This window comes from Martes martes (genome assembly GCF_963455335.1).
Source record: "Martes martes genome assembly, chromosome: 8".
NCBI classification, from domain to species: domain Eukaryota; kingdom Metazoa; phylum Chordata; class Mammalia; order Carnivora; family Mustelidae; genus Martes; species Martes martes.
The window spans coordinates 119,639,706-119,767,105 of NC_137895.1; the positions used below are offsets into that span (position 1 = coordinate 119,639,706).

Below are 127,400 nucleotides of genomic sequence, written 5' to 3' on the forward strand. Positions count from 1 at the left end.
GCTACTGCCGATTAGGCTGTTTCACGCAGGCCTGTGGGGCCCATGCCAGAGTGTGGAATGAGGCATATGGCTGGAGATTGAGCAGGGAAAACATGCCAACTTCTGAGGCAGCCCAGCTGCCTCTGCTCAGGGGGTCTGGGTCAGCGCTCTGTGAGTAAGACCTCCTCAGCCCCACGAAAGGGTACCGACGGACACTTGCAAAAACACAACCGGACTTAGTCAACCACATTGCTCGGAATATAGCAGGAGGACAATCCAGGGAAAACATGAGCCTACAGAAATGTCAGAGAAAGTAATGAGAGCTTCACTGTGACTATAAACTGTCGGATTTTATTATGTTTTTATTGAGACCCTAGCTACTGAGGGAGGAACTAGACCTAAGTATTTTTCCTTCTATATTGCCCCCAAATAGGTCTGTGACTTTTCTTTGAGACATCCTCCGACAAGAATTAGTAATTACAGAAATATAGAGGAGGAGAGGAAATATATAAGAAAATAGATATCTGTATTGTGTAATCTTTGTTGCATAATAAATGCCCAGAGTGCCAAACAAGACCAAAAACTTAGTTTGCCACTCCCGTGTGAAGTTGGTGCGTTCGCACTGCACAACAAGCTGGGATAAAATTGTTCCAGGCAGAAGTTAATGTATGCATTGTAAGGCACATACATGCTTCTTATTACTCTACACACTCAAAAGGCCTTCACAGGATGTACTCACAAGTGTTCCTTTTAGCACCGAGAATAATCCAGGGACAGTTCTCTACAGATAAGCAGGGGGGGAAATATTTTCTAAGCCTTTATGGAAAGTTCCCACTCTTGGAAGGTCAGAGGCTGACACGGAGCCCCCTACGACAGAAAGACGTGGACTAGCAGTGAGACTGCTTCTCAGGGAGAACTGTGGGCAATCCGTGCTGGCTGGAGACAAGGTCCCTTCCAGGACGCTAATGAGCTTACTGGAAATCACACTGAACCCTAACACAAATGATTTCACAATTAGAAAGTGGAATTGTCTATTCTTTTACTTTTCTGTCATATTTTTGTACTGGGTGTTAATAGGTCCTTCAGACTCGTTTTAACTAACCCCTTAAATAGACTGCAATTAAAGAATCTCAACCACGCTGTACCATATAGGATAAATCATATTTTATCTCTGAAAATAAAATTCATCTTTTTTTCCTTTTTCCCCCGAAACCACTATCTTGCGTTAATTTGTATTAAAATGAATACACATTTGACATGTTTTGTAGAAATTTTCTTTATTTTAAACTGCTGCCATTTAAAATAAATAGCCTCTTCTTTGCTGTGATAGTAGTATAGATTTAAACTATTTTCTTAATCTTTCCGTCTCAATTCCCTCAATCATTGAAGAAACTGAGATTTGTGTGTTTATCCTGTGGGTTCATGGTAAGGATTACATGCTCAGCATGGAAAAGTTTCTCAAAAAATATGAATCACCTCTTGTTCCTATTCATTAGCAATCTTTTCTTCCAGACTTTGTATTAAATATCCTTAAATAATAGATTTCTATTTCAGTTCTATTTGCTATTTCATGAACATAAAGTATAAAAAGAAAGTAGTTTTTAAATCCTTGGACTCATAAATGCAGTGACTCTTTGGGAAATTGATAAAAGGGACTGAGGCAGAACATGCCCATTTAGGAATCTCATCAAAGACATAACTTTCTTCTAAGTCAACAAAATGTCCTTTCTCACTTCAAATTCCTTCCTTCTTCTTCATCCTCAATTCAGGGTGTGTTGGGACATCCCAAAAGAAGTTGCCGCCAAAACCAACAGCAACTTACAGCCACGGGCATCTTTCATGTGAAGAGATCCATTGTTACCTGGGGGTTATAACCTTCAGAGTGAGGGGGGTCTGGGTTCAAATCCCAGTTCTACTGTAGTTGTCTGGGTGATCCCTGGCAAGGTATTCCAACTAGCTGAGTCTCAGTTTCCTCAATTGTGCCATGAGTTATACACATCTATCTCTTGGCATTGTTGGAGACCCTCGATTTGCAGTGGAGGTGAAGAAGCTTCATCTTCAGGGCTGCTCACTCACATGGGTCTGTTTGAGGCTCCATATTCAATACTGTATTTGGACTTGTTATTCCTTTCCCTAAAGAGAACTTCTCAACGCCAGGCCCCACAAATCTTGGATCTACCCTTGTATGATGACTGAACATAATAAATAAGTAATAAATAAAAGGTAACTGGCCCATAGCAATTGTCCAATAAATGGTATTATTCTCACCAGATCCACAGGCCATATACTTGGAGCTGGCATTACATAAGTGCAGAGAAGTGCAAAGAGGTATTGTTGGCAGGTTCTACAAAGGTTAACCACTTCTTAAAATATGCCACATTGAAGCCTGGTGAGATACATGAGCCAAGCAAATGCAACACATTTGGTTTCAACCTTAATATTAAATGTGTAACCATATTTGGTATATTAGAAAGTGAGGCTCTATAAACAAATGCAACACAGGACAGGTCAACTTAAATATCAAAAAAGAAGTGCGAAAGTCAAGAGCAAAGGATGCCATCTGCAAGCTTCCCAAGGGGTGGGCTCCTGGGGGGATAATGAACAAGAGCCAAATGGATGTGCTCCATGGTCTTCGTAGACACTCCTTGTCCAAATACAGCTTGTCATCCAACTACAGTAGATACACCTAAGGAACCCCAATGAAAACGCAATTTCCTCCATCCTACACCAGCCCACTGAATCAGGACATCGGGAGGTAGGGCCCAGGATTCTACCCCCCACCCAGGTGATTCTGAATTCCAATTAGTTTAAGAACCCCTATTTATAATTGAACCTGAAACAACTGATTGGGTATCTCTCAGGATTCCACGTATGTTTCTGCCTGGCTCAGAAGACAATTTTCCTACAATCCTTCCTTTCCACACTTAGAGGTGAGATCTGATTTGTACATTTTCTTACTTGATAGGTCTACTATGATTATAGATAAAGAGCATGCTGTTCACACACATATGTCACTTTTATCACGATTTCAGCAAGATCAGGTGTCTCTTTATATATCTGGGGATAAGGTAGTTTAATGCTAGCTGAAATGGGCTAGCATATAAGGGAGTTTAATGCTAGATGAAATTTAATGCTAGCTGAAATCGACCACACAGAGGGATACAATCCTCCTGAAGAAGGTGGATTAGCAGCCACTGAAAGCTTCAAAGTTTCCAGTGGAAAGACAAAATGCTTGCTCTCTGGCTCTTTCCTGGTCAACCCTGTTATTATTAACTTGGATGGAAATTTAGCAAGCACGCTTACAAATATGCAGATTATGCAAAACATGGAAGGAACAAATGCTCAGAAAAGAATAATGATCAAGCTACAAAGTAATCCAAACAACAGGTTGGAATGAGGATCAAGAACAAAAAAGATCATAGAGGATATGGAAGCATGAGTGAAAAGAAAAAATCAGAACTGTTTCAGGAAGGTAACATTGATACAAGTTTTATTTGAACAAACAATAAAATACTGTTTAATACTGTTCCTGCTACTCTTTCCCGTACATTTTTTTTTTTTCCAATTTTTGGAAGAGAATAGTTCTACTCCATTCTGTGCTGGTCAAACTGAATATATTGTTTGGAACAGAGGCATTTCTGAGCATGACATTTTAAGAGAAGACGTTCTCAAATTACCATATATCCAAAAGGGGGTTGTTAGCATGGTGAATCTACAAACTAACATAGATTCCCAGTGATATTTAGGGGAGGTTGGAGGGAAGGATTTGTCTTTCTTCAAATAATGGATTATCTATAGACTTACACTGTCGGTGCTAGGCAAAACTCTAAGTATGTGATAACTGTAAGAAGATGTATCGAGTTAACTGTGAGACAATGAAACAGTTAAATAGCTCCAAAAATACCATGGAGAATGAAAGTGAGCTCCCCAACACGAAGGTCATCAAACACTAAGTAATGTCATAGTCAGAATCACTACAAAATAGATTCTCTCTACTGAGATTGTTGGGAAAGGGGAGTGATAAATCAAAAATGCTTTTAACTCCAAAGAAAGGTTTCTGTGACTTGTTCTATTTAGCTAGCCCAGAGTTCTAGCAGCAAGAGGAAGCAAAAGAATGTGCAGAAATCAACCACGAGCAGAGCGGGAAAAGCAAAAGGGAACACGGACCCTCAGTGAATGTGTTTGGAGCACATATCTGTGCCAAATACTATTCTAGGCACTGGGGATACAGCAGGGGAGACAAAAACCCAATCCCACTCTCTGCCCTCATAGAGCATATATTCTGCCAGGAGACAATTATGAGAGGAGTTTTGGCAATTTCCACGCTATGAGAACACAGAAAAAAGTGAAAGGGTACATGGGGAGTGAAAAGGAAGCATAACTGTGCCAAGAAGGACGTATTTGAATGAATACTTTTCAGTCTAAATAAATCCCAAGATTGCTTATCCATGAAATCACTCCATATTAAGATTTCACTGGCTTCTCTGAAGCATTGCAGGCTATCCATGTAGAAAGAACATTTTCTGGCCCCATCCCCCTTTTAAATATCCCCAAGTGACCATCTGAGTCTATCAATATTGACTTCTTCACAGGAGGTCACTACCTACCAGATGTTACATCCATCACTACAAACAACTTCCCCTTGACATATTGATTACTTCATTTTTCTTATCTTTTGGCCAGAACCTCCTTTCCAATTAATTTATTGTTGGTGCTGTCGGCGTGTACAACTTTGACGTTCCCGAGACCAGACTGCCCACCTGAATCACGTGTTCAGCTGTTTAACTCACACAGGTGCTATTTCCCATCTCTGATGAGATGACCTTGAACACCAGCCCTGCCTAATGTGAAGTTTAGGAAAACTTCACCTTGCCAAATCTCAACTCCAGTATTGCTTCAGTTTATACTTGTATCTTCTAAGGTAGACTATCTCCTCCTTGCCCTCAGGTATCTGGCAGAGAACGCTCGAGCTCTGAATCATACAAAATCAGATCACCGTTTTTCCTTTCTCTCTGCTTTTATTTCCGGTTTCTGCTCATTTCTGTTCACCTCCAGGAATGGAGTTGGGCTCTGGAGGTCAACCGGGAGGGTGTTGGAGTTGATAAGCTTGGCAAGCCGCTATGCATTGATCTTCAGTCTCCTCGTGCACTCATATTTCTCTCCCCCTAATTCGATGCTCAGCTATCTGCCAGAGCACCTCTTCCCAGACAGTCTCTGATTTGAACTACCTGAGGGCTCCTCATCAAGCTGTTATGGGAGACGAACCACCCCCATAGCTCATGCTATGTACTCCACTCTTGGGGAAGGGTGCTGCATGCTTGCCAAGCCATCAAACCAATACCTCATAGAAGATTAATGTCCCTTTGCTTATATCCTTGAAGCAGAGAAATGGCTAATGCGATTCTCTCCTTCATAAAGGCTTCTATGCAGTAAGTGGCTGGGATTAAATTATACAATCATGTCATCTATCTGTTGGAAAGGCTGTCACTCTCATGCTGCATTTGCCAACTTGTCCCTTTAGCAGAGGGGCTCAGTACTGTGGGAAGTGGAAAAGGGAGCATTATGATGCCGGGTAATATAATTCTAAATACCATCAAGGCCATAAAATGGGAAGTAAGTGATAAATAATTTATATTTATCAGAATGACTGAATCTTATTAAAAGTGCACCAATATGATATCCTCTCATACAGCACAGACACGGATGGGGAAAGAGATCAGAATTTCAATGGTTTGCTAGAGTTGGTTTGAATTCCTGTTCAAAGTCCTGTGAACCTGGTGTGAACCTCGTGATTTTTTTTTTTCACCAGTCCCTAGAAAAGAGAGTTCCATTCTTATAAGAAGGGAGTAAGCAGGAGGAAAAAAAAACCCAATTCAATAAAAACAGTTCGGAAAAGATAAGAAAGTACGACAATAAGCCGCAGGGCCAAAACGCTGTCATCATTTCTGTTCTTCTCTCCATTCCAACTCTACCAACACAAAGCACAAAAATCCACCCATTCGTTTATTATTATTTTTTTAAGATTTTTAAGTAATCGCCACACCCAGCGCTGGGCTCAAACTCACAAGCCTGAGATCAAGACTCGCATGCTGCACTGACTGAGACAGTCAGGTGCCCCACCCTTCATTTACCCTTAATTTATTTCTTCATTCATTCATTCATTCACTCACTCACCACCAAACACCTAGAGTGTGTAATAAACACCTATTAGGAACTGTGCAAGAACAAAGAAGAATAGATAAGATTCTCACCTTAAAGTCGTTTACACTCAAATACAGCAGCTGGAACTTTGTTAAGCTTTGGGAAGTGTAACTCCGCTTTTTTTTTTTTTAAAGATTTTTTTTTAATTATTATTTATTTGACAGAGATCACAAGTAGGCAGAGAGGCAGACAGAGAGAGAGAGAGAGAGAGAGAGAGGGAAGCAGGCTCCCCACTGAGCAGAGAGCCCGATGTGGGACTCGATCCCAGGACCCTGAGATCATGACCTGAGCCGAAGGCAGCGGCTTAACCCACTGAGCCACCCAGGTGCCCGTAACTCCGCTTTTTAAAGGAAAACCTAGCATCTGTCCAAGTGAAACACTAATGAATTTTCTTTTTCTTCCCCTCCCTATGTTACTATATATGTCTAAGTCAGAGCTGTTCCCACTTGAAAATGCTGTCCTGGGACCACGTACCTGGTAGGAATTGCCGAAGTTCAAATCCTCCTTCATTTCTTAAATAGTATAATCACAGAAAAGGCATATCTCAAATGATCAATTAGACTTTACCTCAATTTTGTTAATGATGGACACAGAAATAACCAATGATCAGAGAGGTATATCTTTCTGGAAACAAACATACTTCTACACACATGACCAAAATTTTGGGTTGCGTTTTTACGGCAGAATGCGTCCCACGTGCGTGTAAGATATACAGTTCTATTTAGCAAATACCTAGTGCTCGATTAAAAACATCAGCCCCATTTTTGCCTTTATGGCTTAAGGGTCAGAGATCTGCTTTGAATATAGTCATAGTGTAGTTCAGCCTGTGAGAGCCTCCCCCTCCCCCCCGGCTCTCTCTTCTCGTAGAGTAGACTCTAAGAGTTTAGTTTTGGGTCCAAAAGAGTTTAGCCAATAAATCAGCACTAAGATCAGAATACACTTTTCGCAACATTTCTCTCCATCCTTGCTGCTGCGAGCTGCCCTCGAAAGGTGGCCGGGTTGGGAAGATACAGGGTCATCGCCCAGCCTCCAGCTACTGAATTTCAGCAATCGTGAGCAGGCGGGCCGGGGTGGTCCCCTTCTCTGCAGCCATGACATCGAGCGCTTTGCAGCACATGAGAGAAAGCCGTATCACTTTACCACCGCAGCAGCTCACACATATATCCCCTGCCTCTCCACACACAGCCTACCTCCTTCTTTCTCCACGGCCCTGCTTGATCAGAACCTTGTGTTACATTAGCCAGTGAGTGAGCAAATCTCCCTGCATTACCCAGACACAGCAGCTCTCTGGGCCTCCAACGCTCCTTTTGCAGACTCTCCTTCCCCAGCCCTCTCCTGCCTCCGGAACACTAAAGTGATCTTTCAAAAGCCAGTGCAGGGACCACCTCCCCAAGATCCTCTTCTGTGTCACACCCCACCTGAGACGAAGGAACTCTTCCCCCTGGGAAGCTTCCCGTTGGCGCTGTAACAAATGACGGTATGTTCAGTGACTTACCGCACGCCAAACATCATTTTAATAGTTCCGTGGGTCAGAAGTCCTAAAATCAAGGTGTCAACAGGACTGTGCTCCTTCTGGAGACACTTTTGTTTCCTTGCTTTGCCCGTTTTCTGGAAACAGCTGGCAGTTCCCGGTTCATGACGTCGCCCTCAAATCACTCTGACCCCTGCTTCCCTCCCCTTCACAGACCCTCCCATCTCCCTCTTTCCCTCATTAGGACCCTTCTGATGACATTGGGCCCACCAGGCGAAATCCAGCGTAAGCTCCGCATTTCAAGATCTTTAAATTAATCACATCTGCAGAGTCCCTTTTGCATGTAAGGTAAACTATTCCCAGGTTCTTGGGATCAGGACCTAGGCTGCCTTGGTCAAAGGGGCATTATTCTGTCTACCACACTTCCTTTTATTTTTGGGGTGTGTGTGTGTGGGTGTGTGTGTTTTAAAGACTATTTATCTATTTTGAGAGCTAGCATGCACAGGCAAGTGAGAGTGGGGGGGCGGGCAGAGGGAGAGAGAAAATCCTAAGCAGATTCCATACCCGGAGTAGAGGATGAGGCAGGGTTCGATCTCATGACCCTGAGATCATAATCTGAGATGCTTAACAGACTGAGCCACCCAGGCGCCCCTACCAGACCTCCTTTCCAAGCCCCATTTTCCTTTGCCAAATGTCCACACCAGCCGCATGGCACTCGATGTGTTTTGTTTATTATAGTCACACTAAGTTAAGTGTCCCAGAAGAAGATACTTTGTGTCTTTAAGTTATTTCTCTAGTGCCAAGAATTCTGCTTCTCACTCAGCAGTTGTTCAATAAATCCGAGCGAATGTTTGCAGGAAAGAAACTCAGGGGAAAAAAAAAAAAAACAGCAAGGACGACTTAACTGTAAGGTTATTATTTGACAAAAACGTATAATAAATGATATTTTATCCACCAAAACCCATGGTTGGAAAAACAAATTCAACATTTTGATGTAACATTTCATAGATAATTGCAGAACAACAAAATCTGACTGGTCTAGATCAGGGGCTGGCCAACTACAGCCCGTGGCCCCCTGTTTTTGTAAATAAAACTTCATTGGAACGCAGCTGTACCCACGTGTTCACCTGTTGGCTGTGGCTGCTTTTTGTTTCGGTGGCAGAGCTGGGTAGTCACAACAGAGACCGTATGTCCTGCAAGCCTAAAATACTTCCTACTTAGCCTTCTACATAAACCGTTTGCCGACTCCTCATCTAGAAAATGAAAAAGGATGAATATCTACCATTTACATCAACATGGATGGAACCGGAGGGTATTATGCTAAATGAAATAAGTCAGTCAGGGAAACACAATTATCATATGGGTTCACTCATATACGGAACATAAGGAATAGTACGGAGGACAATAGGGGTAGGAGGCGAAAACTGAATGAGAAGAAATCAGAGAGGGAGACAAACCGTATGAGACTCTTGACTCCAGGAAACAAACTAGGGGTTGTAGAAAGGGAGGTGGGTGGGGGGATGGGTTAACTGGCTGATGGGCATTAAAGAGAACACGTGATATGATGAGCACTGGGTGTTACACTCAACTAATGAATTATTGAACATTGTATCAAAAACCAATGATGTACTATTAAAAAAATAAATAATACGGAGGATATTGCCCTAAGACAAGAAAGAAAGAAAGAGAGAGAAAGAAAGAAAAAGATTAAATCAGAACTTTGTCCCGGACAGGCTGGATGAACCATTCTGAAACCTGAATTCACATATTCAACCATCACGGCAGCTGAACCCCCAACTATTGAGCTGGGCTCCCTCTTACTTATTAGATGAATAGGCTGATATTCTAATCCAGTTATGAAATTATAAAGCTGGTCAGCTGATTTATTTTGAATGTCTAAATGATAACTGAGGTAAGATAGCAGTGTGTCCAATTTTTTAATGCGGTCATCAAACTTCAAATCTCCTAACTCCTTCCTTATGAATGTGGACCGAGTCATCTTGTCAGTGCTTAACGTAAGTGACACCCCTAGAAAATTATTTCGGCATTCAAGATGTGTCATTTTTCTTTCCTACTTGCCTCTCTGAATGCATTCACAGATACTAGGGAGAAAAATTCTCTCAATTCTCTTTGTAGAAACTGACCTATTTGTAAGAGGAAATAAAATAAGAATGAGAAGAAAAGTCAGGAATTTTTTAAAAATCTGAAATACTACCTTTTAACAAAGATGGCTTTGTAAGCTAAAAAAAAAAAAAAAAAAAGGAAAAAACAAAAGCCATTACTTTGATATTTCCATGAACTCAGAACATCTAGTATGTCTAGTCTGAAAGAAAATAATTCTTTTTTTTTTTTTAAGATTTTATTTATTTATTTGACAGAGATCACAAACCAGGCAGAGAGGAAGGCAGAGTGAGAGAGAGGAGGAAGCAGGCTCCCCACTGAGCAGAGCCCAATGCGGGGCTCTATCCCAGGACCCTGGGATCATGACCCGAGCTGAAGGCAGAGGCTTTAACCCACTGAGCCACCCAGGCGTCCCAAGAAAATAATTCTTGGTCAAATCATTTTGGCCATACTATTTTAAACAATACCCCTTTATTTTTAAAAAATGTGAGACCGACCATCAGAAACCACTATTCTAAAACTACTCACATTGAACCTATCTTCTAATTCCCAGGAATTGAAATTAAGAGCCTCAATTCTAGTTTTGCCACCGGACTTGCCACGTGAGCTACAAGGCATAAACATTTCTGTGGCCTCAATTTCCCCATATGTAAAATCATTCTAACAATATCTTCCTCGCCTAATTCACAGCGCTGCTATTATGAGGAAATGTGATAACATGTGTGAATTTGTGCAAGCACTATACCCATGAAAGATACTGTGATTTTTCTGATTGTCACCTTAACGCCTTCCCAAATTGTCTATGGCATTAAAAATGTTATGCTCACAAACATCTATAATAATGCTCCACCGTTGACTATGAAATTCTCCTTTGTGAATTCCATGGTTTAGATTTTATTTTGATGTAATAAACGAGCATAATTAACTTTCATTGCGTGCGTTATTTGTGGGAATGTTTGAACACGTTAAGGAGAGTCATCTATCTCAGCATTGCACAAGGATTACCAAACTGAGAAGTGCTATCTTTAAAAATGGGATGATTTCATTTGGAGATGTGAGTTTGGTTTTATCGCTGAAATTAATAAAATGTTTCTGTTTCAAATGAAACTGTTTTCTTTCCGGCACTGCATATTTTTGCTCGGTTAAAGAAACAGCAATAACATGATTAGATGTCAGTAATTAAATACCTTTGTGGAACAGTATCTTAATAGCGTATATTTAGAACACAGCCATACTAAAAACATTCAATTACATAGATCCAACTTTAATATTTAACAGCTTGTTTCTTAACTACCATCCTTCTGGTGAACCGATGTTGACTACATATAAAGGAAGGCAAGCAGCTTAGTGTCAAATTAAGAGAAGTAGAATATATTATAATGGTACTTTTTATGTTTTTCTATTCTCACATTCAGCTACGTATAATGTTTTTATTTAATACGTTCAACTATCAAATCATCTCTCTTATTTTTAGCAACAGGGGCCTTCAATTTTGTCTAAGCAAAATGAAGGTTTAACCAGGGACCAAAGAGGAGGCAAAAAAAAAAGTCCCTCCACTTAAGCACCGTGGGAAAACAAACGTGTAAGAAGAAATACGCAGTAACCCGGCTTCCCCACCCCCAAATCCCAGAAAGGAAAATGTGGAAATCACTGAAAAACATCTCGGAAAGTGGAAAAGAAAGCGACTTTGCACCTCTACTCTCAAAGACAGGAATAGCAAGAAAAGCCAGGCTCCTGTCAGGAGTCCCTGTGTTCCCCTTTTTCGTAATGTTAAGTAGGAGTTTGCAAATAATGGAATTATCCCTAATTTCTTCCTGGCGCACTCCATCTTTGAAAAGAACTCAACATTTTCCCCCAAATTTTAATTTTGATTCCAGTTTCACGACTCCTTACTATAAGCCAGGGCTCAGTTCTTTTTTTTTAAATTATTTTTTAATTTTAATTAATTAATTAATTTGACAGAGAGAGAGATCACAAGTAGGTAGAGAGGCAGGCGGGGGAGGGGGGGCGGGAAGCAGGTTCCCTGCTGAGCAGAGAGCCTGTTGTGGGGCTCGAACCCAGGACCCTGGGATCATGACCCGAGCCGAAGGCAGAGGCTTTAACCCACTGAATCACCCAGGTGCCTCTCGGTTCTTTTCACTAAAAAATTGATTAGCCATTCAATATCGTTTAAGAACAGTGACTGTCAACAGTCCATGAGGGAAGGAATGTGGCTCAGACTATGTCTAGGTCCCCATGGTGATAAGGGCCATTATGGTTCTGAGAGCAAAGATGTCCATCAAGGACAGATTCATTTCTGTGGTGGTGGGAGAATAAACAGGCCAGTCTGAAAAGACGCCACTGAGTCGAGTTAAATCACACGTGGTCCAGGTTAGTGCCAACCGCACCGCTTTCTCCCTGGGTGATCCCAGGCAGGCCGCTAACTATACAAGTTGAAGTCTCTTACCTGGGAGATGAGAGATAATAATAGCACTTTCCTTCTGGAAATGTCATAATGGTTAAGCCGAGGAGGCAATTAGTGCTCACTAAGTATTAGAAGAAGAAAGGTGAGACCCTGCTACACAGCGCTCAAGCAAAGGGGCCGCATCATACGGAGAGAGTGCCTGTTTGGGTTAGAGCAGGTCTTTCCCGAGTAGGTGGGTAGGAGGGAGATGTCACACGGAAGAGCAACGAGACAATACCCCGCCAACAGGTCTGGCTCCCTCAGACCAGCTCTGGTTCACGGGGTTACCCGGCAATGAAAAGTTTCTGCCTTCAGTGCCATGTACTTCCTCATGACCTTTGATCCTTAAAATAGTTTTCACACCTTCCGCTCTTTTGAACTTGGTTATGACAATAACCGTGGGTACAGATCTGGGCAAACCACATCCTTCGCCTGTGCACGGTTGGGCACCATCCTCACGACTCTGTTCACGAGTGAGCGCTTGATAAATATTTACCGAAAGGCTAGCTGCTCTTCCGGACACTCTTGGAGCTATTGCACACCATTATCTGCGGGGCGATCAAGCACTTGCTATAGCGATGGATGAGGCCAGAGAGACGGCTCGTGTCCCTTGTGGCCGATGAGGACAGGAGGCCCCCAGTGACACGCCACCGCGTGACTCTGCTTTGTGAAGGCGGCAGCTTGTCGGAGGGAAAATGAGCAACGCCGCCGAGAACGGCCCCCTCTGTCCTTCTGCTCTATTCTCCACCCAAGATCATAATCAATATCCTTTAGCACTGAATGGCTAGCAACAGCTGACACGGAAAAAAAGAAAAAACAAAAACAAAAACAAAATAAAACTTGATTTCTGTTCCATCTTTCAAGAACTCCAGAGGCGCGGATTTTGATAAGGAAGAGTGGCAAACATTCTCTGCGCCGTGGAGCTGGGCAAGGACAAACAGTGCTTTCCTTCAATCTGTTAGGACGGGAACGAGAGCCCCGCCGAAGAAGCAATATTTCTATGAAATCCTCTCTGATCATTTCCACCAGGGTCTGCCCAGCTTAAAAGCCACACTATTTAAAAAGAAATAAGAGCGGCTATTGCTATGAATAATGTGAGCGTGTAAAGAGAAAAAGCAAGGGAGAATAAGTCAGAGAGATAGCATTAAAATGCCTTTTCATATTCGAGACAGAGGAAACCTTATCTTCAAAAAAAAAAAAAAAGCCCTGATGAATATATGAACTGCTAATACTCCGCTCTAAGATTCCATCTTGGAGGGAAAAGCAATGATTTCATTGTGGTGTTTTGAAAAGAAACCCACAGAGAATGAAGAGGAAGTATCTCCACTTAAAGATTGGGTGGTGTGATATCAGGTTCTGAGAAGTTGTCTCCTGTCACCAGCCAAAATAGCATCGCAGATTTCTATAGCATTCGGCACAAACAGAAGACAGGGTGCAGAGAAGCACTTTTTTTTTTAACCTCTGCTTTAAAAACAATGGCAAGAGTGGGGATGTTCTCTCCATCACAGACAAAGCTCAGTGCTCTTTTTAAGTTAGTAGTTACTTCAAAGTCATGAGGGTCAAAGAACATCGAGAGAAGATAGATTACGGAAGACTTTCTGTCTGTAGCCTAATAGCGAATCGATTATCAACCCGTCAGAAATGAACAAGCTGAAAATTGCTTCATTCATTTTGAAATAATTTAAATCCAACTCATTGAACATAATGAAGTGAAAACAGTTGGCCCCACAAAGAGAGATCAGTGTAGTGAAATGGACCATATTGAAGCAATATTCTCTTACTCGGATACTTTCAAGTCACGCTGGCCTGGGTTTTCTAGCTATTGATATTTGGGACCAGTTCATTTTTTGTTGGGGGGGACTGTCCTGTGCCTGATAGGATATTTAGCTGCATCCTTGGCCTCTAACTCTAGATGCTAGGACCACAGCCCCAACCAAAAACGTCTCTAGACATTGCCAATGTTCCTAGGTAGGGGTAAGGGTGAATGCAAAATCAGCCCCAGTGGAGAAGTGCTGCCCCAAACCCTACCTCGCTCTTCACTGATCTGGGTCTGTTGTCCCTTCAGATATCCATTAAGACTCATTGGACATCATCACCAACTTCTCAGATAGCTCAGACTTCCCCTCCATATGTGTTCATCCATTCTATCTCTGGCTACTCACCCTTTACTTCCCCTTAGGTGGTCCCTGGGTGGACCATTTGGCTTCCCCAGGCAGTGGGCTGATAACTCCACCAAGGTCCCTATCTAGAGGGTGTGGCTCAGGGAGGAAAGGGGGAGAGCACTTGCTGCAAAGTTTGCTGGCCCAGGTTTCAAATCCTGCCTCTGCCTCTTAGAAGTTATGAGAACCTTTAGGCAAGTCATTTTCTTTTCTGAGTCTTGGCTTGATACATTTACATATGTATGAGAATAATTATATCTACTCTATAGCAGTATTGCTCATTAAATATTATATGTAAAGCCCTAGTCAGCCTCTGGAGGAACTTACTTCCTGATAGCATATAGAATTGGAAATATATTGCTTAGACACCAAAGAAACAATTTGAGGCTAACATCAGGAGGTCCGTGGGAGCTGAAATAGTATTCGATCCACTAGGGCAAGAATCAAACTCAGCAGTACTGGGAACGAGGAGGTGGTCGGGAGAGATAGGGCAGGGACACAGGCAGATACAGATTCCCCCAGCATTTGCCAGCAGGTTAATGATTATGATGGCCGGGGCCAGGAAATACCAAATAACGACAAACCAAGATGGGAATAAAAATAGCTGGTGTTGAGAGAAAACACGGACCCGTGCCTAAATTAGACACAACTGCATCAAGGGGCAGATTGGCGATCAATCCTTTTTGTTTGTTTGTTTCATTTGAAGTATTTCAATCGTGCTGACGTTCTTGCTAGTTTTGAAATGGTTACCTGTCTGGAAAAGAACTCCTTCTTTCCTTTAAATTAATTGACACCCGCTCAGTGCCTATCTGCCTGGTTCATCACTTCAAAATCAAAACAAGTTATTGATGAAATGTGACATTTCTATAGCACCTATTTTTGTAATACATGCAAAAAAAAAAAAGTGCCTGAAATTGTCTCAGTCACACATAGTCATTCTAGTCTATGTTTTTTTTTTCAGTCTATGTATTTTTTTAAGACTTATTTATTTTAGAGAGACCGAGAGCACGGTGGGGAAGGGCAGAGGAAGAGGGAGAGAGAATCTTAAGGAGACTCCACGCTGAGTGTGGAGCCTGACACGGGGCTCCATCTCATGACCCCAAGGTCATGACCTGAGATCATGACCTGGGATCACAACCAGAGCAGAAACCAAGACTCAGACTTTTAACCTGCTGCACCACCCAGGTGCCTCCATTCCGGTGTATATTTTTAAAGGAAAGGTAAGTATTAAATACCCAAAAGGAATTAGATTTCAGAAAAATAATACAAAATGCCTTGCATTGTTCAATCCATTTCTAAAATGGATTTCTTTATGTTTAGAATAGTACACTAATGTCAATTAGGTAGGTTTGGAAGATAAAGTGCATTTGCAATCTTCCCTTTAAATCCAATATTAGTATAAAATTTCACTGTTGCTTAATTAGGAGCTGAGATAGTAGGCCAATATATCCTTTTACGTAACAACAGCTATGAGAGAAATTATTGTATAACATCAAAATAATACAGCACTAGCTACAATTGCATTTTTCTATCAGAGGCATTCCTAATAGCCCTATACAGTCACTATTAGACCAAACCTCAGTGAAGAGTGTCAGGAAAATTAAAACAGACAGGCACCTCTTTAAGGCACTTGGTACAATTTAGTTTGACTTAATAGGGTCTTTCTTTGGGAGTCTGAAGAGAAATATAAGCAATTCCACCCAAATTTTCAGGTCTTATTTGTGTTAGAAATGTCTGCTGCTTTGGCTCATGTGCATGATGGGGCCCTTTAATTGGACTGGTACATAGGCTGGGCTCCTACAAGATATTACCTTGTTTCTCTATGCATTTAACTGCTTCTCTGCTTTCACTTGAGTGCAAACAAGTGGGCATCTGGTCATAACCCACCGAATTAGGACGTTCCTCATGTGGGGATTCCATGCACCTCTTTTCAGGCATGCATGTCCAGTTGCTATGTGTGTCTTCACATCCATTTTTAGGTTGCATGTATGTTAGCTCTGTTATATCCACTTTCATCACCCTATTTTTGAATGATTACAAAAAAGATCTTGCCTTCATAAAAATTATGAATGGAGAAAACTTATTTTCCATCTCAATAAAAGAGCAAACTTTTAAATTTTACCAGCAAAACCTACCTCCGTTTTAAATGTTTAGAACAGCGATGAATTTCACTGGTATTGCATTGTCTATTTCATTTTTGAAAACAGTTTAGGGTGCATATCCAGACTGTGAAACTTTCCATAGCAACAAGATATAAGAAAGGATATGGCTTCCTTGCGCCTTTTCTAGGATAAACAGCTATGAGCTACTTTGATTTTTGCCTTTTCAATGCATTTCCATAGCATTCACAGATAGAACAAGCCCCCAAACTTACTGGCTGTCTCTCAAAAAGAGCTGAGTAAATTATTTCTGTTTTGTAACTACATCTTTAATTGTGACCCGTGTGAGATGCCGAATTTCGGGGAAGCAAAATTCTTATGCTGCGCACTTACGTGAGATAGGAGATTATTTTCTTTATATATAATCTGGGAAATGGAGAAGTTAGACAGGCTTCAGGAAGCCCATCTCTCTCCCTCACCCTCTCCCTCCATCTCTCCCCTCCCCCACCACACACACACACACACACACACACACACACACACACACACAGCTATGTGATCTCCAGGATCTGAGTCATGGCTGGGATGGAGTAAAGGAGGGAGTGCGGTAGAGTGTGTTTGTATGTTGGGGAACATGGTGGTCACAGTTGGTGGCATTTAGCCTCGGGGGGAAGTTCACCAGATCTAGAATCTTGGACCTTGCTCTGTTCTGTTTTCCCTACCTCAGAAGACATTTTATCTCCTATGAGCTGAGAATCCTGGCCAACTTCAGTAAAGGGGCATGATGACTAATTTAACATTTTCCAAAGCTGCAAAATCACTAATCTACCAGCAGGAGACTCCTGGGTTCAACAGTGTGGCCAAGAAATCCAGACTCAACATTCACACAACCTGGTGTTCTTTTGAAGAATAGTTCTTGCAAAGTAGTGCTTGGATAATGATATTGAAAAATGAATCATTGCCTTTATGACCAATGGGATGGGGAAGAATAAGCCATAATTTTTAATATTTGTGAAAAAAAGGAACCTGAGATACTCAAATGGAGGGAGCTAATAATAACTCTAGAGAATGATGCTCTGGAAATCTGGCACCAAATTTCTCTGTTTGCAGAAATGCATGCCTTACACAATCCGTGTTTATACAGTTCTAGTTTACTTTAGCAAAGGTACCTGTTACATATTTGTTGATGCTCTCTTACCTTGTGTTGTTGATGCTGTTTTGTTTCTATATGAAGAACTTCCAAAGTACAGGGTTCTGTTTTCCGTTTCTCATGAAAGATCTATTTGCTTAAACATGGAAGTCTGTAAAGAAATCGAGCAACAGTGCAGAAACACACACAATGGAGGAGAAAAATCTACTATATATCAAAATGTGATATGTTCCTGACTTATTTTTAATTGCTTTCATTAAAAACTGATTGGATACAAAAGAATAATTATGTGTATAAGGTATGATTACAGTATGTATGATTTACAGAGTTACCGTAAAATTGACGACCATGAAAACACCGCCCAGGATAAGAGTGTTCTGGGCCCTTCTGGGGGCTCCTATGTGTCACTTCACCATGTCATGGGGCTTCTCCCTAGAGAAAACCACTACTCTGAAGTTTGGGTTGTTGTTCCCTTGCTTTTCTTTATAGTCTAGCACATATGTTGATATGATCAACCAGTTTAATCAGTTCAGTGTTCAATCAGATCAATGCAGTTGAGTCTGGAATGTTCTGAGCTGATACAAATGGAATCCCTGAGTCCTTCTGCAACTTGATTTTTTCCCCTCAGTATTATTTCCTGAGCTGCATCCAACTGAATGTGCATTTTATTCTTTTTCACTGTTTTATGGTATTTTACATCTTTTTTTTTTTTTTAATGTAAGAAGGAAAATCGGCCATGAAGCATACATCTTCAGTATTTGCTGATTAAGGGAACATCTACCTTCATTTCCACTCTCATCTTTTGGTTTGGCTTTAGGCTTCGCCTGGAGAAAAAGAATGATATGTTGTTTATTAGTGCTCAAAGGGAACTAAGAGATTATTTGGCTCAATGGTGTCTGAGGTACCTGAGACTCAGGGAAAGGAAGGGACCCATCCAAAGTTATGAAACAGTCATGTCTTTGGGCACTTAGTTCTTGCTTACATTTCACACCTCCTCAAAAGAAAGAGGGGTTCATGGGACACCTAGGTGGTTCAGTCAGTTGAGTAGCTGCCTTCAGTTCAGGTTATGATCCTAGGGTCCTGGGATGGAGTCTCACATTGGGCTCCTTGCTCAGGAGGGAGCCTGCTTCTCTCTCCCTCTGCCTACCACTCTGCCTGCTTATGCACTCTCTCTCTCTGTGTGTCAAATAAATAAATGAAATCTTCAAAAAAAGAAAGAAAGTGGGGTTTATCCTTTGCCAATCTCTTGTACCTTCTCTTTTCTTCAGGAATAATTCATCAAGATACTGAAAGAAAGACTATGTCTAGACTTACTTCAAAGCAACCACAGGTCCTGATTTTTAGGGAAAAAAAGGGGGGGACTTGATTGTATAATGCATATTCATATTCTTTTTTTAAAGATTTTATTTATTTATTCGACAGAGAGAGATCACAAGCAGGCAGAGAGGCAGGCAGAGAGAGAGGGGGAAGCAGGCTCCCCGCTGAGCAGGGAGCCTGATGTGGGGCTTGATCCCAGGACCCCAAGATCATGATCTGGGCCGAAGGTAGAGGCTTAACCCACTGAGCCACCCAGGTGCCCCTGCATGTTGATATTCTTAAACACCAGCTCCATTTTCTGCCATCTAGAACACAGGCTCTTTGTGGATTGCAAAGTTTTCTTTTACCATTTGTAATAAGAGATACTAGTGAGAAAAGTAAGTAAAAAAAAAAAATTAAATAGCTCTCAAACTTTAGTATGTGCAAGAATCTTCTAGAAATTCAGACACTGAGGCCATACCCAGAAACACTGACACAGAAGGACTACAGAAGGGTCCAGGAATCTTTGCTTTGAACAAGCACCCAGATGATTGACATGGTCATCCAGTAACCTTGAGAAAATACATAGAGGAAATGAGCTTGTGCACTGTATTGGAAAACAGGCTGCCAAGAACATTCTTGGTTCCCATGAATAGAATGAAAAAAAAAATACAGAAAAACAAAAATGGAAATAATAGGAGGAATTAGAAGCTTGACTTCAACAAATGTATGGGAGGAGAATGGAGAATAGCGAGAGTATAAAAAGCTATTATTTGCTTTTTTTTAAATTGAGGTATAATTGGTGTATAACATTATGTTAGTTTCAGGTATACTATGTAATGATTCAATATTTGTACACAGTGTGAAATGATCACCCAGTAGGTCTAGTTAACACTGACAACCACACATAATTATAAAACTTTTTTCCTGTGATGAGAAATTTTAAGATCTCTCTTAGCAACATGCAAATATGCAATAGAGTATTATTAATGGTAGTAAACATGCCGTACATTATATCCCCATGATTTATTTATTTAATAACTGGAAATTTGTACGTTTTGACTTCCTGCACCTATTCTGCCCACCCCCTACGCCACAGCTTCTAGCAACTACCAATCTGTTCTCTGTATTTATGAGCTCATTTGGTTTTATTTTTTAGATTCCACATATAAGTGAGATCATATGGTATTTGTCTGTCTCATTTCACTTAGCATACTGCCCTCAAGCTCCATCCGTGCCGTTGCAAATGGCAAGCTTTCCTTCTTTTTTGCAGCTGAATAACATTTCATTTTATATATACCACATTTTCTTTATCCATCTATCTGTTGGTGGACACTTAGGCTGTTTCCATGTCTTGGTTCTTGGAAAGAATGCTGCAGTGGCGTGAGGGACTTCTGCAAGTCAGCCGTGTAGGAAGATCCTGAACTCACATCCTCCCACGGACACACCAAATCCACAGCTGCAGCTCTGAAAAAGATCTGAAAACTAGATGAATTGCTTCTCCCCCAACAACATCCAAACAGGCAGCAGAAGCAGAAATATGGCCTCACCAAAAATCCAGCCCTGGAGTGGCAACACACCACAGGGTTTGGTGACCCACATCTGGTCCCCCAGCTCCTGGGATCTGTGCTGGAGACATGAGCCCCCAAAATATCTGGCTTGGAAACCCAACAGGGCTGATGTCCAGAGGACCCAGAGTACTGTAGAAAACGGAGACTGCCCTTTTAAAGGGCTCAAGTGAGACCCAGTGAAAAAACAGCAGGTGGAAAAGCACCTAGACTATACGTAGAATGCACTGGATGGATTGGTATGTGCTGGCATGGGGATTTGGTTTTGTTTTATCATGTTTTTCTAAATAGAAATTTCCCTTAAAAACAACTTGAATGATAGTGATAGTAACTTTATCTGCTTAGTATTTTTCTGTTATAAAATACTTTCATGTTTTTATAACCCATGAAATTATATGCCCAGTCTATAGTCCCTTCTACAGAGGGGTAAACTACGACTCAGCGGAATTTATCAAAGCTATTGGTTAGTTGAGTACTATACATTTTTAAATTTATAAGTAAAATTAAAAATGTTTTAAAGTATGTTTTGAAAAATTAAGCATTTTCTCTAATCTGCATTCATGAGTAATGTTTGAAATCTCTGAGCAATATTTTTTAAAAGTCATGTTAAAGCTAGGGACTTGTAGGGTACCCGGTTAAGCATCTGCCTTCGGCTCAGGCTGTGATTTGTCTTGGGACTGAGACCCTGCTAGGGCGTTCTGCTCAGTGGGGAGCCTGCTTCTCCCTTCCTCTCAGCACCACCCCCCCCACCCTCTGCTCGTGCTCACTCTCTCTCAATTAAATAAACAAAATCTCACCAAAAATAAGTAAAGCTAAGGAAATGTAGACAAATACACCCTTTTCATTGTTTTAGGACAAACATTAAGATTCTAATATATGTCTTTTTCTCCAACTCCTCTGTTTGTTTTTAATTTGTTCTAGCTGTGGTCTGCTTTTGGAGAACAGTATCTTCCCCTATAAATTCTCGAATGATGGTTTAATGGACAAATCTTCCTTTTTTTCAGTAAATTCTAGAGCATTACTTTTTTTACGTAGCCATGCGTACCACTTATTTTTCAACACGAAATTGTGTATTCTAAGTAGTTTCCACTGAAAGCATTTATGCTTCCCTTAAAGTTCCTCTTTCCAAAGTCTCTCCAACTTAACTTATAGAGGAATAATATGATTGAAGACATCTCCAAGAAGGTTTGGATTCACGAAGTGACACAAATCCCCAAGGTAAAGAGTTGGAGACCAGTCCAGAGCTGCTGATGGGATAATATAAAAAGATCCTAAGTGAAGCCCAAGGTTGGAGAGAGACCTTTCCCCTCGAACCCCAAACAATGCAGAGAAACTGCTCCCAGTAAAAGCAAGCCGTCTCACAGGCAGGAAGACTTGGCCAGTTCTGTTTAGAAGTGGTAACCGGACTCTTGTCAGAAGCAGCCTCGGCACCCACCCTCTCTCAAGCAAATAAATAAAATCTTACCAAAAATAAAGCAAGCTAAGGAAATGTAGACAAACGGCTTCTCCAACAGAGCTGACGTCTGCTCAGTGAAATGTCTGTCTCAGTTTTCTGCACGACGACAACGAGTGATCGCTGGTCCTGTGGGATACGATTTGGTGGGAACAATGCGTTTGCAGCAGCGAGGACCCTCTGCCAGGTTAAGGCAAAAGAAATCAAGATAAGACCTTTGTTTATAGACAGAAAATACACGCTTTCTTTGTAGGGAGCAATACGTACTCCGAACGCGCTGCTGAAGGGAACTTCACCTGCAACGATGACGTCAAAAACAGGTGAATGATTCATTTACATAAACTTAAAACCGGAATTGATCACACATTACAGTGAACTGGGTAAGAGAGTCAAATACTCGTGGATGGAGGAGACGCCTATCACCCAGTGTGACTTTAGAAGAACTGAAAGACAATCTAATTCCAAATTGCTTACTCAAGGTGCCACCGAGGTATCTGAAATTTTACACCATGGGACAAATCCCTACTCTGGAATAATGAAGTATATCTCTAAGTGTGTTCTGCAGGCAGCATTAATAGTTGTTATACTAAGGAAAAAAAAAACACATACAGACAGACAGACATGTTCATTAGTGCTCATAAATTTGGGAAAATCTCAGGTTTAAACAAATAGCTCTACTGTAGAATTTACCTGTGCTTGGAAAAACTACAAAGTGTTATGAATCTCCAATAACAGACTATACATATGGGGTTCATATGGGGTTTTCCCAAACTTGGTTGGTCATAAGACACCTTTTTTTTTTTTTTTTTTTAGCAATATAGCTTACCAAATTTTTAGGTCTTTCTAGGATTAAAAAATGCATCCTTCCCTGATGACCCCTAATCGTATGTAAATGTGCTAATGAGATGGACAAGTCATGAACTCATTGTCATTCATGAATACTTGAGCATGGCTTCCCCCTCCTCCCACCCCCATCAAAATAAGTAGCTTCAGAGAAGAGAAACTTGCAGCCACAAAGGATGTACCTTTGGGTGTGAAAGAGAATAAGACTCTTAACGATAGAGAAGAAACATGTTACCAGTGGGTTGGGGTGGTGATAGGGATGAAGGAGGGCACCTGTTGTGATGAGCACAGGGTGATATATGGAAGTACTGAATCACTATATTGTACACCTGAAACTAATACAACACTGTGTGTTAACTTCACTGGAATTAAAAATTTTTTTTAAAAGTTATAGAAGGGCGCCTGAGTGGCTCAGTGGGTTAAGCCTCTGCCTTCGGTTCAGGTCATGATCCCAGCGTCCTGGGATCAAGCCCCGAATTGAGCTCTCTGCTCAGCAGGGAGCCTGCTTCCTCCTCTCTGTCTGCCTGCCTCTCTGCCTACTTGTGATCTCTCTCTGTCAAACAAATAAATAAAATCTTTTTAAAAAAAGGTATAGAAAAAAACAAAGGCATGAGTTAAAAGTTAAAAGTGTATATATGGAATAGATAGAAAAAAAAAACCCACAATTTTTAATTCTGTATTTCACATGTATTCCTGTGATGAGAGTTTTAGGCTCTACTCCTAGGGATATTAATTTTACTGCATGACATATTAATTTCTCCTGCATGAGATATTAATTTCTCCTGCAAAGTGAAGTTTTAGTCAAGGCTTTGGAATTAATGCATAAACACCCTTCTTATTTTAAAATTAAAGTTCCCAGATATTTCAAAGGATTAGGGCTTCACTTGAACCTAGAAGCGACTTTTGTGCATTGCCTCTCATTATAGCTGACTATGGTTCAAGAATGGTGACAGGGGTTCTATTTTGGGAGATGAGCATGTCAGCCCCGTAATTCCGTGAAGACGTGATGCACATGTGGACTGTTACTTTGAACGCATCCTTTCCCAACGGAAGGAAAAATGTGTCTTGCCACCGCGAGAGGATTTTTTTTCCCTTCTTCCCACTTCAAGTCATGTTTTCTACCTTAACACTCATATTCGATGAAATATTTTCATGTGAGGTTTCTACCGCCTGTCAAAGGGGCCAATCTGCCTGTTATGTGATGTGCTCAGATATCTGTACTTTATCAACTGTTAATTAGAATGACAGCCTGTAAGATTTCTCCTTTTTAAAATTGAGCGCAGCTCTTGGCATCTAGGCTTAGGTTAAAAGTGCGGGCTGACGTAACTACTGTCCTTTTCCACTTACCCCACGTTCTATGAAAGCTGACAGAAATATTTTTTATGCTGATAAGTCAGGCTGTCTTGTTATCTGAAAGAGGAAAGAAGGCAAGCAAAAAAAATTAGGGAAATAAACATTTCCACGATGTCACCCATGCCAGAAGGAAAGTAATAATCCCACCTCCGAGAGGTCTAAGTGATATCTTATTCCTACACGATTCGTTTTAAAATATTCATTTTAAAATATTCTTTCTGTTTAGTGGCCGGGTCAGAATGTTTAGTAGGGAGAGGACAAGCAGAATGGAGATGGAGTCCCTACACACCTGGGGAAACGGGGAGCTGAACGAGGTCCAGCATGACCCGCCTTGGAGGTGAGTCCTTCCTGGTGCCCCTCCAAGCTCAGGCTTTCCAGATCTGTCCCTGTCCTAATTCTAGCAGGAAAGCCAGTGGGGCCAGCACGAATGCTACCAACGTAGGATCCTCCCAGCATCATTTCCTCGCCCCACACCATGCAGATAAAAAGGGGTCTTTGTGGGGGTGGGGGGGAAGGGGTCTTTGTGAGGTGTGTCGTACAGTACCTCACCAGGAAATGCTTCCGATCCCTGATTTAAGAAGAGCATGCCACGGGGCCTTCTTCTTCACCCCAAATCTGCCAAGTACAATACAGCCTTTCTCACAAATATATATATTTTGCAACTTTGTTAAGCCTTGGTCTGTACACTCACGCTCTGAACGTTATAGGATTTTGAGTATTCATGTTAAAATATGCACCTGCTGCAGACATTACTCCTCGGGGAGTAATAATTATAATAATTATAATAATCCCTTATTATAAGACTGAGACCAAGTCAAGTTTATTCATTTGTTGTGGAAGTAGCCTCCTACGTGCTTAATTCTGTTGAGAGAGAACTTTTTTTTTAGAGATTTATTTATTTATTTATTTATTTATTTATTTGAGAGAGAGCACACAGAGCGAGAAGCAGGCTCCCCACTGGCTCCACCGGGAGCCAGACGCAGGGCTCGATCCGAGGACCCCAGGATCAGGGCCTGAGCCGAATGCAGACGCTTAACCAAGTGAACCCCCCAGGCGCCCCGAGAGAGAACTTTTATAAGTCACTTCTACCTTACTTTTTATGTCTCTGAGAAGTATCATCCTTAGCTAATTTTCAAGACAAGTTAAATTTGGCAAAACTGCGTTAAGAAGTATGGCATTTGCTGTCACTGTGCAAGTCTGATTTATAACAGTAATACTTGCCCTACTCTTTGGAATCCTGCATCCAGGATACCGTGTGGTGGCAGTGCCTGAAATATTGAAATACTGGATGTCTTAATTGTAGGAGAGTAGCTGCCTGTGGCAGGGCAGGGTCGGCGGGTAGAGGGTAATGAGATAGGAGAGGAGAGTACATGGGGCGTCTATGGTATTTATTAGTAGTGTTGGGTGGTGGGTGCACAGATGTTCATTTTACTATCAGGCTTTATAACATCCATAATGTTCAGTGAATATATTCTTCTCTATCTGGGGGCACCTGGGTGGCTCAGTTGGTTAAGCATCCAACTCTTGATTTTAGCTCAGGTCATGATCTCAGGGTCTTGAGATCAAGCCCCGTGTAGGGCTCCATGCTGGGCATGAAGACTGCTTAAGATTCTCTCTCCCTCTCCCTTTCCCTCTGCCCCTCCCCCCACTTCTCTCTCTCTCCCTCTCTCTCTCTTCCTCTTTCCCTCCCTCTTTGAAGAAATTAAAAAAAATAAAAAATACCATGTGCCTGATATTCCAGTAGGACTATCTGTTAAAGCTTCCACAAATTCATGAACCCTACATTGAGATAGTTCTGTATTAAAATGACCACACCATCCTCACCTACTATTACCATGAAAACATCAGAATAATAAAATGCTCTATTTTAAGGAAATTTAAGAAAAAGAATGCCAAAATCGAATATAAATGCTTTCCTATTACATCTGTTACTATTAACACAAATTCTGACCTTAATCTCACACATATGCCATGATTATGGAGTGCTTTCTGACTCACTCACTGTTTCTCTAAAGTTAAAACCTTTCTCTAGGACCTCAGAATCTTTGAGTTAAAAGCCCTTTTGAGTTCACTTATTTCTCAGCAGTTGATGATTTTTAAAAATCTCAGCAAATGTCCTTTGCCTCCTTCTGAGAGAAGAGAGTCGGATACTAGATTGTTTTTAAGATCTTCTTCAGACTCTAAAAATCTGATTCTGGGACAATCCAGAAGCTCTCCGGCTTTCCTGTTCTCAAACATCTGGTTCCTTCTTTACACAATTAAAGAAAAAGAAGAGCGCATGGAATCGGGAATTATTTTGCTCCCTGACTTCTCATTTCTTTATTTTTCAGTGTGAGTCATGAGCCGACCATCTCCTATGTCGTCCCACCTCTGCTACACGTACACACACACACACACACACAGTATATACGGAGACTGGCCTCACTGAGGCTCTGGCTTAGGGCCAGTCTTGCTCCTACTGATGTATGCCGGATACTTATTCTCTTGTCTAGATCGTAACAGCTAATTTTTTTTTGTTTTGTTTTTTAAGATTTTATTTATTTGTCAGAGAGAGAGACAGCACAAGCGGGGGGAGTGGCAGGCAGAGGGAGAAGCAGACTTCCCACTGAGCAGGGAGCCTGATGCGGGACTCGATTCTAGGACCCTGAGAGCATGACCTGAACCCAAGGCAGATGCTTCACCAACGGAGCCACCCAGGCGTTCCACAGCTAATGTTTTCTGATCCCTTTGCTGTGTCCTGTGCTACACACTTAACTTGGATTACTGGGTCATTATTTCTTAGCATTTGGGTTTTGGAATCAGCCAGTCCTAGATTTACATCTCAGGTTAGCCCTTTATCATCTATGAATCCTTGAGCAAAAGGAATGCGCGTCTCTGAGCCTCAGTCTTCACATCTGTAAAATGGGGGACTATGTAAATACAAAATCTTAAAAATGTTGACAAAGGCCTACTCGAATCGAGACTGAAAGACAGCCTGCTATAAATGTAAAAAATGTTATTAGTTGTTATTATTATTAGCATTCCTGCCAGCCCACCACACTGACCAATATCACTAAATCCTCTCTTCCAGGCTCCTCCCCCATGGCTCTGATACTTGATTTTCTTGCCCCCGGCCTGGGTATCAGCTCCCTTCTCCTGACCTTCTGGACCCCGGGCTCTCCGCAGGGGTGATTTCTTAGAGTGCTGCCCCCTGAGGCCCACCTTCTCTTTTCAGGCTGTTTACTTTATTCTATTGCTCTATCTGACTTCTCTGTCTTTAAACCTTATGACGCCTCCTGCCTGGCGCAGTCCCCCCCACCCACCCCAGCCCACACCAATCTGAAGGATCCAGGTAAGGCACTCGCGGAGCCCTCACACTTAACCCTCACACAAACCCCAGGAAGGTTTTCTGCCATCCTCAACATACAAAGTCCACCTCTGGTCCCAAGAGAGCCCCTTCCATTCCCATCACTTCCCAGCCCGATGGCGCGTGTAGCAAATCTAAGTCACGTGACCCTGCTTAGCTGCCAGAGAGGCTGCCAAGTGTGTCTTGAACTGGGCGGCCATGAGTCCTGGTGAATTATGAGTGTGATAGCAAAGAAAGATTTTCAGGACAGCCAGCAAGCTGCCAGGGACACAGTATTTTCATTTCACAGGTCATGATATTTTCATTTCCCATGACTCAGGGAAATCAAGAGGTCCCACAGCCTAGTAGTCAAGGAGCCAGGAACTAAGGTCTCTCAGACTCTGGAGCTATGTCTGAAGGTACGAGTCAGTGCTGCCCACTTCCCTGTGTTTGCTGAGGATGTAGCTGCCTCTGGCGCGCTCTCTCAGGAGATTTGTCCCTGATCTCGACCCCACGGAAGCTTGAAGCAAACTCTTCTCTTCGATTATTTTAGCTACAACTTGGTTTTTACATCCCCTCCCGTAATTTTACATATCCCAGTATACGGTTACTCCTCTTAATGTTTACTAAGTGACACAATCTAGCCAACTACTCACACAGAAGAATTCTGGAAGAGCTAAAGTTGCAAAGGCTGTGTTCCTCACATAGTAGAAAATACTTCAAACCATTATTTCAACCAGGTCTCTGAAGAGCAATCTAAACTAATTCCATGGTGGTGGTGGTGTGTGTGTGTGGGGGGGGAATTACATGCATGCACGCACACACGCACACACACAATCAAAAACATACCTTGAAATGACAAGGAAATTATCCATATTACTTAAAGAGAAAACAGTTCAATTATTTGAATTATAAATTCAAGCCATCACTTAAATGTTTGTTTCAACTGCTTTGTTTTTCAATACAGAGACAACAACTATTTGGTATTCTTCGCAGACACATATGCCTGGGCCTACAGTTAACGAATAGCTTCCCTGCTGATTTTTGGGGGTTTAATTTCATTCTGATTCACTTAGCTCTCAACACTGTATTTATTAGCGATCAATAATCACATTATTGTGTGCTAACAGATGTCTCTAACACTTAAATAATTCTCTCAAGGATTTGGGAAGCCATTTAATATTAGTTATTAATATTAGCTGGCTAAAGGTTAGTGGTTTTCAAGTAGCACAGGGAAACACCCGGTTCTCTTATCAGGACAAATACCATATTCATCAAGGTCGACTATCTGCCATAATAAATGATCCCCACATCTCAGTGGCTTAAGACAATAAGAGTAAATTTTTCACTCCCATTTTCTCACAGTTAGGGTTGGTAGTCGGGCGGTCTGCTCCACGTGGCCCTTCAGACACAGCTGGCTTCTCTCCTAGGGCTCCATTTTCCAGGGTCTAGGCATTCTCTCCATCCTATCCATGAATGGAAAGAGTGGAGGATGCTGGGGGACTGGGAGTTTTTCAGATGGGCCCTTCTGGTTATCACTTCTACCATAACCCATTGGCTGGCACTACACCTGACCGCAAGGGAGGCTGGGAAGTAGCAGAGTTACATGCCCAGGAGAAGGAGGAAATGGCTTTCGTGAGCACCTAGCCACCAAATAAAATCGAGTCTCTGTCACAAATACTGAAAGAAACTGCTAGCCAAGAAAAAGTAATAGGGAATTTAATTTAAAAGGTTTTTTTAAGTTAATAATGATATAATTGAAAATTATGACCTTTTGTATACAAGCTAATCTAGTGAGAGTAACAGGTGTTCTAAATTCAAGTCAACTTTTTACAAGTTATTTACAAGCAGCTGTCTAAGGGCAAATTTTTTTTATTATGGTAAAACTGTCATAAAATAAAGTTTAACATAGTAACTCTTCTTAAGTGTAGAGTTCAACCACATTCAGTACTCTCACACTGCTGGCCGACTGTCTCCACAGTCCACCTCACACATCGAAACTCTGTAACCATTAAACACTGAAATCTTCAATCCCCTCCCACCCCCCAGCCTCTGGGAACCACCGTTCTACATTGTGTCTTTAAGAATTCAACCATTTGGGGTGCCTGGGTGGCTCTGTTGGTTAAGCAACTGCCTTCAGCTCAGGTCATGATCCTGGAGTCCCCGGATCGAGTCCCACATTAGGTTCCCAGCTCCACGGGGAGTCTGTTTCTCCCTCTGACCTTCTCCTTCCTCGTGCTCTCTCTCACTGTTTCTCTCTCTCAAATAAATAAATAAAATATTTTTTTAAAAAAAGAATTCAACCATTTTTAGGCACCTTATGTAAGTGAAATCCTACAGCATTTGTCTTTTTGCATCTGACTTATTTCACTTAAAATAATGCCTTCAAAGTTCTTCGGTGTTGTGGCATTACCAACGCTCCCTTTAAGGCTAAATAACACTCCATTGTATGTGTCTACTACATTTTGTTTAGCCATTCATCCATCAATGGGCCCTTGGATTGTTGCCACCTTTTGACTATTGTGAATAATGCTGTTAGGAACACTGGTGTACAAATATCTCCTCAAGTCCCGCTTTCACCTTCTTTAGCTAAATACCCAGAAGGGGAGTTGCTGGATCCTTTGGTAATTCTGTGTTTAAGTTTTTGAGGAACTGCTCTGTTTTCCACAGTGGCTGTTAGAGTCATAACAACGCTGGAGACAAACCTGTAATTGGCTTCAACAAAAAGTTGTAAATGACTCATTTGTAAAGGTACAGTCCCCATTAAAAAGTTACCTGAATTGGGAGATTATGTGTTTTCAATTTAGCTGGGTAAGAACTAGAAAAGTTTTAATTTCATTTTTCTTTTGCCTCTAGGTGAAGTAATAAAATATACTGAGTAATTAGTTGTATTCTCTGGGAGGTATAAAAAAGAGGAATTTGATCAGAAAACGTGTGTTGAGAGCTCCGTCCTGGCCCTCTTGTGACACTAGTCTCTAATAGATCTTGTGGAAATGATGGGACTAGTTTATCATACTACAACTATAAATTAAACCGAGAAAATCTCTGCAGCGGTGTCAGTTTTAACTTCCAATTAACAATTAAAATCTGACAGCCACACCATTTATGAACTGATATTGTCAGCTGTGCTTTGTATCCGAGGCTCGTCTGATAATTATCTGGATTACTTCATATTTTGACCTCTTCATATTTTTTCTTTCCTATAGACTATTTTTGTGTAAATATTTAAAACAACTAACTAGAGTAATGAAGACCTGAGTGCTTTCCAGAAGTTTCATCCAAACAGCGAGGGGTTTTGGATGTTTGGTTTTGATTTCATTCTCTCTGCCAATTTCGGGTTTCTGAGTACAAGTACTGTCAAAATTCAAAGATACTATAAAAATGAAAAGCAGGTACTGCGGAAATGAGAGCACATTTGAACTAAATCCTTCTCTGAGAGATTGATTTGGAAACCTTTGGTTCCTTAATAATATGATTTCTAACTTGGCTATTTCATCATAGGCATATGGCAGTACATTGATATTCAAGGTTTCAAAAAATATCTCCAAGTTCGGCTTTTCCAGGACGAAAGACTTAAAAATGAAGTTGGGCGTGAGGTTTGATACCAGATTATCATTTTTGATGGCAGAACATCCTAAGAGACCCCTTTTATCCATTCTTGTCTGCATATCCCCAGGGCTAGCGGGTATTGGGGGCCAGCAGTGAAGAACGCTTATTTTAATTCCTTTTTTCCATAGGAGAGTATTTGGTGCTTAACCAACAATAGTGCTTAAATCACTTATGATGGGAAATGGAATTACACAGTATATACTCCCTGCCACCAATACTATATGCCACCAACATTTTTCACTGTGGCACACTGGACTTGCATGGATTTCTCTCCCTTTGAGCACATGTGTTCATGATAGACACCTACAGTATTAATCTGAAGTTTCTCTGAAGGTGTTTCTTTCAAAGAGAAATAAAATCTGGACTAGTTTCCCTTTAACACTATGATTTTTTTTTAATATTTTATTTATTTATTTGACAGAGATCACAAGTAGGCAGAGAGACAGGCAGAGAGAGAGAGGAGGAAGCAGGCTCCCCGCCCAGCAGAGAGCCCGATGCGGGCCTCCATCCCAGGACCCTGGGATCATGACCTGAGCCGAAGGCAGAGGCTTAACCCACTGAGCCACCCAGGCGCCCCTTTAACACTATGTTTTAAGAAGTAAAGCCACCGAAAGGAAGAGCCTGCCTGTGAAATCTCTCACAGATCTTGCACCGATGGATGCAACAGAAGCAGTGGAGACTTCAGTAGCTTCCAGAAAGAAAAGCCGACATCGTTTTTAAACATGGATCTTGCGTATAACGTCACATCTGGCTGCACGGACTAGCAAGATACATAGCATTATAAGTAAGGGACTTTTAGGTCTTTCCTCAACAGCCATGGTCAGGTACACATTTATAAGGCTTCATGGTTGCAGCATGAACAAAGTATTAGCCAGCACTGAAATCACTCTAGAAGCTTCTGTCGATCCATCTATGCATTATATAATCTCCGTATGAGCCCCAGTCATTCATTCCTAGTGATATCCAGCTCTCTCAATACTTATCCCTCCAGAGTTCTTTTTTTTTTTTTTAAGATTTTATTTATTTATTTGACAGAGATCACAAGTAGGCAGAGAGGCAGGCAGAGAGAGAAAGAGGGAAGCAGGCTCCCTGCTGAGCAGAGAGCCCCATGCGGGGCTTGATCCCAAGACCCTGAGATCATGACCTGAGCCTAAGGCAGCGGCTCAACCCACTGAGCCACCCAGGCGCCCCATCCCTCCAGAGTTCTTAGCCTCTCCATTTACTCTTGTGCCTCCCACTCTTGGGCCCTATTTTTATCCCATTCCCTATTCCTAGGATTAGAGCAGCCGCCATCCTTAAGGACCACTGTTCTCCTTCAGTTCTGTCTCCCTGCCTCACCTTTACCAAGCGGCTTCTTACAGCTTTACCTTCCTTAAAAAATGAACACACAGGCAACTTCATTTCCTTTTCTTTTCTTTTTCTGACTTAAATATATCGATTAACTAGCCTCCTAGGACACTGCCCTGCTCTCAGCTAAGAAGGTGTGGTGTACCGACATCGACCAAAGTAGGTTCTAACCCTGGCTGGGCACAAGGTACTTCTCTCTTGGGATCTGTTTTCCAATCTGTAACTGGAGGAGAAAATGATCTTACCACATATAGGCTGTTCTAAAAATTAATTAAGATAACATATACGCATCACCTAGAGTAGCAGAATTGGCTTCAGGAAACACTATCCAAGATTATTATTATTAATTATTATCATTATCATTATTATTAGTTGTTTACCTTCCTTTCACACGACACTTGTAGAATCTTCCCATTTTAGTCCTCATCCGCTTTTTCCCAGAATTCAGGATCAAATGAATTGAATACAGTGTAATACTTAAAGGAATTACTCTGTGTCACGACAACTGTTCCTAGCACTCTTTGGGGGGACAGATGCCCTCACTTTCACTAAGCCAGCTGCCATAGGAGGGATTAAGGCCAGTTCATGTGCTACTATTCGGTAAAAACTCTGTAAAGATGAGAAACCTCAGGCCCAGGGACGTGAAACAGTGGAGAAATAAACCCAAAGTTGCTTTGTATTCAAATGATGATCCAAATCCTGTCCGAGATACCAAATAACCAATGCGTCCCTCTGATTAGCAATCCTTGGAGAAAACTGAAATCTCTACTAAAGCAGTCTTTTCTATAAGACCTGCGACTCTTAAGGACTTTTAAGGAAAATGCAGCCGCTTTTTTTCCCCTTGGGGGATCTAGCTCCTAGTCCTTTTCCTGCTAGGACATGTGGGAGGTACCTACAACAGACTCTTACGCAGAGAAAGTGGGCTCCCAACCCAGCCGCTGAACGGAGCCTGCAGCTTCGAGCACTTTGGCCGTTCCAAGGTTAGGGCAGGCCACCCGCCAGACTGATCGCGGACTTGGCCTGGAGGCGCGCTGGGCGGGTCCTGGCACACCTCCTGGCCCCCCCGCTGGGCGTGGCGTAGGGCCAGATGGGGCGTAGCTGGGGCCGCAGGGCGTGACCGGATCCTGCAAAACTCGGCCCAGCGACCCCGGGGCGGGGAATAGACGAGGCCCGAGGGTGGAGTGGGAGTCGGAGTGGGGGAGAGGTTGAAGTCCCCGCAAGCTCGCCCTGCTGAGGGTCCCGGGGGAGAAGGCGGAGCGCAGCGAGCGGAGGGAAGGTGCGCGGGAGCCGGAGCGGGCGCGGCAGCTGTGGGCAGGGTAGGAAGGGTGAGGTCCGCGGGGAGCCGCTGCGGCCGCGGCCGGCCTAGCGGCCGAGCCTTTCGCGTTAATCCCTGCGGGGAGCCCCCGCGGAGGTCCCCCTGGGGAAGGGAGGTTTAAAGCAGCCCGCGCTTTGGCAAGCTGCTGCGTTTCCCCAGATGCGCCGGGGAAGCTGCAAAGACGGGGATCGCGAGCCTGCACCAAGCCCAGGAGGCTGGCCTGGGCTTAGAAGCAGCTGGTAGCCCCAGAGTCTAAAAGTCCAGCGAAGCCTGGCTTGAAACCTGAGGCCGAGAGTGCGGCGCGGGGCAAGGCCCGAGGGCCCCGCGTGGCGCGAGCTCAGCGTTGTTCGACAGAAATGCTTCGAGCTGTCGTCTGGCAGCTGCGCTGGGCTGGGGGCTTCTCTTCCATATCCGTTCTCCTTTAATGAGCTTTGAAGTCACACCTCTAAGCCTTGGGCCTTGGCCTTGCCTTTTGTTTTACCGTCTCCTGGTTCTTCTATCCTAAAGATACTCCAAACACACTGAAGTGCGCCTGCCTTTTGGGTAAGAGCGTGGTATTTACAGCCGCAGTGTTGTGATATTTGCCAAGACGCCTCAGGTGCGGTGACACCTCCGTGGAGGACACATTTACAGAGAGCTTCTGCCTTATATAAAAACGTGTCCATTCGTCCTTAAATCACCGCCACGGCGGAGGAAACTGACAAACATTTACTCCTCTCCTAAAGGATCATCGCTTTCATTGTCAAATAGAATGAACGTCAGGGAGAAAAGAGCCCTAAGACTTATGACACCGACTTAGCCCGTTACGTTTTACTTTGCATAGACAGCAGGGGTGTACAGCAGTTATCCTAAAGACGCGATGTGATTCCAGAAATAACTCATCCCCTTTAAAAAGAAATCTCCGTGCGCACTGCAAAGAGAGATCAGACAACTTGCACTTGATAGCAAGAGAGCAACTTAATTTTAAAAAGGATAATTCGAACACAAAATTCACAGAGTGCTGCTTTATGAAATTATGTTTTTCATTTGTGGAGGCTAGATGTTGTCTTATTATGAAAGTTACTAAAATATCTGTAATATAGATTTGGGGCATAAAATAGCAAAATGCATTTTATTTTCATTCCTTGATCTTAGAGTCATAATAGGAATATATATATATATTTATATATATATATATATATATAAATAATCAGTTAGTAAAAGCGAATCACCAGGGGTCTTCTTTTAGCTCTGTGCACCTAACATTGCTCTATGTCAGTGTTCTCCTGTTACAGCGGAGGAAGGTAAGGCACAGAAGGGTAAGCCACACTGCTGCAAAGTTTAGAAAAAAATCCATGTCTTTCCAATTCCAAAACCTGTGCTCTTACCACTTAGCCACACTGTACCTGTGTTCTTCACGAGTCTGCCCCTGTCTAACAGGAGCTAAAGGTACTCTGGTAGAGGGGGGCAGGAAGCCAGGTGGCTGGCTTAAAGAACTCTGAGGACCCATGAGTGGAACCTAATTCTATTTCTGATTCAGGTCTGTGACTTTGTACAAGTTCCTTATCTTTTCTGGCACATAAAAGTAATTGATCTCTAGGTCTCTACTAGATCGAAAAACCTATAGATTTGTGAAAACAAGATTCTGCTTTTACCGTTTAATGATATTTTTGGTCACACTTGGTGTCGAAATTACAGGGTGGCCAGGAAAGGTTGGTTTAATCCAATTCAGTAAATGCCCGTTGTATAGCTGGACATGCGGTAGGGCTACTCCAATGAGGAATAGGACACATGAGGTTTCTAGCCTCCAGGAGTCTATATTCGGTTTGGAGGCAGAGAAACTTCAGGAAACAAAGAAAAAATCAACAAACAAGTTAATTAACCAACAGATAACAAATTGTAAACAGAGGACTGTGATAAAGGAAAATGGAGCTGGTGGGGTCGGGGGTGGGGTGGGGGGACACTTTGCATGTGTTTGTGAAAAGGAGTCCTCACCAAGACCTTCTAATTTAGAAGGATGAGAAGGACCTAGCGATGTTTATTACTTTCAGTGGGACCTGCTCAGGCAAAGGAGCCCTGAAAGATCTTGGCATGTTCTAGAAATTGCAAAACATCTTTGAGACTGGAGCTGGGGCGATTGGTTCAAGATGAAGTTGGAAAGACAGGGTGGTACCACGTCCTGCAGGGCATTGTGCAGCCTGGTAAGCTCTCTAGATTTTCATCTAACAGCAGTGGGAAGCCATTGAAGGGTTGTGGGCAGGGAAGCCCCACGGAGGTGGCTATGATGTAGCCCAAATGAAGGATGGGGGTAGCTCAGGCTGGGGTAGTGGCAGTAAAGCTAGAGAACGTGGAATCTTTAACTGCCACTTTACCAGCAGGGCCTTCCTAACAACCATATTTAAAATAATATTCTAGCACCCCTCAAACCCCGTGCATTTCCATCCCTCCCTTTCTTTAGTTTTCCTGCATACAACTTATTCCCATATGACATACTATGACATTTGTTAATGAATTCTTTACTCCTTCCTAGAAGAATGTCAACTATGTGAGGGTGGGGTTGGCATGTTTTATTTACTGCTCTTTCCAGCACCTGATGTTGAACCTCATGCCAAGTGGGCTCTTAATCCATTTCATTGTAGGTATGGATTTGATAAATGCTTTGGATTTTGATTCTATAGAACTTACTGATGAATGGCAGGTGGTGGTGAAAGGGAAGGAGAAGCCAAGGGTGATTCTCAAGATGCTGGCTCAGAAGCTGGGCAGATGTAGATGTTAATTAAGAAGAGGAAGGCTAGGGAAAGAACAAATTGGGAATTGGGGTAGGGGAGATGGAAAGTTCCATTTGGGGTGTATTAACTCTGTGATGTGTAGATTAGTTACCTATTGCTATATTTTTAAAAATGCCCTAAAATTTAGCTGATTAAAACAACAGCCCTTTGTTATCAGTTTCTGTGGGTCTGAAATTTGGGCATGGGATAGTTGGGTTTGTTCTGGCTCGGAGTCTCTCATAATGTTACAGTCAATCCATCAGCCGGGGCTGTGTTCATCTCAAGGCTTGACTGGAGCCATAAGTTCTGCTTCTTAGCTTCTTCACATGGCTGTTGACAGATTTTGGGTGGCTGTTGGCTGGAGGCTAGTTCTTACCATATGGACCTCTCCATAGGGCTACTCATGATGTGGCTTCCCCCAGGGCAAATGTTCCAAGAGGGAAGGAGAACCCAAGATAGAAGTCAGTCTTTAAAAAACAAACAAACAAACAAACAAACAAACAAAAAACCTGATCTCAGAAGTAGCATACTGTTACTTCTGTTGTTTGCTGTTAATTGCACAGACCAGCCCTGGTGTGTGTAATTACACATACCAGCAATATGTGTGTGTGTGTTTGTGTGTGTGTGTGTGTGTGTGTTGGGGAACAACACAGGGGTGTGAATGCCAGGAAGGATGGAGTTGTTGGGTGCCATTTTACCATCTACCTTACCACAAGGTCTATGTGATGTCCAAGGGGAAATGTCATATAGGCTGGTAGGTATATTATACCGCAGCTGACAGGAGAGATCTGGGCTACAGATAATTATTGGGGAGTCATTAATCATGATATATGAAGCTGTTGGAAGTGTACAATAGGAGCTGGGGAGAGAATAGAGGTAGAGAAGGGAGGAGGAACCTGGACCCAGTACCCAGGACCCCAGTGCTTAGAGGTCAGTGGAGGAGGAGCCAGCAAAGGAGGATGGCAAGTGAGGTGGGAAGAGAACCAGCACAGTGTGTGTTTGGGGGTGACTACACTGAAGGACAGGTTTCACTGGACAACTTTCCCCTTCCCCATGTAGGGGCAGAAGATAGCTTGACTATGGCTGAAGTGAAAAGAATTTCGGAAAAAATGCAATTTAGTATAGTTTGCAGTGTGAGTAGTTAAATTTTGACCCAGATAAAAGCAGAGAAAAGGAGAACACATATATAGGTTGGAACATTTAGAGTCTCGAGAAATGTATGTCTGCATCCTCAGTGCCCTCTCAGTGCGGGATTATAGTTGGTAGAGAGCCCCATGTAAGGATTTTAGGGGATACTTTCAGAATTAAATCTGAAGACAAAATAATGAACTGAATAACATAGGAAGAACTACTGACCTTGGAAAACGCCCATCCTTCCTTCCATATGCTTTATAGCATTTACCATATGAGGACTCTTTCTCCTTAAATAGCCCAGTGAGCCATCCAGTAACAATGGGAAAATTAATTCCTGATTATGTCCTGCTCAGTAGCCCTATGAACTTCACTGTTAATAGGAGGACCTAAGATGGTTGAATATATTTTTTACACACCAAATGTTCTTTAGGGTGTATTTTCAGTAGTCCCAAGTTTTTCTAAAAAGACCTTCATTTTTTAAAAAAAGCTTCTCATTCATAGACATCCTCCCTCACTTTAAAAAAAAAAAAAAAGGAGAAAAATAAAATACCTGCTCCCACCTGGCCATCTGGCCTAAACCGGCTCTGTGGTTCTGAGTGCCCGTTCATGAAAGCAGTATCTGCCTGAGTCCATATGCTTTGCGTGGGAGTCTCTCCGTCCCCTTCCAGGGGGGTATGGCCATGTACCTTGCTTTGGCCAATGAGATGTAAGTGGAGTGACGTGTCACTTCCAGGTAGATGCTTTAAGAGCCAGTGAGAGGTCTGTCACACTCTCTTTCCCTCTGCCACAGTGACCACCAATTTTCCAGATAGTGGCTGTTGGGTCAGCTTGGATGTGACAGGAGGACACAGAGCAGCGCCCCCTGTCGACCTGTGTTAGACATGTAGCGAGAACATGATCTAAGCTTTTCTTATGTTTAGGCCCCAAGATTTGGGGATTTGTTTGTTACTGCAGCAGAAACTAGCTTATCCTGACTAATGGATTTGGGAAAGAGCTGAGCCACATGCATCCAGGGATTACTGATTTCCAGTCTAACAGATACCATGGAAGCCTGGGAGGGAAGGTGCTGTAGAAGGCTCGCTGTTGTGCCTAACGCTGCCCCTACTGTTAGGGAGACAGGCCTACTTGTTTCCACAATAATCAGCTTCATGATTTTAATCACAGGGGCAAAATGGTAGTTAGGCATTTCATTACACCCTGTAAGGGTAGCAGTTGTTAAAGTGTAAAATACAGAAAGGCTCAATGTGGGGACACCTGGGCAGCTCAGTCAGGTAATTTGGCTCAGGTCATGATCCCGGGGTCCTGGGATTGAGCCCCACATTGGCCTCCCTGCTCAGCGGGGAGTCTGTTTCTCCCTCTCCTTCTGCCCCTCCCCCTGCTTATGCGTTCTCCTTTGTCCTCTCTCTCTCAAATAAATAAATAAAATCTTAAAAAAAAAAAAAAAAGAGATGATTCTTCCCAAATATGATTATCCATGGATGCATCTCAGAAATGATCTTGTTACCAAAGGACATTTGAAATGCATCATCCATAAGCCTTTTTTTAACGCAGCTTCAAGAATTTTAAATATGGTTTCCTGGCTATCTTATTTTTGAGCTAAGGGCATCAGACCTAGGTTTTGCTCTCAGTATCCTGGAGGCAATGTGTTCACACTTCTACTCTGAGTCAAAGAGAAGCGAAGCAGGGAACATTCTGCTTCGGGCACAGCCATGCTGTATTCTTAGGGATGTTGGCTATAAATCCATTCTCCCTAGAGGTTAACAATCAAAGTTCTCCCCCTCTCTTACTCAGACGAGTGATATGATGATGATAAATTGCTTGGACATGACTGCCCCAAGCACTAGCGTGATGAATTATGTTGCTGAGGGCATGACCACAGATTCTCCATTGTCAGTCTGCAACATTGAATATTGGCAGGATTCATAAATAGCCTTCTGCCAATTTTGGTCACCGCTTTGCATATTAAGTTCTCTGTTTTCACAGGTCGTGGCTCTTAGTTCTTAATCAACTCTGTCTTTCCCTGAATTCACTTAACTAATCAACCTTTTGTTTTTTTTCTGTTCCCTACTTGCTAAACGGATGGGGTGTTCTCACAGTTGTGTTCAGTAAACATTGAGTCTTTCTTCACAGAAACTGTTAAAATAGTAATTATTAGTCCTTTTCACTAAATCCAGAGTAATAACAGCTTATCTTGCAGTGGCTTAATTGGGTAATTATTTAGTGTTTGAAAAGCACTTAGAAGAGAATATTGGTAAATATTGTTGTCAATTTAATGCTCCTTTGTGTAATTCCAAGTCCACTGCAACCAAAAACTCCTTAGTATTACTGTGTAGTGACAATGTGATTTCTTGATATTGCTTACTATTTTCAAAATTGTATATATACTGATTTTTGGATTTTTTTTTTTTTGAAAGAGGAAAGAGAGCCTGGGGGGAGGGGCAGCAGGAGACGGAGAGAGAGAATCTTAAGCAAGCTCCACGCCTGGCATGGGGCCAGATGCAGGACTGAAGCTCACAACCCTGAGATCATGACCCGAGCCAAAATCAAAAGTCAGACGCTTAACCGACTGAGCCACCCAGGTATCCCCTGATTTTTAAAATAGTTAGAATATTTTCATAAACTCCTCAAGTTACCGTGTTTATACTGTCACATTTCTACATGTCTTGTCTGTTATATTCGTTATGTATCTGAAAAGTTCAATGTTATTAGTCTTGCTCCCTAAGGTTGGAGGAAATGTAAAGCCCAGCCCCCAGCTCAGGGGTATTTCACATGATACATCTGCTCCATCATCCGTGTGTTATACCTGCTTAACTCTTCCGAAAGCTACCTATGATACCCTAACAAAAGGCTGAAATAAATAACTCTGCGTCCATACACCTGACTGGCATCAAAATTTGTCATGAAGCATCAGACTGAATCATACGGGCCTGGCCAGTCCTTTTTTTTTTTTTTTTTTAAGATTTTATTTATTTTTGTTTGACGGACAGAGATCACAAGTAGGCAGAGAGGCAGGCAGAGAGAGGGGGGGAAGCAGGCTCCCCACTGAGCAGAGAGCCCGATGGGGGGCTTGATCCCAGGACCCTGAGATCATGACCTGAGCCGAAGGCAGAGGCTTAACCCACTGAGCCATCCAGGTGCCCTCAGCCCTTTCAACAAAGTTTCTACCCACTCTGTAGACCCAGATCCTCCAGGTATAATTAAAGGCCACCTCTGTAGCTTGGCTTAGGTGACCTCCATCAATGATGGTATTGGTTTGCTAGGACGGCCATAACACAGTATCACCAGCGGGGTGACTTAGACAACACGCATTTATTTTCTAACACTTCTGGAAGCTGAAAGACCAACGTCATGGCGTTGGTATATTTGGTCTCTTATGAGGCCTCTCTTGGCTTGCCAGTGGCTGCCTCCTCTGTGTGTCCTCCCATGGTCTTCCCTCTGTGTTGTCTGTGTCCTAATCTCTGTTCATAACAACATAAAATAGTCATATTGAATTAGGACCCACTGCCCAAACCCCATTTTAATGTAATTAGCTCTTTTTTTTTTTTTAAAGATTTTATTTATTTGACAGAGAGAGAGAGATCACAAATAGGCAGAGAGGCAGGCAGAGAGAGAGAGGGGAAGCACGTTCTCCACTGAGCAGAGTCCGACATGGGGCTCAATCCCAGGACCCTGAGACCATGACCTGAGCCGAAGGCAGAGGCTTAACCCACCGGGCCACCCAGGCGCCCCTGTAATTAGCTCTTTAAAGACCATATGTCTGTATACAGTTATATGCTGAGGTACTGGAGGTTAAAACTCCAACTTATGAGGTAGGGGGAACACAATGCAGTCCATACTACTCAACTGTAACAATAATGGTCTGTGGAAACTACCATTTTTGGAGTCACTTTCATTGATTATCAAATGTGAGCCACCAAGTGATGACTACTTTGGAGGGTCTACTCAGCTTGGGAACTTCTTAGCATTACTTGGAGGAGAGTTTTATGCTTGTGACTTAAAACAGTGAAGTAATTAGATAAAAATTGTAGCAACATGATTACCTGAATCCTATGTACTTTATTAAGTGGTTAACTATAAAATGTACATAATTAAGTATACCTTGCCATCTGAACTACCACCATCCGTCTATTTCTTATAACTCGCCAATATTTTTTCCTCAGAATTTCCTCTTTCAATCCAAACTTGTGAATATTAGTCCACATACTTGTGTCATCAAAAAGGGCAACAGGATGTGGAAGACACTGTGATCCTATAGTTCAGATATCCCCCTTAGAGGTCAACATCTTGTGTTGCCTTCATGTCATCAACTGAAAATGTCTAAGAGAGGTGATGAACATAAGAAGCTAGAAAAGCTCTTACATTTGAAAAAGTATTGGGACTCTGAAAGCCTCCAATACCTCAGTTTGACTGTCCCCTCTCTACATCTACCACGGGTCCTATAGTTGTTTCTGGAAAGCTTTACTGTCTGCCTTCAGAATAGAATAATAACTTTTTTTAATTAAAAAAAATGTCTTTTGCAGCTCATTAATTGCCAGAAATCCTTAGAAGATTGTTACTATATGGGTCTATAAGAGTATTTTAGTAATATTTGGAATAACTGGTTGGTGGTTTTGAATGAGCTGTGAAACATTCATTTTCCCCTTAAAAACTGTTTTTATTGGAATCTATCGTTGAAGCTGGGTGCTAGATACCTGCAGGCTCCTTATACTATTCTCCCCACATAGGCAAGCTTTTGAAAATGCCCACATTAGGGGCGCCTGGGTGGCTCAGTGGGTTAAAGCCTCTGCCTTCAGCTCAGGTCATGATCCCAGGGTCCTGGGATGGAGCCCTGCATCTGGCTCTCCGCTCAGCGGGGAGCCTGCTTCCCTTCCTCTCTCTGCCTGCCTCCCTGCCTACTTGTGATCTCTGTCTATCTAATAAATAAATAATCTTTAAAAAAAAAAAAAAGAAAGAAAATGCCCACATTAAAAAGTTGAAATGAAATAATTTTTAAAAATAAATAAATATAATATATAACCTCCTGCAATGACAAATTTGGTACCTATCGTGTTTTTAGGGAGAAATCACATTTGGATAGTGAGGTATGTGTGCATATGTAAGACAATACCTGTGTAAGTAGAGTGTGGTTTTCACTACCAGTCGCTCCATAGAAAAGTATTGTTAGCACCCTTATCCAGGAAAGGCTCCAAGGGTGTCTTTGCTAGTTTTGACCCAGATTATTTGACATGTTTTTATTAACCACTCCTTGGCGAATGGCATGTCTGTCACTTCATGAGTCTGCCTTTCTACCGGTCACAGAATAGAATAGCTAACAGAATAGAATAGAATAGGATAGATTAGCTAATAGAACAGAACCGCTGCCCAAGCTGCATTTTCTCCAAGTAGAGTCTTTCACTTCAGACACTTTCCATTTACAGTTGCACAAGTCCATTTCACACGTGAATTCAAAGAAAAGGGCGCTGGCTTCCAATCAATGCACCACGCCTGGCGAATGCCTTCTGTCTAGTACTTTCTATTAAAAAAAAAAAGTCCTCTGCTACTGCAGGAAGGGTCTTTCCCAGGTTACCACTAGGCAAGAAAACATCTCTGCTTCGAGGTCCGTTACTCCAAAGCCCTGTCTCCATCCTGTCACTGCCGTTGCTGGTTCAAGTTCCTGAAGCTTCCACAGGTAGGATTAGGGACTGTCCTGGGCCTCTCCGGCGTGAGTCTCACTCACGTTGCTGCGTAAGTCAAAGACCTGACATTGATTTCCTTTGACTTCTGGGTTGCTTTGAACTTGCCCCTCCCCATTCTCATTCAGCGAGATGCATCTTCAAGGTGTTCCTCTTTGTCCTGTATAAATACTTTGGATCAGCTTAAGGTATAAGAAGTAAAGAATCTGCTGTTTTAGCACTGACATTACTGAGCTTTAACCTTACAGCCATATTTGATCTGGTGAGTGTTCCAGGGTAAGGGGGGGGGGTGTCTTCCTACAACCTGCTCTGCAGTGCCCCCTTTCCCCTTTTTTGACATAATCCATTCCTCCCACGCATTCTTTTTTCACTCTTTGTTTATCAGTGTATTTCAGTAGAAAGACTAAAATATTTCAAGCTAAGAGATCCAGGTTTAAAATGATCTTTGTGAAGATTCTATATAGTTTATATATTGTCTATTGAATAAATAGACAATATTTCTATTCACTTAATTGTTAGATTTAAAATAGATAAAAGAACATAGACAGTTTCCAGCATTAGGAACACTTCCTGAACCTTTGCTACTACTTAATCTTGCTATGGTGAAGTCGAAAGGATTAATTTCTAAATTTCTTTGCTTTTTGATAGACAAGATCAGAATTGTAAAAGGTTTTTTATATGGAATTTGCACAGTGCATTATGTAGGGATGGTGTAGTTTTTTTGTGAACTCGTTTTCACTTACTTACTTTTATCTTTGTGTTAGGAATCCCTCAGTAAAATAAATTTTCATTAATTATTCCTACATAATGTGATGATTTTTATAGCATTAGCAAAAAGGAAAGTTTCTTTATCTCTATGTTGTTTCTATACAAAGAATGATCTATTCAACTTCAGAGTTTTATTCTATGAAAATTGGAAGGCTTACTCAATAGCTGTACCATGTCTGACCATAATATCTCATCTATATTCTTGATATCACATATCGTATTTGTTAAAGATATTTATTTATTTAATTGAGAGAGAGCAGCAGAGGGAGAGGGAGAAGCAGGCTCTCCTGAGCAGAGAGTCCAATGTGGAGCTTGATCCCAGGACCCCAGGACCATGACGCGAGCCGAAGGCAGACACCCAACCGACTGAGCCACCCAGGTGCCCCAACACCGTCTGTCATATTTATATCTTTAAATCAACATCATTTAAAATGATGTCAACAATTATCAGACCAGCAGAAAGTCTGAGAGTTAAATTGGATGACAGCTTTCTCTGCCTAATTAGAAGTCATGATTATATTTCTAATGAGTTAGGAATATGTTATCCCCAGAACAGGAGATCGCTCTTGAATAGGTCAGAGAAAATAAAGGTGTTACAAGATATTGTAGAGATGCTAAATGCCTTTTAATTTTCACAAACTCAGCATAATAGTCATCAGAATGAAATAATTCATCACACATTAATGTTTCTCAGATTTATCAAATTTGATTCATTCTCCTATCATTTTTAAAGCATGTTTGCAGGGCACCTGGGTGGCTCAGCCCGTCCCGGGATGGAGCCCTTCATTAGGCTCCCTGCTCAGTGGGAAGTCTGCTTCTTCCTCTCCCACTGCCCTTCCACACCACTCGTGCTCTCTCTCCTCAAATAAATACATAAAATCTTAAAAAATATATATTAAATAAAGCATGTTTGCTATGCCCAGGTACTACCTTCTCTAATTACTATTTTTCTTGAAACTAACCCACTTTTTTACTTCAGCTTATTCTAAACAATAATATGCGTAAAATCAGAGGCTTGCAACATTTATTCTAAAACACATTAAAATAAACAAATATGTGTTTAAGACATTCTAAATGCCCATGTATCACCTAAAATTGGTTTAAACTGCCCGAGGGATATATATCACACCTACTGAAAACACTGACAAAAAAAAACAAGCAGATGACTGACTTTTTTTTCCTTATCTCACTGTCCACTAAGACATCAAATGATTCTTGGCTGTAACATTGGCACAAAACAATTTCCAGAATAGTTTCTGTACTTGCACTGTGATAATTAGACAGTGTGAATACTGGATATGTGTGTGTATAAATAAAATGTACACATATATGCCCAGATACATAATGGATCATTGTAGCTGTTCTTTGGGAAAGAGCCAAGACTTTTCAGTTGCTTAGACACTCCGGATCATTTTTTTGAGGGCTAATAAGCTGGGATTATTTTATACTAGCCTCTATTTTAGTCGTAAGCAGTGTAGAGAATGATATAAGAAAGTCTTAATCTGCGTTGTGAAGTATTTTTATTTAATTCATCTGTTAGTAATAATCTGAAGTTTATAGTAAATACTCTAAAGTATAATATGTAAAAATACAGATATATGTAAATGTATATATAATTTATATATAAAGTATAAATATACATGCATATATGTATGTAAAATATATAAAATATAATATAGTTTGTTCGAGAATGGTTCAGAAAACGAATTAGAAAAGTATCAATAGAGTTCTCCTTTCTTGTATAGAAATGTTCTGCCTGATTGTCTATACCTTAATATCCCCACTTATCTAATGTCTCAACAGGGTGAACTCATGGGGAGACACTGCAGAGGTCGGTTAGAGGTCCATTACTGCCTTTTTGCCTAGAATCATGGAATTTGTACCCGAAAGGAAATTGGGAGGTCACCTTGTTTAACTCCTTTGTTTTATCTGGGCGAAAACTGAGGCTCACGTGCTAAGTTTGCCCAAAGACCCTCTTTGGTCATATCAACCTCTTGAAACCTTTATGCTCTTGGCAAAGTTCTAGCATTTCTCCCTATCGGGGAAATAGTGGTGTGTTCGTAAGATAATTCTATTGTCCCGTCTGTGTGCGTTCTTCCATTTTTGAAACACAGCAGTTCAGCATTAATGTTTGGTGGCACTCCAGATACTAAATTGCTACTGACTATTGTTTGTATCAAATACAAGCTTAACCCCGTTGAACATTATCAGGACTGTTTTCTGTTGCCTGAACACATTTGAATGAAAGGAAAATGAGGACATTTTCTAAGCAGTGTCAAGATGTATTTTGCCAAATAAATAAAATTGTATTCTTAGGGGGAGTATTTTTGGATTCAAACATCCCATCTTTGATTCTTGACTTTTCGTCTGTATGTCTAATGACAAAGCAGATAAACGCTGGTAACCAAAGGCAATCAGAGTCAGTTTTGATAGGACTTCATAGTGGCAGATGTCACTGTGAAGAATGAATGAGCAGGAAGAGTTTAATTATACAGGATGCCTAAGCAAGATCTCAAGGAAGAATAAGGTCGCAGGTGCCATAGACTTTACCCGTGAAATTAAATATAGCCTCTAAAGGAAGGACAGCTAATTTTGTGTATGTAATAAGTTTATATGGCTCCAGAGCTTGTTGGTAAAAGTAGTTTTAGCACTTAGAAAGCAATCTTTACCCTCATTGTGTTCCAATTAAAAAAGCAGTATTACTTGTTTTCGGAAAGGGAGCCACCGAGCTGTTCTGAGATCTCCCAGGCCCACACAACTCAAGAAAAGGGAAATGAGCAACCCTCACTCCTCGGAACGCCGTCATCTACCCGAACAAGAAGGCAAGCAGGTCTTTAATAATACGAGAGACACTGCCGGTTGTGAATTCCTCCGCTGTTAATGCCGTTGGAGCGCCCGTATTCCCGGTCGGACCCACGGCGGCTCTGAAGCCTGCGCGTTCCTGGTAATTTACTCATCCGTCCATCCGTCCAGCCGAAGCACTCATCGGGCGCCCGCCCTGGGCCGCTCAGGGTGCGGAAGGCCGGCCGTGACGTTGTTCTCGCTCAGACGCTGAGCAGAGAGGACTCCTTGAGCGTTAGGATTCTCTGCAGTTCTCCTGTGGGGTCCCCAGACAGCACCAGAGGATTAGAGGCCCCTCACGGGAACACAATACCCTGCCAGTCTCTGCAGCGTGTGCCATTTGTCACTGACACAACAGAGTCGTTTTCCATGCGGCTTCGACCCAGGGAGAGTATTAGGGGCCGGCAGTGCTTTTCCGCGCAGGCGTTTCCTTTTTCTGGCCCTCGATCTGCTGCTTGGGTAGCCGCGCTCTGCTTACTCTCTTAGCCATGAACAACGAGGTCCCGCTTCCGCGCTCCCACTTAGATCAGGAGAGACGCATGCAGGGGACGCGCTCCTGTCCCTAACCTGCACTTCCTGCTTGCTCCGTGGGCTGGGGCTGGGGCTGGGGCTGTGTCCGTGTCCACCACGGGTGACTAAGGTGGCCTTCCAACTGCGCAGGCTCAGTGAAGACAAAGACGTCAGCCAGATTCTTGTGAACCCTGACGGGGCTGAGCTCGGTTTCTGCCACACACTCCTGTTTACTAGGTTTAACCCTTTGTCATTATCAGCCATTTCCTTTCAGGAACCCCTTGTGTGGTTTGCTCTTACATCGGCTTAATGCCAGTTACTGTCAAGTACTTTTTTAGTACTTGAAAGTACTGACCTGCACTGACCTATACGCTGTGTATAACTTGTTGCAAACCTGATTAAATTGTAAACTCCTTGAGGACAGGACTAGGGCTGTTTCTGTTTCTGGCACAGAGAGGGCCTGACCTAACCGATGAGTGTTAAGCGTCCCAAGCAAACAAACACAAAGAAAAGCAGACCAAGACAAAAAAACGTCCATGGTGTGGAAGGGCATCTCTTCAAAGAAGGGTCGTGTCACAAACCTTAGTGCAAAATGCAGTGACCTTTGGAAACGTGAAATGCTTTATTGCTGAGCGTCATCTTTTTTGTTTTTTTAAGCTTTCATACCACAATTAATCTTATATGGTAATGCAGTGACAATGAGATGATTTCTCCGGAGAATCTATGCTAATACTATTAAAATGCTCTTACAATGTCAAAATGATTGCAGTGGAAGCATGTGGGGACTGTGCTTATGTGATTATGATATTATAGTGATGGGCGATTACCATAGGAAACTACTAATTCAACCCTGTAGGGACTTGCATTATGAAGCCATTATAACATGAGATTATAATGACACAATAACTTGCATGCACACTCGTGATGCGAAAACTAAAAGCTAATTTGAATGCGAGTAGTATTTCCATTAAATTGTAATTAAACACTGAAAGCAATGCTTGTTTAAATTTAAGACGGAGACCTACCATCCAGAAATGGAAATCGTGGGCGAAGGATGCATGCCAGGTACGAGCTGAGGATGGCGAGAAACCATTCCCAACTCTGCCCTTTGGTCCTTCCTGGGTATGGGAAGCTCACAACAAAGTGGCCTCCCCAGACTTCCTCTGTGTGTACTGGCTGTCATTACACAAAACCACTATCAGTGCACGAGGACCTTGGATCCTGCCACTTTTCTAGCAAGACCACCATTTTACGTGGCAAGCCGTCCTGTTTCATTCCTGAAGTGGGCATAATAGTCCCTCACTGCCTCCACACAAGAGACTCCAGCAATTTTTTCTTCCCATTAAAAGTAACTTCTTAGGGCGCCTGGGTGGCTCAGTGGGTTAAGCCTCTGACTTCAGCTCAGGTCATGATCTCAGGGTCCTGGGATTGAGCCCTGCATGGGGCTCTCTGCTCAGAGGGGAGCCTGCTTCCCCCTCTCTCTCTGCCTGCTGCTCTGCCTACTTGTGATCTCTATCAAATAAATAAATAAATAAAATCTTTTTAAAAAGTAACTTCTTAAAAAAGACAACAAAATTGATTTACATTCTAAACAGATAAACACAAAGGAGAAAAAGAAAAAAAAAAGTGTGTTAAAATTCCATCCCCTAGAAATGACCCGTTATTAGTATCTCTGGGTATTTTCTTTCTGATTATTCTCTCTGCAAAGTAGATACATTTTCTTCTACAAAAATTTGTGTTCTACAACACTTTCCAAGGCTACTTATTCATTTGTTATTTCTCTCCCAGTTGCAAGATCTGTTTTTTAATCCAGGAGAATCTGGGTGATAAGTTTTTGTTTGTCTTTTAAAGGTCAGCTCAGGCTGGATGATTTTACGTGTCACCCAGGAAACTTTATTTTACTGCTAGGGAATAGTATTTGGTAGTTTATGCTCTGCATATATCAGTTACAGGATGATTCTGTAGTCAAACTTTCTGATTCTGTTAGCAACACTATAAATAGGTAGTTCGTTAACACTTCTCTCTGCTAGGAAAGTGGTGCATTTCAGAAGTCAAAGATTTCTCGTTTATTCTCAAGTAATAATTACTATCTGGCTTAGGTCAACATAAAGAGGGATTATGAAAAACTAGGAGCTACTGAACTTGTTAGATATACCCCTGCATTAACTTGTTCAGATGTTATAAGGACACACCACAGCTAATACATACTCCCTCCTAATTACGACTAAAAGTGGTTATTACTCCTTGGTTTAAATATAGTGCAGATGAGTTTTTGCTATTAAGTATTTTGTTTGCACTTAGATATGCTGTATGCTTTAGAGTTATTTTTATTACTACTTATTGCAACAACCAATTTAAGTAGGGAAGTCTAAATTACTGGAGCCCTTATTTTTATAATTAGGAAGAGGAAAGTGCTATGCAATTAAATGGCTTGCTTGATGACATCGAATCAACAGTGGAGTTGGAATAGGATTTTCTGGTCCTAGATAATTGCAGCTTCTTCCTTAGGCCAATGAGTGATGTTACCTCTGAATAGGACTTCCACACTAATGGACACAGGATAATGTAATGTGATGTTTACAGTAAATATCTGCATGGCTGAAGAAAAGAAACGCTTCCCTGACAAGCTGGGAGACTGGTTCTAGTCCCGGCTGTCTGGACTTCAAAAGAACAAGCATTAGTGTTCGCACCTAAAAATGAAGTCATTGATTTCAATGATCTCCGTGATCTCTTTCTGCTAAAAAATTCTGAGGTCAAATAGCATTTAATATTAACTGAAATTTATATATACTAATTAAAAACATAATATTTAATAAGTTATTTATTTTACTTTAAAGCTATTAATCTAAATTCAAAACTGTATCTTATTTAGGCTCACCTGATGGCTCAGTCTGTTAAGTGTCCGACTGTTGATCTTGGCTCAGGTCTCAGTCTAAGGGTTGTGAATTCAAGCCCAGTGTTGGGCTCCATGGTGGTGGGCATGAAGTCTATTTCAAAACAAAACAAAACTAAAGTAAACAAAAACAAAAAAACCCCATACCTTATTTAGATAAATTTCATAATTTGACATTTTTAGCAGATTTGTAATTTGACTTAAAAACGTCTTTTTTTATTTAGGGAATTGATTGAAATTATTAAAGCTACACATATAAGTCTATCCAAAGAAGAGATTAAAATTATAGTCCTTTGGTACACTGGCAATGTTGTTAAAATAGATCAGAACTGCAGTAAAAGGAAACCTTTGCTTGCATAATTGTAAATAAATACATAGATAAATACTCATGTGGGACAATATTTAAAAGACATGCTTTCTGTGAATTCTTTTTTTTTTAATTAACATATAATGTATTATTAGCCCCAGGGGTACAGGTCTGTGAATCACCAGGTTTACACACTTCATAGTACTTTCTGTGAATTCTTAGGAAGCAGATGAGCGTAATGATTGAGATGCCAAATTAAAATATAGTGCTGGGGTCCCTGGGTAGGTCAGTGGGTTAAGTGTGGGAATCTTGATTTCGGCTCAGGTCATGATCTCAAGGTCATGAGATCCAGCACCTAGTTGGGCTTCTTGATGGGTGTGAAGCCTGCTTAAGATTCTCTCTCTCCGTCTGCCCCTACCCCGACCACCCTGCTCGTGCATGCACATGTACTCTCTCTCTAAAAATAAAAATAAAATAAAAATCAAATTAAAAATACAGCAGTAGACAAACCTTTCTAAATCTTTTAGGGCACCTTATTTTTATAGGGAAATTACATAAGCAGTTACATGTCCTTTATATGTAAATACAGATATGTGACTAGGCATTGGTTAATTAAAAATGTGTTGTTTGACTATAGAGAATGTTCCCAATTTGGTGATGCTTTTTATCTAGAGAATTCCATTAGAGCATTTTCCTCTCTGCCATCTCAAAGATTGGGAAGGAGAGATTATTGCTCTATGACCCATGAAGTTATTAGATTTGCCCTTGATCCCATTGTAGTAAATCTGCTTTCCAGAGTAGAAATAAGCCATTTGTTGTTTTATTTTTAGTACATCGAATACTAGTCTTTCCTACAAAAGAGGTTGCCGTGTCAGGTGCCACACTTCTTTAGGACTAGGCAAAATTTGTCATCTTGCCTTCTTCCCTGGTTTCATTAAAAAAGGCTGTCTTTGGGGTGCCTGGGTGGCTCAGTGAGTTAAGCCTCTGCCTTCGGCTCAGGTCATGATCTCAGGGTCCCGGGATCGAGCCCCGAATCGGGCTCTTGGGAGGGGAGCTCATTGGGCTCTCATCGGCAGAGAACCTGCTTCCCTTCCTCTCTCTCTGCCTGCCTCTCTGCCTACTTGTGATCTCTTTCTGTCAAATAAATAAATAAATAAATCTTTAAAAAAAAATAAAAATAAAAAAGGCTGTCTTTTAGAGACATTTTCCCCCAACTTGACGGTCCACAAGTTCTCATCAAAATTTTTGATTTTGCCTTTTCATTTTTATGAGAAACCAAACAATTTTAAGCACAGTCTGGATCCATATAACCATCTTACAACCAAATATTGCCATAGGATTTCATTATTCATATCTTTGTTTTTAAGACTTCAGTGATAGGAAATTATTGCCTAAAACAACAGCATTTACCTATCTCATGAATTTTTTTTTTCTTCAAATTGGGATTTCTGTTTTTCTGGGAGCCATGACTGCATTTTCTGGGACATCAGGAGGTGGTTAGACTGAGACAGTGGTGTCATGGTCTGGTAAAGTGGTATGAGCCCTTTCACCTCCTTTATTAGAAGTGGAGTTGGTTTGTAAACAAGATCCTATATGATAGCCACATGCATGTTTGTTTTTCACCCTCTGACTTTGGAATCTACCACTATCCTAAGGGTAGAACCAAGAGTCAGGACTTGTTCTGTTTTCTACTCTTTTCAATATTTTCTAGCCCCGCAATTTGTACTGTGTCTTCAACCCAACCTGCTCTACTCCCAGTATTATCTCCTAAAGACTAGTGTCCACCCTTCTTTCTGGTGTTGCCTGGGGAAGCTTGGGGATATAGAGAAAGAAGCTATGGAAAGAACTTAGCCGAACTTCTGGTCAACCAGTCCATTAAAGCTAAGAGATTATACGTCATGATAAATTGGGATCCTTGTCTTGTGTTCTTTTGAGAGAAAGAAAGGGGCAATGCATATTCTCTTTGGTGCATGTTTGGGTTGGTTGGCTCTCAAAGGAGAGACCTCAGAGGGCATGGTTCTTGTACTATTTTTAAAGGTTTCCCAGCAAATGCTTATAGAGACTACAGGAGTGTATTTTGCCTTTAGTGAAAATGGAGGATAGCCCATCTTCCTTCTCTGAATAACAACTCCATTTCCTCATTGGTGAAATGGGAACAATAATAATAAAAGTGGGTTTCATCTAAAAGTAGGTCCTCTGGTCCAGTCTTTTAGTTGGATACTTTTCAATGACTCACCTTCGGCTGATCCCTTGCCAACTTCGCAAGGACATTAGGAGATTTAATTAAAGTATGTGCACTGCCTGACGCTCTTTAGAGAAATAAACAGCATTATTATTGTAGATATACTTTTGATATTCTGTAATCTCTTGAAGGTAATGATACCAGCAATATAGAAAGCTAGGGCTTCAATACAGTCGGAGTTTTATGAAGACCTTCCTACGATGTTGTACTAATTGTGGTCATCACGTGGCTTCACGAGCACAGAGTTCAATTACTGTCAATTTTCTAATTGCAAATATTTTGATTTAATGTTTGCTCACCAAGAACTAACATATATTGAGAGGTCGAAAAGTAGTCAAGTCGTGCTGATGATAGTGCACTTTGAAGACTTCACTTTTATTTTTTTAATTTTTTTTCAACATTTTGTTTTAAAGTGTGATTATGAAGAGTACTTTACATCGCTACCATGATAATACTTTTGTATATGAGAGCAATGAGGGTAAAGAGAGAGTTCTTCCGGGCTTCCTTTGCCCTGAAATGTAATTCTCTGGCTCTTAAAATCCTCAAAGAACAGCGAAATTTGCTTTAGTTTCCTAACTCCTCCCTGGCTTCCTCTCACCAGCATTCAGCCTATCCTCACTCTGCTCATTTGATTACCATCCAAACACAGGTCTCTTCCTCTGGGCCCAGTGCCTGTGTCATGCTTTCACTGTGAACCTGCCATGCATCCTGTCCATGAGCCTCTACAGACTGCTTATAAATCCCAAAAGAGGCCCTTTGTCCTCCGTGCCACCAGGATGCCTCCTTGTAAAAAATCTCCTTTCTGCAGCTTCACCTAAATGCCACTTCCTCCGAAAAGCCCTCCCGGACCCTCCAGGACCGCTGAATGTTATCCAGGTGCATCTTCCCGGAACATTGGCTTTGTACCTCTTTTCCAACATTACTGCATTCACTTTAATATCAAAGGTGTCCCACTAATACATAAAAAATATCAACCCCTCCATTGAATGCTTACCATGAGCCAGGGACCGTGTTTGGGGCTTCTTTCAGCTTCCTGCGATAAGATTATTCCTTTTTCATCCTTGTTTCTCATCCTGTCCTCTTTTGGACTTAATAGATCCTCAGCAAGTATCTGCCACGTTGAGTGGAAATGTCCTCAGGTGAAATTTCCGGGTGCCTGGAAGGCAAACGTCTTTATGTTAACTTCCTGTGCTCTGAGAATTTGAAGTCCAAGCTCTCCCCCTTGAACCTATAATATAAGTAATTCTTCTTAATGTTTCAAGGAGAGTAACAATTGCTGGTCACAAGCCTGTAAAGAGGCCACGATGCTAATGAAGAGGTCAGAGTGCTTTTGGCTGAACTTGCATTTCATCAGTGTGGAAGTGAAGGCAGGTAGGACACAAACCGTTCATTGGCTGGACAGACGTTCACTGAGCATTTACTTCTTGCCAGTTTCTCACGTCGTTCAGGTGGTACCTACTTGCCCATGTGTTGGGGTGGGATCAGAGAAGCTAGTTATACCTATGCCTCTCCTTTTCATGGAGCATGGCGTGCACTTCTCACCCAGCGGATCATGTTTTGGAAGTCACTAGAACAAGACAAGGTGGGCCAGCATCAGGCTCGCTCTCCTTGCAGTGGGTCTCAGCCCGCCTCCGGCATATCCTCCTTCACACCCAACAGGCAAGACCCGACCACGTGACAGCACATACACGACACTGAGTCTTTGTAACTCTGAACCAGCCAAACAGGGTGGCCAAAGTTAAGGCTTTTCAAAGTGGGTCTACTGTGTGGTCTTCAAAATAAAGGCCCTGACGTGATTTTGTGGGGAACACTTTGTAGGTATGTATTTATTTGTGCAACTGAAAAGCTCTCTGTAATTCCAGGAAGCGTGTTTTAAAATTAAACTGCCTTGAAAAGAAATTAGTGTGGAGAGTTGAACATTTGAAAAATGAGCCTTACCAGTCAGTCATCACCCAGGTTTAGTCCTTGTAAAGGAAGAGCTACTGCCATGAATCACCTGTGCTAATTTTACCAAGTGCTTTTAGTTTTCTGATTTATAATTGGCTTCTACCCGTTGAAATAGGAAATGTCCTTGAAGATAAAGTTGCTTGTTGTTGTGTTAATATGCTCAAGAATCTTGCCCTGCGGTGCCGGGCTGGCTCAGTCAGCGGAGCGTGCAACTCTTGATCTCTGGGTTGTAAGTTCAAGCCCCACACTGGGTGTAGCGATTACTTAAAAAACAAAACAAAACAAAGCAAAACCTTAAAAAAAAAAAAAAAGATTCTTGCCCTTATTTAGTAAGGGAAAGTTAAAAACAACAACAACAACAACAAATTTATGTATTCCTATGTAGCCCTGCTAGGTGCAGATGAATTCGCTACAATGGCATGTTCCCTATCTTCTGAGAGCTTGGAGTGCAAAAACAAAGGGAAAGTTGTAAAAAACAAACGTGACTTCAAAATCCCAAGTCCAGAAACTTTCGAGAAACCATTTCCCATGCTTTTAAATAATACTTTTTAGCTGTTTTGATTTAGGGAGATAAGGCGATGTGCCCTAAAAGGAGGGTGCTGTGATCTCGGAATTATCTATAGTCAGAAAAATAAATATCCCAGGACAGATTTGGTTAGCCCTTTGCCAACAACTGTTAACCTGTTCCTCCTTTCTGGTCCTTACTCTGCTTCAACTTCATAATTTCCTTGCTCCTGCTTTAATATTTTTTCCTTCGCTTTATGTGTCCTTTGTTGCAAGTTCCCTCAAATCCTTTGTGCAAGAAGACTGGCTCCCAACAAGCCAGCATATGAATGGTAATTAGGCACTAACTATGGGCCAGCACCGTGGGTGGCTGAGGACTGGCAGACACAGCCATGGACTCTGCCCTCCACGAGGTCAGAGTGTGAGGGAGGGACATGAACCATTAATATAAGAAGGGAGTTTCAAAGTAAAAGTCTGAGAGCTAGAAGAGCACCTAGAATCGGCATGTGACCCGGACTTCTTGAGCAACAAGGAAGAACATCAAGAAAAGCTTCTCATGACGCCAGAAGCTCCCCCTCATTGCCTAGCAGCAGTTAGCCAGGACAGGAAAAGGGTGGACGGGTTGGGTTTGTAAGCTCAGCAAAGAGAGTCACAGACACATTCAAGGACCTGGAGACAGGTGTGAACATGCTGAGCCCAGAGAAGGGCAAGCGGCTGAACTGGGCCCCAGTACGGTGGCTTCGAAGGGATCTACTGGGTTCCAGGTGCAGATTTGTCTCTGAAGGTTGGAAGGACGACTCTGGGGGAGACCTATTTGAATCTGAGTTTCAGAAAGAACACTCTGGGGACACCTGGGTGGCTCAGTCGGTTAGGCATCTACCTCTGGCTTGGGTCATGACCCCAGTGTCCCAGGATTGAGCCCAGGCCTCAGGCTCCCTGCTCAGCAGGGAGTCTGCTTCTTCCTCTGCCCCTCCCCCCGCTCCTGGTGCACTCACTCTCTCTGTCTCGTGCTCTGTGCTGTCTCTCAAATAAATTTTCTTAAAAGAAAGAAAGAAGAAAGGGAGGGAGGGAGGGAAGGAAGGAAGAAAGAGTGCTCTGAGGGCAGAGCAGACTGGCAGGGAGACGCGGTTAGAAGCTCTTACCGGGAGTCACCTGAGAGAGGTTGGTGGTGGTTGCACTCAGGTTGTGGCTTTGAGGATAAAGATGACAGGAGGAATGAAGGAGCTAGTGAAGTGGGGGTGTTTACGGCATTGACAAGTCCCTATGGGTGAGGTGCGAATCTGGGATGACCCTTGGATTTGGGGTTGGTTTTTTTGTTTGTTTGTTTTGTTTTTACCTCAACAGTTGGCTAGATGTCGTCGGAGAGAATGTAGACAGACCTCTGAATCCTGCCCGAGGACTACGTAGGCTTGGTGTAGTCATCATCCATTCAGGGTTCTTATCATTGTAATCATAGGCTAAACTCTGATTCATTCTTACAGAGCTCTCCAGTGCCGTTCGCGATGGATATTTGGCATTCTCTAAGCAGACCGGTTCAAATCGCGGCTTTTCGGCTCGGTGACTTTAAGTGTCTTCACTTTTCTTGGCCTCACCTTCCTCCTGTGGTATCAACCTGGCGGTGTTTTAGTGAGGACCTGAGATAAGAGAGACTCAGTGCTTTGCATGGCCATCCGAGGCATAGTCAGCTTAGTGAATGAATGAATGAAGGAAGGAAGCATCACTGTTGCTTCACAGTCTCCAAGTGAGGCTGGGGGTTCCCTCTTACTGAGAGCGCAGGGTCTTATGTTTAATGGATGGCCAATAAATACTTACTGAGTCTGTAATAACGCTACTTCATCTTTTCTGATTGTCTTTCTCCTAACCTGCCAGAGGTCGTTAACCGTCTTTTACAAAGATTCTTTCTATGCTTTTGTCCTTGTGTGGTTTACTTTTACTTAAACCTTATTTCATTTGATCCCCTTTTTCACTCACAGAGACAACCCACACTTCATAATTTCTGACATTTTCCTATAAAATGTCTCCTTGGCAAGCCTCCACTTGAATGCCTAACCTCACACAAGAGTGTTTTCGATAGTAGGATCTTGGTCCTTGTGTGACTGGACTGTGATAAGAATTACTTGGAGTGCTGAACCTTTTCTAAAATTCTCACCGGGCTCCAGGGCTTCGACTAACAAAGATCAGTCCGTTACGAACCTGATGAAACAGCTTGAACCACAGTCACTGCATTGCAAAGACATGTAATTTGATCAGAAATACTTGCACACGAAGCTATCAATTCTAGGCATGGCTAGAAATTAGCAAATCTGTGATAATAAAGAAGAATTCGAAATAGCTCTTGAGTTCATAAATCTTTGCCTGCTGTGTGTTTTAGTTGGAGGATTCAAAATATATATTCTGTTATTTTACATGGGGCATTAGTATAAGCATTGGATAAGTTTATACTGGGGTCATTGATCTTCTCCCATTTTACTCCCTTTTACTGGTTATAAATGAAAATAGATAAACATTAAAAAAAAAAACAACAACAACACAAAACCAGAAACTTGCCCTGGAAAATACATTAAATTGTAATGAAGAAAAAAATGATCTATTTTGGCTCCTTCTACCACCCAAAAATACACATAACATTTTACTATTTTGAGTTAAGCTCTACCTACATGTACATGAATGCACTCTCCCTAAATTTATAGTACTTACAATACGGTTTCGTATTTTGCTTTTTTCAGAAGTTATAATAAGAGCATTTTCCTGTGTCATTAAATAGTCTTTGAAAGTAGAACTCGAACGTTTGCATAATGTTCCAGTATGCATGTAAACATTCCCATACCATGAGATATTTTGGTTGCTAGTCTCAATAAGGCCATAATGAAATCTTTGTGCGTAAATATGTTTTACATGTCTCTAAATATTTCCTTAAGGCAGATCCTCAGCAGCAAAGTACCATTTTGAGACTCCAGATACATACTGCTAAACTGTTTTTCAGGAAAGTTGAGCGAATTTGCACTCTGGCCAGTGTTCTGTCTTGGCTGGTCACCAGATCCCCACTCACTATGGATCTATCTAATTTTTCACAGACCAGACAATGCACTGGTTGATCGAATTTGTTTTCACTGCCTCCGAAGTGGTGCTTTCTGTCCTAACCCTACAATGTGACTTTTGGACACTTTTCGGACTAACTTGCTATTTAAAGGGGAAAGCTTTTTTCCCTGAAGCGTAAAGCTAGATTTCTATTCATGAGAAATTTCAAAGGGTTGTTTGATGTTTACAGTGTTGCGAGTAAAGTTAAGTTCCTTAAATGTGGCATCCATTTTAAATGTTTTTTTTTATTATTTAGCACTGTTCACACAAAACTAAAATCAAGCATCCCTCTGCCCCGTGGTGTTTGGGGGCTTATCTAGCAGCAGTAATTCCAAACAAATATCCCAGTTAGTTGATCTTTGGGCGTTTGGAAAGCCATTTGAAATCTGGGCAGTTTTCCTTTATGTTATACCTTCTGAAAATTATTTTTAAAAAATAAACCATGCTTTCGTTTTAGTTTGTAGACAGGAGAATTTTATGTGTGTAGCCAGTGCTTTCTTCATTTATCACTAAAAATGAATATTTTAAACTAGCGGGTCACATTTGTTTGTATATAAAAGAAGATGTAATTATTTGTAGGTTATTCTAACCCAATGGGATTTGGGGATAGTTCTTCATTTGACATGCCTGTTCCACTTTCAAACTTCGCCCCCCCCCCCAAAAAAGAAAGAAAGAAAAAAAAATTTTAATCTTATTGGAATTTTAGAGTTAATGGCAAATTTATTCATTTCAGAACGAGATTTTTGACTCCCTCATTCTTAAATAAGGCATAAACGAATTACTTTCTCTCTACTCAGTTCAGTTCAGGTTCACAGATGAGAACCAAATGCTAGATATCATGCAAGTGCACACACACGCACACACACACACAGAACATAGTCGAACAGAGACTGATCCCTTACGGACCAATGCAATACAACATGACGTGTGCTAAACACACTTTCGATCACCTTATGTGATATGCTCACTAGGAGAGTCCCTTCCCCCAGGGAATAGGTAACTCAGAAAAACCACACCTGTGCTCTTAGGAACTGACCATTTGACAACCAATTTCCATTCAAGCATTCCTATTTCCGCATGTGAATTTTCTGTGCCTGCCTCACATCTCAGCATCTTTTTCTTCATGTCTGCTTGGTGGTTGTAAACATTGATAAATATCAAGAAATAGGATGCAAGTAGATTGCAAAGTAAAACTGAAAACCTTAAAAAAAAAAAAAAGATGCAGTTGTCGTGAAGTTGATGCAAGTGATACTGGAGCAAAGCGAAAGCTCCCTACAAAGCCCCGTGAGGATGTGACAGAGTTGGACCCTCAACACAAGAGGAGAAACTGACAGAGATAGTACATCAGTATAAGTGCTTCACAGAAGAACAGGTTGCCTAACAGCAGCTTAATAGAGGACCTTGGTAAAAAATGATAAAGCCTTCAGAAATATTTTTGCAAAAATCGCCTTCTTCACCACTGGGGTGCAAAAGTCAAGGAACGATGTCATATCACAAAATTTTGTCAGCCCCAAATCCAACATTCAGTTACGTCTTTGTTCTAGAATTAGGACATGTTTATAATTATGACTTATTTTTTTAAATGATGACCTATGATATTTTATTTCCAAATTTGAAATCTTAATCACATCTTTTAATATAACTTATTACTTGATGTTGGTTTCAGTATATTTTGGTTATCTACTGTTGTGTAACACGCCAGCCCAAACCACAGGTTTCGAACAACCATTTTATTACGTCCCATAATTCTGCAGGTTGGCCAGATTCTACTGGGTTGGCTGGAGCTGTGCTGGCAGTCATGTGGGATCTTGGCTGGGTTAGAATGTTCAAGATGACTCATTCATTCATCTGGTACCTTCTCAGGGACAGCTGCAAGGCTGAGCTCAGAAGGGATGTGGAGGTGACTGGCTCTTACACTCCCCATGTGATCTGAGGGCCTCTCTTTCTCCACAAGAGAGGTCGCCAGACTTCTTACATCACAGTTCAGGTTTCTCTGAAGCACGAAAGCAGAAGCTACTTCCAAAGACTTGGGTCCCAGACACATGGCATTACTTCCGCCCCATACTATTGGTTCAACTGAGTCATGGGCGAGCTCGGCTTCGCTTAGAAGGGAGCTGCACATAGATGTGAATGTGGGAAGGCACGGTTCACTGAAAGCCGTCTGTGGATGCCAGCAAACACACTGTATTAAGTGCATTCATTTAAAAAGGCATTTCCAGTACTAGTTACCCATGGAAAATTAGGACCCCCTGTAGCTGCAGTTGCTTCGGTGGGTCATTTCCAAAAGCCTAATGAGCTGTGATGTCAATCGCAACAGTCAGTCTGCTTTTAAGAATCACAGGTCTCAAGCGAAGGAATTCGTCTAAAAGCAGATTACAGCCTGGGTTTGACTCATAAACTTTAGCCCCTTATTGTTAGGTTTATGAAAGAACAAGTGTAGGTGTATTTGCCTAGGGATACTCAGCAAATGTTCGGAAAATAATATAATGTTTGGTATATAATAATAATTTTGAACATTTGTATTTTTTTAAAGATTTTATTTATTTATTTGACAGAGAGAGAGAGAGATCACAAGTAGGCAGAGAGGCAGGCAGAGAGAGAGGAGGAAGCAGGCTCCCCGCTGAACAGAGAGCCTGATGTGGGGCTTGATCCCAGGACCCTGGGATCATGACTCCAGCCGAAAGCAGAAGCTTTAACCCACTGAGCCACACAGGCGCCCCTGTATGTGTTTTATAATTTAGGTAGTGCTTTTAGATGTCACCTTATTTGCTTTTCATTTCAAATCTTACATGCGAAATCAGGCAGATATGATTCCAGTTTTCAAGTGAGGAAACTAACTCATGGTAAAATTTAAATTTTTTAAAAATATGTAAATTTTTCAGTTACACAGGTAGGAAACATTGGAGGCAGAACTCCAGGGTTCTTTCAGACTAGCCGTCCCTCCTAGAGTTCTTTTGAACTGAGAAGGATCTCAAACTGAAACCCATTTATTATCTCTCCATGTACATGTATGTACCTATCCACATGTATATAAACTGTACATTAAAAAATTCTTAATATGTACAGCCTTCACTGATAGTTAATGAATGAAATTGATAGGTAATGAATGAAATTCATTCTCATTACATATATATGCATATAATATATAAATGTACATATATATGTATATATTATATATAATATATGTGTATATATATAAGGTATATATAAAATAATACATTTTGGGGCGCCTGGGTGGTTCAATGGGTTAAAGCCTCTGCCTTCGGCTCAGGTCATGATCCCAGGGTCCTGGGATAGAGCCCCGCATCGCACTCTCTGCTCAGCGGGGAGCCTGCTTCCTCCTCTTTCTCTGCCTGCCTCTCTGCCTACTTGTGATCTCTGTCTGTCAAATAAATAAATAAGATCTTTAAAAAATAAAATAAAATAAAATATAAATTTAAAAGTACACCTTCATTGATAAATGAATATTCTTCATTGAATGATCTTTAGAAGGTCATTAATAGCCATTTCAAGCTAAAGGATATTACAGAACCATGAATGCCATCTGGAAATCATCTGGTCCAACCCTTTCATTTCACAGATGGGAAAAGAGGCTCAGAGTGGTCAAGTTACTTGCTCCAAATCACACAGCTATTTAGTGGAACAGCCAAGAGCTCTTGACTCTGAACCTACCATTCTTGCAACTAAATCAAGCCACCTCAAGTATAGTCTTCCAGATGAAATTGTGTGAGGAACATGATGCTTTAGATGTTTAAAACATTAACCTGCGATTCACCTGGAATTCAGAGGAACACCAATTGTAAGCTCTTTAAGGGACTAAAGATAGTTAAAGGACCAGTGGTGCCATTTGCCGCAAATACCGGTGTTTCTGCAAGATAGCCTAGTGCTAAGAATCTGTGGAAGAGAAAAGCTGAGAACCAGCTTCAGTGTAGAGAGCTCTTTATGAGGAAAAAGAAGCCATAAATAATCATTGTATCCAATAACTTGTTCCATGTTCCACTGCGAGGAATATGCTAGTAGCAAAATCAAGGAATTTACATCAAACAGTCTCACAGAAGTGACTGTGGAACCTTTTTCTGAGAATGAGGCATTGAGATGAGCTAAATCCATAAAGGTCAGTTCTGTAGACAGCATTTTGACAGCATCACACTTGTCCCCACTCCAATGTTACTGTGACAAGTAGTGAGTAATGTTGCTTTTTGACCTGAATAGAGATCCAGGGCTTTTTTCCCCTCTCCCTCCTCCTTTCCCTCCTTCTAATTCCCTTCCCTCCCTTTTTCTATTAAGGAAAAAATGTTTTCAATTTGTGGACTAAACAGATAAATTACAGAAGCCAGTAGTAATATTAATAGCATTTACCGAAGTTCCTAGTGTATGTGACTTGAAGAGCTGACCAGCTAGCACGTGTTTGACTAGTCAATTTAAAAATGGGCAGAGGACCTGAATAGGAATTTTTCCAAAAAAGACATACAGATGGCCAACAGATGCATGAAGAGATGCGCAGTATCACTCATCATCAAGAAAAGGCAATACGAAAAACGATAATGAGATCCCCTTACACCTGCCTCAATGGCTGTGATCAAAAAGACAAGAAATGACTAGTGTTGGCAAGGATGTGGGGCAAAGAGAAGCCTTCCTCACTGTTGGGTGGGCAAGTAAGTTGATGCAGCCACTATGGAAAATGGTCTGGAAGGACCTCAGACAACTAAAAATAGAAATGCCATATGATCCAGTAATTACACTTATAGGTGTTTACCAAATTAAGCAAAAACACTAATTAAAAAAGACATATGCACCCATGTGTTTCCTGCAGCATTACTTACACTAGGCAAGTTAGAGAAGCAATCCAAGTGTCCATCGATAGATGAATGGGTAAAGAAGATGGGGTACAAGGGAATATTACTCAGCCATAAAAAAGAAGGAAATCTCACCATTTGCAAATAGATTGACCTAGAGGGCATTATGCTAAGTAAATAAAACAGACAAAGACAAACACCATATGATTTCACTTATTCTGGAATCTAAAAGACAAACCAACAAAACCAGAAACAGACTCACAGATACAGAGAACAAATTGGTGGTTGCCAGAGGGGAGGCAGTGGGAGGATGGACAAAGCAGATGAAGGGGATTAAGAGATACAAACTTCTAGCTATAAATCCCAGGGATGAAAAGTATAGCATAAGGAATGTAGTAATACTGTAATAATTATATGGTGACAGGTGGTAAGTAACTACACTTACGGCAAGCATTTCAAAATGGATATAATTGTTGGATCACTAGATTCAACACCTAAAACTCATATAATATTGTACGTCAACTGTACTTCAATTAAAAATAAAAAATTTAAGAAGAAAGTCAATTAAGCTACAAACTCCACCCCAACAGCTGAACAACCCAATGTGATTTCTGACTTTAATAATTACTGGACTCCCCTGACCTATCCTTTCTGATGAACTCAGGGAAGGCCTGAGCCAACATAGGGGAAGGGACCTTTCCCAAGTGCACCCATCTTTCAATGCCTTTTTCAAGGAGTGTCACTTCCTGAGTACATCTTCATCACCATCTTCATATTTATTACTTGGAATTTGGAAATATCCTCAGATGTCTATCCAACTTCCTTAGTCAAATGGCAGGGGGAAAGGCAAAAAAAAAAAAAAAAAAAAAAGCTTGGAAATGAAAGCCACTTTTTTCCTCTGAATATAAGAATCTCACTGCTCATTTATATCTCTGATTGGTTTTGTTTTATTTATGTCACAGTTTGAAGAACTCGCTGGGTCCCATTATTGCTCTGTGTACTGAAGCGGTCGGATTGCGTCCTCCTTATTCAGGCCTGGTTATTAATTTTTTTGATGACGCTTAATATGGAAAGTCATAAACCTCCATGCAGTAGAGCCTTAGAACCATACATATCTGGGCAGGTGGTGGGTGTGAGGACGAAACTCTGTGTCCCATTGTTCAGCCACCAGACCGATACTGAGAGAAGACATGTCACAGGTTTGAACCTGCACATGATGGAAGTATTCGAACAAGCTTTAAAAAATATTATGTGGTTTTAAAAATGTTTTGGTCACAGATCAAATGTCAGCACTCAGGGCAGTGTTTATAGAGTACTGCTGCTCTGTGTGATACGCAACCCCGCCCCCAAAATAGAAGTGCCTGTCTATTTGCACCAGAAGACACTTTTTTTTTTTTAGGATCCCATTATTTGGGGGTACTTTAATAGCAGCAGCAAGTCCAGTTAGAAACTTCCAGTATCTCGTGCCGCTTCTGCTTTCTCACCATCTCCACTGGCATCTTCTCAGACCAAGCCACCACCTGACTTTTTTCCCCAGGTTCTAGCGATGTCCCCACTGGTCTCTGCAGATGCACAGCCTCCCTTTCATCCATTCTCCATGGGGCTGCTAGTTATTCAGTTCATACCTTCTCCTGCTTTCCTGAAATGCTTTCCCGTATTTTTGTTTGTTTGTTTTAAAATCAAGTAGGGGTTTGATCAGGGAAAGAAAACAACTATAGGTGAAATGGAACAAGGATTTATTACAGAGATTCGAACTTACGCAGTTCTTGGGGAGGTGAACTGAAAATCAATTCACCCAACAGCAACCTGCCAGTTTGACCCCTGCATCTAAAATTGCAAAGCAGGTACCTTCAGCCAGGTCCAGGACCAGGTGTGGGAGAGGCAGGGACAGGAAAAGGGCAGGAGTCTATGAAATCCTGGAGGACAGTCATTTGAATGTAAAATTTTCAGAAGTCCTATCCTCTGAAATGAGAAGTGTAACCAAAATGGACATTCAACTCAGGGGGACAGAAAAATCTTAAGCATAATGGTCTGAGTGAAAAAACTGTGGCAAAATCTTGGGGAAACAAAGTGAAAATTGCCCACCCACCACCAAATCTCCAACAGTTTGGCAAATTTGCTCTATATTTTATAAAAGTTAATTGATGCGTGTATTTTCAAAAATGACACATTCTACGCATTGTCTCTGGTTTGCAGCTCAACCGTATAGCGCTGGTTTTCTTCTTCTTTTTTTCTTTGAAGTTTATGTTCTTTTCTGATTCCATACCCATTGGGGTTCGAAGCATTGTTTCCTTTGACCAGGCTTGTACTGGTAATTGCAGACTAGCCTCGGTGTCTCTGACTGCTCGGATTTCACATTTGAAGTACAACAGAGCTTCTGGCAACGGCATTTATAGCTCCTCTGTCGCTTTTCCTACTACCTTCCATGGCAGGTGTGTGCGATGCGGAAGCTTCCCATGGATGCCTGCAAAATGCCGGAAGCCTGCTTTTTTCTGTGCGGGTCGCCCTGTCTGTACACTGGCCGCTCTCATTGTCCATTACCCTCCCCCACGCTCTGTGAACTCTTCACTCGGTGGTGGAAGCCAATGGTAGCCCCTTGCCTGTACCTTGGAAAGAGAACAGCTTTCAGGCTGAACGTGGGTGGTAGAGCCCTACAGAAACAGCACGTAACTAGGCAGAAACCACGAGCGCTGTATACAGACTCTGTCCGACCAAAGGACACACTCCATCCTAGAGAAACGTCAGCTACAGTTTCTTCTTTCATCCTTTAAGTATGGGTTACCTTGTGATCATAGGAAACAGCAACTCCTTCTGCCTCGGGAATTTCCCAGGAGAGATGACATTTCTTAAGTGTTGTTTTTTGTTGTTTTTTTTTTTTCACAGATTCACAGGTGGTGAGTTTGAAACTTACTAACATTGCTCTTTCAAATCTGTATCAATTAACTATGCAGTTTGGTGCTTTTCTAGTAAAACAGCTAGTGTTGTTGCTTTTTTTTTTTTTCCTTTTCCTTTTTAAAAAATTGAAGCCTAGTTGACATGCAATGATAGTGAGAGTGTTTTATCAGTTTATCCGAGTTCCTGGGCCCCATCGGCCAAAAGGAAGGAAAGAACAAATGAACCCATATGGAAGACTGAATCGATCATGAATGGAACTGTGATTTTTGTCAACAGAAAGAACTAGTGACATGTCCCTTGCTCTCAGTAACAAGGAATAAAGCATCGAACAGTGTGGTCCTAGACATCGTCAAGGAAAATCATTGCCCCGTGCAGTGACTGGCAGGCACACAGTGACTCTCTAAACAGACACCAGCTTCTGTCACATGTGAATTATTTAAATGATGGAAGCTTGGCTTGCAGAAGAGCACTACCAACCAAAAACTAATGGCCATGCTAGCCACAAGTCCTACAGTTGTCTGTCAAACAGTCAGAATCAATTATTTACACATTCTGGGCCAATATATATCCCACTCCTCAGTTCCAGATAATTGTGGGTAAAATCTGCTTTAGCCTCTGAGCTCCTTTTTCGCCATCCCTGGTCTCTTTTCGCCTTGTCTCTTGAATGTACCACTGCGCATCGTCCTCTGCCTGTTCTCCCCGAAATGATCTCCTCTCTACCCAAACGCTTCCTCTGAAAAAAATCATCTAGGGAATACACAGTAGTTCCTCCTGCTAGCAGAACAGAGCTGTCATTTGTTAACCACGGGCTGTGTGCTAGACCTGTGGTCGCTTTGATACTTGGTAGCTCATTTCATTGAATTCCTTTGACCTTAGGAAATGTGCTTTGTTATTCTAATTTACAGAGAAGAAAACAGAGGCTCTGAAGGTCAGGGATTTCAGAATGTCTTTTTAAGGAACGGCTTGAGAGCTTCAGAGACATTTTCTTTTACCTGGTTCCCAGTCAGTTTGTCACCGCCCTCCGAATGTATGCAGCCAGCACTCCGTGTAGACCACTGTTTCTGGCAGGGGTTCCACTCTTGGCCACGAAGGTGTTTGTCTTCACACTTTCAGTCGCGCCTTCTTCTTTCCAAGAGAATCCCTTCATTTAGGAAACATACGGACGCATGAAAGTTCTGGAACTGGGATTCTTGTTGTCAGTGATGGAAACTCGGTGACTACTTAGTTTGTATTGCAAATGAAAATAAACAGGATAAATAGAGAGGTTTTTTACTCTTTGGAAGCAGCAATTTTCAGTTTCCATCAGAGTCACTTTCATTATAACAAAGGATTTTTGCTTTTTTAAAGATTTATTTATTTGAGAAAGAACGTGTGTATATAGGTGGGGGACGGGCAGAGGGAGAGAGAGAATCTTCAGGCAGACTCGAGGTTAAGAATGGACCCCCTCTCCTCCGACACAGGGCTCAATCCCAGGACCCCGAGATCATTACTTGAGCTGAAACCAACAGTCGGACGCTTAACCAACTGCACCACTCAGGAGTCTCAGAATTTTTGCTTTTAATGATTTTCGAAGTATTTCTATGTGCACTAGACCAAAGAAAACATCTACAGCAAGGAAAGTCTTTATTCTTGTTTTTTATTAGTAAACCTAGGCGTGCCCCCTCCCAGTTGTTTTTTGAGGGGAATAACCTGTTAAATCATCAAGGTCAGAGATTTTTGTCCTATGTATTTAAATCTACAATTTCTGACACATGATGGACCTTTCAACAGAAGTTTGTTCACTTGGATAGTGAATGAGTAATGGAATGATCAATAGCCCCAGTTTGTTTAATTTATTTGAAAAGCAACAAATGAAAAGTATCTGATACAAGGCTGGATTTGACCTAAGTTATTGATTATGAGGAGTTTTTTTTTTTTTTTAATGGAGATTATTGTTGAATTAACCAAGGAAGTACAGCCGTGACTAATGAGATAAAATTAAGCAAAAGGAAACTGTGAACTGAATACCAAGAAATATTTTCAGTAGATGAGGTTGGGATTAAATCAGGCGAAGGAGTCCCAGTGGAAGTGGCCGGGGACATTTAACACCATGCGTGTCACTGAAGGCTGCAGTGAACTTCAACAATTTACTAGAGACTGACTCTGGCTTTGGCAGGATGATAAGTGGGATCATATCTCTAGTTCCATTGATTCTCTTTCTTACACAGGTATCCGTTCGCAGCCTCCCCTCCCTGGTGGACGAAGTTTATGTGTGTGTTAAATTTTCTGATTATAGTTTTTTTTTTTTTTCCCAGAAAACACTCTTTTTAGAGCATCTCCTGGTATCACCAGAAATGTCTTCCTTAAGTGGGAAAGTCCAGACGGTGTTGGGCCCCATGGAGCCCAGCAAACTGGGCCGTACCCTGACTCATGAACATCTGACGATGACCTTTGACTGCTGTTACTACCCGCCTCCTCCGTGTCATGAAGCCACGTCTCAGGAACCTATTATGATGAAAAACTTATTCTGGATTCAAAAAAACCCTTATTCCCATAAAGAGAATCTTTGGCTGAATCAGGAGATGGAAGCCGTAAGGGAAGAACTGTTGTATTTTAAAGCCAAAGGTGGAGGGGCTGTAGTGGAGAACACGACTGTTGGGATTAGCCGAGACGTGAAGGCTCTGAGATGGTTTGCGGAAGAGACAGGCGTCCACATCATAGCTGGAGCTGGGTTTTATGTGGAGGCAACTCACTCCCCGGAGACCAGAGCCATGTCGGTAGAGCAGGTGAGGAGTCCTGAGCATGTGGGCAATACTTGCGTGTCAATTCAGAAAGGCCAGAACCTCAGACACTAGATTTTTCCCTCTGTCATCCCCACCAGGAATGTCACTGACTCAGAGGTAGCATGCTACAGAAATGTGCTAGCTAGCAAAGACATCTGCCAGTGGGGACCCAAATTAGGAACATTTCATCTCCTAAAGAAAAAAAGCATCAAGGGAGGAGAGCTTAACCCTCTAGTCACTGAAAACCCCCAAGTGTTAACATCCAGGGATATCTGGTATCCCTGCTCTGTCGTGGTACCACAGCCCTGTTTGTAAACCTCATTTTCCCATTATAAACTTCAGTTACATAACCCCGATTTTCTTTCTGGATTTTACAATAACCAGCAATAAAAATTCACGGTAGGGTGAAATTTGGCAGGCAGAGACCTGGCACATGGGCGAGTATGTTTTCTTCTTTTACAAAACAGGAAGGGTGGAAGAAAATCCATTCCTGGTTTTGTTATCATAGGATCTTAAGCAAGAATGGGCAGAAGGAAAGAAAGCTTTCGGAGAGAAACAGAAAGAATTAGCCACGAAGCTTCTTTGCATATATATGTGCTCCCTTTTGGAACATGCCTGGATGTGTTTATACATGTTTATACCTATTGTCTGTATGTGTATGTGTCTTCCCTTGCCTGCTTGCTAGGCAAAGAATGTCAGTTGCAGTCTTCGCAATGATTCAGTTAGTTAATCGTTAAAATCTTCGTATGGCAAAACTTTATCTGTATCATTTTCCAGGCAGGTCTTTACCTTTTTATATGCTTATATTGTTTGAAGACTACCCTGAAGTCAGCATTACACATTCTTCCAACCACTCTTAGTAGTAATATACCTATGAATCAAAAAATGCCGTAGGAGTATTGTGTGCTGTGACTCTTTTGTACTGCATGGGATTAAGGACTGCATACATTAGGGAGAATTAAAGGATTAGTTGATATAGTTGACGTAGTTCAAGGGCAGTCTTTTTATGTTGTAGATGTTTCTCAGGTTAAATTATAGATTTTTTTTTTCTCGTCTGAATGTCCTTTCATGAAGTCACATTTTTTCCCCCATAGCTTCCTAAAGCCACAGATTTCTCATCAAATAATCACAGTAAGATGATATTGAATCTTTGATTTAGAATAACTTGCTGAATTTGAGATTTGGCCTTTCTCATTGACCCATATTAACTGAATGGATGGCAGATACATTTTTAAACGAACGAATGACCAAATGAATAAATCCATTCACCTACTGTGGTGACTCTAGGTTGATCAATTCCGTAGTCCATAAAATATTTTCTTTCCTGCTCTTCCTTAGCTTACTGATGTCCTCGTTAATGAAATTCTCCATGGAGCTGATGGAACTAGTATCAAGTGTGGCGTCATTGGAGAAATTGGCTGCTCCTGGCCTCTGGCTGAGAGTGAAAGGAAGGTTCTTCAAGCAACAGCTCATGCTCAGGCTCAGCTAGGCTGTCCTGTTATTATTCATCCTGGAAGGAATCCAAGTGCACCATTTCAGATTATCCGAGTATTGCAAGAAGCAGGTGTAGACATCTCCAAAACGGTTATGTCTCACATCGATAGGTAAGCAGACTCTCTCCAAATGAGTCCAAGTCACCAGATGATAATGGATGGTCAAATAAATAATATCATCAGATTAGTGGAATACTAATCACCTACAGAAAACCACTAACCACCTGGATGAGAGTATTTTACAGTAGACATTAGTAAAAGTCAGTGCTGCCAGTTCTGTATCCTGACTCTGGGCTGTTGGTGTTCTAGGTATTTTGTGTAAATCATTTCTTTTCATTTACTTAATCCTTCATAACCTTCATAGGAACTGTCCCTGTGTACTTCACTTCTTTGCCTCAAGTTCTGATACCACAGCAGCTGCCAAGTCTACTTGCTCAGTATTTGTCAGTAGTTAAAGTGATAAATTTATCTGCAAATATAAAGGGAAGGGAAAGTGAATGGTTTCACCCTGAGAAGAAAACCACCAATGTAAATATTCAAATGTGCTGTTGTGACTGGTGGTTTGAGTCATCCGAATTTGGGAAAATGCAATTATAAAACATAATATTGGGGCATAAGCCTGCGTGTCTCAGTCAGTTAAACATCCTACTCTTGATTTTGGCTCAGGTCATGATCTCAGAATTGTGAGACTGAGCCCTGCATGGGGCTCCAGGCTCCACGGTGAGCCCGGAGTCTGCTTCGGATTCTTTCTCCCTCTTCTTATGCCCCTCCCCTCCTCTCTCTCTCTCTCTCAAATTAATAAATCTTAAAAAAAAAAAAAAAAGAACATAATAGTAATGGGTATATTATTTGGTAGTATTCTTGGTTTCCCATGGCAACTATAACAAATTATAAGAAACTGGGTGGCTTAAAACAAGAGATTTCTTACAGCTCTGGAGGCCAGAGCTGCACTTCCTCCAAAGGCTCTAGGGTAAAATCCTACCTTCCTTCTTCCATTGTTTGATTGTTCCAAACGTTCCTTGGCTTGTGGCTATATAACTTTAATTTCTGCCTCTTTCTTTACATGGCCCCCTCCTGTCTGTCTGTGTTTTCTCTTCTTCTGTTTCTTAAAAGGACATATCGTTAGATTTAGTGTCTACCCAGATAAACCAAAATGATCTCCTTTGAGATCCCTAAACTTCATCACAACTCAAAGACTCTTTTCCCAAACAGGATCACTTTCAGAGGTTCAGAGGGTTAAAACATGAACATATCTTTTTGGAGCCCACCACTCAACCCCCCCCCAACTCATTCTATTAGATGTGTAGGGGTCCACAAAATAAGTGACTATCTTGTTTGAACAGATGTTGGCTGCAGTTCGTTTCTTGAAGAAACCTAACAGTATTACAAAGGCTAGACATTAGCCTTTGGATGAAATTGGTTAAGAAATTAACATAGGACAGGGGCACCTGGGTGGCTCAGTGGGTTAAAGCCTCTGCCTTCGCCTTGGGTCATGATCTCGGGGTCCTGGGATCAAGCCCCTCATTGGGCTCTCTGCTCAACGGGGAGCGTGCCTCCCCCTCTCTCTCTCTGCTTGCCTCTCTGCCTACTTGTGATCTCTGTCAAATAAATAAATAAAATTTAAAAAAAAAGAAATTAACACAGGACAAATGAGACTAATAACACATTATAATTACTTCTATCTTGCCTATTGGAGTAAAGCCATATTAACATACTGGTAGCCCCTCATCGTCACACCTGGCATTCTGCTCTTTGATAAATAGTCCTACAGCGTGCACTGATAATATGCTTCTACTTAATAGAAATGTTATAAAATCCTGTGCTGAGAAGAAATTAAAAGTTACAATTGTGGCAGAATGGAGGGGGTGCTATTAATGGACTGACTGAGAACATTGAGGTAAAGGCAATTTTCTGGCAACTGGGTTGATATCAAGAGCAATACATGGCTGTTTTGAATATCTTCCGGTTGTACTGATAAAGAAGAGGATGCTTCTAGATCCCCATCTTACAGGTAGTGTATCCTAATACGAAGAATAGAATCTTTGGACCCAGAGACTCCTGCTTTTACATCTTGACTCTACCATTTGCTGTAAGATCTAGGGTAAGTTCATATGAATTTAAAATAACGTATTTGTTAATGTTACCTTGTATGATTTTGAACATATGTAGCATCTTTAATCCAGAAGGATGATTTTTAAATACCTTTTAAACAGTGTGAAGTATGGCATGAAAATGAGTAAGATAGTATACATTTTTAAATTTTATAAAATTTCTCAGGTTTTTGAAAACATTGTATTCTGTTGTTATTAGGTTCTCTAGAGGTCCATTAGACTACAGTTAGTAACCATGTTCAAATATTCTGTCTTCCTACTGACTTTGTGACTGCTCAATCTATTGGTTACAAAAAAAAGAAGTATGTTAAAATTTATTACGGTGGATTTTTAAATTTCTCATTGTACATATTTCAGGTTTTTTAATATATATATATAAAATTTGAAGCTATGCCTTCATGTGCATATAAAGTTGTTTCACTTTCCTGGCAAATTGAAACTTATTTCAACATATATTGAACTGCTTTATCTCTAGTAATTTGAGTAATGCTTTTCGTTTTTAAAGCTTCTTTATCTGATATTAATGTGACTATCCTGATCTTTGTTAGTTTTATAAATTAGATACATTTTACACACACCTAGCATGTGGCTGGGTTTTGGGTTTTATCCAGTCTCTTCTCTTATATGAACACTTCGGGTTTGTTTTTTTTTTTTACATTGACTACGTTTACTAAAATGTTTGTCCCACTTTTTCTTTTTTTCCTTAAGATTTTATTTATTTATTTATTTGAGAAAGAGAGAGAGCACACACACATGAGTGTATGAGCGGGGGAGGGGCAGAGGCAGAGAATCTCAAGCTGACTCCTGACTGAGCGTGGAGCCCAAAGCGGAGTTTGCGCTCAGGAACCCAAGATCCTGACCTGAGTCAAAACCAAGAGTCGGACACAGCCAACTGAGCTATCCAGGTGCCCCCTCCCTTTTTCTCTTTGTTGTAGTTAATGTCATCCTTTCTTGATTTCTTTTATTGATTTTTTTCACCTTCTTATTTTATCTGTCCCCTTTAATACTTTGGAAGGTATCTATACTATTTCTATCCTCTCAATGGTTATAACAGAAAATGTAACATGGATGTTTAACATGTCAAATTTTAAATATAAGAAATATTTTACCAACCTTCCTGGTAATACAGACTTTAGAATCCTTTGACTTCAATCACTTACCATCTAACTTACATACTTTTTTTTTTCCCCAGGATAGGTGTCTATTTTCTTTTTTTAATCCCAGTAATTAGACATTATTTTATTATCATCAAACATTTAAATGGTCACTGTATATTGAGATTAGCCTTTTCGTTTGCTGTTTTCTTTGCTCACTATTCCGTCTTCATCTCAGATCTTTATCCTTGAATTTCCTAAGGTACACAATTTGGAGTTCCCTCAGTATGTATCTGTTTTGGTAATAAATACTTAGTATATATGTATCTGAAAATGCCTTCGTTACTTTATTCATAAGAGATAATTAAATAGAATAATTTATAATAATTAATTAAAATAGACAATTCTACTTAAAAGTTATTTTTCTAAGATATCCCATTTTCAACTGATATATCCACTGACCTCAGTTATGCTTCCTTGGAAGTAACCTGCCATTTCTTTCTGTTTTTGACATTTTTGTCTCTGGGAGTCTCTATCTGCACTATGATCTATCTCAGTGTGAATTTTTTATCGTGTATGCTTGGGATTCCTGGATATGAAGATGTATTTTTCATTTGTTTCTGGATAACTTGAGTGATTGTCCCTTCAAATAGTGCTTCATCTGTATCTTCTTGATTATTTTCATCATAAACTCCAGTTTGATAGACATAGGATCTGATTACCTGTCCTGCAGGTCTTTTACCATCTCGTTCATGTTTCCATCCCTTTGCATATTGGACCCATTTTCTGAAAGTTCTATCTTCCTATTTACCACTTCTCTCTCCAGCAAAATAATCTGCTGCCTGGTCTATTAATTTGGTTTACAATATTAAGAACAGAAAACTTAAAACCATAGTCCTTCTAAAAAAAATTCTATAAATTCTATTTGTTTACTTTTTAAAAAGATTTATTTATTTACTTTGGAGGAGACCAAGTATGCATGGGGAAGGGGCAGAGGGAGAGAATCTCAAGCAGACTCCCTCTTGAGCAAAGAGCCCCTCATGGAGCTTCATCGCTGCACCCAAGAGATCATGACCTGAGCCAAAATCATGAGTCAGATGTTTAACTGACTGAACCATTCAGGCACCTGTCTATTTGTTTACTTTTTTTTTTTTTTTAAGGTTTTACCATTCTTTATTTTGGATATTTAGATTTAATGTGTTGAAACCTACTTGGTTTTGTGGGAAGGAGGCATAGACTGGCAATGTGTTATGGAAAATCTAGCTCTAACTGACAAGAAGCTCTGTAGTAATGGGCATATACTTTTGATGAGGGTGGGAGTGTCTCTTTTTTTTAGAGAGAGAGAGTACAAGCAACAGCTAGCATGGGGGAGAGAGGACGGGGCAGAGAGAGAGGGAGAGAGAGATTCTTTAAGCAGGCCCTGCACGCAGAGCATGGAGCCTGACACAGAGCTCAATCCCACAACCGGAAATCAAGAATCGGACACCTAACCAACTGAGCCACCCAGGAGCACCTATTAGTTTACTTTTTAATTCTGCTTGGTGAATTTTGTTTTTCAAAGATTTTATTTATTTATTTTATAGACAGAGATCGCAAGTAGGCAGAGAGGCAGGCAGAGAGAGAGGAGGAAGCAGGCTTCCTGCTGAGCAGAGAGCCGGATGTGGGGCTCGATCCCAGGACCCTGGGATCATAACCTGAGCTGAAGGCAGAGGCTTTAACCCACTGAGCCACCCAGGCACCCCTGCTTGGTGAATTTTGATAATTTCTTTTTTCCTTCAGTATGTTTTCAATTCAATCTTCAAAAAAAAATTAAACATGTAATATTTACCTTGTGATTGATAAATCTAATTTCTAATGTCTTTTTTAAAAAGATTTATTTATTTATTTATTTATTTGACAGAGGGAGAGGTCGCAAGTAGGCAGAGCAGGAGGCAGAGAGAGAGGGGGAAGCAGGCTCCTTGCTGAGCAGAGAGCCCGATGTGGGTCTCGGTCCCAGGACCCTGAGATCATGACCTGAGCTGAAGGCAGAGGCTTAACGCACTGAGGCACCCAGGCACCCCTAATTTCTAATGTTTTTCTCCCCCTGATTTTATAGTTTGTTAGTTCTTTGGGCTCTCATTCATGTGAAGTTATTTTCTCATACTAAAAAAAAATGTTATTGTGATCTTGGAAATTATTATGAGTCCTAGGCTGAAGGATTTTTTTCCCCTGTTCATTTGTTGGCTTGTTTTATTCATTTCTTGTAGGCAGTTAGAGGGCACTACCAATCTGGGACTACTTTAAACTCAATTTCTAAAAATTAAAAAAAAAATTATTTTTTGTGGTAAAATAGTCATAATATAAAATTTACCATCTTACATCCATTTTGAAGTATAAAATTCAGTAGTGTTTAATATATCCACATTGTTGTGCGACCAAACTCCAGAAATCTGAAACTCTCTACTCATTAAACAACTCCCTACTCCTCCTCCACACTGGCCAAGGCAACCACCATTCTATGGTTCACCTCTATGAATCTGACGACTCTAACTACCTCATATAAGTGGAATCATACAGTATTTGGGGTTTTTTTTGTGACTATTTTTTTAAAGATTTTTATTTATTTATTAGAGAGAGAGAGAGAGTAAGCAGGAGGGAGAGGGAGAGAGAATCTGAAGCAGACGCCATGCTGACTGTAGAACCCAACGTGGGGCTTGATCTCACGACCCTGAGATAATGACCTGAGCCAAAACCAGAGTCGGATGCTCAATTAACTGAGCCACCCAGGTGCCCCTTTTTGTGGCTCTTGAAACTTTTCACTTGAGGGGTTTAGAATCACACAAGGTCTATGAATTCTGGCTTTAAACCCAGTGAATGCAGGCCTGCAGCTGTGGATTCTTACTGGAGATGGTTTTTACCAATCTTCTTCCCTTTCACCAGAAAACAAGACTGAGAAAGGCATATAATATCCAAAGACTCCCTATGTGGACCAGATTTTTACCTCCTCCTGTGCCCCCATGGGTGTTATGTGGGGTGAGGGTACACTCCCTTTATGTGCTGATGGGAACTGTGTCTGTGTCTGTAGTTTACCTCCTAATTATCCAGGCTGGGCTCTGTCTCACTTTGGCCCATTAACTGACCCCACACCAGGCAGGTGGGCACTCTAGGTCTCCCCCTACCTCTCACTTTCTCTGTTCTCTTGTTTCTGCACCATGAGCAAGTCCTTTACTTCCTCACCAGCCTAACCAAGCATTTAAAAATATGATTTTTCCCCCCTTTGATTTTATTCAGTATTTTACATGCACTATGTAGGAAAGGCTTTTTGTGAATATTTCATCTACCATACTGCTTGAACTGGCTCATGATGATCCTTAAAGAAGAATCTTTCTGATTCTTTTTAGAGTTAGACATGTAGGTAAGTTAGAAAATTATGCTTGTTAGTAGAAAGGAAGCTTTTTTTGGAAACGGTGAAATCAATCTTAACTCTAAGTACAGTAGGACATCCTGGCTCATAAAACCAATATATCGTACACATATGTGTACTTTCTTTTGAATAACAAAGCTACATTATCTGATTTTCAGTGGCTGCCTTTCCAGTGCCTCCCTCTAGAATGGCTCAGGATGGAACTGAGAGGTTGGCCTGACATCAGACAAATTCAGAGCATGCTGGGAAATCCTGAGACCATTCTGAGAGCAGCCCACCCATTCTGTACCTATATTAAGGACAATGCGGGGTTCCAGTGCCTAAAAAAATAAATACATAGAAGTAGGAACATTTCAGGGGAGAGGCGACTGGGCAAAAATGGCTTCAGGAAAAAAAAAAGTAGCGCATTTGGAAAAACAAATGGAATAAAGTAAAATAATAATTAATAATAATAATAATAATAATACTCAGGAAGGCAGATGCTGGCAACTTTGGCTTTTTGATGTGGGTGTTCACAGCAAGACAGTCGCCAGGCTGAAGTGTGACTAGGTCAGCCTTTCACAGACTCCTGAGGTCTGCCGGGCTGCACACACAATCTGATCTGTATTGAAAGGGCAAGGATTTCAGCTTTTATGATGGGGACAAATCATAAAAGGGCATGTATTTCCTGCAAGGAAATACACACACAGCACACAAAAAGTAGAGCATTCAGAAAACAAGACCTCCAGGAAAAGCAAACCCAACAAAACACAGAGTCATCCCGCCACGCCTTTTCAGGCATCCCAGAGAAGGCTCTGAACCCCGGGTTGTTGTGATTGTGAGGTGACGGGTCCAGACACTGGCTTTGCCCCACAACTGCTTTTAGAACACTGGGCTCTCACCAGGACTGACGCTCAGACTTGACTACCTATCAGAAGGGTGCTTTTATCCCCTTCAAGGTAGGACTTCTATCATTCGCGAACACAAAATAAAATACTCCAGGATGTCCACAGTCATGTTAAAGCAGTGAAATATTTTGAAGGTAGATAAATCTTCGCTAGCATTCATGCATAAGGCATTCTCTCTTTAAATACATGTATACACATGCACGCACAGACACATACACACCCCCAACAACAGCAACAGCAAAATTGCCACTACTGATCCAAAATGAGCAGTTGGGAGACTGAGAAGGAAGAGTTAATGAATGGCAGACACCTTAGGACACCTCTGAACCACATTGTTGTCATGTGACCATGTGTGACCTGCTTAAGGTCGGTTACCTAGAGATAGCAACCTTGACAAGATAAATCTGCTTCTGTGTCTAGGCCCTCGCCTCACCATCTGTTCTCTTCGAGAAATATGGGCCTGTGGATGTGCCTGTGGACGGCTGTGAATTTAGCCCTAGGGAACAGGGCAGGGGGCTGCCCTTCACAGTTACAGCCACCCAAAGTCAACAGTTATTGCAAAATAACACCAGCCCTTAGGTGTCCCTGTTTGGGTTGTTAATCTACAAAGGCTTTATGCCCTTTTTATTATAATTATACTACCTGTTAAAACTCTACCTACCTTTCCAGTGAGCATAGAATCCCAGCACAGTCTCTGCCCTGGTCTAACACAGGGTGTGTGGGATTCAAGAAGATACCCCCCGGATGGTCTTTTCGCAGTTCATCTCCAAGGATATTTTATCCATCGTGTACTATAGGGTAGCTGTAGGTGTTTTTGTGACAATATGATTCTTTCATTACCAGTGAAAGCTGGGTAAAAGGACAGGGCTGGAAGGCATTGCGGTACTATTTCCTGACTAAGTTTTGAGTCTCTGGGAGGGCAAAAGACAGGTGCTATGTCTCCATTTTTCTACTTGGTTATCTATCTAACAAAGCACAGGGCTTTGATGGAAATCTAGGGCCTAGAGTTTGATGAGAGGCACAATAATAGTTAGGCGCAGGAATATAGCCCACCTCTCTCTTGGAAAATTGCTCCCTGTGGAGGGTAGAAGTATTTGACCCAAGGGTTTTGAAAGAGAAGTGAGAGCATAAGGGATGGCTAATAAGCCATTTTATTCTCTGTACCGCTGATTATTCATGCCAAATTCACCTAACTCTTTAAAGGATACAATTTTGATACATTTTTTTCATGCTTTCAATTAGATAAAGGAAGAGGGTAGAGTATTACTTCATTCATTCATTTATTTATTCGTTCAACAAATACTTATCGAGTGCCTCATGTACCAGACACTGGGATAGAGCAGGGAACATGACATTCTCTGCCTTCAAACTGATAAATGGATTATAATTGTGGTGACTTTTAACTTTACAGTTGTCTTTGAAAAGCCACAAAAAAATTATTATCTGGTATCCTCGGAACTGCATGTTTTTAATTCCTATGAATACTAGTGAATTAACATGGAATCACTCAAAAACAATTCCAGGCAAATATCTGGCAAATGTGAATGGTTCCGAACATCTTTATATCCTTAAGTAGGATGGTAGGATTTTAAAGAACGAACAATTGGTATGTTATGCACGTGAAATGGTTTAGAACATCTAGAATCCTGTGTGTACTGTGCCGTAGTTCTTAACAGTTTATTATTAGCATTATGCATATGCATGCATTATGTGCATAAGGAGAGTATGCCTGAGAGGAATGAGTACACATTGTAGAGTATATACATTGTGCACATTATTTATAGTAAAGACAACTTATTTAGTCATATTGGCTCAGATCCTACCATGGAGTGAAAAACTAAAGAAATCAGTTCAGGCAACAAAGTAGAGGTCTGGTAAGCAAGTGAGAGTCTTTAAAAGAAAATAAGTAGTAAAAACACTCCCCTTTTCAAAATTTACTAATGTCCACTGACATTTCTTCGGCTCTCGCTATGGCAGATGATAGGAAAGAAAAACTAGGGGGGGAAAAAAAGAGCCTAGATGCTTTTAAACATGTCATTATGGCCACTTGTCTATAACTTGTCACACTGTGGCCAAATTTTATATAAAGATCTACGTTGGTTTCTGGAGAGTACTCACTGACATAGAAACACAAACTCTGAATACATTTAAGGTTAAAATTGTGATGATATTGGCAGCAGCTATTCCTTCATCCGTGCAATGTGCCTTCCTCCTAAGTATGTTCTACACACACGTGGGATGACGGAGAAACAGGGTGCTGGAGTCATGTGGCTTAATTTCTCGTAATGACACCAGCACTTTTGTGTGATCTTGAACAAGTCACATAAGCCTTTCCAGTCCTTTGCTCATCTGTCAAAAGGGGTTAAGAAAAATTACTCCTAACCCCTAAAGTGTTATGTGGATTCCCCCCCCATTATTGTTTATCATGGATTTCCTTTCATTGTGGGACCTGTATATTAATAATTTTTTTAAAAAGTCCAGACAAATGTGTGACAGACTGAAAGGCAGCAGAACATCTTAAAATACAGAAATAACCCCAAATAAAATATAATTAAGTTATGCTGGTAATTGATATTTGTATCCCAGATTGTACGCTACGCTTTAGCAGACTATATGGGCAGACCAGCCCATACGGGGGGCCAAAGAAGGCACTGGTCAGGTATTCTCTCCAGTGCATTATACCCACCCAAACCTTCTACCAGTAATTTTTTTTTTCTAAAGAAATTTTTCATGAGTCTGACACCATTCCCATGGAATGTGACATTTTAACAAATAGGATTGCTATGTCTATGAGATTTATCTTCACTCTTCTCAATACCATCATTCCCTGAACTGTGTACCGCCTAACATGAAAAACGCAAGCTCTTTTGTGCTATGTGGCAGCTGGAAAGTTCATATGGTAAAAAGCTCTTCCTAGGGTATATAAACTGTGAAATGTATTTTAAAATAAAGTTTTAATTACGCTTCACAAATCAGAGCCAACTTCTGGTTTTAGTCTAATTTAAACAAGGGTTTTTCTCTCTTGCAGCCATCTGTTCCTTTTGCGTAAGCCGACACTTAAGTCATAATATTGAAAGTGTGACATCATTCCTTCTATGATGTCATTAAATAATCTCTGTAAGGTGGGGACTCGTGCAATCAGGGAAGTGAATAAAGTAAGAGGAAGATCCTTGTTCAACTGTAGATAATGGGGAATAAAATTAACACAGAGCAACCTGAATTATTTTTCTATTGCTTTTCATTCCCAATGGTTTTCTCATGTTAGAAAGACTGTCCCATAAAAGCAATGTCTTAATACCAAAAGATAAATGAAGCTTTAAAATGCTTACATATACATATGTCAATCGGAGAAAGACAACTGTCATATGATCTCCCTGATATGAGGAAGTGGAGAGGCAACGTGGGGGGGTTGGGAGGTAGGAAAAGAATAAATGAAACAAGATGGGATCGGGAGGGAGACAAACCATAAGAGAGACTCTTAATCTCGCAGAACAAACTGACGGTTGCTGGGGGTAGGGGGGCGTCAGGAGAGGGTGGTGGGGTTATGGACATGGGGGGGTGTGCTGTGGTGAGTGCTGTGAAGTGTGTAAACCTGGCGATTCACAGACCTGTACCCCTAGGGCTAAAAATACATTATATGTTTATAAAAAAATTAAAAAAAATTTTAAAAATGCTTACATATATGGAATTAACAAGCATGTTCATGCGACTGCACCAGTTCTAACTGCAGGTCTGACTTTCTGTGAAACCAAAGTTTCTGGGCAATATGTAATTGAAATAACAAGTTATACTTTCTATCCATCGCAATGTTTAGACCGCACATTAAGAACTTACCTTCTTCAGGGGGAGGCTGGGAAGATGACAGAGTAAGAGGACTCTAAGCTCACCTTGTCCCACAAATACAACACAGTAACGCATCCGTGTGAATAACCCAGAAGATGTCCGGAAGACTACTGGAACAAACTCCGCCACTGAAAGCAGAGAAGCAGCCACATCAAAGAGGGCACAAAGGGTGGAGACACAGTGTGGAGTGAAATGGGCTGGCTGTCCTTGGGGGATGGGGCAGCCCTGGGTGAGGAGAGGAGAGAGAAATAGACTAATACTTGGGGGAGCCTGCACAGGAAGACAAATCTCCAGAACATTTGGCTTTGAAGGCAAGAGGTCCAAATTTTGTGAGTTCTTACCAGAACTTAACCAGAGGGACTTGAAACCTGGGGGGCTCAGTTCTGGGAAAGCCGAGAGGGGAACAGGAAGCTGAATGCCTGCCTTTAAAGAGACAGCACAACAAAGAGTCCATGCCGATACAGCCTAGAAGCAGCAGTTTGAAAAATGCCTGGAGTATATGGGAGGGAAAGCTATTTACTCATCTCTGAGCATGTGTGGAGGGGCAGGGATCAGGGGAAGACCCCTTCAGGAACAAATGAGCTGTAAGATGTCCTCTCCCTCCCTTGCCCCTCAGCATAAACACACAGCTACCTGTGGGAGCCAGCAAGGCACCACCATCTACTAACTGACTTGTTTACACCAAGCCCCACTCACCTAGGCTTCAGTGGATCTGCTCAGAAGTCCATGCCAAGACACCTGGTAGAAATGGTAAAAAGTACTGATTAAAAAAAAAAAAATCTTAAAAGCAGCAAAAGGGGGCACCTGGATGGCTCAGTCAGTTGAGGTTCCAACTCTTGATTTCAGCTCTGGTCATGACCTCAGGGTCCTGGGATTGAGTCCCATGTCAGGCTCTGTGCTCAGTGGGGAGGAGTCTGCTTGAGATTCTCTCCCTCCCTCTTCCTCTGCTCCTCCCCTCTCCCTGAAATAAATAATTTTTTTAATAAAAAGCAGCAAAAGAAGACAGTTACATACAAGGGAAACCCCATAAGGCTACGAGCAGATTTTTGAACAGAAACTTTGTAAGCCAGAAAGGAGTGGCATGATCTATTCAAAGTGCTGACAGGAAAAAGTCTGAAACCAAGAATATTCTATCCAGCAAGGCTATCATTCAGAATAGAAGGAGAAATAAAGAGTTTCTCAGACAAGCAAAAGGTAAGGAGTTCATGACCCCTAACCTAGCCTTACAAGAAACATAAAGGACTTTTTGAGTGGAAAGGAAGACCATAAATAAGAGTAAGAAAAGTAGGGAACATAAAAGCAGTAAAAGTAAGGATATCTGTAAAAATCAGTCAAGGGATTCACAAAATAAAAGGATGTAAAATATGACACCATATAACCAAAATGTGGGGTAGGAAGGAGAGGAGCAAAAAATGGGTTCAAACTTAAGCAACCATCAACTTAATATAGACTGCTATATGCAGAAGATGTTATATACAAACCTAAGAGTAACCACAAGCAAAAAAAATACCTATAATAGATAGGCAAAGATAAAGAGAAAGGAATCCAAGTATATCACTAAAGGAAGCCAGCCAACCCTAAGAGAGCAAGAGAAGAAAGGATCAGAGAAAATCTATAGAAACAGCCACAGAATAAGTAACAAAATGGAAATAAATACACATCTATCAATAATCACTTTGAATATAAATTATCTAAATACTTCAAAAGACATAGGATGAGAAAATGGATGAAAAACCAAGACCCATTTATATGCTGCTTACAAGAGACTTATAGACCTAAAGTCACCTGCAGATTGAAAGTGATGGGATGGAGAAACATCATAGAAATGGATGTCAAAAGAAAGCTGGCATAGCAATACTTATATTGGACAAAATGGACTTTAAAACAAAGGCTGTAACAAGATACAAAGAAAAGCACTATATAATAATAAAGGGGACAATCCTATAAGAAAATATAACAATTGTAAATACTCATGCATCCAACATGGAAGCATCCAAATGCATGAAGCTTTTATTAACAAACATAAAGGAAATAATCAATAGTAACACAATAACAGTAAGGGACTTTAACATCCCACTTAACGTCAATGGGCCGATCATACAAATAGAAAATCAACAAGGAAACAATGGCTTTGAATGACACACTGGACCAGATGCATCTAATAGATATAGTCAGAACATTCCATCCCAAAACAGCAGAAGATACATTCTTTTCAAGTGCACATGGAACATTCTCCAGAAGAGATCACAGAGGCCACAAAACAAGTCTCTACAAATTCAAAAATGTGAAGTCATACCATGCATCTTTTCTGACCACAATGTTATGAAACTAGGTCAACCACAAGAAAATAGCTGGAAAGAACACAAATACATGGAGGTTAAATAACATGTTACTAAACAACAAATGTGTCAACTAAGAAATCAAAGGAATCAAAAATTACATGAAAATGAAAATGAAAACACAACAGTCTTTGGGATGCAGCAAAAGCAGTACTAAGAGGAGAGTATGTGGCAATACATCAACTCAAAAAGCAAGAAAAATCTCAATGAAGCAACCTAAACTTACACCTTACGAAGCTAGAAAAAGAAGTACAAACAAGACTCAAAACCAGCAGAAGGAAGGAAATAATAAAGATTAGAGCATAAATAAATGACATTGAAAGTAAAAAAGCAATAGAACAGATCAATGAAACCAGGAACTGGTTCTTTGCAAAGATCAACAAAATTGATAAACCTCTAGTGAGACTCATCACACACAAAAAAAGGCGGGGTGGGGGGATTCATATAAAATCAATAATGACAAAGGCAAAATCACAACCAACACTACAGAAATAAAATGAATGTAAGAGAATATTATGAAAAATTATATGTCAATAATTTGGAAAACCTAGAAACATATAACTACCAAAACTCAAACAGGAAAGGATAGGAAACTTTAACAGATAAATTACCAGCAATAACTTGTATCATTAATCAAAAATTATCAACAAACAAAAGTCCAGGTCTGGATGGCCTCCCAGATTAATTCTACCAAACACTTAAAGAACAGCTAATACTTATTTTTCTCAAACTATTCCCCCCAAAAAATAGAAGAGGAAGGAAAACTTCCAAATTCATTCTATATGGCCAGCGTTACCCATAAATGAAATAAAGATACCACAAAAAAGGAGAACCATAGGATAATATCTCTCGTGAACATAAATGCAAAAATCCTCAGCAAAAGTAGTAGGAAACTGAATCCAACAATACATTAAAAAAATCATTCACCACAATCACATGGAATTTATTCCTGGGATGCAAAGGTGGTTCAGTATTCCCAAATCAATTAATTTGATGTATCACATCAATAAGAAAAAGGACAAAAACTATATGATCAGTTCAGTAGATGCAGAAAAAGCATTTAACAAAGTACAACATCCGTTCATGATAAAAACCCTCAACAAAGTAGGGTTAGAGAGAACATACCTCAACAAAGTAAAGGCCATGTATGAAAACCCCACAGCTAGCATCATACTCACTGGGGAAAAACTGAATGATTTTTCCTTAAGGTCGGGAAGAAGGTGAGGATGTCCACTCTCACCACTTTTATTCAGTATAGCACTGGAAGCCCTAGCCACAGCGATCAGACGACAAAAAGAAATAAAAGGCATCCAAATTGGTAATGAAGAAGTAAAACCATCACTATTTGCAAATGACATGATACTGTATCTGGAAAACACTAAAGAATTCACCAAAGAACTATTAGAGCTGATAAATGAATTCAGTAAGGTTGCAGGATACAAAAATAATATACAGAAATCCGTAGCATTTCTATACACTAATAATGAAGCAGCAGAAAGAGATATTAAGAAAATAATCCATTTATAAGTGCATCAAAAACAACAAAAATACCTAGGAATAAACTTAGCCAAAGAAGTGAAAGACCTGTACTCTGAAAACTATAAAACACTGATGAAAGAAAATGAAGATGACACAAATGGAAAGATATTCCATAATCATGGATTAGAAGAGCAAATATTGTTAAAATGTTCATATTACCCAAAGCAATCTACAAATTTAATGCAATCCCTATCATAATTCCAACAGCTTTTCTCACAGAACCAGAATAAGCAATTCTAAAATTTGTATGGAACCCCAAAAAATCCTAAATAGCCAAAGCAATCTTGAAAAAGAAAAACAAAACTGGAGGTGTCACAATTCTAGATTTCATGTTATATTACAAAGCTGTAGTAATCAAAACAGTATGGTACCTGCACAAAAACAGACACATAGATCAGTAGAACAGAATAGAAAGCCCAGAAATAAATCCGCAATCATCTGGTTAATTCATCTTTGACAAAGGATAAAAGAATATGTAACGGGGAAAAAAAAAGTCTCTTTAACAAATGATGTTGGGAAAACTGGACAGCTACATGCAAAAGAATGAAACTGGGCTACCTTCTTATACCATACATAAAAATAAACTCAAAATGGGTCAAGGACCTAAATGTGAGACCTGAAACCATAAAAATCCTAGAAAAGAGCACAAGCAGTGATTTCTCTGACATTGGTCATAGCAACATCTTTCTAGATATGTCTCCTGAGACAAGGGAAGTAAAGGCAAAAATAAAACACTGGGACTACATCAAAATAAAAGCATCTGTACAGCAAAGGAAACAACCAGCAAAACTAAAAGACAACCTACTGAATAGGAAAAGATGTTTGCAAAGGAGTTACCCGATAAAGTGTTAGTATCCAAAATATAAGAAGAAATTAAACAACTTAAAACACACACACACGTGCGCACGTGCACACACACACACACACACACCAATCCAATTAAGAAATAGAAGAAATGAATAGACCTTTCTCCAAAGAAGATAACCAGTGGCCAACAGACATATGAGAAGATGGTCACCATCACTCAACCATCAGGGAAATGCAAATCAAAACCACAATGAGATATCACCTCACACCTGTCAGAATGGCTAAAATCCAAAAAGTCAAGAAACAACAAGTGTTGGTGAGGATGTGGAGGAAAAAAAACTCTTTTGCACTCTTGGTGGGAATTCACATTGGTGCAGTCACTGTGGAAGACTATGGAGTTTCCTCAAAAAGTTAAAAATAGAACTACCGTCCATTCCAAGAATCACACTACTGGGTATTTACCCAAAGAATACAAAAACACTAATTCAAAGGGATATATGCATCCCTATGTTTATTGCAGCATTATTTACAATAGCCAAACTATAGAAGGCACCCAGGTGTCCATCAATAGATAAGTGGATAAAGAAGAAGTGGTACATATACAATGGAATATTATTCAGACATAAAAAAAGACCCCACAAAATCTTGCCATCTGCAACAACATGGGTGGATTTAGAGAGCACAATGCTAAGTGAAATAAATGATGAGGAAACCAAGACTCAGAAAAGCTAAGTAACTCAACTTCCCAAATGACAGGTTGAGAATAAAGCCGGTCAGAGAAAGACACATACCATATGACTTCACTCATATGTGGCACTTAAGAAACAAAACAAACTGGAAAAAAAAGAAGCCAAAAAAAGAGACTCTTAACTAGAGAATGAACAGATGGTCACCAGTGCGGAAGGGAGATGGGGGGATGAGCGAAATAGGTTAACAGGATTAAGGGCATACTTATCTTGTGAGCCCTGAGTAATCTATGAAACTGTTGAACCACTACATTGTACATCTGAAACTAATATAACACTGTATGTTAACGACACTGGAATTAAAATAAAAAAAAAAAAACAAAACTTGCCTCTTTCTATTTAGTTTCTATTTCAGTATTAAAAATAAATTAATTGAAATTTGTCAGTTAAGAATTTTTCAGATTTGTAAGATGCAACTGCTATTAGCAATATAGGAATATACAAGAATAGTGTTTTAGAATTATATTAATATTGAATTTATTTATTTTTGTATTAATTTTTTTGAAATATTCCATGATAAATATTTAAACACTCATAGGTTATTACGTGGATAGTTAGTTCTAGGTGAGTTTAATAATTCTCTTAAGCAGTTGTTGAAAAACTCCCATAAAGTAATAAAGAATCTTACATAACATTTTCTGTACAAATATTCATTGGTTTAAACTGAAGAATTCAGTGGGGAGAGAGACAGAGTTTTTCTTGGGAATTACTTTGTGATAAATAATCTTAAAAAGAATCAGTCTTTGAAATTCAACATTGTTTTTAATAAATCAGTTGTTTACAGATCCATTGATTATTGTATTTGTATGCCAACTCTAAAAAAAAATCTCTCGGTCAAGTTCATTAAGTTTTAGCAATGAATATGTCCTGTGCTGCTCTCTGCATTAGGCCCTGAGCTAGTCTGATCTCACATTAGTGCTGTTAAATCATGGTGCAAAGCCTCTGGGCCCAGGAATTCACAGATTGTAATGGCAGATGGATGACTGCACAACCACAGTCCGTGTATTGGAAAGGGCCCTAGGAGTAGGAATATCTGGGGTTTCGATCACTTAAGAGATCCAAGCTTTAGTTTCTTCATCTATGCAATAATGATACTATGTGGCATAACTATTTTACCGATGGACTGTGAGTTTCAGAACAGACTCCCCTCATGCTCTTGGTATCATTCAATGACACCAACATCTAATCAACTGCCCAAGACAGGCCCTTGAGTCTCCTTCTCTGTCGCTGTCACTATGGGGATGGTGACTCATCACTTATTCTTCCTGCTGTTTGCCCTATTCTTGTCAAGGACGGCGTTATTCACCCAGATGTTAAATTCCTCCCTTCCGTGCACTCTCACATGATGAAACCTGCCAACCTCACAAAGATCCCCAGATAGGACGCCTCCTAGCCAGTCCTCTGTTGTTAAGTGAGTCCCTCATCTGCCATCTGAACCACTGTTAATAGTCTCCAAACAAGGAGGGCTCCCTTAGCTTTGCCCATGTGGCCACCATCTCGATCTTTCCAAGTGCAAATTGGATGACATTCCTCAACCCCGACTTGTAGCTCTTAAAGGACCCCTTCACCTTCGCCACAAAATCCGGATGTCCTGATCATCTGGTCTACACCCATCCCTCCACCGCATCTCCCATGATCTCTATCTAGCACATGCGCCACATTGGGGTTAATGCCACACGGGCTGTGATGCTCAGTGCCCTGTGCTCATTATTCTTACATGCTTCTCAATCTGCAGCTTATGAGAGGTTTTCTTTTTACAAAGCCTTTCCTGAATGAGCCAAACAGGATCTGTTATCCCTTTCTCTGAGCCAGCACAGTTCCTAGCAGTAATTTTATTATTATCCTTGGTAGGTCTGTAAAACAATTATTTGTCTCTTTTTTTCTAATAGACCCTGAATCTCTTAAAGGATGGGACAGTGTGTTATTTGTCTTTGTTTATCCAGCAAATATCTCATACTATAAGTTGATGATCAATAATTTCTTATAGGTGGTTGCATAAATGGATGGTTGTTTCTACCCTCATGCACTTTAGCTCTGAAAATCACAGCATTGTCTTCAGTAACAAGATTCTTTCTTTTTTTTTCCCCTCTCAACAGATGTTCTTTATCATCCATCCCTCAACACCTGAACCCCCCTAACCTTTCTCTGAACAGTCTTCTATTCAATAAACTCCACTCAAATGAGTGTCTCCTTTTACTGTCCTTTCATAACACTTCATATTTAGTTGTACCAAAAAAAAGCTTTCAACACTTTTAATTGTCATTATTAGTTTAAATGCTTATCTCCTTTCCTTGGACTTTACGTTCCTTAAGACAGCAGCTCAAATTTCTTCCTCATGTCTGTATCCCCAGTGGAGGCTAGCACAAGGTAGGTAATAGTACAAGATAGTAGGTGCTTGCTGAATTAATTCAGGAAGGTGTGCCTGAATGTATGAAATGAAATAATGCATTTGAGAGTTCTTTGAAACTGGAAAACCCAAGACAAATGTTAGATACTGTTATCATCTTGATCACACCCACGAATCATATCCTTTCCTCCGCTCCTTCCTTCTTTCTACCTAGACAGCCCACAGACCCTCATCTAAATTATCACTTCACGCAGACTTCCTTGCTCCCACTCAAAATACATTTTGACATTAAACCAAACCCCTCAGCACTTGGATAAGATCTAGAATATAAAGAGGTTTGAGAAACAGAATCGACTCTCCTGCGATTTAGTACCAGCCTTAAAATGCTAGTAAATGATAACCATATTCTGAAAATGAAGATTGCCAGATCATTTTAGGTACCATTTTTTTGGGGGGGGGGACTGATGGCAGTATGTTTGTTCTAAATTTATGCCTGTTCCTTATATAGAGAGAATTAGTTTATTAGTTAGGCAGCAAAAGTATAAAACATGAAGTAGAAGAAATAATATATATAAAATATGAATGACAAGAATACTTGACACAAAAATTTCAGCTTCTTCCCAGGAAATCCCAGGATATTTTACAAATGACATTGCAATCACTTCATCCACCTTGAAGAAGGGACTTTCTCCAGTGTGAAAGGCAGTAGGCTCTTTGTATCTCAAAATCACCCCAGTGCCTGTTAGGCCAAGAGGTGAAAAATACTTACCTTAAAGGCTGGGGAAGATTGGAATAAGAAAGAAGATAATTTTCATGGATATAGAATATGGAATGAACAGAACTGGCTGGAGTTGACACCTCCACTTCTATAAGAAGTGCCAGGAGATCACTGATGACTGGAGGGGGGCAGGACCTCTGCTAATCCTCATCTGAAAGGCGTCAAGCAGAGTACATTTTCCCAGGGTACCATTCTGACATTTGGGGTCAAGCCTTCCTCCAAGTGAAAAAAAGTCACTTGCATAAATGCAACTTCAGTAGCACCTTGACAGTCCGTGGAAGTCATCCAAGTGAATGGCAATTTAATGTGGTGAAGTCACCTTGTTAGACAGTAATGGTGCAGGGCTGCTCCAAGATGTCTCTGTGGGGGGGGGGGTGCACGACTCATAGTTGAGTGCTGGTGAGGAGTACGTGGGGGACACTCCCATCACAGAAAGGGGCAGCGTGGCCTAAGAACATGGCTTCTGAGACAAACAGAGTCTGGCTTTATTCTCAACCTGTCATTTGGGAAGTTGAGTTACTTAGCTTTTCTGAGTCTTGGTTTCCTCATCTATGAAATGGGGATGATCCCACCTTCCTCATACAGTTTTTGCAAGGATTAAATGAGATAGGGCTATTTTAAATACTTGATGATTATTATGTGGGGTTTTTTTGTTTGTTGGTTTGGTTTGGTTTTGTTTTTTGCTTCACCTATCTCTCCCATCCTATCTCACATTAACATCTCATACCAAATTCTGGGTTTTTTCCAGGACTTTCTTTTGAAAATTGTGTATGATCACTGACGATATTTTTTCCCCATGGATTTTGCACATCAGTGAGGAGAATGAAAGTGAATTCATTTCTCAGTTTCCTTCACACTAATGTTCAGTTATCCAGAGGGTGTCATATCACCAAATGTCAGTAAAAATAATAATATACAATGCATAATATATAGTATATAATGTATAATGTATGATTTCATCTATCTATCTCCTGGCTCTTTAATGATAGCAAATTTGTCAGCTTCATTTTTTTAACTGCACTTTCCAAATGTCCAAAATAACAACTTTTACTCTTCTTCTGAAGAAATCTTCTCCTTTCCATGTGACTATGAAATTTTTAAAAGGACCAGTACCCCCCCCTCCGCCCCCCAAATCATACTACTTTCTATGTGCTGTTCTACAGAATAAGAATTCCAGGGGTTGCTTTTGAAACTTACATGTGCTGATGACTCTTATTAAACATGTTAGCCTTCCTCTAGAAAAATATCTTCATCTGTGGTGATGTTCTCAGATAACATTTATAATATTAGAAGCATTTGTATAAAATTGACATCTGGAGAATTGGATCCTTATTATTCCCCATTCCTCTGTTAGATGAGGCTGTTATACGACCACATTAAAGGGATCACACGTGGCCTCATGGGTCACTGCAAGGCCTTAGGTTTTTCTCTGTGGGAAATGGGAAGTCACTGGTGAATTCTGAGCACATGAGAGACCTGATCTGACTTAGTTGTAGTTGATAGCACTTTCGTCACCATATTTGAATAGCCCGCAGCAGAGCAAAGGCAGAAGAGTGAGGAGAGCAGTTGAGAAAGAGATGGTGGTGATTTGGGCCAGAGGGTAGCAGGAGATATGGTGACATGACCATATTCTGGTCACATTTTGAAAGTTGACCCCAAAAGCTGTCCCAATAGGCTGGATGTGTAGTGTGAGATGAAGAAAGCAGTCAAGGATGACAGTAAGTCGTTTAGCCTGAGCAAATGATAGATGGAGTTGCCATCAGCAGAGAGAGGGAAGGGTGTCGGAACAGCTGGTTTAGGGTGGTAGATGAGGGCTCTAGTTAGAGACATGTTAAGTTTGAGTTGTTTATTAGACATCTAAGTGGAGAAGGCAAACAGGCAATTAGATATGCAATTCTGGACTTCAGGACAGAGGTGTGATCTGGTGTTAGAAGACGCTTAATATGTGCCCCTGAGAGCCTTAGAGCAATATCACGTTCCTAGTAAGAAAGTAAGCAGTGGTCATCATTAATACAGTTCCTTCTCCTCCTTTGACTGTGTCATTCAAATTGTCCAATATAACTGTAATGGTCAACTCCTGCCTACCATATGTATTTATCCTCTGAGCTAACAGTTACCGAAATGTACAAAGTAATCCTTTCTTACTTTTTGGGTTTATCACTGCCATGTCCCCATGCTACCGTTTGATGGGAAATTCCCTATTTTTCAAGTGCATTTTGTGGGGAGGGAAATCAAGTTCAAAATAAAGATTAAAACAATGCTTAATGTGCTATCACCAGTATAATTCTGGACAAAGTCCTTTGAGCACAAAACGTTTGGCAGTAGGAGAAGTCATATAGAATGATGGTTAAGATATCTGATTCCAGCATTGAAATGAACTCGTATGCTAACACATCACCTTGAATAAGTTTCTAATCTCTCATTTCTCCAATTCTCCATCTGTAAAATTGAGATCAGTGGAATTACAGAGAATATTAAATGGGGTAATAGATATAAGGTGCTTAGCAGAATGCCAGACACAACAGGTAAGTTCTTATAATTTTCAGCTCTTATGATGCCAAGCAACTTTAGTTTTTGTTTTCAGTTGTAACTAAGACTAAAAACTCTCCTAGGGCTTTTCATTGAACATAGACTTTTCATTGAATACCTATTTCAAAATGTCACTTAGAATTTACAAAACTTAGTCTCAAAGCATTAGGCCAAAGGAAAGAGAAAGACATTACGAGCTGAAATAGGAGTGTGATGCTATTTGATCCAACGAAGGTGTCATTGGCACCTTCATCCCCTGCTTGTCTCCTCACCCACCCCAGCACCTTGCCCATATTGGTAATTAACAAACCGAAGGAACTGACTCAAAAGAAACACACTAAACTTCCCTCTTATGTTATTTTAATTGTGTATATTTTGTTTTTAAGCCTGGTTCTTTGGGGGAAAACACAATGTGTCTACTATAGAAAAACACATATTCTTTTAGGCAAGTAATTTTGGAAGCATAAGACAGTCTCCAGGGTAAGAAGATGGAAAAGGAGTGGTATTAGCAGAAGATAGCACAGAACAAATGCACATTTTATAGTGCAAAAGAAAGATATTTTAGCCTCCCTGCCTAAAACAACACTGTGCACTATCAGTTATGCTGAATTGTTGAATGGAATAACATGGAACCAGCTACAATATGACTGCTTAGAGTGAAAGTCAATAGTCACCTTCTAGGTCGCATCCCAAGATAGCAGAAAGCTCTTGCACTCATGACATACAGAGGCTTAATTGGCCCTCCTATGGTTTGGAAGAAAGGCCCTGAAAATACTTCTGACCTCTTCAAAGCAGATTTATAGACATATAATGGTACTTTAATCCTTGTATCCTGGAATTGCCAAGGTAATAGAATATCAGTGGATAAAAGCCTTGTAAGACAATGATCATCTAATATTCCAACTCTGTGCCAGGCCAGTTTGGGATTTCAATCACTTCCATTCTCTGCACCCTGACCTGCCTTCACACAATGTCTAAAGGGTGTGTTTTGCGTTCACATTATTTCCATATTGTCTCCTGACTGATTGGTTGATTTCTCTCCCTCCTTCTTTCCTTCCTTCTTTTTTTCTTTTTTTCTCTATGTGTTTGAATCTCTACCATGGTATTTTTTTAAAGATTTTATTTATTTATTTGACAGAGATCACAAGTAGGCAGAGAGAAGGGAGGGAAGCAGGCTCCCCGCCGAGCAGAGAGCCTGATGTGGGGCTCGATCCCAGGACCCTGAGATCATGACCTGAGCTGAAGGCAGAGGCTTTAACCCACTGAGCCACCCAGGCGCCCCTCTACCAGGGAATTTTGGGGGTTAACTTCATGTACCCCTTTTTTACCTGTTAAATTTACTTGCTAAAAATTCTTTAAATTTTTACTTGTTAAATTTCTTGAGAACATCTACTCTTGCTCTGGACTCTGCTCCCCTATTTGTAGCTGGAGCTTCTCTTATACACCTCTTCTTTCCTGTTCATTTACATCGTATTACATCATAAACCAGTGCTATTCTTACTATGATGTCTAAAGAAATGAGAAGACATCCATAAAAATTATCATGAAATAATAAACTCTATTTAAAAAATAGGCACACCAGAACCCAAATAGCTGTACGAGTGTTGCCCTCTTTTTGAAAAGTTGCAGTGATATTCACAAATGATGATAAAGCCCAAAATGACATTGGAACTCATTTTGTCACTGCTTTCTGATCTTCACAAGAAAATCACCCTATTCCTTTACCTTAGCTTCATATTTTACCCAGATTAGTATTACTCACGTAATTCACCAGACTGATGCCAAATTCCCTTTGCTGGCTTCCAGAATTCATAGCTGTCCCGCTGCTGTGAAGGATTTTCAAAAGAATATGGAACATATCCTGAAGACAATTCTGAAGGAGAATTAAAAATTGTTATTGAGTAATGGCAGCATCATTAAAATGTCTATAGCTCCCAAGTACTTTAGAAGAGAAAACTCCCTTTTAGATAAGGGTAAATTCCTTTATTTCTGGTAACAAATTGCATTTACTATTTTATAGTTAAACCGTAAGAGCCAACTCAAAAGTTCTGTTACTTCAATTATGTTTCAGTACACAGTACACTTAGAACTTTTAATCTGTGTATGTGGAAGATGTGCTCTTGACAATAACAGTGCATCTGTCTTATTGTCTCTAGGACTATACTTGATAAAAATGAACTACTAGAGTTTGCTCAACTTGGCTGTTACTTGGAATATGATCTCTTTGGGACCGAACTCCTTCATTACCAATTCAACCCGGATATCGACATGCCCGACGATAATAAAAGAATTAGAAGGTAAATATGATGAAATCTCTGATAGCATTCTCTCTTCCCAGCCCATTTTGATTCATAGCTGGGCGGGTATTAGCAAAGATTCAGAAAACAGTATGCAGGCAGAACCAGAGACTTGCAGAAAAAAAGTATCAATGCTATTGCAGGGAGAAAATCTTTATATATTATTTCAAGAAGGAAATGAGTCATCCTAAGTAGGCAAAAGCTTAGCGGAGCCTTAGAAGTTCAGTGAAGGTGGGCAGCTGACAAGAAACAGATAATACTTAACCCCTGCCACGATAATAAGAGAACAAAGATGTTTTCCTCTTTTTATCCCTAATGAAGTAAGCAGTTTCTTTCTCATGTTGCCGACGCTGAAGTCCTAGCCTCCTACAATGAATTTCTGAAACGCTTTATCAAAAATACTCACTATGGAGATGATTGAAACTTAAACGCTGTAAGTAGAATGTCTAAAGACCAGCCATCATAAGAAGATCTAACCCCTCCAAACTGTCTAAGCGAATAATCGTATGAGTCATTCTCTGCAACCAAGTGGAAAATTTTGGGAATTAACGGCGGATGGCTACCTGGTTTGTCTTGGTTACGTGGTCATGTGAACCTTGAATGCACCAAATTCGGGAATCTGAGAGGAGACACAGATTCGGGATTAACAAGGATGACTGGTTTGGGAGTATCTAAGAGTTGCTCTCCAGTGGAGCAAATGGTTAAGGGTGGGAAGCTTAAGGTAGGGATCTGAACTGAGACTAAATGCGGGCGTCTTCGGTCTATATGTCATGGTTGGTGGCGTGGGAACGAATGAGATCACTCAGAGAAGAGAATGAGGACAGAACCCTGGGGAACACTGATATTTAAGGGATGGACTCAGGAACAGTCACTCAAGGACAGATTGAAAAGCTTTTATATCAGGGAAATGTGTTGTGGTGAGAGTCGGTGCAGGCGAATACTTAAAGCAGAAGGGCTTGGACACTGGACAGGTGGCAGGCATCAAGCGCGGTTAAGGCTGAAAAGTGTCCGTTAGATTTCATAGGCTGGAGACTGTCTTGCAGTTAGTTAAGTGCAGTCTCCACAGTCAAGGCTTGAGGAAGGAGGTGGGGTAAGGGGGAGGAGAGAGCATGTGGAGGGTATTCTTTCACGAAGCTTGGCGGTAAAGGGAAGCAGGGGTGTAGGGCCAAAGCGAGAAGCCACAGCAGCACCCTGAGAAGGTTTTGTTAAGAGTTGAGCATGGTTATGTGCCTGAGAGCAAAAGCAGAGAGACAAAGACCGAGACCGAGACCAGTCCCGGGAAGCAGTACTCATTCTACAGGGCTGCTATGGAATTTATATGAAATAAAGTATGCAGAGTTTTTACGTGAGTGTCTGGTGCAGAATATGAAAATAGTCAATCGATGCTAACTTAAAACAATCTGGAGAGAGGAGCTACAGAGCGAGGCTTCTAAGGAGACAAACAGATGGAATCTGGGAAGCAAATGGAAAGTTGGTTGAAAGGGATAAGGCGAGCAATGGGGTGAATGCAGAGAGATGTCGTGGTGAGAACAGGAAACTGAGGACATATGGTCACACACGTTTGGTAGTGTCCCTGTGAAGTAGACATGGTTATCTTCTGAGAAGGAAGGGAAAGATTCAGGGCAGGACCTCGTGGAAGAGGAAGAAGGCTGGGAATGGATGCTCAGGGAATGAGAGAGACACTGATGGGACGTGTCGTGTGTGAGACCCACGTGAGACTCAAGATCTTTACAAACTGCAGAGTGGCACCAATGCACACGATGTGATGATTGTTTCCACCCGAAATGTTGCGTATTTTGGCAGTAAGACCAAGGAAGCTTTGAGGAGAGGCAGAAAATGTGAACAGTTAGAGAGACCGACGGTTGGGATTCTGTCTTCAAAAACATGGCTGAGAGCCCGGGGAATGGGGGTGGGGTTGAGTGAGGGTCATGGGGTCCAAGACGGAGGAAAGAGAGTGTAGAGAGAAATGGGACGATACAGGAGTCATATAGCAGAGGCAAATAACCAGAAGCCTGATTGAAGTGGGGGGATATACACAGAAGGAGGTGAGAGGAAACATAGAGGGATGTAACTTGTGGTCAGAGTGGGAAACCCAAGATCGAGATTTCAGAGAGGCAGTAGTCTTCCATGATGACAAGAACCACAATGTGGTTATGGCTGTAGAAACCCATTTGGAATACAAGTAAAGAGAACTGACCTACAGAAGGGACATCCAGAAACTGAGGTTCAAGCAGCAATAGTGGGATATACACACCTGAGGGAAAGATCTCGAGCTGGTGGTCACAGCTGGGATAGCCCTCAGCTCTTACCCTGGGCAGTCAACCTTTACATCTGCGTGCCTACTTCTGTCCCTGTGTGTGGTCACTCCTTGATGAACTCAGTAACAGTAAAAGACGCTTCAAGTTTAATATCGTCAGGGAGAGCTGGCTGATCCTTCCCACCCTAGCTATGTCCATATGAACAGTTGGCCATACGTAAGCAAACTGACCTGACCGATGAAGCTAGCTCTTCAAAATTTTTTTTAAACCACTGAAATCAGTTCTTTGATACGCAGATTTATTGTTTCTTTTTTGTGTGTTCATCTTGTGTTATGATTTTTACTTGCCCAGGAGCACCATTCAGTAGAGGCAAACGTGTGTTCCTAGGGCCCCTGTGCCGTACTCAGAGGCGAATATTCCCTGGAATTTAAAGTGGGCCGTGTGGTAGGGCTTTTTCATCTTCCATGATCTCAAAACCATGATTTCCCGAGGAGGAAACAATTCATCTCAGAAACAGCAAGTTTGCTTTTAGGACCTGATTCCTTTCCCTAAGCTCCTTTGTGGCAGTGAGCTGCGTCTTTTGTATCTTTAGGAGGAAGCCTACACTATTCATGAGGCTCTTGGACCTTGAGTAAGAGGGCAGGGATCTGTAGAAGGGGTCTACAAAGGAGATATGGGGCGGGGAGGACAACCAACACCTCGTCTCATATTCCTTCTTAGCAGCTTTTGGCTATTAATTCAAGAACAAGAATTTCATTCTGGTCAGCTTTCCTTGAACCAAATATAAACATTCTGGACATACGGAAATACATCAAAATTTATATGAAGTATACGTGTGTTTATGTATATCCATATACATATACTTAATTGTCCTTAAATGAAAATCACACATTAGGTCACTTGACTCAAGTACAGCTCACGGTAATTACTGAATGACCTTTTGTGCTCTGGTACCCCTCGCGCCCCCCCCCCCCGCCTTGGGCACCTGATTTTCATCATCCATTGGCAGTCCTTTTCCGAGCCTTAGTCATCGTACAGCTCTGAACTGCAAGAACAGAGAAGCACGCTTCTGCCTACCTCTGGTTTTCAGCACCAGAAATTCTGTGTCTAACACCTGTTTTCAATCTTATGCTCCATTTCTCAAATCTTATTATATCTCTGCCTTTTCACACTTTGTAGTCTCTCTCTAATATTTGTTTGCAAAACACTAACTCATTTGTATTTCTATAATTACTGTCATATTTGTCTTCTCATCTACAGTGGTTCCTCCCTTCTGGCGGCATCACTGGAACTACTGTTCTTCCATACAATGGCACAGCACGAGAGAGAAGCTTTTATTCTAAGAGTGGCCAAGTTAGGGCTCCTGGGTGGCTCAGTGGGTTAAGCATCTGCCTTTGGCCAAGGTCATGATCACAGAGTCCTGAGACGGAGTCCCACATCAGGCTCCCTGTTCAGCGGGGAGGCTGCTTCTCCGTCTCCCTCTTGCCCCTCCCTTCTGCTCGTGCTCTCTCGCTTTCTCTCAAATAAATAAAATCTTTAAGGAAAAAAAAAAAAACTTAAAAAAAAAAAAGAGTGGCCAAGTTATATCTTGATAGTCAGGAGATAACTATGTTTGAAGGGCCATGGCAATATTCTTCTCATGTGGGAACTGGTCTCCCTATTTTTGACTTAATGAGTTCTATGGGTTCTAACTTTTCAACGAGTATCTTATCCATTATACTCTTTCCTTACTATCTCACAATCTGATAACTTTGGGTGTCAGGGTACGGCACGAGGCCACGTACAGGAATTTGTTTCTCCATACGAAATGCCTCTGTAGTACCGTGACACCATTTTTTTTCTCAGACACGGAAAAGAGACAAAAACTTCAGGAAATGTTCAGAAAATATAAGGGGGGAAGTGTACCCTAAAATTTCCAGGAACATGATACTCCTTTTCAGTTGGGGATCAAGGTTTGTCACGCTAAGTTTCAGCAATGCGTATGCATTCTGTTAGATCTTCCTCTTTTTTCATAAATGATCATATAACTCAGAGCATTTCCTTAAAGAGAGCCTGTTCCAAAAGTAACGTCAGACAAGAGCTTTTGGACGCTATACAAATTCTTAAAGAGGTAAATATCCATGGCGGCACAAACAGAAGTCCAAGATCTTGCAGGACATGCCTGGGTACATGTGACACGAATACAGATTTCTAGACAAAAAGGCTCGGGGTGGCTCTTCTCTGGCACTTGCCTTCCTTTGACCTACAAACACAAGATCTCATCCTCAATTATAATTTTATTTTAAAACATCTGTTCTCGGAGGGCAAGGCTTTGTGTTTGAGGTTTCTGTGTGGTAGTCCACAATTTGCTTATTTTAGTCATTATTAAATATGACTCATGCACCAGAATGGCAAAAAATGTCCTAGAAACAAAAAGGATACCTTTTAAATAATTAGTCTCTGGGAAGAAGGTGCTGTCCAACCATCTAGATTCATTTGGGAATCCAGAGACTGACAAGCCCGTGTAGAGAATGCCAGAGAAGAACCACTGTCTCCAAGTTGCACCTCCTGCCATCAGCGACTCGTAGAAGTCACGACAGACAGTGCCCAGAGTCCAGACACACACAGATGGTAGCTGTCAGGAGGTGACTCACACTATAGATTACAGCATTTAACAAAGCAAAGAGGATTAGATGTTTAGACAGAAGTTGGAAAGCCATTCTCAAGGCAACTGGCTATAAATTTAAAGGAACATCTCGATATTTACAATCTTATTGAAATAGAAGGAAGACAGAATCAATTGTTGGTTGATTTAATCCAATGCTCCGAGACAACTACTAAGCCAAAATTTCCATACTTACTTCAAAGGGACCAATGCTCGAACTACAGAGGTACCTTTCTTGACCTTTTAAAAATGACAGTCTAGCTGATGGTACGCCCTTCACCTTCAAAACAACAGATTTTACTCTCGGAATCTTTTACTTGTACGAAGATTCCTTTTGTTTCCCTTTTTAAATCACAAATTGCCATTGATTGTATTTGCTAGAAGAAAGGAGAGAGAGACAGAGAGATAGTGAGTGAGAGAGAGAATGGAATCTGGAAAATGGGTTCACTAAGAGAGGGATTTTAGAGCAGAGAGCTGGCTACAAATCCAGAACAAAGTTACTTTGTGAAATGCCAAGTATTTCTTTCTGAATGGCTGGCACATTCTATTAGAAACTGTTTTTAATGCAGTATTGCTGGCGTCGTCATAAATACCACAGGCTAGAAATTTCTCTGTGCGTGGAATAAGGACCAGGCTCCTACTAGGATGCAGTGCTATCTTTATCATCACTGCGGAGTATTTAATGAGGGCCTCCCGCTACCCGTGCCATAGCGGAAGGCAGTATTTCTACAGCAAGCATAATACGTCTATGAGTAAAACGTTTCAAGCGCCCTGATAATTTTAAATGTGAGACCAATGCCATTTAATGAGTTAACATTTTTCACAGAGTGCGTCTTCTGGTGGATGAGGGCTATGAAGACCGAATTCTGATGGCGCATGACATACATACGAAGCATCGGCTAATGAAATACGGAGGTCACGGCTATTCTCATATACTCACCAACATTGTTCCTAAAATGTTGCTTAGAGGTATCACTGAGAATGCAATTGATAAGATACTGATAGAAAACCCTAAGCAATGGCTAACTTTCAAATAGGATGGTTGTTTATGAGTTCACACCTTGAGTATCAAGCTTGCAAAGAACATTTTTCAGTGTTTTCGAGCGCATTGTGAGATATTAATCAGAGCCCTGTGGGACCAATAGTGGGCCCTTTCCTTTTCATGAGAATTAGAAGAGTTTTGCCTTCTTAGAATCTGCGGTTACCCCTGTACCTTTAGAAGTTACTAACCTAATTCAGCCCTATTGTTTTGCCTCACAAAATAAATACAGAAATACCTATTTCCAAACAGTGATTTACAGTCTGTGTCCCCTTAGTGGAGTTTTGTTTTGTTTTGTTTTCTTAATCTATCAGCTGCACTACTTGAGAAAATTTAAAGTGTTTCTAGTTAAATTACCCCCTTCTGGAGCAATCTAATGTTACTTGTAATATTGATGATCCTACTAATTATCCTGCTGTTCTTTAATTAATGCTTAATGAATAATACGGCACTTTAAAATAGCTTCGGCAGCAAAGGAAGTTAAATTTTGAGGCTTTTTTTCCCCCAGAGGATACTGTAATACAATTACCAATTCACAATGGTAAAAAAGATTGTGTAAGCTTAATTATATGCTGTCTACCTTATCTATATTTACTGATAATAAATCAGTTTTGTTGCCTGTGGCTTCCTCGTATCCATTTTTGCTGTAAAACTTTGTTGTTTTAAAAAACTTGTATAAGGGAGCATGAACACCTAATAGTGAATTATAAAAATTCAATCATCATAATAAAAATATATTACATGATATAGTTTAATGAATCATTACATTTATAACAAAGGCCACAGTTTAATTAATAATATATAATGCAAAAAAAAGAGAAATGTTTGCCTTATATGTATTCCCTTTAATCCCTTTACCTTTTATTTGTTTTTCCTTGGGCCTAAACAGAGAAAATAATGCTTAGTTATCTGAAGGAAAGGTCAGATCTATTAGAAATGACATTCTGATTCTAGAGCCTGCTCTTCAGAAGGTACCCAGCCCTGATGTTTGTGTAAATAAAGCCTTTTTAAAACCCATAGAAGATGTGCACTGCTGCTTACAAATTAATCTTTTGGTTGATTCCTCATTATACTATTTGTTAACTGCCCCCCCCCAAAACAAATCTCCAAACCCTTGCTACCAATTTCTCTTTGATAAATACATATTGTTAAACAGACATAAATCCATTGCAACTCCTTCATGACTTATCCAACGTATTAGAAAGGCCAAACAGAATTAGTCACTACTCTTGTTGAATGGGCTAAGTGTTTTTAATCATAAAAATCATGACAGTTACTCAGACCAAGGCATTTAAACCAAGCCAACAGCACCTTCAGATGGGAACACCATGCGTAACTCTTTTGCAAAGTTGAGGTTTTCTAAATACAAGATATTTCTGTGGATCAAAGATGATCGAGCTTTTTTCTGTGTATTAGAACAGCAAGTACCCACGAGGAACAAGCCAGGAGAACAAACTAATTCCTTTAAATGAAAAAATGCAAATGTCCTTCACCAGTAAAACAAGCAGATTTTTAAATCCCTGTTTTTCAAATCGACTTGCTCAAAGAGTCTTCAAAGGCAACTGAGAGGGGAACAGATTTTTCATCGTAATAGTGGAAGTTGTCTGATAGTTAGGACCTATCAACATGCATTTTTAATCTTTTTCTTAGATTAAAGAGATGGCTTTTGGCAATGTATTTTAGCCAGAGAGAAATGATTTACACTACTCTCAACATCTACTTTACTGTCAGCTTTAATCCACCTGAGAAAAAAGGAAAAAAATGGATAATTCAAATGCATATGATTCATAAACATTGCAAAAGAGAGCCACTTTGTTTCTGCAGTCCTAATATTAACAGTCTGCCACAGAATGCAGTGGAAATATTGATTGGCACATGGTAATAAAGAAGCCATAGGCATAATTTACAGACATGTGATGTATAGGGCATTTTAACCAAATAAAATTTAATTTTCTGGGTAACTCTTAAAAGAGAAGCCACTTAAATTATTTTGCTATTCCATATAGCTTTGTAATCCAAAGTATATTTTGATCAAAAATAAGTCAAATAATTTATGAGTGTGTGTGTGTATATATACACATACTTTTTTTTAAATTAAATTTTTGAGGCTATACAGCCACTGTGCCTATGGTCTGAAGCCATGTATATATTATATTTGATCTAACATATGTGTGTGTGTGTGTACACACAAATACATGTATATGTAGCAGGTATTTGTATAAAATATATACACTTTGTTGTCTTATTGGTTATATGTGAAATTGCTCATTTTGAAATAACCTCAGGCCGTGACTTGTAGTAACTATTTGAAGGCCTTACTTAGTGTCCCCTTGGTGACCCGTGCAGTAGCTCAAATTAAACCACTGTGCATTGGGTTATGAATAATCTTTTGTTCCAAAGAAGGCAAAAGCCGCAGTCTGATTTAACACCAAAGAATAAATTTCTCTGACTTTCTAAGTAAATCTAAACGCATCCTATTGACAAAATGGACACACAGGGGATTTTCTAAATACCATACATAATTACACATTTTCACACTTAGAGGGTAATCCTATGATACAATTTCGATCTCTATTTTTAAAGACTATCACTGGAAAAGAGAGAAAAGAAAATTCATAAGAAAAAAGAAAATGTGAAAATGATCATAGGCTTGGGAATTCCCTCAAATCCAGAAAATTCCAGGTTAAGGCTTGAAGTTGAATCATTCCCAGGACTAGCTCTAAAGTTAACAAAAGTACAAGGCAAACAATTTCTTTGGGGACAAGCAGCATTGTTTCAATCAGACCTTCTCCTGCAGGGTAGTATAATTCTCCCCACACTATGAATGGACTCCAGGTATCATAATAAGCAGGTAAACTCACAAGAACCAAAGCTGACATATGGATAAAAGCAGCAAGATCACAGTACACCAAAGTTCATATATACTGGAGAAATAATTCAGTGTCTTAGATTTTTCTATAAAAATTTGTGATCTATATAGGACTTCATTCACATGGACACTAACAATAAGGAGGAGTATTTGCTTTGGCGGTAGTGGATAACACATCTGCTTATCTTGCTTTTAATTTTTTTTTTTTTTTTTTTTTTTTTTTACATAATGTTTCTGAGTATACAGATGTGAGTCAGGTAGCATTTGAATTCCCCACATATACACAACTGAGGTGCCCCGCAACCGGCATCCCCTGGGATCCTTGATTCACGGACGTTAGCCATACGAATCCAGTGTTCAGACTCAGAATAATAAGCTTAGTTTCTGCGTGATCAGTCAGCGTAAATAATAAATCCAGAAAATGTGCTGTATTTGTTGTTATTCCCTCCGTGGGCTTTGCCGCCATCTAATTTGATGTAGACTTCGTCTCCCGGCTCCAAATGAAGAACCACACTGTTACTGGCATAGTCGTAATTCTGATCAGCGTCTTGGGCAATGGCGCTGGCTCGCACCTGTGTGAAGCAAACGAGAATTAGAATCTGGAGGAGAGAGCTGTCGGGTTTTCCTCTTGGCCATTCACTCAGCATCGGAAGCCAACCTGCGCCACAGCACAGAATTCAGCCTGGGAGAGTCCACCTGGGCCTCGGAGCTCTGGGAGGGTATCTTTGTAACAGCTTCAACTGTGTCGCTGGAAGGGAGGAGCAGAAAGATGAAAAGGTCCTATGCAAGGGTCATTCCAGCAGGCTTTTTTCCTACTGTGTGCTGTAAACCACATGCACATCACTCTATCCTCTTCCTAAATCAGCGCTTTTTCTCCTTTCTTGAATCTCTAGGCCCAATCACTTCTTGGAATGGAAAGAAGGGTAATTTTTTTTGCATTTTAATTTAAGCCAATTAGCAATATTCTAAGCAGCTGTTTAAGAGGACAGAGGTTCAATCTGAACTTCAGCGGGTCCCCACGCTTATTAGAAAATGGAGAGCCATAGCAGTGGAGACGTCAGAGAAATAATACAACTCCAACTCTACTATATAGGGAGAAAAAAAAAAAGGAAGGAAGTCTTTTGATTTGGGGCTTTCGAAATCTAATTCCGGTAAAGCTTTTTTTTTTTGGCCAGAAACCCCATTTAAACATCACCCAAGTTTGCAGAGTTCATTTTTCTATATGTGCCTTTTTATTACTAACCTGTGATGTGTGCGCTTCCATATTTAATTTCAACATATCTAAAAGTTATAGAAAGAACTAAGCTTTGAGGTCTCTAAAATTTCTAAACATTTTTAGTGATCTAATTGAATACCCTTTTTCATTTGGGTGATTCTAAAAATGTGTGGTTTGCTTTGAGAATGGAAGTTGCCTATAATCCACTCGTGTTGAGTCTGTGATCTCATTAGTGGGTTGATAGACATTTGCAAACGGCCAAATTGCCTATCATTTCAAGTAATATGGACATTCTGTCACTTCCTCAACTCAAATTAGGCTTTATATTCATTTAGCTATATTTTGGTTCTGCCTTGGAAAAAAATTTTCAGTAGGCAGACTTGTAATTTGATTTATTTCAGTAAAACATCTTCCACTCTGTGGCTTGTTTCTATTCCACTATAATGGTATTTCCCTGAATAACATAGCAAGTGATTTAGTAGTTTTGTAAACCTGCATTATGTAATAATGCATGACTTGGGGTATAATATGCTGAATTTTATCACTTGGTAAAATGAGGGAACTGAGACATAAGTCAAGAATTTCCATGCATTTCTTTCAAAACTTAAATGATAGGTTTTCAAATTAAATTTTCATGTGGTATGTTCTCACATTAATGCTGAAATGTTAAAAAAGGAGAAGGCTCTTTGACACTGCTGAACTTGTAAAGTAATTTGAGTAGTATTTTAAAAATTTCTTTCTGGATATCATATAGCAAAAGGAGAAAGGGGCTTAAAGGATTTAGAATTGCTTAACATTGTGCTAACTGACACTAACTAATACAGTGAAAGCAGTATACCATGCAATTAGGCTCTGAAACATTGACTCAAATGTATACACCAATTCAATGAGGTGATCTGTTTGGACTGTTAAGTAATAACACAATTTAATGTCATAATATTTCCTAGAAATTAATCATAAGTTTGTAGGAATTGAGTGCTTTGATTCACTAATTTCATCCAGTCATTAATTCCCTGGGAAAAAAAAGTCTACAAGGAGGATAGTGCTGTTATGAGCTCATCTTTTTTTTTTTTTTAAACACGTGGACTTTTAATGGGTGAGAAAAATTAAAATACAAATTAGTAATTAGCTATGTCATTAATATATTAATTAATTAGCCATCCATAAATATACTTTTCAGCTATTATTAATAGGCAGACACATTTTATTTAGTGCTTTAGATGTTTAATATATGCTCTATGGGTATTGTGCTGTAACACTGCTTTCTTTATAAAGGCATCTGGGAACCAGTACTCATTAAAATCCCTTGATTTAGAGGCAATAGTCTTAAATATAAATATATGAGTATATCTATATATGATGCAGTTTTTATTCTACAGGGTATAAAGAGAAAACCCTGTAAATGTGACTATTTTTATTCTGTAGGTATGACCACAAAAACCTGCAAATGCATTAGGGTGATCCCACAGACTAGAAGGTTACCCTTATGGTTTTTCACTTCCTTTGTTATGTGATTGCTTTTTAATGAAAGTGATTCTCTTAAGATTTTACCCTATACTGTACCACAAGACTCTCTCAATTAAATAACTGCCACACTCCAGTGTGCTTTGCATGATTTTAGCATGCCTGCTCACCTGATCCTACTACTCTAAAGGTATAATGGAACTTGAAATTTCAAGCTCTAGTAATCAGCTCGGTGACTTCCAACAATTCTCCCTTTAAGCCATCGAACTACTGAGGAAGGTAATGCATCCCCCTTGGACGCTATTTTCAGGTTCCTAAATGTACACCGATTTCAGCATTTTCTCTGGGAATATGATGCATCCTTTCCTTAGCCCGATATCCCCATTTCTGCCTGAATGTACTCTAATATCTTTTCAAATTTTAAGTTAACTATTTAGATCCTGCTTGATCTGTAGTGCGTGTGTCACCGCTTTTAAAAAGATAATATTAATTTGACATTTCATTAATCTCGCTAATGAATGAATTATCAACGCACAAACTATTGTTTCCAACATCTCATGTTCATTGGTGCTGTAATTAATTAATAGATTCTTAGAATAAAACCGGATCTTTAATTATTTTATAGTTCTAATCTTGATCCAGTTTTAGCTTTTAGTATAGTGGTATCACAGTGACTGTGTTCAAAGAGCAATTTTTGAATTCAGGTTTTCTGCCAAAGGTATACGAACACATTAAAATTATATTTCCTGTCTCTCTGTAAAGCCTCCAGAGTCCAACTTTTACCTTTCATATGCACTGTCATGGGTTCGCAACAAATGATATGATTAAATTTGGGTTGATGGTTTCATGGGGAATATGAGAACTGTGATCCTTTTACTGGCCTGTTTGTGAGAACCTAGGAGCTTGCTGTGGCTGTAGCATTATCTTATTAGGGAGGGTTTATCATTAGAGACAATATTTATGGTAACATTTGCTAATTTAATTAATTGCTACTGATGCTCTCATAATTTCATTTTCATTGTACTTCTGTGGAATCATAAACAAAAGGTTAAGTGGTGCATCAGGTTAATTTACTGGCCTTTGATGTTTCCATCTGTGATCCTGCATTCAACACAAAGCATAAATAAAATGGTTCTCATATGGTTACGGTCCAGAGGCATTCCTCTATCCTAGAGTGCACTGCATTTTTAGTTTAATTTTTGTGCTTCTCAAATCCACTTAATCCATAGAACATTATACTGACATGGATCTCTGAGTTTCTGTTTTATGAAAACAAATTAGGTCTGCCCAGGGGGGAAACTGCCATTCTAAGAAGTGATCAGACAAGAACATACCTGAAGATCACTGATAAACTATTTATTTAATATTAATAAAATAAACTTTATAAAATATTTCTCATTTGCAACTGTCTACAGGTCAGCCTTTACAAAATCGTTCTATTTTAGGGATAAAATTCCTTAACAGTAGTATTTTAATAACCATTTTCCAAAATAGTCCATGCTTAAGTTGAAAATATATTGTTTGCTGCTCTGTATATTTTTCAGAATTACTTGTTGCACACCTTTTGAAGAAGTAACAGCTTAATAATGCCAGTGGAGAGCTTTATACATGATAAGGTCAGCTGGTTGCCTTATTTTTTTTTCCTGATCCTCAGAGAATGTGCAAGCTAGGAGGATACAAAGAAGCATTCTACTCTCCAAACAATGGAATAATTTTAAAAACAAAATGCACCTAGAACAGGTATATAAAATGGTTTTCCTGGAATCAGTTCAATATACTTGGGCTCAGCAGTTGAGACAGGAACCTTTAAACTAATTTAAATGTGTCATTCCCTGATTTTTCATGCAATTGCAATTTCCAGATCTTTAAGGATGTGAGTGTTTTTATTCAGTGGCTGATAAAACTTGAATATTATTCCATCTTAATTAATACCACTAAAAACAATCCTTCAGCCTGACAGTATTTTTTAGACCTAACCTTTGAGTCAGAAGAGAGCCAGTTTGTAAATACATGGGTGCCTCATTGCTGTCTGCTAAGGGGCTCTTCATAAGCCGTTTCATAAAGGTGATCGAATAGCTCTATTTTGGTACAGTGAGTCATGCCCTTTTTAACCATACACCTATAACTATCTCACTCCTCCGTAAATATTTGTTTATCTTAATATTATTTTTGTGCATAATAACTACAATAAACAACCCTGTCAGTGCCTCCTGGTGGCCATTTTTTCTTTTCTTTTCTTTCTTTCTTTTTTTTTTTTTTTTTGCTTCTACCCGTCCTGTGGGGTCCTTGAGCTATTTACTTCTAAATTCCTTTAGAAATGAGGGGTGGGAAAAGAAAGAAAGGACAGGAATTTTTTGTCCTTTCTTTCTTATACCTTTATACTATTTGTCTTTCACTTTTCAAAAACAACAACAACAACAAACCCACAACACCTCTAATCCTGAATTGGGTCTTTGGAAGAAATCTTGCCTTAATGCTGCTTGATAGAAACCTGGGTTATAACTGAAAAGGTCTGAATTCAAGGCGCGGGTTACCTGAAGCCCAGTAGCCCTTGTTAAATCTAAGTTGGCCATTCCCTGTACCGCCCAAGAGGCAAAATTAAAGCCAGAGGACTAGCCCAGATTGCAGGCTTCGGGTTGCAAGGCCTGGCCCGGAGCGCTCCTGCTGATTCAGCGCGTGCCTGAGGTCCGAGGACAGACACTTCCGGGTAGTTACAAATAGTTTTCCTCTTCTAAGAGATCGGGCACACCTTGGTTTTGCAGTGACCGCGAGTTTCTCAAGCAAACGATAAAGTGGCCCCCACATAAAACAGACCCGTGGCCCTGATGGCGGAGCCCTCCAGCCCAGGAGAGCAAATCCTGGGGCTCAGGGCTAATCTGAGGCTAGGGCACAGTCAAGGCCAAGGCCACTGCCTTGTGAGAAGGCAGGGTTGGAAAGACCCTGAGGCAGGCGGCCCGGGGGCTCCCTGGCAGTGAGGCCCATCGCCCCACGGCTGGCTCTGCCTCTCGCCCTCCTTGCCACCTGCCTGTGCGGCCTCCTACTTCAGCCCCTGGAGTCTGGGTTCTGTGTTTGGGTGCGTGTTTTGCTGAGTACACCCATGAGTCCCAACTTTTCTCTTTTGTTACCAGTACTCGCCTCTTCTCCCCCTTCTTCTCCTTGGGCTGAAATCTAAACCGGAGTCTGTGCCTTGAATTTGACCGTATGCTCGTTTCCCGGGTCTGGGACGTCGCAGGGGCCTTGCGACCGCGAGTCCCCCGGTCGCTCCTCGGCCCTGGACGCGTCACCCTTGGACTCCCTCTTTCGGCTCCCTTCTTTCTCCCGCGGGCCCCTTTCTCCCCCAAGTTTGTCACCTGGCACGCCCATTTCGGGGCTCCCCCAGCCCTCCTCTTCCAGGCAAAGCCTGAGAGCGACCCTGCCCTGCTGAGGATCCCACAGGTCGCTTCCTGCCCGGGACTGCCTGGTGCACAGGCTGTCCAAGGGACGGAGCTCCCGGCTTCCCTACCCTCGAGGGTCGTGCTCGCACTCGCGCTCTGTGTGCAGGTCCCAGCTTGGGAACCGCGCTCTCCAGGCCTCCCGGCGCCCGCGTGGGCTTACGACCCCTGCCTCGCCAGCGAATAGCGGCGACCCCTCCACTCCGCTCCCAGGAGCCGGGCTGCCGCGCCCTTCCTCCGCGGGCTCCCACCCCCATTTCCGGGGTCTCCTCCCTCTTGCCCGTACCTTCCCGCGCTCCCTCCCCGCCCACCCTGCTGCCTGCCGGCACTCACCTGGTTGTTTTTGCAGAGATCAGCCCACATGCTGGTGCCGTCCCCTCCGCGCATCAGGACGTGGTAGGTGAAGAAGTAGATGCCCGGGATAGAGCAGGTGAACTTGCCCGTGGTGGGATCGTAGTGGTTACCGAGGTTGGTGACCACGTCGTCGAACTTGAGCACCTCGTAGCCTTCGTGCTGCCGCTTGAGGCCGGCGTAGAAGGCGATCTTGGGCACCGTGCTATAGGTGGCGGCACTGATGGCCCCGGCCGCATTCAGGCCGGGCGCCCCGGGCGGGCCCGGCAGGCCTTGGCGGCCGGGCTCGCCCTTCTCGCCCGGAGGGCCCACGGGACCCGGCGGTCCAGGCTCACCGGGGGGCCCACGCGGGCCCGCCTTCCCGGGCCTGCCGGCCTCGCCTTTGGGGCCCTGGATGAAGGTGGGCAGGGACTGCATGAGGCCGCGGTCGGGCGTGGCGGCAGTGCTGGGCGCCTTCGTGCCCCCATAGGGGTCGCAGACCATGCGGCAGGTGCCCAGCATCTCGTAGTGCGCCGACGTGCCGGCCGAGCTCACCAGCACCGGGATGAGGATGACCAGCAGCAGCACCATCACCACCCCCAGCGCCCCGGCGGCGATCAGGCGCCTCCTGCTGCCCACCAGCCGGCTCAGCGCGGGGCGATCCTCTTGTCTGCTTTTGGACAAAATTTTGAAGGTTGGGCGGGGACCTCCTCAGAGCCGAAAACAACCCCCTGCGAACCCCAACTCCCCTGGGCGGGCGCGCGCCGGCCGCTCCCCGCCTGCTCCCGCTCCCGCTCCCCCTGCCGAAGCTGCGGCTGGGGAGGGAGCTCAGACGCCAAGTGACTTGAGCTGAAGTCCCGGGCTGGGGGGTGGGGGCTGGGGGAGGGGTGCACAGGGCGCCCTCTCGCCTCCCGCGAGCCCCTTCGCACCTGTGGCTGCCGCCGGCGCCGGCGCGGCCACCCGAAGGGCAGAGCCTGCCGCCGCCTCTCGCGCTGGCCCGGGCAGCTCACACTTTTATGCAGCCGCCGCCTGCGATCGACTTTTCCGTTTTTGCCGACTGCGCCAGTTCGCACCAACTTTCCGTCTGAAGTTGCCTTTTTCTGCCTCCTTCTTTTCTTCTTTCGTTTGCTCTGTTCGCCCTTCCACTGCCTTTCTCCCCCTCCTTTGCAACCACCACAACTCTAATAGACGCGCACCCCCAACGCCCGGCGCTGGCGGCGCGAGCTCGGGCCAGCCGCCCCCCGGGCGCGCGGAGCAGCGGCGGCGGGCACGGTCAGCTCGGCGAGGCTCCGGGCTGGAGCGGAGGAGCTAGTGAGCAGCGGCGAGCGCCTCACGGCCGGGAGCGGAGCGAGAGAGAGACTGAACGCAGAATTCTGCCTGGGTACCACCTGCCAGGAGAAGAGGAGGCTGACAAACGCGCGCCGGAGCAATTTATAGGCACCCAAGGCACAGAGGAAGGGGAGCCGCTTTGGCATCTCACTGCAGCATCTGCTCTGCTCATCCCACTCAGAGAGAGTTTGGCATTACTCTGACAATGTGGGATTTTTTTTTTCCCAGCCTCTCTCTCTCTCTCTCTTTTTTTTTTCCCCTCTGCACATGGATGAACAGTGAGATCGTGAATACTCCCTTGCCGAGCCCAGGTGATGGCAACGCTCTCGCTGGACATACCTAGGGGGAGGGAGACAGATGTGCAATAGCCTTGGGCCCTCGAAGGTCACACCTAAGCCCTCTAGTTCCCCATGCGGCGGGCGGCGCCAGTTGGAGGGTGGAGGTGAAGGTTGAAAAGAGGGTGGCTCGGCTGACAATATTTCTCTACTGGCTCACCCACAATCAACCCGTGCTTCAGGTGTTTTTTGAAATGCCACTTTTAACATAAGAAGGGCTCTTTAGAATTTTCCAGATGGGTTTTGTTTTTTTTTTAACCTTATGGTTTTCCTCTCCAGCCTCCTAAGATGAAGTAAGATGTTACCCAGAGAACATTTAAGGCACATTGAAAAGCCAAAGGACGTTTTGAACGATTGTGAGTGAACAGGCCCACTATGTAATGGCGTGGGGGTGGGGGTTTCTTTTAACCAATGCTGTGGATGGTGAGTATATACTTTGTCCTCCACTTACAGGATTACAGTTCTAGCTACCTTTCAGGAGATACCGCCATTGGACCTGAAGTTGCATTTACTTGCACTACATGAATGAAAAATAATCACTTGTTAAAATGTCTTAAAAAGTCTTAAGACAAACCAAGCAGCCTTTACAAGAGTACTGGGCAACATCTTTTGCTAAGGTATGGAAAGTGTCCTCTAGGCTTCACAGCACATTTCCTGGATGTACATTGAGGCACGGGGCAAAAAGAAAAAAAAAAATGAGAAAAAGAGCCCCATTTGCAATGAGAGAGCAGGAGAAGGGAAAGCCTGGCTTTGTAATAATAATGTAAAACCCCCAGAGTAGATATCAGACAAGTTATGGCACTAACAAATACATAAGACACACAAGAACAGCTTTAAATAAACAAGTAGAATTGATTTGTAAATCATACTTTTGCATTCAGGAGCAATGGATGTCAATCAAATGCTGATGACATTTGCTTGTCAATACTGGGATGATGGCTGGGAAGCCGGTGACTTATTACATCAGGGCTAGAATCTGAAATGAGAAGCAAGAACAAATAGGGCAAAGGCAAGAGACAGTAACGTCCTGGTGTGACAATCTTCGGCCTGGGATCCTGCCTGGGCATTTCCTTGTCCGTTCCTTCTGCCTAACTTCCACCCCATGTCAATTTAGTTCTTTCTTTCCTTCTTCTATGTTTCAAACCGAAATAAGGTCAAATGAGCAGACAGAAGAAAACCACATTGGTTCTTTTAAGAGAAATGTCAGCAGCTCCTTTAGGTCTTTCCGGGGAGAATCAAGAGTGAGCCCCCAGCCTCTGGGGCTCAGCCTGGCCCAGGTCTCCGTATTTTCTCTCCCTCTGGCTGCAACTGGATAAGAGTCCTTCCCACTCCTTGAATCTTTACCTTTTAGGGTAATGGTTTCAGAAATGTGTGCCTGTGTCTTGGGCATAAGACTTTGGTTCACAGGAGGTATCTTATTTTCATATGTTTGGGCATCAGACACATAGAAAGTTCTCTCCCGGCCATAATACCTATTTTCCTAACACACCATGTGGGTTGCTTCTAAAAAAGTCACCTTTCTTTTGGGGGACAAGACAGTAAAGTGTGGGAACGGCCATGAAGGTTAATGTATTAATCAAACACTTTTAGAATGCACCAAGTTATCAAAATTCATAAGACCTCCTCATTGCCAAAGAGAGTCCAGTGGGGGATAGACGGGGACTTTTTAAAAGGTAGAGTTGAATAAGTAAATTCTCATTGAAAAGCTCCAGATACACCTCCACTGAAGACAGCTCATCTTTCAGAGGAAGCCAGTGAGGATATCATGAAATGGTAGAGGCGGAATGAATGCTAGAAAGCTCGCCTGTACTTGCTCACTTTTGCAGATGGTAAGTGTGAGACACAGGTGTGAGCAGAAGGATAGGCCTCCCAGTGCGTGTGCTGCTGTACTCTCCTCTACGCCGCACTGTCAGACCTCTGGGACCGGCCCTGCAATGGAGGCGATTCTCTTTCCACCATCTCCGATGCCGAAGCCCAGCTTGGCTTTGCAAGGGAGGGCACCAACATTTTAAAAGTCTGCTGAGATTTGGAAAAGTGCTCTGTGGGCATTATGCACAAGGCAGGCAACATTTCCCAGGTCACACAGCTGACCCGTTCTTCCAGTGAGGGGACAAACCTGGTGGTGCATGGACAGCTGGCTTTTGAGTGAAGTCAATATACATTATCAATCTCCTCCCTCTTCTCTAGAGGTGTCCCACCATGTGCTTTGGGAGAAACTTTTTTTTTTTTCTTTTTGGTTCAGGGATGACTGGGTAGTAGATGAACTAACGGCTGGTGGCTGCCACTTTCCACTGCTTGAATTTCTCAGAAGGTTCTCTGGAAAGTTACTCACGCTTCAGCCCTTATTCTGACAGTTTGAATAAGCCATCTGATATGGCATATTACTCATCATCTCTATATGTATATAATAATAGAAAATGTGTCAATTAAAAAAAAATATTTGATTCTCTTCAGTCCTCATCAGAGAAGCAAGTTTTCTCTCAAAGTTGATATTAATCTTGGAAGCAAGCCCTGCGATCTAATTTCCCCCATCATGTCTCAAGAAAACATAAGGCTCTGTGTTCCCATTTCCTTTAGCACCTGGGCCTCTGTGACCATTCAGATCATAAAGTCCAACACAGAAACCCAAGATCTGGGTTGGGTGATGATCCACAGATTTTCATCTTCCCGCATCATTTCTGTCTCTTTCGGAGAACCGAGCAGATCCGAAGCCACACAACTCCCACACAGACGTGCACTGCCATCCATTAATCTTTATCGAGCGCCCACTGGCAGCACAGCCCTACACTGGGCTCTTATGAGGCAAACAAATCTTTAGTCATGAGAATGGTTTCCAAATCCAGCAGTACTGAACCAAAAATAGCATTTATAAGAGGAAAATAAGATGAGTTAACAAACCCAAGGACTATCTACAGAAATAGAGATAAAAAGAGTAAAAAAAAAAAAAACAAAACAAAAAAACCAAAAAACAAGAACCAAAAAAAAAAAAAAAAACCCCCACCAAACCCTCAGACTGGGATCAGCTATTTACCTTTGATTCCTGGATCTCCTAATTATATTTCAGAACATACACCCCATGACTGAAGAGTTCTAGGTTTCTAGCCAGAAAGGGTCTGCTTGGAGTAATGTAGGGAAGTAGTATATCCTTACAGCTTTGGAATCAGATGGGTCTTAATTTGGATCCTGGTTTCCTCATTGAGTTGCTATAAAAGTCATTAAATCTCCCCGAGGCTTCATTTCTTTTTCTCTAAAATGGGAAGAACAGTAACACCTAACTCATGGAGTTGTTGTGAAGCCTGAGCAAGTTAATGCATATAATGATAATGCTACCCAACTCATAACCAGAGCCCAATAAAAGTCCATTTCCATGTTCATATGTTGTAGGACCTCTGAACAGTACATGGGCATAGGAGCTGGATGGTAGAACACATGCTCAGCACAGGAAGCTAAAGCATCAGACTTAAGACCAATGACATCAAATGGATACTAAATGTCATAGACTTAGACAAAATTAGAACACCCAAGTTCTCTAGGAGAGCTGCCCGTGTGTACTATTGTATAATATAAAACAAAGTCAGACAAAACTCAACACAAGGATCACTTCCTGCTTCTCCAAAGGAAAAAAAAGAAAGTTGTATACCAAGATCATTTGAATTCACTGCAGTTTGACAGACCAAGATTTTGGATTTACAACCTGGTAGGAAGCATTAAAACCTGTTTTCTCCTGCTCTGGGAAGTTCCCCAAGTCAACAAGTTGCAAGTGTATTTAAAAATCAATGAGATAGTTACTCAGGAACTCTTCCTGCGGATGGTGATTCTCAGAAAAAGGGGACATATGAGAGAGGGCTGCTTTGAGTTAGCTAGAAGACTCATCAGTCACTCTGAAGGACACCTACATCATAACCCCATGCAATAGGGAATTTTCAACAAAAAACCCTCTATGGAGGATAGTGAGTTGGAAAACTAGCCTGGCAAGTCTATTGGCAGAAAATTACTGAATAGTCAGGAGGAGATGCTAATGAGCACATTACACAAAACTTGTTTACAATGTATGGCTTTAAGTTGGTCTCAAATTCTTGCCATATCAATCAATATAAGGAAGAAATCTCTAGGATGGATATAATATTTCATACTTGTTTTCCAGTGAGTGGAATGTTCAGTCCCTAAGACCCTACTTGATGTAGAACTGAAGGAAAAGTTACCAAGAATGAAATCTAAGAGGGTCAGGCAGTCCTCCCAAGGGACAGTCATGATACCTCGGCCATACAAGGAAGATGGGTGAATTAAAGAAACTAAACACAGGTGCCATTAGACCTTGAGGAATTTCAAGCGGAAAATATATCATAGGAACACAGACCAACCAGGCAGGCAGCAGTAAAAACTGGGGTAGTCTTACTGTTTTGTTTCTTTTGTTTTGTTTTAAAAATCTAAAGCATCATGAATCCTAAGAGGTGTAACAGAGAACCACCAACAGAGCCAGACCCTGCCAAGAGCAGTTGATCTTCTAGAATATCCTAGAATCTGGCTCTAAGAGAAAGTGGGCTGGAGTGGATATGACTACCAAGGGAAGGTGCATTTGGCCCCACTCCTACCCCAGAGCCCGTCACCTTCAAATATGAACAATCTGTCCTGTGAATAAATACTGCATTTACAATAAATACTGGGTATTTGTATGTGAACTGACGTATCAGCTTTTCCCTAAATCAGGCAACCTCTTGGGAAAAGTCTTAAACTATATAAAAATAGATGCAATCTGAAACCATAATCCTAAAAATAAATTGCAGAGGTAGGTAGTTTAGATCTGTAATAAGCTAGAGGGGAAAAAATGAGGGAGTTGTATGCTGAATATAAGTAGTTGTATATTTCAACATTTCCCACTGAGAGTAGTTGTAACAATTCATAATTTATTTTTTAAAGATGTATTTATGAGAGAGAGAGAGAGAGAAAAAACGCACGTGATCATGTGGGGGTAGGGACAAAGGGAGAGGGAGAGAATCACAAGCAGACTCCCCCATGAGCACGGAGCCCAATGCCAGGCTTGGTCTCAGGACACCAAGATTATGACCTGAGCCGAAATCAAGATTCAGTTGCTTAACTGACTAAGCCACCCAGGTACCCTGTAACAATTGATAATTTTATTAATTACTTTATCTTTTGCTCTGGAAAGTGGAAAAAGTTAGTAAAAGTTGATGCTATTTAGATGAGGGCTTGGTGTTTTTCTTTAGCCCAGAGAGTCCCATATTCAAGGGGTAATCTTTCCACTAGTCAAAATCTGCAAAGGTTCTCTGACTTCACTCGGGCTTCTAAGACTCATCAGCACATGGGCATATTCCAAGTGTGAGCTTCTTCACAGATGCTAATCATTCTGGGTCTTTTTAGCCTTTTATTGTCTGCTGCTCTCTTGTCTGGACCATTCCAGCAGGCTGGCAACTTCACAGGGGCAGGAACAGGGGCAAAATTGCTCATTTTATTACCAATGGCTGCTTTTGTAAAAGAAAGTTCAAAACTGTTTGCTAAATTGAGGATCCCCTAGGCAGGTCCATTATCCAGGAGCTGCCATCGTGTACATACACATGTATGTGTGTGTATGTGCAATCATACATATATATATGATTTCTTTCATTTCCTCTTAAGGATTTGTTTTTGTGGGTGGGCAGAAGGTCTCGTTATTTGGATAATGAGAGCCAGAAGTGGACCACCCATGATGGATTCTCTTCGTTAAAGCCCCGTAACATGATTCCGGCACCCGAGTACATATGAACATTTGTTCTAGCATTCCACAGACCTCTTTGCCCATTTCCCCAGGGCTGAGGGTGGCATGGGCTTTTTTTTTTTTTTTTTTTAAAGGCCTTGAATAGAAACAAGAAAAAAAGAAGGAGCTAATTAAAAGGAATTTTAGACGTGTGGTTCTCAGATATAATCAGGCATTAGGTCTAAACTACATAATTAACTTTTCCTTCAGAAATTCAGAACAAGCTCAGAAGACCCTAATCTAATGTTTTATCCAGTATTTGACTGTACTAGTTAGAATGAATTCTCTGGATAAGTCACTTCTATTATCTTCTCATTAATGTGTTCAATGTAATTCAATTGAATGGAGTTAAAACCCACAAGAACGGGACTCTGTTATCCATTTCCTCCTCCTGAAGCCTCTCCCGTCACCAGACAGTCTCCCGCTGGCATTTGCAATGATCCACCTTCAGCACCTGCTCAGGGCGTCCCCACTCCGCCCTGACACAGTAACTTCCTCATTGTCCGCATGGCCGCAAAGTCCAACTACGAAAGCTCAGAATGCCGGGCTCCTCAGAAATTGCCACCAGGCCTCTTTGCCTTCCCAGCCTTGATTTTCATAGTCGGTCCCCTCATTATCCATTCTCTGGTTATTGGTCAAACACGCTGGAAGTGGTCATTAATTTCACCGGAAGTGGCCTTGTTATTTGCCACGTTGTCCTTGTCTCTCCTCTAGCCTGGCCCCCGACGTCCTCCCTCTCCTCTTTCCTCCTCCTAATATTATCCCTTTTTCAACCCCCCTGCCCTCCAGCTCCAAAGCCACCTCCTCTTTCGTCACTCCTCCTACCGGCTCCTACCACGCACCCCTTCGCTTGCTCCCCACCTCACTGGTACCTCCAGAGCCTGTGGTGCGTCCTCCTCTTGCTGGGCGTCCCTCCTCCCGCTTTGTTCCCTCTCTTGTGACTGAAACGCCAGGACATTTCATCTTTGGGCCCTACCCCACCCACAGGCCCTAAAGACATGTTGACTGGGGGCTAAATAGGTTGTTTGTTGATTGGAATTGTTAAACTGGGATCGACAGCATAGCTTTCAAAAGAACTTTGTAAGATTTAAGAAATCTAGATGTAGTGTATAAGGCTGGACTGGAAATTAGGTATTTCCAAGGACCAGACTTCCCTAAAAGAATGGAAACCCTTCAATTGCCAAAAAAACATTAGATTAAGAACCAGATTAGTAGCAGATCTTTATTTAAAAAAAAAAAAAGGAAAAATATGAGCTGAGAAATAACCTGTATAGGAATCAGAGTTAGAAACAGATTAGGGCCGGGGCACCTGAGTGGCTCAGTCGGTTAAGGGTCTGACTCTTGATTTTGGCTCAGGTCCTGATCTCAGGGTCCTGAGAACAAGCCCAGCATTGAGCTCTGTGCTCAGTGGGGAGTCTGCTTCTCTCTCTCTCTCTCCCTCTGCCTCCCTCACCCCCCACACTCCCTCACAAATAAATAAATGCATCTTAAAAAATAAAAATCCATGGTGCCTTAGATTTCATACCTAATATGTGTTCATCTCCCAGCAGGGATACTTGCAGATCTGGATCTAATAGCTGAAATGAGCGATTAGATTTGTTTACCGTATTTTTCAAAATACCTCATACCGCGCACATGGTGGAGAGTAAAAATTCACCCATGATTACTGAAAGAGGATATGAATTCCTCAGGGAGTCTGGCCCAAGAGGATGGGCATAGGAAGCACCCAAGATACACGCCCCAGTGGATCTCCCATGGAGTTCTTCCCTTTGTTTCTTTAAGATTCATGGGAAGGTATTCTGCCTGTGCTCTATCAACTGTCAAGAAGTGGATGCAACATATTTCTTCTAAAATACAGATTCATCATTTTAATTCTTTTAAACATCACTGAGTTCCAAAGAAATATTTGATGTTTCTAACAAGAAAACACAAAATAGCTCCTTAGAAATCAAGACAAGAGGACAACAGCGAGGTGACAGAAAGAAAGGCTGAGGTCTAGGGAGAAAGAATTGCACAGAAGTGTTACATCAAGGATGGTAGCTGCTATATAGAAAATAAAATACTTCTGGGTTCCCCAATAGCCAAGGCAAAAAGGGAAATGTCACAAGTTATCTTCATTTTGTGATTTATTAAAAGAAACGATTCAACATTCAGGACAACGAGATTTTTTTTTTTAACTATCAAATTCTAAGCATTTATTAAGTCAGAGGTATGAAACTGTATCATGAATAAGAGTCAAAAACAGCTTCCCAGAAAATGAAGAAATGGTCCCCAGCGAGAAACTGAAGCAGCCCAAATCGAATTCAGCTTACCAACCCTAGTACAACTTAAAATTCATTCAAAGATAGCTGACATGCTGAACATGCAGCAAACAGCACTCCCAGAAAATACACAATTAGCGAGAGCAGAATGAATGGGAAGAAGAGCAGAGGATACAGCTTAAGCCAGAAGGGGTGACGACTCATTTTCAAATAAAAACCAGAAGTGTAGTAAATGTTATCATCAGAGTGACGAAGCTCAGCGAAAACAAATGCAAATAAATTCCACATTTCGGTTTCTTTTTAGTATGTAATTTGAGGAGATCAGTCAAATGTGACTAGCTACAGAAAAAAAAAAAAAAAAAAAAGGAAGCTAAACCACTTGGCAGATTTGTTCCCAAGTCATGCCTACAATATTTTGACCCATGAATTACTACAGATATAAAAGCATTACTACTTATATTATAAAAACACAACCATGAGCAGACAGGAAGTTAACTGAATCACACCTCAGTGTTCAATTCTGAGGACAAAATGATTGCCTATACTGTCGGATAACAGTATTCATAAACACCAGGAGCTATTCAGAGAAAAGACTGCCAACCCCATGCACCCCTGTGAATTGCAAGCGCTGAGCTACTTACACCAAATACAAAAATCACTTCTCTCCCTTCCCATTGAATTGGTTACTTATAATTAAAAGTATTTATGCCAACCCTAGTAACGCCTTAATGAAGCCTGTACTAAGCCACCGGATATTTACTCACGGTCTCTAAAATACAGATGCGTGTATGCGAGGTAAGAGCGCCCCAGCACTCCCGACATAGCTGACGAATTTTCTGAAGATTTTTGAGTGTGCAGAATAGTAGGAATTTTAATGGTTTTCAGCTCCTCTTAGATCTACACACAAATATAGAAATATGTATTGTGAAATGCAAATGAACTTGAAATGGGTTCAGTGGATGGTAATGCCATCCCCATGATGGGCACATTCATACCCAGGACCAGAAACCACTCAAAAGGTAACAGTCTCCCACCAGCAAAAAATAAAAGGCAAACTGCTCTTACGAAGCGATAAACAGTACATAATACAAAGGGGGGAAATAAATACTCTTTCGTGACACAAAAGGGAACAGAGCCAGGGAGATAAAAAATGCAGGAATAAATATATGTGGTTTAAACTAGTAAAGGGGAATCTGAATGAGAGAGGAAAATGACTTGCTGATTTTCCTTCTTTGAGGGTGTTACAGGCCGGCTTCCTCTGATAACTCAAGCTTCAAATATGGCAGCACGTTTTAGTTCAGCATTTACGCTTTGTCAGGGTCACGAGCAGATTTTGAAGGAAGATGAGCGTATCTAAAGAACTGGAATCCCTTTGAAATGACAATTACGCTATTAGCAGTGCAATAGGAAATAAACAGTAGGTAGGAAGGAGAGGAACAGTGAAGATTCACCATACAGGTTGTCCTCCATTTCCTCTGACCAACTCCAAATCCACGGACATCCTTAGGGCTCTGATGGGATGATAAACCGTGCTCCTTTATAGTCATCAGGACTTGATGGATGTGTGCTATGAATGAATTGCTGGGAGTAGAGCAACTCCAAATTAAAATCTTCACTGTTTTGTTGGTCTGGAGATTCATTTTTGCTGTCATCCACTCCATGCACTCCTCCCTTTGTTTTTCGATTATTAATTTTGGAATCATTAATGATTTAATTTTTTAACCACAACTGCAATTATTTTAATGATTCATTTGCATAGTATTTTTTAATTGAAACTAGGAGAGAGTTCAATCTCAACTGAGTTCTCTGAAACGAAGTGGCCTCTTTATGGTAGATAGCAGATTTTAAAGGGATTTGAAGTCTTTGTGCGGAATTTAACTGCAATCATAGAGCTCGGTGCCACGGGATGATTGGGGCGTATGTACGCTGACTTAAATAAAATGTACAAGATTCAAGATGGAAAACTCTTCTTGGGTAAACTATTCATGAAAGTGAAAAATGACAGGATTTTCCTCCCTAAAGAAGTGTGGGCTTCGGCAAGATGTCATTATCGTTGATCTTGGCAATCAGAACTGGCTAAAGTAAATGAGGTGGTTGCTTTGGAAGGGAGGGCCTTAGGTTTGAGAGTTTCTTGTGTTTTTGTATAATTTTTCCTAAGTGGGGAAGCAGCAAAAGAATAAAGATATTATTAAGGTTGGGAAAGGATGGGACAAAGAATCCCGTGAAACTAGCCTCCTTTCTGTTTCCAGGTTATTCGGTTTTGTATAGAAGGAGTTTCTACTAGAGGACTAGATATCTTTAACACCTTATTCTCTTCCATATCCCCCATAGCATCTATATCAGCACCTGTGCACCAAGCAAGCCCTCAGTAAATCTTTGTCAAAATAAGTAAAGGAGGGGCACCTGGGTGGCTCAGTGGGTTAAAGCCTCTGCCTTCGGCTCAGGTCATGATCTCAGGGTCCTGGGATCGAGCCCCGCATCGGGATCTCTGCTCAGCAGGGAGCCTTCTTCCTCCTCTCTCTCTCTGCCTGCCTCTCTGCCTACTTGTGATCTCTGTCTGTCAAATGAATAAATAAAATCTTAAAAAAAAAATAAGGAAACCAACATGCTTGCTGCTCGCATCCTACAAAAAGTACAGATCAAAGCATACACAATGCTTACTCTGCAATGGCAGGTTCTGGATCAACCACAAAAGAGATATCTTCTTTATTCAGAACAGTGCCCTGATCGAGGTGGCAGCTCCATTCACAGTGACTCCTTGTTCTTTGGTATCAAGGAGAAGACACCAGGGTGGACATCATGTGGCCATTTTGTCCTTTAGTGCCCTGTTCCACCTCTTTCTCAGCTTAATTTGGCCAAGTAGACTCTTGTCTCAGAAGATGCCACTCAGGGGTGTCTGGGTGGCTCAGTTGGTTAAGCGACTGCCTTCAGCTCAGTTCATGACCCTGCACTCTGGGGACTGTGTTCTGCACTGGGCTCCCTGCTTGGCAGGGAGTCTGTTTCTCCCTCTGACCCTCCCCCTTCTCATGTTCTCTCTCTCTCTCAAATAAGTAAATAAAATCTTAAAAAAAAAAAAAAAAAAGAAAAGAAAAGATGCCACTCAGCTTCTCTTTCCTGATTTTTGAGATACAGCATAGAAAGATATGGAAATTGGTAGCTCCATAGAGGAAAGGCCCACAAAAGCCTACTGTCCAAGCCCTGGAGCTGCCCTTGGTCCTTTCAACCATCCTTCTGATCCTGTGGGATATTTGATATTTCACAGTAAGACACACCACCACCTTCCTATCCCATTTTTTTAAACCTTAATCTACCAACAGCGGGTTTATGTTGGTTACACTGGAGAGAACCTTAATAAATACAACAGGCTGGGCTTTAAGGAAGGATTAAGCTTTCTTCTACACCAGCGCTGTCTAGTACAACGTTCTGTGATAACAGAGATGTTTTGTCTACGGGGTGTCCAACAAAGTGGTCACTAGTTACGTGTGGCTACTGAGCACTTGAAATGTGGCTAGTGCTGGAGAAACTGAAATTTTTTTTTTAAGATTTTATTTATTTATTTGACAGAGAGAGAGATCACAAGTAGGCAGAGAGGCAGGCAGAGAGAGAGGGGGAAGCAGGCTCCCCGCCGAGCAGAGAGCCCGATGTGGGGCTCGATCCCAGGACCCTGAGATCATGACCTGAGCTGAAGACAGCGACTTAATCCACTGAGCCACCCAGGCGCCCCAGAAACTGAAATTTTAATTGTACTTAATTTTCATTAAGTTTAAGTAGACACAGGTGACTCGTGGCTAGGTATTTGATGGGGTGGCCTGCTGAGGATGGTCAAAATCCTTTCCTCTGTTTATGGATAGAACAAGAGACACTGGACTTAACTTGAAGGAAGGAGGCTAAGCATTGGCTGTAAGCAAAACATGAGAAAAAAGATCAAGGAAGGTTTCTGGGACTCTCGCGCATGCTCAGAAGTGGCCATCAGAAAAAAAGGTGAATTCGTTTGGAGGCTGCTGTAGCAAAGTACCACAGCCTAGGAGGGGCTTAAACAACAGATACTTTTTGTCTCACTGTTCTGGGGGCTGGAAGGCCAAGAGGAACATGTCAGCAAGATGGTTTCCTCCAAGGCCTCTCTTTTTGGCTTATAGATGGCTGTCTTCTCACTGTGTCCTCACATGGTCTTCCCTCACGCACGTGTCTGCTTCCTAATCTCTTCCTCATAAGGCCACCAGTCATACTGCATTAGGGCCCACCCCAATGACCTCATTTTTACCTTAATTACCTCTTTAAATACGCTGTCTCCATATACCACCATTCTCTGAAGCACTTGGGAGTTAGGACTTCAAAGTACGAAATTTGGGGAGGACACGGTCCTACCCATAACTAATGGTCTCTGTGTGGACATGGCTGAAAGACAAAGGTCTGATGAAAATTCCAACTGCTCGCCTGGCCAGGAGCTAGCCATCACTTGAGCCTGGAGACCTGCGCCGCATTTCCAATCCAAGTTTGACTGCATTTTCTGCATTTTAATTGCAGCAGCAGTTGACCTATAGATATGGGCATAGCTCTACTCCCAGCAACCATTTCCAGGGAGTTTAATGAGTACGACTTACTCCATGTAACTAACAGATTTGAATGCTGATTTTGACTCGGTGGATTCTTCCTTTAAAATTATCTCTAATTTTGAATTTTTCTTCCTCCAAGTGCTGAGTAAGTTTTTATGACCCCATGCCAGGACCCTCCGAGTAGCTTTCTGCATGATCCCCTGGCCTTCAGCCAGTCCCACTTCTCATTCATTCTACTTACTGAGTTTAGATTCTCCTTCCCAAGAGACCATGTTCATTGTTCCTCCTGTTCCCTGGAATCTTCAAAGGACCCTCAGCCTAGTTGTCTCAAGATAAGTCCCAAATTCCTAATTCAAGCTAAGTGTAATTTATCACCTTACTACACCCTGCGGATGACTCTGATTTCTACTACTACCAAAAAAAACTCCTCTGAGTCCCCCCAGATTTCCTCACTTTTCCTGCTGACATATCTCATACACACTCCATGCCCAACCCCTCGCTCTGTTACCCCATCTGGAATGTCTTCAAAGGCCTTACTCTTCATTAAAGTAAAACCTGTATTCAAATTTTACTTCTTTGGAAAAGTCTTCCCTGTCTAGAATAGTGTTCCCTCCATCAAAACTCTGTAACCCTGCTTTGATTTTCCTGATGGTGCTCTTAGGGGCCCGAGTGTGTCTCCTCACCCCAAGTTCATGTGTTGAAGTCCCAACCTTCAGGACCTCAGAACATGATTGCATTTGGAGATAGGATTGTTAGAGCTGTGATTCAGTTGAAATGAGGTCATTGGGGTGGACCCTCGCCCAGTATGACTGGTGTCCTCCTAAGAGGAGATAAAGACAGAGTGAAGGCCAAGTGAAGACACAGAGAGAAGTCGACCATCTGCAAGGCCAGGAGAGAGGCCTGAGATCAATCCTACCCTCATAGCTCTCCAAAGAAAGCCTCGCCAACACCTTGGTCTCATATTTCCAGCCTCTAGAATGGTCAGAAAATTAATTTCTGTTTTTGAAGCAACTCAGTCTGTGGTATGTCATAACGGCAGCCCCAGCAGACTCATACAGGTGTATATATTACCACCTTTCACTGTTGTTGTCGATTTCTCCCCACTAGAAAGTGAAGTTTGTAAAGGCAGAAACTTAATTTTGTACACTGCTGCGTATCGGTATCTAGAGCAATGCCTGGTGTGTAGTAGGGGTTTAATACATGGAGTTTGGAATACCAGTCCACATGCTTGGGTCCACCAATCTCCGCCTATTTCTGCGGTTTAGCAAAGGAAGCCCATTTAGCTGCAGACAAAAACTACCTCCCCCTACCAGCCTCTCTTGGTAAGAAAGGCAGCACTTGGGTTTCTGCTGGCTTTACATTATTTCTCAGTGGGTTTAGAACTTGGACAAGAAGGGGGCATCTAGTTACTAGCACCCTCACTCTCTAATGACCTGTAATATCTTGTACGTGGCAGGTACTCAATAAATATTTCATCCCCAAATGTCCTATTTGCATGTTGCCTGACAATTTCCCTATGTGCCTAATTTTGCTTCCCAGCTTCTTGAGGGCAGGAGTTGTCTTCAGGGCCAGCAAGTCTGCCCTTCTGTAGGAGGGGTTCCATAAACCTTTAATGGATGGGTGATGACCCTGCACACACCATGGGGCTCTGGGAAACATCGGCGCAGGTCCCAGCAACTCCCCTTCGCTGAGGTTTCTCTCACTTCCCCACCCTTCATCTCACTTCCACGACGCACAGAACACAGAGGTGAAAGTCAGTGAGTTTGTACTGAGAGTCTCTCTCTTCTTCCCCTCGGCCAGAGACGTGGAGTAGAGATGGACACTGCACCACTGAGATGACTTCTTCCAGGAACATGGATTGAGACTGAGATTCGTGACACCGCTGCCGGCTGCAACCCTTATTTTTTGTATACTTAGGTGATGGAAAGAGGGTGATTGGTGCTCTTGTGGCCCAGAGAAGGAAAGGCAGTTCACACAGAAAGTGAAGGAGTATGTAGTCAGGCAGAGCAGAGCAGTGACAGGGAGCTTCCTAAAGCCGACTTCCATTTCCACCCTTTATTTCCGTGGCACCCCTGTGACCCCTGTCATCAATTTCCCTTGTTTGCTTAAGTTGGTTTGAGTGTTTCTGTTGTTTGGAAAACAAAACAAAACAAAGAAAACAAAACAAAACAAAAAAAAAAAAAAACAAAACCGGGGCGCCTGGGTGGCTCAGTGGGTTAAGCCTCTGCCTTTGGCTCAGGTCATGATCTCAGGGTCCTGGGATCAAGCCCCACATGGGGCTTTCTGCTCAGCGGGGGGAGCCTGCTTCCCTTCCTCTCTCTCTGCCTGCCTCTCTGCCTACTTGTGATCTCTGTCTGTCAAATAAATAAATAAAATCTTAAAAAAAAAAAAAAAAACAAACCAAAAAACCCAAACCCAAACCGACTCATTCACCCCCGTGACAATTTCTGGAAAAAAAGGGAGGTCTTTCCCTTCAGGAAAACAGGCATAAAAATCCCTGGCCCCCTTCCCTACCTCTCAAATCTCCCACTGACGCCCATTTACTTTGGGGTAAGCGAAGAACTGTAGCCCTTCATCAGCTAACGCACAGCGTTGGACAGAATTTCTTTGCAATTCTTTCCAAATAGAAGAAAGTACACCTGTGCTCCAAAGTCTACCAGGAACACTCAGTGTTTTTAAACCTATCTTTTTCTAAATTGCCTCATCAATTCTCGCTGCTCTCAGGATCACCTTTCTCAACTCTACCAGCTGAGATCAACTCAGGTGCTTACCCTAAGAGTTCCAAGATGTTAAATCTTAAAGGCTAAACAAAGATCTTTATGGGGAGAAGGGCATTCTTTCTTTCTTTCTTTCCTTCTTTCTCTCTCTCTCTCTTTCT

General features: G+C 41.4%; 2 protein-coding genes across 3 annotated transcripts; one reads left to right on the plus strand and one right to left on the minus strand.

Moving 5' to 3' along the window:
* The first annotated feature begins 33,582 nt into the window (after nucleotides 1-33,582).
* Nucleotides 33,583-101,605, plus strand: PTER (phosphotriesterase related). 2 transcript variants are annotated; one of them, XM_080811908.1, is made up of 5 exons: nucleotides 33,583-33,693; nucleotides 68,361-68,831; nucleotides 70,167-70,432; nucleotides 94,901-95,041; nucleotides 100,770-101,605. In XM_080811908.1, the coding sequence occupies exons 2-5, from the start codon at nucleotides 68,400-68,402 to the stop codon at nucleotides 100,978-100,980; spliced, it is 1,050 nt and encodes a 349-aa protein (XP_080668034.1). In that variant the 5' UTR covers nucleotides 33,583-33,693; nucleotides 68,361-68,399; the 3' UTR covers nucleotides 100,981-101,605. The 2 variants fall into 2 exon arrangements, with proteins under 2 accessions (XP_080668034.1, XP_080668035.1); XM_080811909.1 differs by having other exon boundaries at nucleotides 33,665-33,733.
* Nucleotides 101,606-104,243: 2,638 nt separating this feature from the next.
* Nucleotides 104,244-110,883, minus strand: C1QL3 (complement C1q like 3; the record flags this gene model as incomplete). The annotated part of the gene is made up of 2 exons (XM_080812221.1): nucleotides 104,244-104,423; nucleotides 110,296-110,883. The coding sequence occupies 2 exons, from the start codon at nucleotides 110,881-110,883 to the stop codon at nucleotides 104,244-104,246; spliced, it is 768 nt and encodes a 255-aa protein (XP_080668347.1).
* Between the last annotated feature and the right edge of the window lie 16,517 nt (nucleotides 110,884-127,400).

Coding starts and splice junctions, on each gene's coding strand:
- PTER (XM_080811908.1), top strand. CDS start 68,400: ATGTCTTCCTTAAGTGGGAAAGTCCAGACGGTGTTGGGCCCCATGGAG. Junction 70,433..94,900: donor GTTATGTCTCACATCGATAG/GTAAGCAGACTC, acceptor TATTGTCTCTAG/GACTATACTTGATAAAAATG. Junction 95,042..100,769: donor GATAATAAAAGAATTAGAAG/GTAAATATGATG, acceptor CATTTTTCACAG/AGTGCGTCTTCTGGTGGATG.